This window comes from Lepidochelys kempii, chromosome 9, assembly GCF_965140265.1.
Source record: "Lepidochelys kempii isolate rLepKem1 chromosome 9, rLepKem1.hap2, whole genome shotgun sequence".
NCBI lineage: Eukaryota > Metazoa > Chordata > Testudines > Cheloniidae > Lepidochelys > Lepidochelys kempii.
This window is the reverse complement of record NC_133264.1, coordinates 8,123,117-8,261,013: the sequence shown is the minus strand read 5'-3', so window position 1 is coordinate 8,261,013 and position 137,897 is coordinate 8,123,117. Positions and strand designations below refer to the sequence as shown.

Below are 137,897 nucleotides of genomic sequence, written 5' to 3'. Positions count from 1 at the left end.
AAGTGCATGAGACGCAGCAGCGTCTGGGCCTCTCTTGCGGTCCGTGTCTGGGACTATCCAGGCAGTGACCTTGGTGGCAGAAACATTCAAGCAAACAGGGACGCAGATTCCCACAATTCCAATGCCCCGTCGTGAACATTTGCATCGGAAACCTGGCTCTCACCCAGTTAGGTCACAGAAACATAGTCAGGTGACCTAGGCGCCCAATCAAACAGCTCCTCCATCAGCTATTCACAATTGAGCTGTAGCCAATGGATGATCCACAGGCAAATAATTCTGAGTAATTAAAATAAAAACCCAGGAAATCACACACAGCTGGGGAATGATTCCCAACCAGGAGAAAGTGGTGGTCACTGAACGGATTATTCCCTAGGGATGACTCTTAGTTCCAGTGGAACCCTCCCTGCTGGCCCAACACCCGGTACAGAAGATTCCTGCACTGGCCAGTGGGCTATGGATTAGATACAGCAGAATATGGCCTTCTTATCTGTCTATTTCCTGGTTGTCTTATCCCCACGCTCCTGCCAGCAATGGCAATGGAATGGCCCATCGTTCATTTCATTGCACAGGAGGGAGAATGTAAACCAAGGGGGGCTAGAGAAGGTTGGAGGCACAAGCAGGCAACACCATGAGATTCAGTTTGGGAAAATACAGCTGATCCGGCAGCAGGATACTGCCCCTTTCTAGACAGAGCAGGCTAGTCGGTAAACGTGTGGCCAATGCACCTTAGAGCAAGCACGAGCAATGGTGGGAAGGCCAGATCCCCTGGCCATCTTGGGAAGGTCAGATCAGCGAGGGATCGATTTCAGTTCAATGGCACTTCGGTTGGCTAGGCAAGCATTGCCAAAATGTGAGCAAGAGACAGGCAAGAGCTGCCCAGGCTAGGGCTGCAGTCAGTGCACGTATGCATGGGGGCGAAAGGTGATCACACTGGGCATCCAGAAGGAATGTACCACACGTGACCAGTGCAGCACATCAAGGCTGTTAGCCGCTGCCCCTTGTCCAGGCCGACGGTGTGAGAGACAGTGCGGCTCTCCAGCCGACAGACTCAAAGGGGGAAACAGCGACAGAGACCGCCGCGAGAAGCCTCCCGCTCTTACTCCATCAGCTGGAGAGAAGCCATTACAGGGTTCTTTACGGCACAGGCAAAAATCTCTGGGGTCATTTAAAATTTGGACTGTCACCTTGTTCTAATGGGGCAATCTTATCACCACAGCATAAAGGGCTGGCTAATCTCTCTGTCTCAAGGGACATTGTAAATGCTGGCCTGCCCCTGCTCTTGCTAGCCACATGCCAGCTTTGTTTGCTGGACGGAGTGTTCCAAAGGGAAACTGGCTCCGTGTTGTAAGTCGGGAATTACTGTCATTGCTACAGCGAGGCTCTGAAAATGTCAGGGACCAGCTGGCTCCAGCGTTTCCTAATCACACTCGGCCTCTGTTGGGTGGCCCAGCTCAGCTGGAGCTCCTGCTAGCACTGGAAGAGCAGGACTGGGGCAGAGAAATGTGTTCTATGTTCCCGCTGCAGACAAAGCCAGAGAGCGATTGCCAGCCAAAGGACAGGGCAGGGCGGGAGGCTGAGGTAGGGCTGTGGGGGTGGTATGCGAAGAAGTAGGGTTATATCAGAGGTGTAATACACATTGGTTGCATGGTTATGAAAGACACTGAACTGGGCACTATCTAATGTGAGGGATGCTAGTGTTGCCCCTTTCACAGGGGACGTATCACCTGATCACCTGCTCTGTTCGTTCCCTCTGGGGCACCTGGCATTGGCCACTGTCAGAAGACAGGACACTGGGCTAGATGGACCTTTGGTCTGACCCAGTGTGGCCGTTCTTATGTTCACAGTTGGACACTCCCCTTCTAGCATGGAACAATTTTTCTGCCAAGGAAATAGGATCATATTCGAAGAGCACATGGGGCGTTTGACCCTGCTGCCCTCTAGGCCCCAGCTCAGGGGCACCTGCCTGCAAGATTGATTGCTTGGAGACACCAGGACTGTGCAATGCCAGTTTAGCGCCCAGGCTGCCCTCGAGTCCCCAGGGGCATCTGTTATGCTGGTGTCCCGAATATCTTCCCAGGAGCTTTGTCTTTTGTGAGGTTTGTCCAGAGAGCTATTGGGACAGAAAAGCCAGGCAGGGTCAATGCCCTCCTCAGCTGGGTTCCCGGCTAAACCCACCTCCTGAAAAGCTGGAGTCCTGTCATGGCTCTCCTGAGATGCTGAGTCCAACACAGGCTTTATAATGGTACTGGACTAATGACTGCATGAAGAAGCTCTACCCTACTGCTGGGGTGGTGGGAAGCACCCAAGCTGGAATGTGGCTGGGGCAATAAAGAGACCAAAGGCGGAGTCCAGACCAAAGAGAAGGGCAAAGGACTTTTTTTTGGACTCAAAGATGATGTGGATTGTGGGCTGTCCCGGGGTCCCTGGGCGCTGCTCTGGAACTGCTCCCTACGAAGCCAGGCAGGACTCTGGGGAAGTCTCCTCTCTGGGAGCAGCCTGTCTGCAGGGCAAGAAGCTCACCCGGCTTCCACCTTCCTGGGTCTGACCTCGGAGCATTCAGCCTCCTCTGCCCCTCCATGCACTTCCCACAGCGAGTCTACCCAGGCGGGGTCCTGGGGAAGCCAGAGGGTCCTGCCCCCCAACTCCGCAGTCAGACGCGACTCTCAGCCAGCCAGTAAAACAGAGGTTTATTAGATGACAGGAACAGAGTCTAAAACAGAGCTTGTAGGTACAGAGACCAGGACCCCTCAGCTGGGTCCATTTGGGGTGGCAGTGAGCCAGACAACCACGTCTGCACTTCACTCCACGTCCCCAGCCAGCCCGCCTGCCCCAAACTGATTCACCCTCCACCCCCTCCTCCTCTGAGCTTTGTCCCTTTCCCGGGCCAGGAGGTCACCTGATTCCTTTGTTCTCCAACCCTTCAGCTCTCACCTTGCAGTGGGGAAGAGCCCAGGCCATCAGTTGCCAGGAGACAGAGTGTCGGCCATTTATGTACCCTGGCCCTTTGCTCTGCAACAGTTACACCCCCTTATCCCACCACCTAGAGACTTAAGAAATGCATAGGGGAAACTGAGGCACCCCTACAGTATTCAGAGGAAACATTAACAACAGTCCCACTTCGTCACAGGCGGGTCCTAGAGTCTGAATGAGTCTGGCTTTACCTCATCTGTCCAGCATCTCACCAACCTGAGGCACTAAGTGGACAGGGCATTTTGAAGCCGCACTGACTTTCTAGAGTAGCCTGGATGCCAGAGATGCCCCGGCAGGCACCCCAGCCAGGTGTGTCTCTCTCCAAAGCCCCTCTGGACTATCATCAGATAGTCACCTCTTGAGATAGGCCTCAAAGGGGTCTCACTTTGGCCAGGACCTCCCCACAAGATCTGTGATGACAGCAAGAGACAGGGCACCTTCCTCAGCCACTGGAACTACCATGTTGATCCCGTTTTGGTGCCAGTCTTGGAAACTCCATTTAACCATTGCCATGTAGTTCACAGGCAGGAGCGAGTCCGGGGTGGCACATGGCAGGCCACCACTGACGCTCTGGGTCTCACCCAAAGCCGCTTGGAGAACACCAAGTGAGATGATAAAACTGTATCCCGTAACAGGTGTCGGAGAACAGTTACCTCTCCTGGGATGTCCCAACCGTCTCTGGCTCCCAGAGCATCCACAATGTATAGACACAGCTGGTGGGACACAGCAGCAGCAGCATGTCGATACATCTGCTGAGGGTCGGCACCGACTTGGTCAACAGAAGCGTTTGTTGTCGTGCCCCAGCCGGGTCACTTTTTGGCTGATGAATGTTGTTTGTGCAATAGAACAAATTAAAACCTGCAGGATCCCCACTAGATTCTCTGTTCACCACATTTAGACCACAGTGTGCACAATGGCTGTCCCACACAACTGATCACCACCACCACCGGGCACCCGCTCATGGCACCAGCTCCATCAAAACCCAAAGCCACTTGTGACCCTGAGACCTGCTGCCACGCTTCGTAGCTTGGTATCTTCTCTGCTAGATCCCTCCCAGGCATTGATGTCAGTGAGCCCGAGGGCGTCTCCTCCAACAACACCATTGGGCGAGTTCCATGAGCAAAGGACTGTTTGTGCCTTCCCCACCCCACCCCACCCCACCCCACCCACCATCTCATCTGCCACCACAATCACCAACTCCAGCTTGCGGAGTCATTTCACGACAGTCTGTTATTTCTGGACCACGACGCTCGATCTGCTGAATCTGAATAGCTTGGCTTGGGTGTGCGGTTGGCCCCCTACCTTAGCTATTTCTCCAGCCCCTTGTGTGGCCAATAAATGCACAGAGCCATCCAGGAGATCCCATCATTCTCAGCTGACGGAACTCTGCTCTTAGGACCTTGACTGGGTGCTTTTGAGGGCAGACATTGCCCATGTGATTTGAGGGGAGATCTATCCATTCTTCTGCATCTTGTTACAATGGGTCTAGCGAAAGTGGCTGTATGTGTCACCCAGGGCCCAGCAGCACAGGTCTGGTGTTCAAGAGCAGGCTAGTGTACATTGGAGCCGGTGCTGAGCACAGGGTTAATGGGGCGGGTTGGCCAGGCACTCTGGAGCACTGTGGGCAAGAGGTGAGAAGCAGAGCTTGGCTGTTGAAGATGGAGGAGATGTTGGAGCAGGTGACCCATGAGGCAGCATCTGAAGCCGCTGAAGAGGGGACAACCCCAGAGGACGATTCATGCCCTGAAAGAGGAGCAGACGGCAAAAGAGGCCCCACATCTGGTCCTATGGATGTAATTCTGTGGCACAGGGGTGAAGAGGGAGCCTCTCTGCAAAGTTCGTCTCTGCCCATGGTTGTGGTTTGCTATGGGGGGCAGAGGGGAGGAGAAGGGCGTTGTGCTACAGACAGCATGATGCAAAGAAAGGAATTTCGAAGAGGGTTGGAATGATCTTGACTCAACTTTCTGTTGAAAAGCCCCATTGTTGAAGCACCTCCTTTTAGAAAAGAAAACCCCTCCTGGGAAAATGACACTTCCCCTTGTCAAACAAACGGTGATAGGGCATCTGGTTCTATGGACACGCAGTGCCGCTTTGCTGACTCACCCTGCCAGCCAGACCAGCGGTGCCTTACAAGGGGCATGGACAGGGTGTATAGTCCCTTGAGGCAGGGGAGCGCCAGGTGGGGAGGGGGAATTTGGCTGTGAACTTGTGTGTAAGCCAAGTTCTGCACAGCAGGACCTCCCCCTGCCCCCGCCCCCCCGCTGACAGAAACAGCCAGAGTTTCCATTGTCACTTGAGAAGCAAAGTGGCCCCCCTGCGCTCCCCACCCCAAAATGTTCCACTGAAAATGAGAAACTCCAGCGGGAAAACAGCAGGAAAGGTTCCTCTTCAGAGACCAATGGAGGCAAGAAAAGCCCAGCGAGAGACCAGGGACCAGGATGCGTCCTCACACTGCTGCTCTGCTGTGAGCACCAAGGGAGATCAGCGCGGGACCAGAACATGGTTATGCCCACAGGGCCGTACTCCATTCAAAGCCACCCTGAAACCAACAGGACTGCTCATGGACTAGTGCATGAGGTAGCAGAATCCGGCCCAGAGAGATCCCGGGCAGATCATGGCCAACATGACGAGCGTGTCTACACCAACGACATTCTCCACTGCACGCAATAGAGGAAGCTGAACACGGTGTAACGGCCCATGTAGACTGGACCTGAGCTGGCACCGAATGTGGGCTCGTCCTGTCTCCACTTGCAATCAAAGCGTATTCAGCCCCGGTTCTGATCTCCCAGGTTCAGCAAAGGGGAACATTTCTAGCACAGACAAGCTTTGCGTCACGCTGAGACACATGGGCCGCACAGGTGCTCAGGGCTGCAGCAGGGAGAGCGCGAGCTGGGGGGGGATCCTCTCTCCCTGCCGTAGCCCCAGGGCAGCCTGCACCCCAAACCCCTCATCCCCAGCCCAACCCTCTGAGCCCCCTCCCGCACCCCGAACTCTTCAGCCCCACCCCCGCCATACGAATTTTGTGATGTGCACCCATACGGAGGGGATGTGTCACATATCCCTTCCACATTAGTGCACATCACAAAATTCATTCTGCACACGTGTGGGGAAAATTAGAGGGAACACTGCCCACATGCTCATCTCCTAGCTCGATTCTGGACCCCCGAGCACTCCAGACCCCGACATGCCTGCTGCCCCGCTCCTGGCCACTCAAAATGCAGCTGCTCAGACCCCTCTGACTACGGCACCCCTCCCCTGGCTCCCCCTGCTTCGCCCAGTCACACTGAAGCGCCCTGTCCTCCAAGGCACGGCATAGCTCTGCTTTTCCCTATCGTGCCCCCTGCTCCCCGCTCTGCCAACCACGCCAGCCTCTTCCCACAAGCATCTCTGCTACCTTCCCCACCCTGCAAAGCCGCTGGTGCCACCCTATGCTCCTTCAGATCCCCACTCCAGAACCTCCTCTGCTAGACACCTCGGGGCAATCAGCCAGGCAGCCGGGCCCCAGAGCCTAAAGCAAACAGCTACAGGCTGGACTCCGTGGCCTTTCTCTCCCCGACTCCCTGCATGGCCTTTGCTTCTGTAGATTGCACGGTCCTTGGAAGGGGGCTGCCCCCGGCTCTGTCTGTGCCCCACGCAGCACAGCGGGGCCCTGATCCTGGCTGGGGCCACTGGGCGCTGCTGGAAGAGACACACCGGCCTGCTTTCCAACCAGGATGCTCCTAGCAGCGCTAGGACTCACCTGTTAGGCCCCCGTGTGAAGCGCAGGCCCAGCTGCTGTCTGGGTAGGGCGGGTCCGTGCCCGGCCACAGCACAGCTGTGGGGCAGTGATGATCCTCCACTGCGGGAGAAAGAGGGAGCGAGGCCCCACCGTCACCGCAGGGTGGACTAGGATACAGCGGGCGGGGGCTAGGGAGACAGCAGCCTCGCCGCCCAGGAAATGCCAGAGGTGCGAGATCCGCCCTTGGCGTGTGCCCAGCCCCAGCCAGGGGGAGAGGAAACAGCATGGAGAGGAGAAAGTTAGTGTCCAAAGGCCAGTGCCCCCCACCGCCCCACAGCCACCTGCCAGGAGCCGTGAGCCTCCGTCGCCATCTAGTGGACGAAGGCCACGTTGCGGCACCCGAGGCAAACCTCTCCCTGCGTCCCTGCCCACGCTGTCCCCCAGCTGGGAGTCCTGGCACGTCAGTCCTCGGTAGCTAGCGTAGGAGCTGGGGCTGCTGCTCTTGGCTCCGCGGCTGCCACCCCCAGGCATAGCCCAGCTCCGAAAGCTGCCAGGCCAGGCCTGCCCAAAAGCAGCCCCCAGAGCCCCAGTGAGATGGTGACAGCCCTGACGACTGCTGGCCGGTGGCTGAGCGCCAGGGCACGGTGACTCCCTCAATGGAAGGGCAAAGGGAACAGCCAGAGCAGGGCGGCAGTTTGACTCAGGTCTGTGCTGCAGGGCACTGCCCAGACTTACTGCATGATGGTCTAGCTGGAACCCCCCAGGCCTCCCCCCGCGTCACTGCCATGTCACATTTAAAGGGGTGCTCTGTGGGACAGGAAGCACGGCTTTCCAGGCCACTGTGCCCTGCCACTCCATGGAGAAAGTTTGCTTTAATCCTGTGAGGAGCTTTTTGCAGCCTAATGTTTCCAATTGTTAATCTCTCAGTGGGCTGGCTTGGCCGACTCAGCCTTTAAGCCAGGGAACAGCTCCCCAGATAATTATTGGCCAGCTTACTGGCTACTTCCCAGTAATGTGTCAGCAAACGCACAACTGGCCCCAGTGCCCACTAGAGCAGCCAGGCAAGAGCAGGGACGCTCCTTCCGTTTGATGCAGTCTCCTGTCACAGGCCCCCAGTAGCCCCTGGCCCACCCGCCAATCTGCCATTGTGTTTTCACTCCCCTTACCATGCATCACCTCCATCTCCTGATCTCACCGCACCAGACTCCATCTCAGCATTGGACCCTTTCATCTGACGCAGCCAGGTGGGAGCGAATGGTCAGGGCGCACCCGGAGCAACGGTACCCACAGCGACATGGCTGGATGGTCTCCGTGCCCACACAATGGCCGGACACTCCTGATCATCACTTGCATCGTTTATTTTTCAGGGGAGAAATATCTTGCTCCAATACACCACAAACTGCCTCCCCGTTGTCACCGGTCTGCAGCCGTACAGCTCACAGCTGTGTCTGTGAGAACCCAGTGGGTGGTCTGGGCTTGCTGGACAGATCTCTGCTGAAGGCCCATTTCAGTTCACAGGAGGCCTGTTGCCTGTTCAGTGCAATCTCCTTCGTCTGGCTCTCTCTTTGGACACAGCTCAGGGATGGAGCTGCCGCGAGGGACGAAGCTCCTGTAGCTTCTGGCCATCCCTGGAAAGGACCGAGCCTGTTTCCTGCTCGGGGGCGCGGGCTAATTCTTAGGACCCTCCACCTTTGCAGGCTCCTGTTTAAAGCAGCCAGGCCCCATTCCATGGCCCAGATAGGCCGTGCCCCCTTTACGCTTCTCCATCTTGTCCATCAGTCCTGCAGCCTGAATGTGCCGGAGCAGCAGTTCTCAAACTGTGGGTCGCCAGAGCCAGCATTAGACTTGCTGGGACCCAGGGCTGAAGTCCGAGCTGCCACCCCCACCTGGAGCAGCAGGACTTGGCTGCGGCCCCTCTCAGGAGCTAAGCCTCCTCTGACCCAGCCCTGGCCCTGCCCATGTTCTGGCCTGAGGCCCTGCTCTGCCTCCCCCCTGTTGTTCCCTGAAGCTGGAGGGGACCCAGCTCCAGGCTGCCAGGGGCAGCGCTGGGGCCAGCCCAGGGGGGGTTGGGGCGGCCCAGCAGCCCAAAGTGGCGCTGGGACCAGCCCAGTGCTGGGACCAGCCCGGTTCGGGGGGGGGCGCTGCCCAGCACAAGCAAGCTGGCGCTTCATCGGCTGTGGGAGGGTGGGGCCTCAGGTGGAAGGGGCAGGGCCAGTGGGCTAGCCTCCCCAAAGTGGGGGTTCACCCGCCACCCATGCCCCCTTCCCCCACCCCTGGGGCGGTGGGGCTCAGGCTCTTCCCTCAACCCAAAGTCATGTTGTAACCTTGTTGTCCGAAGGGGGTCATGGTGCAATGAAGTTTGAGCTGCCCCCCATCATGGGGAACATGCTCCTCCCAGGCCTGAGCTAGGAAACAAATCTCTCCCCAGCCAGCGACCGACATAGCTGGAATCCCCTTCCAGGCCCACTCGGGGATAAACATAGATGTGGTAAAGTAACATGCACTTCCCAGCTCATTTCAGCTCTCAGCAGGCCTGGCCATCGGCTACCTGTCAGACACGGAGGGCATTGAGCTGTCTATAATGACATACAATCCCATGGTCCCTCCCTTCTTGGGTGTCAGCACCCGGGCAATGCCCCACAGGTTCGGCGGAGGCCAAGTTACCCCACCACCGGCAGTTTCCTTCTCCACGCTCTGGAGGAGGGGAGCCACTAACTGGACCCCCTCTCCACCCAGTGGGCAGCAGGTGAGGGGCATCCAGGCTGCTGGAGAGGTTTGTAACCCTGCAGCCCCTCCATGCTGGCTGGGCGGGGGCCAAGCGCTCAGAGAGGGGTATGGGCACCAGCAAAGGGGCTCCCCTCCCCCTCTCCCACATACCACTAGGACCGACATCTCCGTCTCGCTCCGGTACGTTGGTCACCCCAGCGGGGGAACGTAGAGAGCTCCACGCCAGAGTTCTGCTCAGCGAACGACTTGATGGGTTTAAAGGGCCCCTCCCTGGCAGCTTGGAGCCTATTCCGCCACTCAGGAATGAGCACCGTAACTTTGTCCCCTACTCTATAGCACCGGGCACCACTCAGCGTGGCTATGCCAGACTTGCCTTCTCTCCTGGGCAAGCCCATGAACTCCACCGCCACTGAGGCCTTACCCTGCCCACTCAGCCCCCATTAGACCCCAGGGTCCCCGCACTTTCCTCCATGGATCAGGTTGAAATGGGCAAACCCTGGGGCTTCTTGGGGAACTCCCCTCCGGCCAAAGAGCAGGGAAGGTCCACACTTAGCCCAGTAGCTGGGCATTGCTCTGCCAGGGTTTTCAGAATCCTTTTCAGTGTCCCTTTAACCCTCTCCCCCGTGCCACTGGTCGATGAGCGACACGCAGCGGCCCAGAAGCAGCCGATCCCGCCTTTCTCCCACCAGCCCTGGGGAAGGGCGGACAGAAATATGGCTCGCTGGCCGACAAGGACCTTGGTAGGGTCGGCCCCCGTGCTCAAAATTGGCAAAAGGGCACCAGCCGCCGTGTCTGCCTCTGTGGAGGATGGAGCTACCTACCACCTCGGGGTAGCATAGGCCATCACCCCCAGGGTGTCGTTCGCTCCTCTCTGGGTTACCGACGATCCACGGCCACCTCTGAGACGGTCCCTCTATTATAGTATAGGCAGGGAAGCATGGCTGCAGTACCCTGATCTCAGGCGTTCCCCATCCTCTGGCCAGAATCACACGTTTTGCAGTGATTTGTAATTGGCTCCAAAGCGGTTCAAAACAGCTGAACGGGGTACTTCTGGGGCCTCCCCAGTGGCTCCTCCTGCTATCCCAAGTCTCACTCGCCCCTGTGGGAGCCTCATCCCCGCAAAGGAGTCCTGGCCCCACTATCTCCCTGCATCCCTGCTCTGCAAGCCCTCTCAGCGAGGAACCAGCCTCGAAGGAGAGATCCGGCCGGTGGCCCCATTTGGAACTCAGGGGCCGGGGCAGGAGATAGAGCCTGCTCTTCCCCACAGCCCCAGACCCTTTTCCCAACCACCTCTGGGGGGACAAATGCCTCGTGGTCACCCCCCCCGGGGCTGTAGTCACCCCATTAATCTGCTGCACAGGTGGGGCAGCATCCTGCCCCCTCCTCCATCTGGCCTGCCAGTGTTAGCATGCTCTGGCACAGCACTGTGGGGAGAGTGGGGGGGTAAATGAACAAGTAAAATACCTCAGAGCCCACAGGTAGCTCTTGGGGAGCTTGGCTTGGGGGCCCTGCTCCTCCCATTTCTGGGGAGCACCCCCATGAACCCCCCTTCTAGGACCCAGACATGGGCCATTCTTCCTTGGACATTTACTGAGAATTGGACCTACTGTCTCCACACTCATCAGCCGGCCTGAGGGCTCTTGGCTTCTTAGCCACTAACCCCATTTTCAGGTCAGCACGGCCCAAACCCCGACCGGCCCAACCCAACGACGTCCTGCCCTTCCTCGAGGGTGGGGACGCCTGGCCGCCAGCCAGCGCAGAGCTCCGTGGTCTGCACCGAAGCAGGCAGCAGCTGCCAGCCTGTTATCAGCACCAGTGACATTGTGCTGGTTCCTGGGCCACCTTTGTGCTGACGCCCAGAACGGGGAAGGCTGGGCCAGGCCATGGTGGGGGGTGATTGCTTCGGCCTGGGGCTAGTGCTCAGGAGCTCCTTTGGGTCAACGGTGAGCCACATGTGCGGAGAAACCCTGAATGCACAAGGGGGGCATAGGAACACCAGGCACACAGGATGCAGCTCCCAGCCCAGCTCAGCAGACAGCTGCTCTGGCAGTCCATTGGGGGAGGGAAGCTGGCAGAGGATGGGCAGGGTTTGAACTCAAGCCTGGAGCCTACCAGGAACTGGGGCAGTTGGCATGAAGTACCCTTGCAAGGGAGAGGTATGGGGGGCTGCGGGGAAAGTTCCATCCTTAATTTTTTGGGGGAGGGAGAGGGACAAAACCACCCCATTTGAAAAGATGACAGAGCTGTTCCCCCTTTCTATGAAACGCAAGGGGGCGGGGGGCTGGCTCACAGCCCCCACCGCTAAGAGAGACTGAAGGAGGTTTGCAGACACCATGTCCGCTATACCCTCGCCCAGGAGCCAAGGGGGCTCAGGTCACGTGACAGCCCAGCAGCCATGGCTCGTTAACACCCTGATTTCACACCCCCATAGTGGGATCTACAGCGGGAGGCATGCGGGGTTCCAGGGGGCTGGGCCAGCCGTTTAGACAATCGAAGGCGACAGCCCCAGCTTGCACGCTCCAGCCCTGGCTTTCCGGGCAGAGTCCTTCCACAACGCCTCACACCCCTTTCCCAGGCAGGGCACCGGCGTGGGCACTCCATGAGTCACGGACAGAGGAGGAAGCGGGAGCAGAGACGCTGCTGCCAGGGGTGACTTGTTCCCCTTACACCGCAGTGGCAGCACCCGGTTCTTGCAGATGCTCACTGGTTCGGGATTAAGACCAAGAGCCAGGATGGAGGCAAGTGGGGTCTGACTGGTTCCAAGGCTGAAGGGGGACAGAGACAGGTCAAGGACTGGGCCTGCCATGCTGCAGAGATGTTGAGGGCGGGTCTCACAAACCGGGACTAGGGGAGAGCAGACCCCGACAGCACGGGGGAGCAGGGCCAAGGAAGCCACTCTACTGCAGCTAGTCTGAGCAAGGCCTAAGGCTCCTGAGCCCACGCTTAGATCCTGCTCCGGCCACCGAAAGTCTGTGCCCTGGCTGCCTGGCATTGGCTCTGGGGCAGGCTTCCTGCCCACCTGGGGCTCATCAAAGCAGAGGTTGATGTGGACAAGGAGTCATTGCTTCTCCTCCCCACCAGGGCCCACTTGCAGCCAGACACCCCGTACTGGCAGGCCAGACTGCTTACCAGACACTGCCCGCATTCACCCTGCCCCAAGCTTGTCCCACCCGCCAGCCCTACACAGCTGCCCTGCTTTACCCCCACAAAAGGGAACGCTTCCTTCTCTCCCCACAACCCAGCATGGGGCTCACAGCCAGGTATCCCACAGCCCTGCCAGACTAGAGACAAAAGCCTTGAATCTAGGACAGGCAGATCCCTGAGCCCCCGCTGGGCCCAACTCACCAGGCTAAAGGCCGGCTGGAGGGTTGTGTGGTGTCCAAGAGGGGTTCAGAGCAGGCAGCTGGCGTGTGAGAGGCCTGCCCCCCCCCACACACACACACATGCACTCCGGGCCATCACGCTGGAGGCCCAGCACATCGAGCAGCAAACTCTCACTGAGCCGAGTGACGGTGGGTGGGCAGGGCTGTGACAAGCAGCAAGTCACCCCACACTTGCCCCATACATGCCCATGTAACATGGATGTTCCAGGCCACAGTTAACCAGGGAGAGTTCCCTACCCCTGATAGGCACTGCGCACACAGCGGGACTTCCCTCAGGACCAGCCCCTGCCCGTCTCAGTCCCCCCGCTTCCCTTCAGACCAGCCCCTGCCCGTCCTCATTCCCTCCACCCTGCAGCCTGATAACAGTGAGGCCCGCCCAGGGCAGGCGCTGGGTGAAGGTCATAGGGACAGAGAGAGCTGCTCCAAGCCCCAGACTGCTGTGCCCACCAGCTGAGTTCAGACGGGTGTCAGGGGGCTACGTCCCCACTGGATGAGCAGGCGGGGGTACAGCCAGGGGAACATAACACCAGCACCACCCCAATGCACTAGCCTAGATGCACCCCACTGCACTAGGTCTGGCCCCGTCCCCAGGGGGCTGGAGGCCTCAACTGTGTGCCCAGCCCTGCTCTCTAGGCCTGGCACTGCTGCCTACCCTTGCTGGGAAGTGGGCCTGGGGAGAGCATCTCTGATCGCATTTCCCTGAAGGCACCAGACCATTACACCCAGGTGCCCCTCTTACCGCTCAAAATCCCCACCCCTCTGCAGACCAAGCCCATCACAGCCCAGGAGCACTGTCCTAGTACAGCGAGCAGCCCCCTGGGCCTGCTCCGACCCGCTCCAATACAGCCCTCAGGCACTCGCCAGCAGAACGAACCAGCTCTTCAAGGGTTGATACAAATCAATCCCAATTCAACAGCAGCATCTCAAAAAGCTGCCCCCCACAGGGTTGGGGAGATGGGGCAAGGCTCCGGCCCCTGCCCCACATGGTTCCCCTGGAAGCTGCAGGGCAGGCTCCGTAAGTGCCCCCTGCCTCCATGTCTCTCCCCTACCCCAGAGTGGGCAGTTGAGTCTCCACAGCCAACACAATGGGCAGACGTGCCATCAAACACCCGCCAGCCAGGGACCAGCCTCCAGCCAACAAAACCAAGTGACTTGTTCTCTCCCCAGCAGAGCCAGCTCGTGCTTCCAACCAGTCAATCTTCCCAGCCTGGGCCTGGCGTGGAGCTCGGTCCCAGCCCCCCCTGACCAGGGGGGAGGCCCCAGCTCATATTCCCTGCTCCCTGAGCCAGCCAGGGCTCCTGCCTGGGCCCACATGAGCACTGGTACCCCCTACAGGGAAACATCCCCCAGCCTGGATGTTCCCCCACACACACCCAGCAAGCCCCACTGGGGCAAGGCCCCATGTCTCACTCCCTAACCCCCACCCCAGGGCAATTCGCCTAGCGAGGGTAACAGCAGGAGAGGCTGGAAGAAGCTGCCCAGGGCAACTCTGCATGGCTCCCTGGGGCTGCCACAAAAGCCAGAGGAGGGGCCTTTGCTCAGCTAGCCCCTGGTTCAGCCTCCAGGCTCAGCCCCCCCCATACAATACACCACAGCAGCCTCTGCCCTCCCGCACCCAGGGCCCACAGGCCCAGTCTCACGCCCAGGGCTGCAAAGCCAGCCGTAGAGACAGAACCAGACCAGCGGCTGGAAGCCAGCCCCATTCAGATGAGGAATAAGGCTGACAGCGAGGGTGGTGAACAGCCAGAACCAGGCACCTCGAGCAGCAGGGGATTCTCCATCTGTTGCTGTCGCCCTGGGGGGCAGGTTAGCCAGCCAAGTCACTGGGCTCAATACAGAGGTTACAGGGTGACATTTAATGGTCTGTGTTACACCAGGTCAGACTAGATGCGCTAATGATCCCTTCAGGCTGTACACTATGAATCATCTATCATCAATCCATCCACCACCACCACCCCTGTGTTGGCTCTGCCCAGCCCTCAGACATTGGGGCCCCTGCAGCCTGGGGCAGGAGCTCAGAGGGTGTAGCCCCCTTCCCAGGGCTGGTGCAGGCAATGCTCCAAAACACCCTGGCCTTCTGGACTGTACTCACGCCCCTTCGTTCCTGCCACCTCCCCTTGCCCACAGTAAGAATGGGCACAGTCCTTAGGGGACCCAGGCTGCCCCCAGTTGGCACCTGCCCCACAGCTCCTGGTCTTCGCTGGACTTCTGGGCTGCGTTCAAGTTCCCGGATCTCCCTCCAGACCAGACCTGCGAGCGCTTCTCTTCGGACTCCCGCGTTGGTAATCCTTAGGCTGGAAGAGTGATGGCTACAGTGCCACATAGGAGCCTTCACCCCATCCAGGGCATCCCGCCAGCACCAGCTCCAGACGGGCTGTAACTGCTTAGCACCCATTTGCTAGCTGGCCCCGAGTCCCTGAGTCTGGAGCCGCTCTCTGCGCTGCGGGGGCGGCAGGTGAGCCCTTGCAGACACAGGCCCGGATCCGACAGCGGCACACGCGGCGGGATTTAGCAATGTTCTTTTATTTCCAGTTTAAGGTGAAAAGATGCCTTTAAATCTTCAATTAAATACTCCATAAAGAAAAGCAAAAAAAAAAAAAAAAATATTTACAAATTCATGTGACCGGTAATTGAATCCTTGTTTTAATAATTACGCGTGCGGCTCGTTAACATCCGGCGCTCTATAAATACAGGGGATGCAGATGAAGCCACCGCTTGCTAGCTCGCACAATTGTGGCCTTAAACGTGTTGGGGGGGTGGGGTGGGGGAGAAGGAGACAGGAGTTGCCGAGCTGGCCCTGTGGGAGGCTCACCCAGCGCAGAGGGGGCTGGAAGTCCCACTCCCGCCCGGAACGGCCCCAGCAGCTCCCAAGCCGATCTCAGAGGTGGGAGATTGGGGGAAGGGGGCTGAAATGATTTTTTTGAAAATAAAAAACCATCCGGCGGGTTTGTGGTGCAGGCTGTGATCCGGGAACGGGGGAGCGGGAGAGCAAAGTCCTGTCCCCAAACCAAATTTAATAAGTTTATATATATATAATCTCTCTATATTTCAGCAATAAATGGGGGGAGGAGACGGCCCCCAACAGACACGAGTTTCTGGTGCTTTGCACCCTGCAGAGTTTGGCCCCGCTCACTGCGATCCATCCGGGTTTCTGCGCTGGGGCTGAGCAGAGCCCCACAGCGTGCCTGCCTCCTTCAGCATGAATTTATTATCATCAGACACAAACCAATACAGGCCTCGAAAACAAAACAAAAGGAAAGGAGGGAGTTCAGGGGGCAGGGCGGCTCCCCGCGGCCTCTGCGCAAGAAGAGTCCGGGCCTCGGGGCAGGCCGGTAGGGCCCTGGCCCCGCTCCTCAGTTGTTGTCTGATTCGTCCTCAGCTTCCCGCAGCCAGGTGAAGAAGGCCGTCACTGACTTGAGGGCCACCCCCTTGCCCTGCTGCTCGGCCGGGTCCTTGCTCGACTCCCACTTGTAGAAGGCTTCCTCCTTGATGACGTCCTCGTCGTACAAGGCATCGAAGAACATTCGGAGCAGGTCTGTGGGGAGGGCGAGGGGGTGTGTGTGTCAGGGGGACACGGGAATAGCCCCTGCTGAATACCCCCACCCCACCCCGAGCAGCCGGCACAGAAGCCATGTCCACCAACAGGTGTGGGCTGGGATTGAGTGACTGCAGCCCTCCCAACACCTCCTTTCCTCTCCCTGGACTCCCCAGCCCGCCATCCCCTGGCCCTCCCAGAACCAGCCGCCATCCCCCAGCCGGCTGGAGGCACTCACTCGGAGGCTGATCCAGCTTCACCACGAGGGCCTGTAAGGCATAGAGCGCCTGCAGCTCCTTCTGCTCCTCGCTCACGTACTTCTGCAGCAGCTTGGCCCGGCTTTTGATCACCACTGTGTCCACCCGGTAAGGGTTCTCGACTGCAGGGGGAGGGGAGCAAGTGAGAGAGGCAGGGAGCAGCCCTGGACCAGCTCCTCCCACCCTGCCCCAAGGGCCGGAACTCCTGCCCCACTCCCAGCAGATGGAAAACGCAGCACCGGGAAGGGTGGAGGAACGGGGTCCGCACTGCACTTGGCACCAGCCAGCTTCCCCTTCCCATCCCAGCTGCCAGGGCTCTGGCTAGTTCAGGCCACCCTCGTGGGCAGGTCTGGGCCCCAGCTGAGCCCACAGAGGCAGGGCAGCCTCCTCCCTACTTACAGACAATGGCCGAATGGCACACGGACGTCATCAGGGCCCTGACGAAGATGCTGGACGAGACCTGCTGCTCGCTCAGGTTGGCCTGGTCGGGGGGAGAACACTTCAGAGGGGCAGCCAGGCACAGCACTGGAGGAGGGAGACCCACCCCCACCCCAGGCCTGGCCTCCCCAGGGAAACTGCAGCGCAGCAGCAGTGACCCTGAGAGACAGCAAACGCCCCTACCCTGCTCCCCCGAGTGCCCACTGCTGGGAGAGACTGGGACTGGAGTAGCCAGGTGCACCCCCAGTCAGCACTGCTGCCCCGCTCCCTCCTGGAGTACCTGGGGGCTCCCCCCTGCCCAGTCAGCACTGCTGCCCCGCTCCCCCCTGGAGTACCTGGGGGCTTCCCCCATAGCCAGCGCCCCTTGCTGGGGAGGCCCTAGGGGCAGTGCACTCACCTCGATCCAGTCGTATATTCTTTGGTTGTTAGAGTTCTCTTTCAGCAGCTTCTCCATCTGCTTGCACAGCTCCTCGGCAGTCAGCTCCTTGCGGCTGGGCGTGTCCGAGCTGTCCCCCATGGTATACTCCACTTTCTGGGGACAGGAGAAGCCAGTGAGGGGAAGCCACGGCGCTGCAACAGGAGGGAGACGCGCCCCAAGAGATGGCACTGGGGGATCCTGCCTGCAGCGCTGGGCACCGGACTGCTCATCGTCAAGCTGCTCCCTGCTGGATCCTCCAGCACCCAAAGCTCCAAAGCCAGCCAGGGCCTCTCCTGCCAGCAGCTCCCCTCCCTCAGGCCTGGAGAGGGTCCAACCCCGCTCACCTGCTCCGTGACAAACTTGTTCACATCCTGGTCCTCGGGCAGGAACTCCTTCCAGCTCAGGCCACCCTCTCTCCACAGCGTCCCTGCCTTCTTGTGGCTCTGCAAAGGGGGACAGGGTGAGGAGAGCTCTCCTGTCGTCAGGCTTCCCAGGCAAGTTTAAACGACCCCTTTCCGAGGCCCGGGAAGGCAGAGTGAGCTGTGCCCAGCTGGAGGAAGGGGCTGGCTGGGGTGGGGGCAGACACTCAGCTCCTTCTGCAACTGCAGCAGGAAGTGTCTCCACGTGGCCCAGATCAGGGCTCCAGGGCGGGGTCAGAGCTGCAGGGCAAAGCTTGGAGCCTGCGTTCATTCATAGAACTGGAAGGGACCTCAAGAGGTCATCTAGTCCAATCCCCTGCACTAAAGGCAGGGCTGAGTATTATCTAGACCATCCCTGACAGGTGTTTATCTAACCTGCTCTTAAAAATCTCCAATAATGCAGATTCCACAACCCGCCCTACACAATTTATTCCAGCGCTTAACTACCCTGACAGTTAGGAAGTTTTTCCTAACCTCCAACCAAAATCGCCCTGGCTGCAATTTAAGCCCATTGCTTCTTGTCCTGTCCTCAGAGCTTAAGAAGAATTTTTCTCCCTCCTCCTTGTAACAACCTTTTATGTCCTTGAAAACTTATCACATCCTCTCAGTCTTCTTTTCTCCAGACTAAACAAACCCAATGTTTTCAATCTTCCCTCACAGGCCACGTTTTCTGGACCTTTAATCATTTTTGTTGCTCTTCTCTAGACTTTTTCCAACTTGTCCACATTTTTCCTTTCCAGAACTGGACACAACACTCCAGTTGAGGCCTAATCAGTGCGGAGTAGAGTGGAAAAATGACTTCTTGTGTCTTGCTTACAACACTCCTGCTAATACATCCCAGAATGATGTTTGACGTTTTTGCAAAAGCGTTACACTGCTGACTCATATTTAGCTTGTGATCCACTATGACCCCAGATCCCTTTCTGCAGCTTCCTTTCATCTAGCGGTGCTTCCTCCAACTCAAACATCCCTTTGGCAGCGGGGTCACAGGGAGCAGGGCCGAGCCAGATGGGAGGGATGAGGACTGCAGGGGGTCAGGGCCATGCCCCAGAGCCAGACAGGAGGGATGAGGACTGCAGGGCGTGGAGTGGGTGAGGGCCATGCCCCAGAAACAGACAGGAGAGGCGGGGTCCGAGGGCCCGGACCACGGCTCAGGTGTTACATGCAGACACCAGCCCTCCCTGCCACGGATGTGGCTCTCACTCCCCACTAGCAGGCTGAGGCGAGCAGATGGGCACGGGGGCATCACTTACCATCCCCTTGCACAGCAAACCCAGGATCTCCAGCAGAAGGGTGCTGGCCTTGCCAATGGGCACCAGGGGCTTGGCAATCTCTCTGCAGGGCATAAAGACACAGATCAGCTCCTCATTACGCAGCCAGCCATGCGCCTGGTTACGCTCCCCCCAGCCCCAGGAGCAGGGCCTGGAAGGGCAGCCATGCGGGGAGCTGCTCACCTGAAGAGCTCCTCCATGGGGATGCCCCCCTCCCGCAGGATGGGGGTGATCAGCTCGGCCAGGTAGAGCCAGATGTGCGGGATGTCGATCTCCATGTCCTCGGCGATCTCCAGGATGTCGTGCACCCTGCGAGGGAAGCAGAGGAGGGCCGGGTGGGTCAGCGGGGAGGGGCAGCTTCCAGGAGCCCACAGCTCAGGGCCGGCAGCATGGGTGCCGTGTTTCCCTGCCAGCCCAGGGGCATCTGCAGAGTGAGCCAGAGGGGCAGAGGACAGGTTGGAGCAGGAGAGCGAATCCCACCCCTGCCCATGGGACCGGCCAGGCCCCCAGCCCTGATTCAGCAGCCCTAGGAGGGATGGTGCTCCAAGCCCTTGACTAGACCCTTCCCTAGCAAGGTCACAGGGCATGGGGGTTCTCTTACCCTTTATAGTACTGCTCCTTAGTGAGGTTTCCAGCTTTCACTAGCTGGTACAGCAGCAGCCCCATGTGCTCGCGGGCGATCATGCTCCTCTCCAGCGTGGACTCAATGCCATTCCGCACAAAGACATAGAGCTGTGAGGGACAGGCCAGCTCCTGCACGCACTGCAGTGCCTCCTACAGGGGGAAAGACGACTCAGCATGGCCCACATCTAACCCCCACTGCAGCGCCTCCTGCAGGGGGAGAGAGGGCTCAGCACCGCCCTGGTCCCACCATCACACACACTGTAGCACCTGCTGCGGGGTAGACTGGCATGGCTCAGAATGGCCCTGTGCTTGCTCCTGGTCCCCAGCCAAGGGCTGGCAGCTCCCAGCCCTGCCCCCCAGCTGCCACCGGCCAGCCCAGACCCCTGCCCTGCCCCATCCACCCCTATTGTTAAAGGAAAGATCATTATCACTTGTAATTCTGCTGCCAGTTCCAGGGCTGCAGGCGTCTCAGGGCCCTGAGCGCAGATCCCAGCATGCAATGCTCCTCCCCAGGGGCTGCCCCTGCCTTCCAGTTCTCACCTTCATGTCGTTGATATGCAGGTACTCTTCAATGATGGCCTTGGATTTCTTCTCCAGCTCCTCCTCCGACAGCGCTGGCTTAGGGGGGGCCGCAGGGGGCGCAGGCTCTCGCTTAACTGTGGAGAGGGAGAGATCCCATCAGCACGACTGGGCTGTCAGGTGGATGCCCCAGCCCAGCGCAGGCAGCCAGGCCCTTGACAGGACTTGGGCGCAGGGCGGGTTAACATGGCACCGTGTCCCCCTCCCAGCATCATGCCAGCCCCACTCTTCACCTGGCTCCCTGCTCCTGTCCCGCTCCTCTGTCATGCTGGAAACCTTCCGGACAGCCTCCTGGGCTCCCTGCCTCTCGCGTTCCCGGCTCCTGTCCTCCATCTCCTTGCTGTAGCTCCGCTTGGTGATGGGGGGCCGGTTCCTGTCTGCCCGCTCCCCCCTGTCGGGGCGCTCCAAGCGGTCACCCCTCTCCAATCGCTCGCGCTCAAACCGCTCTCCTCGCTCTCCGGCCTTCTCTGACCGATCCCGGCTGGAGCTGCTCCTGGGGGGCGGGGAAGAGTAGGTGAAGCACCCCAGGACATAGCAACCCCCCCCCCCCCAAGCAACATTCCGCTCTCCTGACTGCACATGCTGCTTCCCCACCCTCTTGAACCCAGGGCGAGACGACTCCGGCCCCCGGCCCCCGACCCCCCCCCTGGGGTTTTAAAGCCTTGCCTGGCTCCCTGTTGCATTTCTCCCTGTCCCCATCCCCTTCTCTGCAGGTGAGAGAGCCTCCTCCTCAGCAGCTCCTGCATCTCTAGCTCCTATGGGGTCTCAGCCGGAAGTGCCCCAGGCTTTGCAGTCTGATTTTTGTGGCACTGCCTAGCTGGGACTTGGTATCCCACACGGGCCTGGGGGGCTCTCCCACCTGCCCCACCCATGGCTGAATGAGCAGCAGCTGCAGGGGGCTGAGAGGAGCTCCTGTGTCCCAGAGGTGCAGCAGGGTCAGGGGACGTGCCAGCCAGCAGCGCCCCACTGGCTCTAGACCCCTCCAAAGCTTGGCTCCAGCAGCGTCTCCACACATGCCTGGGACTGCCAGGCACTCAGGAAACCTCCTTCCCCTTGCTGCGTGCTAGGGACTCTGTCCCCGGTCCGTGTGCAGCCCTGTGCTTGGGAATAATCACCCAGAACGCACTCACCACGCCCTGGCAGCAGCACAGCCAACAGCCAAACGGGCTGATGCGACTCATAGAATCATAGAATATCAGGGTTGGAAGGGACCCCAGAAGGTCATCTAGTCCAACCCCCTGCTCGAAGCAGGACCAATTCCCAGTTAAATCATCCCAGCCAGGGCTTTGTCAAGCCTGACCTTAAAAACCTCTAAGGAAGGAGATTCTACCACCTCCCTAGGTAACGCATTCCAGTGTTTCACCACCCTCTTAGTGAAAAAGTTTTTCCTAATATCCAATCTAAACCTCCCCCACTGCAACTTGAGACCATTACTCCTCGTTCTGTCATCTGCTACCATTGAGAACAGTCTAGAGCCATCCTCTTTGGAACCCCCTTTCAGGTAGTTGAAAGCAGCTATCAAATCCCCCCTCATTCTTCTCTTCTGCAGGCTAAACAATCCCAGCTCCCTCAGCCTCTCCTCATAAGTCATGTGTTCTAGACCCCTAATCATTTTTGTTGCCCTTCGCTGGACTCTCTCCAATTTACCCACATCCTTCTTGTAGTGTGGGGCCCAAAACTGGACACAGTACTCCAGATGAGGCCTCACCAATGTCGAATAGAGGGGAACGATCACGTCCCTCGATCTGCTCGCTATGCCCCTACTTATACATCCCAAAATGCCATTGGCCTTCTTGGCAACAAGGGCACACTGCTGACTCATATCCAGCTTCTCGTCCACTGTCACCCCTAGGTCCTTTTCCGCAGAACTGCTGCCTAGCCATTCGGTCCCTAGTCTGTAGCGGTGCATTGGGTTCTTCCGTCCTAAGTGCAGGACCCTGCACTTATCCTTATTGAACCTCATCAGATTTCTTTTGGCCCAATCCTCCAATTTGTCTAGGTCCTTCTGTATCCTATCCCTCCCCTCCAGCGTATCTACCACTCCTCCCAGTTTAGTATCATCCGCAAATTTGCTGAGAGTGCAATCCACACCATCCTCCAGATCATTTATGAAGATATTGAACAAAACTGGCCCCAGGACCGACCCTTGGGGCACTCCACTTGATACCGGCTGCCAACTAGACATGGAGCCATTGATCACTACCCGTTGAGCCCGACAATCTAGCCAGCTTTCTACCCACCTTATAGTGCATTCATCCAGCCCATACTTCCTTAACTTGCTGACAAGAATACTGTGGGAGACCGTGTCAAAAGCTTTGCTAAAGTCAAGAAACAATACATCCACTGCTTTCCCTTCATCCACAGAACCAGTAATCTCATCATAAAAGGCGATTAGATTAGTCAGGCATGACCTTCCCTTGGTGAATCCATGCTGGCTGTTCCTGATCACTTTCCTCTCATGCAAGTGCTTCAGGATTGATTCTTTGAGGACCTGCTCCATGATTTTTCCAGGGACTCACCTCTGTACCACGCGCCGGGAATCCAGGCTCTCCGCGGGGGTCGACTGCTGCAGGGCTGAGAAGCGATTCAAGGTGCTAGTGGCTGGCCGGTTGGCATCAGAAGCTGGGAACAGAGAACAGAGGAGTCAGAACCGGGTGCGAGCACAGCACCCCCCCCTTCCACTGCCCATCTGAGATAGACCACCCAGGCACCAGGCTCCCCCCGCCACAGAGCCGGCGAGCACTGCTCATGTACCTGAGTCAGCAGGCTTGGCACCAGATCCCCCGCTGCTGCCCTTCCCCCAGCTCAGACGCCCACCAGGTGCAAACAGCTGATTATTGGAGTCGATCGATCCAGGCTGCATAGAGAGAAACCAACACGGAGCTGGCTCGAGTCGTTCCTTGTCTAGCACTGCGCTCCCCCCCCCCCCCCGTCAAAAGGAGCTGGCAGACGCTGGGGGTGGCACGTGTCAGCATCCAGGACATCCAGGGCTCAAAGCCCAGCAGGGAAAGGCCATGACAGACACACAGCATCCACCCAGAGCTGGGCTCCCAGGCTCTTCGGGACCATGCTGCTTGCCCAGGAGCCCCCGCTGCCCCGAATCAGGCTTGCCCTAGATCCTGCAGCAAAGCCTCTGGATCTGGCACTGCTCTGGTCATTCCAGAGCAGCTTCACTTAGTGAGGTTGCTAGGAGGTGGAATAGCCCAGCCAATGCAGCAGCTGTTCAATATTTGTTATCAGTGGCACTACATGGGGAAGCAGCCTGGACCGAAGGGTAAGTAGGAACTGGACTTTTCTGTTGAGATGATCCCCAGCAAAACCATTAATGTTGGCATGCACTGTGCCATCTTTAGGTTTCAGAGTTAACACCCAATTGGGCTGAATAGGGCTGTTCATCCATCTCACAGCTGTTGATTCAGGCTATCTGCAGACATCTGCATTGGTTACATGTATGCACGTTTTCAAAGCTTTACAACCATAAGGACTAGGACCATGTAAAGGAAAAAACTGAGACTGTAGCCCAGTTCTGTCCTCCATCTGCAGAGAGCTCCCTTCCCGCAGACACCACCAATGCCCTCCCGCCCTGGCTCACCTTTGTGATCTTGGTTATCCGGCTGGTATCAATAGGCCGGTTGCCCTTGCTGATGGGGACGGTGTTCCAGCCATCATCTGCAACCTGGCTCCCTCGCCCACCTGCACGGCACAGGGACAGACCAGGCCAAGGTCACCAGCCACCCCCAGCACCACAGAGAGATACAGACCCTCCCCACATCACGCTCAAAGAGCAGAGCCAGGGCCCGAGGAGCAGGCAGCCCCAGGCCCAGCTTCACAGTTCTTCTGCCCACAGGAACATGGGACCCTGCCCAGCGGGTGTTCTGGATCTGCTGGGGCGAGGGCTATCAGGCATTCCCAAGAGTCCCAGGTGGGCATGTGGAGAGGAGGAACCATTCCAACTGGTCTGTAAATGTCACAGGCCTGAAATCCTGGGAGCAGCAGGGTCGAGAACCCCCAAATCCCAGCACTCAGCATGGTTTGCCTGTCCCCCCTGGCCAGGGCTGTGGGGACTCAGCAAGGTGCTCCACGAAGCTCACAGGCCTCTCACCTCCAGATGAGGAGCCAGGAGGCCCTCTCCTCTTGTCCTGCTTCGACATGAGCTGCTGCACTTTGATGTGCTCCCGATGCTCCTCCATCTCCGCCTCCTTGTGGATCTGGTCAATGGTTTTAGGGCCCTGGTCTCCTCGCCGTGGCACCCAGCTATTCTGCAAAGGGGGTGGGGGGAGCGGGGGTTACAGCAGCTGCGGGAGGAGGAAAGGATCCACCGGGCTGTCTACGCACTGCCTCACCCATCTGTGCAGGATTGGAATGGCCCGATGGGACATGCTGACTTGGGATTCTCCAGCATCCTGTGCCCCACCAGGAGCTCACTCCACACAGACATGGTCCACCCACACGCTTCCTCAGCTACCTGCCTTCGAATCCAGAGCCCATTGCCATCGCAGACAAGCACTGATTTCCCGGCCCCCTCTTGCAGGGGGGCTGCCTTCATTGACTCTCTCCAGCTCCACTCACCGGCCCAGGTAGCCTCCTGCTGTTTTTCCAGCCCAGTACCATGGGGTGTGTCACCCGCACATCTCCTGAGGAGTGGGGGCCAGATGGTCTGGCCTCAGGGAGGCCAGCCACTGCCGACCCGGGGGGAGAAGGGGGAAAATCTGTGGGCTTGATCGCCACAGCGCCGCTCTATGTCAGACCCCGCTGCACCCCCCTCTGCCTGGCTCTCGGGGTTTGCAGCAACCTTTGGTGCAGAGAGGTTCAGACTTTGGAGTCTCCCTGCATCAAACAGCTGCTGGTGGGATTCGACCCAGCTGCCTATGTTTGCCATGTGGGACCTCAGTAACAGTGGTCACTAGCTGGGAGCAGAGGTCACAGTACGGGCGTGGATCCCAAAATCTTTGAGCTGAAGCCCTCCTGCCAGGAAGCGGGTGGATCACGCACCTTACCCGCCACCGTCATGTCTGTCTATCCAAGAGGCAAGGCTGGCCCCATGGATCCAGGCATACGGGATGGGTGTGGGGTTGACACCCATCTGTCCCGAGGCTGAAGGAGGGATGTGTACTTTACCCAACCCAGCAGGATAATGCCCCATCTATCCTGAGGACGCGGGGGTGGGGCTGGCACCCATCTACCTGTGCGTACACGTCCCTTACCCAGGAGGGTCATGCCCACCTACCCAGGGGCAAGGCTGCCACCTTACCCGCCTGAGGTCAATCACATCCTGCAGCATGAAGCGAATTCGAGAGGACGTTTTCTTCTCCTTAATGATCTTATCCATCTGGTTGAAATACTGATCCATTCTGGGCTGCACGAGGGGAGACAGTGTTACCCCAGTCACCACCATGCCCTCCCCACACCTGGCATTGCAGTGTGCCAGGGGCCCATGTCTCCCTGCGCGAGGGCTGCGAGCGCAGCATCCCAGGGCGCCAATCGCCTGGGGGAGTCACTGACCCCTCCTGGGGAGCAGGAATGGAGGGAGTGAAAAGCGGATGGGAAGTAGGGAGCCATTCAGGCTGGGTAGGCCCCACCGCTCCTCCCTCCAGCCCCCCCCCCACTCTCCAGACCCCCCCATAGGCAGCATCAGCACCCCTCCCTGCAATGGGGTGCTGAGGCCAGCATGACACTGAAGGGCAACTCCTGGTGCCCTATAGTCCTAGGCCACGAGCAAGATGGAGCAGCCCTGTAGGGACAGCTGCTGCCCCTGCTTTCAGGGGCTCCCTGGTTCTCCAGGGTGCCCTGACTTACAGGCCCGGGGCAGGGAAGCTGAGGGGAGAGGGCAGCAGCTACCTTGGCTTTCTCAAAGTCCAGGTCCTTGCCAATGGTGGTGAGCAGACGGCACAGGCACTCGAGCGACTCCTCGTCGTGGTTCTTGAGCAGCTTGACCACACAGTCGTGCATGATGGCCTCCGTCAGCATCTTCAGCTTGAAGAGCTCCCCGATGAACTTGATGTTCCCCAGAGAGCGCCTCCTGGCCTTGTCCCGAGCATCGTCCAGCTCCTCCTTCAGGCGAGCCTTCTCCTCCGGCTGTGGGGAGGGGAGGGGAGTGGGGTTTACCCAGAAGAACCGCAGCCCACTGCTCCTGATCACACCTCACAATGGGGCAGTGCCCACGCCACGCCTCCCCTGCCCTCTGGGAACAGCCCCACTCACGGCAGCAGCATCATCCATTTCCTTCTGCTTCTTCTCAAAGATCTCGTCGTCGTCCTTGTCCTTCTCAAACTCTTTCTGGCAGCGGTTCAGCAGCAACTTGCGGAAGTTCACAGTCACCGCCGGCTTGTCAGTCGTGGGGACTTTCAACTGCAGGGAGGGACGGGACCAGAGGTGAGGTGGGGTAATACCGCCAGGCTGGACAACCAGCCCTGTACCCTCACCCCCCACAGCCAGTCCTGCTCCAGCCCAACACAGGGACAGCTGCCAGCTCCACCCCACGCAAGGTGCAGTGTCTGAGCCATTAGAGCTGGGAGCCAGGACTCATGGCTTCCATCCATCTCCAGCTCTGCCACCTCATATAAATCCCTCTGTTGCCCCCACGGTGCCTCAGTTTCCCCACCTGTAAGATGGGGGTCTTGGCTCCACAAAGTCTCTAGGAGTCTCTGATTTCTGTGGCAGGGCACACAGAGCTCGGAGGAGCTGAGCCCTCAGGGCACTCACCCCCATAAGGCAACGGCACATGTTGGCATAGGCAACGGAGAAGTTTGGCTCGGAGATGGCCTTCTCAAAGATGAGGTCAATGACGCCCTTGAGCCGCTCCTCAGTGTCGATGGACAGCTCCGTGACCTGCTTCATCAGCTGCTGGAACATCTGCGGCGTCAGCTTGTTCAGGATGCTGCGCACACGCCGGAACAGGTCCTGCAGGGACACCCCAGACACCGTCAGTGAGAGCCGGCATATCCCCCCAAGCCCCCTTGCTCCTCATAGCTCCTCCCTACCGACCTGCGTCTTGATGTTGTCAGGATCCTCCTCCTCGGCAGCCCGCTTGCTGCTGGGCTTCCAGGCCTTCTCAGCCTTGTTGAGCTTGATGTCCTCGTTCAGGGAGACCGTGGCAATGATTTTCCGGGGCTCTTTCCTCTGGCTCTGCTGCGAGCGGCGCGGGCCCAACCCTGCAGGCTGAGGAAGAGGAGACATCAGCACTTCCCTTCTCATCTCCCCACACGCCACTGTCAGGCAGACCTGAGGCCTTGCACCCCATGCAATGGGTCTGTATCCAGCCCCCATGCTGGGGAGCCCCCACTGTAAGATACAAGCCAAATGGGCCAATGGCACCAGCACAGGCTCCTGGGCCTGCTCAGATCCTCGGTTCCATCACGGAGCATCAGTGGCCCAGACACGATGGCACAAACAGGAGATCATCATGCAGGCGAGCAGGAGGCTGAGGCTGGTGACCCTTTGAAGCACTTACCGGTCCCCGGTTGCCCATGGATGGACGGCCCAGGTTGGCAAAGGAAGGGGTGAAGTCAGGGCCGCAGTTCATCCCGCTCAGGCGAATGGGGTCCAGCGGTCGCATCGGCGTTTTATTCACCTGCAAATGAGAAGGGGGGGAGGGAGGAGGCATGAAAACCACTGAGGATTCCCAACCTGCTGGGCTGAATGCACAGCCAGACTCCACTGGCAAGCTACATCCTCAGGATGCCCAGTGAAGAAAGGTCACTGCAGCAGAGCAGGCAATGCCAGGAAGGGAGCAGGGCACCCAGAAGGCACAGGCCAGACAGCTCTACCAGGACTCAGGGGGAGCCCAACAAGGGAAATGGCTGAATGACACTCAGGAACGGCCAGGCTGGGTCAGACCAAAGGTCCATCTAGCACAGTAGCCCACCTTCTGACAGTGGTCAGTGCCAGGTGCCCCAGAGGGAACGAACGGAACAGGTAATCATCAAGTGATCCATCCCCCATTGCCCAATCCCAGCTTCTGGCAAACAGAGGCTAGGGACACCATGCCTGCCCATCCTGACTAATAGCCATTGATGGACCTAGCCACAATGAATTTATCTAGTTTTTTTAACCCTGTTAGTGTCTTGGCCTTCAACATCCTCTGGCAAAGAGTTCCATAGGTTGACTGTGCACTGTGTGAAGAAACACTTCCTTTTGTTTGTTTAAACCTACTGCCTATTAATTCTATTTGGTGATCCCTAGTTCTTGTGTTATGAGTAGTAAATAACACTTCTCTATTCACTGTCTCCACACCAGTCATGATTTTATAGACCTCTATCATATCCCCTTAGTCCTCTCTTTTCCAAGCTGAAGAGTCCCAGCCTTGTTAATCTCTCCTCATACGGAAGCCGTTCCGTGCCCCTAATAATTTTTGTTGCCCTTTTCTGAACCTTTTCCAATTCCAATATATCTTTTTGGAGATGGGGCAACCACATCTGCATGCAGTATTCAAGATGTGGGCATACCACAGATACACGGGCAATATGATACTGTCTGTCTTATTATCCATCCCTTTCTTAATGATTCCCAACATTCTGTTCGCTTTTTTGACTGCCACTGCACACTGAGGGGATGTTTTCAGAGAACTATCCCACAATGACTCCAAGATCTCTCTCTTGAGTGGTAACAGCTAATTTAAACCCCATCATTTTGTATATACAGTTGGGACTATGTTTTCCAATCTACATTACATTGCATTGACCAACATCCTCTTCTCCCACAGCAAAGGGAGAGGACACGGATGGGACAACTCCTAGGGAAGGCACCTCGGGCATGGCTCAGCCAAGGAGCTGCTGTGGTTTGTACAGTGCCCCAGGCAAGGTCAGAAGCAGCAAGGGAGGCTCTGCCCATTCCAGACTAGGCACTTTTCTCAGCTGCCCAGCACCATGTGCCCAAGTGCAAGAAGTGCACCGGATAACTTCTGAACAGTTACTTGGCCAATGCTGGCTTGGTGGGTATCACCTCTATATTTCCACTGGGATCTGATCTGTGCCATGGCAATGCCCAACCCCCGTCCCCCCTGCCCCTGAACTACTTGGGTCTCCTGTTCTGGCCACAGAAGAGTCCACAGAGAGACCAAGCACGGAACTAAGAGTGGTTAGCAGCGTTTCCCCCATCTGATAACAAGCTTGCGCTGGTAGATCCAGGGTCCTCACCAGTCTGGTGGTGGCACTGACCTTGTCCAGCACCACATCGCTGATCTGGGGCAGCCCCTCAGGTTTCTGCATGCTGGCGAAGATGAACTGGAAGCCCAGCAGGAACTCCCGATCGTATCTCTTCTTCTCCTCTGGGTTCAGGGGCTTCCATTGTTCTGTGGCAGACGAAAGGCGACCACCCTGAAAAACCACATCCCTCCCAGCCACAGCCCACACCCGGGGGACGTCGCAAGGCAGGAAGAAGGGGCAGAGAAGCTGCAGGCAGGGCCAAGTGGTATAGCGGGGCAGGGAGAGAGGAGCACCCCACACAGCGGGCACTGAGCGGTACCAGCCCAAGCCCAGCCCCTGGAACTCCCCTGCAGTGGGAGGAAGGTCATGCCTGGCTCAGTGATGACACTGCCAGTCTCTGCCCACCACCCTGATGTAAGGGGATGTGGGGGGGATCAAGCCCACATCAACCCAACAGGGCAGATGCAGAACCTTGGGCCATGACGGCCTATCAGGAGGCTCCACAACAGGGCAGCCTCACATACAACAGAGGGACAGCCAGCGGGCAAAGCCTGCAGGCCACGGGGCATGCTGGGACCTGCAGCTCTTCCGATTCCTGGCAAGCTGCTCAAACAGCTCCCCGACATGCAGGGCTGGCATCACCCCTCGGGTTCCGGCATCTGCAGGACCCAACCTGCAGCCTAAGCCTGAAGCTACTGCCCTGCCCAAAGAACTGCTGTCCTCCAGTGCCCACTGGACAAGCAGGTTGTGAATGGATCTGCCCTCCCCCCAACAGTTCCAGTTTGCGCTAGGTGCTAGTGGGCCCTGCTGGGGTCGAGTCTCTGCAGAAGCCGGCGAGCCAGGACAGTGACCAAGGGGAAGTGAAAGTCAGGAGTGGTGAAACTCAGCGGGACGACCGGCACGTGCTCCCAGCACCCCACCAGTGCAACCCCCGCCTGCTCAGATCCTCAGTTCCATCACAGAGCGTCAGTGGCCCAGACACGATGGCTCATAGCGGATGTCATCACAGGAGGCCGGGCCAGTCCGAGCGCAAGAAGGAAGCAATGAGCAGGACACCTACTTTGGCTGAAGGAAGGCTCACCTTCCTTGTACTGGTACTTCTGATCTGCGGCCTTGACCTTCTCCGGATCCAGCTTGTCCTCTTTCTCTTCCCAGGTCTCCTCAGTCTCTTCCTGAGGGCAGGCTGGGGCGGCCTCCTTGGGCTCCGGGGCTGGGACAGAGGCTGGGGGCTTGTTCTCTGCCTCAGAGGCACCATCGCTGATCTGAGACTTCCAATGAAAGGAGCCAGCGAGACAAGAAATGAGCGAGGAACCCAGCCAGGCCCTCCCAAAACCCTGGAAACGCACTCAGGGCCCCAGGATACCCGGACCCATAGCAGCCCCCAGTGCAGAGAGCTCCCAGTTAGAGGGAGCGCTAGGCACACAACTACTCCATGCCCTCAAGCCCTGGCCCTGCTGGGGGGAACCCCGACTTCCTGCTGCAACTCAGATCCTCAGTTCCATCACGGTGCATCAGTGGCCCAGACACGATGGCACTAACAGGAGCTCATCACGAGAGGCAGCAGCTCTGGGAGGTGAGGGGGTGGGAACGTGGCACCCATACTGGCTCACAAGACCACACACCCACCTCTTTAAAGGCATCCAGCAGGTCGCCCACTGCTTCCTTCTTGTTGAGCTCCTTCATTTTCCGCTTTTTCTTTGGCACCGACACGGCGACTGGAGGGGAGAGGTAGGAAAGTGAGACCCCGGCCCCAAAAGGGGGAGAGACAGACATGCTGCGGCCACCCCTCCAATGGAAAAAAAAAAAATCTTGAGCCCCTCCCCCTGCAGTGCAGGGGGAGATTCCCCTGCTACTCCGCAGCCCTTTCCCCACGCAGTGCCCACCCCATGCTGGCTGGCTCCCCAAGGCACAATAGGGCAGCATGTGGCCCAGCAGCCCCAGCGAGGGACCCCAGGCAATGCCAAGGCACAGCTTGACCACCAGCACAACCTGATCAGAAAGCTGCAAGACAGCCCTACACAAGACCTTGCTTCCTGCTCCAGGAGCCCCCATCCTTAGCACAGGGGTGCCCCCCTCCCAGCTCCCACACCTTGCGTGATCTCCTCGGAGCTCTGGGAAAGAGGTGCTTCCAACGGGGAATTCTGCTCTTGTGCTTCCAGGGGCTCCTCGCACTCCTCTTCTTCCTCCTGTTCCTCCTCCTCCTCCTCTGCAGGGGGGGAGGCTGGGATGGCCGGCTCCTCTCCCTTAACCTCCTCGGGTTCCGAGATGGGGCTGACATCTGACTCCGGCTGCTCCTCTGGCTCGTCGGCCTCCTGCTTGCCAGGTACCCCCAGCCCGTTGGGCAGCACCAGCTCCTCTGGCTGGGCAACAGGAGACTCCACAACCGGCTCTGGCTGGCACACAGGCGGCTCGGCCACTGGCTCAGGCGTTTCCTCCAAGACTCCGTTGGATTCAACAACAGCTTCGCTGGAGGCCTCTTCCTCAGGGGGCGAGGGGCTGGGGGGAGTGGCAGGCTTAGCTGGCAGCTCCTCCTCCAGGGGTGGCACCTCCGGGGGCAGCACCTCCGGGGGCAGCACCTCCTCTTGTGTTTCTACCAGCACTGGTTGGGCTGGGGGTTCCAGGGCTGGGGGTTCCAGGACAGGGGTGGCAGCTGCCTCCTCCTGGGGCTCTGTGTCCAAGGCAGAGGCTTCCTCGGGCTGCTCCATGCCCCCTGGCACTGTAGTGGTGGCTTTAAGAGGTTCGTGTGTCTCTGCAGGAGCCTCAGCCAGCTCCGCTTTAGTGTCCACGTCCACTGGGCTCTCCATCGGCACCAGCGTCACCGAGGCCAGCGGCACGGGCTCCACCTCAGCAATCAGGGGAGGCGGGGGAGACGGGGACGCTGATTTACTTGGCTCTAGGGAGACGGGTTTACTTACAACCGGGACAGGCTTTGGGCGGTCATCTGCAAAGAAGGGAGACAGGGCGTTAGCAGTGCCCAGGGAAAGCCTGCCTCCCCGGGCCAATTTGCGGAGCTGGGGGCACAGGTGGGCTTTTGGGTGCCAGCTGGCTGCCACAGAGGAAGGACAGGCTCAGGGTCAAGGGGGAAGCCAAGGAAGCAGGGTTGGGTGAAGCACCCGACAAAGGCCGAAGAACAAAGGAGCCAGTGAGAGGAGCAGGAAGAGACAGAAGTAAACGGCAGCCAGGAGGAGGGGTTGCAAGAACAGAGGGCAAATGTCTATGGAGCGAAGGAGGGTCCTGCCCCACAGGAGCAAGGAGTTTGCAGCAGACAGGGGAGATCAGGCATCAAGGGGCTGAGCTGCAGTCGGCTACTGTGCTGGAGCACAGCACGCACGAGACCGGGCTCGGAAGAGGCACCGGAGCGAAGTTGGGAATCACAAACAAGGCTGGCAGTGCCACGTCGGAACACAAGAGCTGCCACACTGGGTCAGACCGTGGGCATTTACACCGTGTCTCTGACAGTCGCCTGCACCACAGCTTCAGGGGAGTGTGTAGAACAGAGCAATTACAAAGTGATCCGCTCATCTTCCTCTCCTGCTTCTGATACTCCGAGGTTTCGGGTCACCCAGAGCATGGGGCTGCATCTCTGACTATCTTGGCTAATAGCCACTGATAGACCTTTCCTCCAGTTCTTTTTTTAACCCAGTTATACTTTTGGCCATAATATTCAGTGGCAATGAGTTCCACGGGTTAACTGCACATAGTGTGAAGGAGTCCCCCCTCTTGTTTGTATTAAACCCACTGCCTATCAATTGCATCGAGTGACCCCTCGTTTTTGTAGGGTATGAAATGGTAAATAACACTTCCCTAGTCACTTTCTCCGCTCCATTCATGATTTTAGAGCCTTCTGTCTTATCCCCCCTTGATCATCTTTTTTCTATGCTGCCTAATCCTTTTAGTCCCTCCTCATTCGGAAGTTGGTCCATACCTCTAATCACTGTTTGCTTCCCCTCCACTATATCCTCTGGACACAGTATTCAAGGGTTGAACACTCCATGGATTTACATAGAGGCATTTTGATATTTTCTGTCTTATTTTCTATGCCTTTCCTAATAGTTCCTAACTGTTCACCTTTCTGACCACTGCTGTGCATTGTGGAGTAGTTTTCAAAGAACTATCTACGGTGACTCCAAGATCAATTTGAGTGGTAACAAGAAAAGAACAGTGTAGTTCCCCTTCTTAAAGTGAAATGTTACTGTAGTGGGTGTATGTTTAGCGGGGATTATTTTTTTCAACGTGCATTACTTTGCACTTATCAATATTGAATTTCATCTGCCATTTTGTTGCCCGGTCACCCAGTTTTGTGAGAGCCTCTAACTCCTTGCAGGCAGCTTTGGACTCAAATGATTCTGTATCATCTGCAAACTTTGCCTCTTCACTGTTTTCTCCTTCTTCCAGATTGTTTATGAAAATTATGAACAGCACTGATCCCAGTGCAGATCTCTGGGGGACCCTGCTCTTTTCACTGTGAAAACCGACCGTTTATTTCTACCCTTTGTTTCCTATCTTTCAACCAGTTACTGACCCATGAGAGGATCAGCCCTCTTATCCCACAGCTACTTAGTTTCCTTAAGAGCCTTGGTGTGTGACCTTGTTAAAGGGTTTCTGAAAATCCATATACACTGTCAATTGTATCACCCTTATCCACATGCTTGGTGACTCCCACAAACAATTCTAATAGATGAGCAAGGCACAGCTTGTCCCTGCAGACTCTGGGCTGATTGTCCACATCATCACAGGATCCTATAAGTGTCTTATCCTTCTTTTATCTTTTCACCCCACTACTGTATCTCCAATAGTAACATTTAACTTTAAAAAGGGGAACAACACAGGAATGAGGATGGTAGTTAGAGGGAAATTAAAAAGAGAACAAGGGTAAAACGCCTGCAAGCAGCATGGAGACTACTTTCAAAACACCTTAATAGAGGCTCAGACTATTAAATGTATACCCCAAATAAAAAAAATCAAATCCCAATGAGAAAAACAGGAAGCAGCACAAACTCTGGAAAGTAAAATGTAAAAGTATAAGAAGTCTGGCCAGGAAAGAATTTGAGAAGCAACTTACTAAAGATGCAAAAACAAGTGCGTGAGAAGCAGGAAGCCTGCCAACCAGTCAGACACCAGATATGTTAAAGCAGCACTCAAGGAAGACAAGGTCATTGCAGAGATGCTAACTGAATTCTTTGCATCAGTCTTCACTACAGAGGATCTGGCGGAAGATCCCCACAACAGAGCTATCCTTTTGGTGCAACAAATCTAAAGCACTGTCCCAAATTGATGTGCCAGTAGGAGAGGTTTAAGAACAGATTACTGTTTAGTTTACCAATGAATCACCAGGACCAGATGGGATTCACCCAAGAGATCTGAAGGAACTCAAAGATGAAACTGCAGAACTACTGTCTGTAACATGCAACCTATCACTGAAATCAGCCTCTGTATCAGATGACGAAGTTAGCTAATATAGCGCAGATTTTTAAAACCAGGCTCCAGAGGAGAACCCAGCCGTTACAGAGCGGTGAGCCTAACTTCAGCACTGGACAAATTCCAGACTCTGCAGGGAAGTCCCACAAGTCTGACACCCCACCAGTCAGACCTCTAGTGAAGCACCACAACAGTCACTTAGACCAGTGGTTCACAACCCTTCTTGGCTCAGGACCCACTTGTAAATGCCTACGGCTTGTCACAATCCAGTAAATAGTCTGGGGGTGGAGGCCCTGGGCAGAGCCGTAACTAGGCATTTTAGCACCCAGGGCCAGCAAGCATATTTGTGCCCCCTACCAGAGGCAATGCCCCATTTTTTGGTTGCGCCACCCCAACTGAGACAGACTGGGTGACCCGCTGAGGCGAGTCATGGGCGGAGGTCCCCCCCCCCAAGCTCTGCCGCACGGGGCTGGCCCAAGCCACCTGGCGTCAGCCAGAGGTAGCTGACCTGCTTGCTCAACCCTGGTTACAGCCCCGCCCTGGGGTGGTTTTGGTCAGATCCTGCACCCGGGTGGAGTTGGGTCCTGCCCAGCACTCACACCACAGGGACGGCTCCTGTGCCGTGAGGCTGGCTGGGTTGGGCTGGGCTCTCCACTTCGGGCATTGCAACCTCCGGGTTTGCAGCAACTCTTGGGTTTGGCCCTGCCCCCTGACTGGACCAAATGTGTGCGAGTGGAGTTGTGACCTGGCTCATGCAGTTGCAGTGCCACTCACTCAAATTTGGCCTACCTAGGCTCCCGTCATCATGACGGCTGGGCTAAACCCGCGTGTCACTGGAACCTGAGAGATTCCAGTGCCTGGAGCAGGGAGGCGAGCCCAGTCAGCCCGATGGGACAGGGGCCACAAGAGCTGCCACACAACCCTTTGAAACACTCTGGTGACCCAATTTTGGGTCCCAACCCCCAGGCTGAGAAACCCTGACAGACAAATCACTAAGTATTCCTGGAGGTGGGCCAGGACAAGGGGCCCAACAGCAGGATGGGGGAGTGGAAACGAGGGAGAATTGTCTGGGGTGGATTTGGATCACGCAGTGAAATCAAGGCTTATTGGCTTCTCAGTACTGGAAGAGGCACCCTGAGCATGGAATGGTTCTAGCATCTAGGTATGAATGTCAGACTAATGGCAGCAGGAGCTACAAGCAGCCACAGGGTTCGTACAGACCTAGGCAGGCCCAGCCAGACAAGTGCTGGCTGTAGACCGACAAAGCAGGCTGCGAGCTGGGAACCCAGCAGAGGAATACCTGGGCTTTAGGGGAGCATTCAACACCATCTCAGCCAGTACGACTTGCAGAATTAGAGTTGCTTGGCTTGCACATTGCCTTGGGGATGGGACTGCCCCAAGACATTGGTCACGGTGACCCTGAACTAGGAGGCCCTGCCGTGATCACAAAGGGTCCAGAGTGATCAGAAACAGGCAGAAAGTGACAGAAAACCACAGCTGATCTCTTAGGGGGAATAACCTGAAATCCAGACCCACGGCGAGGGTGAAGGAGAAGCTGAGACACACCTGGTTTCCAACCAGACCAGTTTGCCATGGGACATGGGCACAAAGAAGACAGGTTGATGCCAGTTTGAACTGCTTACATTGAGCCCACTGTCCCGGAGCTGGGAGGGCCTGGTCCTCTCCACATCACTCGAGGGATACCCTGCCCTAGGGAAGGAGTTCGGAGAAGAGCTACCGAGCTGGAGAGGCTGAGCCTGGAGCAGAGATGGAGAGCGCTGGGTGTGCTGAGCTTGGATGAATCTAACCACCCAACAGGTAGAAACCCCAAGGAGGAGGGCTCTGGGCAAATGGAGTGACACTAAGAAAGGGGGGGATTCTAGGCTGAGTCTTAGGGAGAACAGCCTCCCAGGTAAGTCACGTAGGGCTGGAGCATCGACTGCCCAGAGAAGGGGCGGAAGCCACATTGCTTGGGACACTGACCTAGCCCGAGTGCAATGCTGCAGGGACCAATCCTGCCACGAGCTCGGGATGGGGGCCCCCAGATTCCACGAGAGGAAACCCCCCACCAGCCTCCAAGGACTTAAGGAGCTTCTCCCACCCTCACCCCAACAGCTCCATCTGCAGGGGGTCACAGCAGGAGAGAGCAACAGGCCGCAAGCTGGGGACAGTCACCCCAGCCCTTCAGCCGCTTGGCTGCTCTCCTGCTCCTACCCCAGGTCCCACACTGGCCGCAGGCAGCTGATTCTCTATAACTACTCCATGGGGGATGCCCCTACCCCACCCCAGACACCCACCTGGCCGGACAATAACCGCTACGTGGGGCGTCTCGCCATTGGCCTGTGGCTCCAAACCGCTTCCAGCCTGTGGAACAGAAGCACATGAAGGGTTAATGAGTGCCCTTCCCCCACACTAAGAACTTAAGTATAACGACCTCACGCACTGGTGTGGATTTTCCACGCCCCTGAGCAGGACAACTACCACCTATCGGGAAGGTGGGAGCGCCCACACCGAAGGGAGACGCTCTCCTGTCGGCCTAGGTAGCGTCTTCATTAAGTGCTACAGCAGCGCGGCTACAACCATGCAGTCCTGTAAGTGTAGACAAGCCCTTAAACTCACAGCCACATACCACCCCTCCCTAGAGAAGGAACATGCAGGGCCCATCACTTGTGTGTGTGTTGGGGGGGGGGGCACCCAGTCAGTGGGGCAGCTAGGGAGGGGCCCCTTACCTGAGGAGGGGTGGGGGTGGAAGAGGTCCTTGCTCCAGACATGATTTCTTCGGTGATGTCTTTGCCGCCCTGGTTTGGATCTCGTATCCGGATCTGCCCATATAAGAGAGAGGCAGAGCATCCGTTAGCGGAGGGGGCCCACACTCCCCCTTCTCCCCCCCCCCACCACCACGTTGGCAGGGTGAAGGGAGGGGCACACACGTCCCAAAGCTAGGGACAAGCTGGCAGCAGAGCACAGCTAACCAGCTCATGCCACCCCAGGGCTGAGATCAACCCAGCCCCAACACCCCCTGCATGTACAGTGCAGCCAGACAGAGGCCTCTTGTCGATCTGCTCCAGGACAGAACTGCCTCCCAGGCAGCAAGCCCCCCGCACACCCCAGGGCCGGGACAGCCCCGTACCTGATCCCCGAGCAGCCGGGCGGGGAGCGGGTCAGGCCAGGCAGGAAGGGGAGGTTTGTTTAGCTTCCGGTGGGCTGCTGTAGCCACGTGGAGCGCAGCATTCACCCCGCTCCAACACGCGCTCGGCTGGGACCTCACACAGCCCATGGCAGGGGGCCAGCGACGCCGCAGCCAGCTGCCATTTCACTCCCGCTTGCTCGGCACATTCCCCAGCTCCCCCCTCCCACAGAGGCCAGGCCAGGAGGAAACGGCTCCTCCTGCCCCAGAGCAGCCAGGATGGGACTTTGGCTGCTGGAGGGGGAGTAGCCAGGCCAAGGGCAGGGGGAGGAAGGCACTTAGCAGCAGCCTGTGAGGTCACAGAGGCTCTGTCTGGCAGCCAATGGCAGAGCAGCCCTCTTGCTGTGCTGGGTACATCAGCACCAGTTGGGCCAGGCAGAAGCCACCCCACACCCCCGGGGAAGGAGAGACCAGCAGCCCCAGCCAAGACAGCAACCACCTACCCAATACAGCCTGGTATTGGGCAGTGGGACAATCCAAGCATCTCCCCCCTCCACACCCTACCCCAGCAGGGCACTGAGAGAGTCCCATATTCCCCTCCCCAAACTGGGCAGTGGGACAGTCCTGTCATTCTGATTGTATGAGAAAAGGGGGTGTCACAATGCTCAGGGAATTGAGCGTCCCCATTGGCTGAACACTCCACTGCATCTGTCCTGGCGTCTCATGCCCCTGCCCTGGACAGGCTGTAACCCAGGGTGAGACCCCCTCGGGCAGCAGTGGGACCCCAGGCCCCCAGCCTGTAAGGAACAACCCTGCCCTGGAACTGGCAGGGGGGCGGGTGTGACAAAGTGGGACTGTTCTTAATGGTTCCTCTGAATAGTGTGGGGGTGCCTCAGTTTCTCCTATACAGTTCTTAAGTATCTAGGTGGTGGGGTAAGGGTGTATGATCATTGCAGAGCCCTAGAAGGCAGGTGTGTGCAGGGGCCTGGACACACAGAATGGCTAACACCCTGTTTCCTGGCAACTGATGGCCTGGGCCCGTCCCCCCTACAAGGTGAGAGCTAAAGGGTTGGAGAACAAAGGAATCCCGTGACCTCCTGGCCCAGGAAAGCCCAGAGGAGGAGGGGTGGGAGGGAGTTTCAGTTTGGGGCTGGCTGGGACATGGAGTGCAGTGCAGACATGTTTGTCTGGCTCACTGGCCCCCAAAATGGACCCAGCTGAGGGGTCCTGTTCTCCGCACCTGCAAACTCTGTTTTAGACCATGTTCCTGTCGTCTAATAAACCTTCTGTTTTACTGGCTGGCTGAGAGTCACGTCTGACTGCGGAGTTGGGGTGCAGGACCCTCTGGCTTCCCCAAGACCCCGCCTGGGCGGACTCGCTATGGGAAGCGCACGGAGGGGCAGAGGATGCTGAATGCTCTGAGGTCAGACCCAGGAAGGTGGAAGCTGTGTGTGCTGAAGACAGGCTGCTCACAGAAAGGAGACTTCCCCAGAGTCCTGACTGGCTTCATGGGGAGCAGTTCCAGAGCATCGCCCAGGGACTCCGTGACAGCGGGCAAGACAAGCCGGGTTCTAGGAGTCTCCACCCTGCCTGCACATGGTGCAGCGACGCCCTGAGAACACCCCACCCCCAGCATAGCAGACATCCCCACTGCTGCCAGGGCAGTCACACTCCAAGCCACATGGCAGCTACCTACCGCAAGGGCCCCTCGACCCTTCCTGAGGATAGTGCTAGTCTCCTCCTCCTGGTCCTGCAATAGCCTCCCCCATCCCCCCGGCCAGTGCAGCCTGCACCACACTCTGAGCCGCCCCCTGCCTATCAGGCTCAGCCTTGCTGCAGAGGGGTGCCTGTGTGGAGAATGTAGGTGAACAAGTGGGGCACAGTAGGCTGGGATCCATTGTCTCTGCTGTGCCCCTCGGGGCAGGGCAGAATGTGGGTCACCTCTGCCCCAGCTGCATGGAGACCCCAACACTGCACCATGGTCCCTGGGAATGGCCCAGGCCCCACAACAGACCGGACATCCGCATACCACAGAGCCCCTGGCCTGCACCCCAACCCCCAGCATTGCAGTGGGAATTCTGCCTCCGATAACAGGCAGAGCAGACGGAGGGGCCCAAGCTGTCTGCTGCCCAGCTTGGCATGGAGGAGGCAACAGGCTGCCCCGGGCACAGACAGCTCTTCCCCGTCCAACGTGGGCTGACTCAGAGACAGCTCCAAGAGGCGCAGGTGCCTCTTCCCTGCCAGGTTGCCGAGGTGGCCTGCTGCTGCCACAGCATCAAGATGCATAGCCTGGGCAGATGGGCTCCCAGCAAAGCAGGGTCCCCGCATATCTCCGACTCAACAGCAGTGCAGGTGCTCAGCTGCCCAGGCAGCAAGGGCCAGGGGAAACGAGGTGGCAGAGGGTTTGAATTACAAGCCACGGAGAAACATGTCCCTACATGAGCCAGGGTGGAGCCCGGGGAGGATCTGCGCCCCCCCCCTCCCCCGGGGAAGGGGTCCTAGCAGACCCAAGCTGCAGCGCTCACCGAGGGCGGCTTAATGCTATAAACAGATCCTGTGCCAAGCCTCTGAGCAACAGCATTACTGCAGCTCCGGCAGGCACCGGCTGGCAACTGCAGCACCCACCCCCAGTCGCAGCAGCCGTGACTCAGCACATTCTCCCCACCAGGGAGGACAGGGAAGGTCGGGCCTGACTGTGCAGACACAACCGAGACCCAGCCACGGGCTCCCTCTCCTAACCACCACCGCCCCCTTCCCCTGCACAGCGCCACACACGGCCCCCCTCGCCCCCACCCACAGAGGGGACGACGCAGTCCCGCCCGCTCCCTGCTTAGTGCGCGTCAAGATGGGTGAGAGGGGCCTGGCCAGGCGGCCTCCCACGGAGCTGGGCTCTGGCCCCTCACTCCCCACAGGGGCAGCACTTTCAGCTTGGGGGGGGGGGGGGGGGGCAGCGGCGGCCAACAAGCCGTGAGCCATTCTCAGGCACCCCACAAAAAGCTCCACCCCTTGGTGGGGAGTCACCAGCACAGGGCTCCCATGGGAGGCAGCAGAGAAACCCCCCCACCCCCCCTTACCGTCTTGCGCTCTCGCTTTGTCGGGATGGGCGGCTGCTGGTTCATCATGACCTGGGCAGCGGGGACCCCAGCTGGGAACTGCTGCACCCCCTGAGCAGGGTAATAGGCACCAGCTGGGACAGGAGAGAGAGAGAGAGAGAGAGAGTCAGGGCACCGGGCAGCAGCCGGGACTAACAGCCTTGAGACACCAGACACCATGCCAGAGGCAAATACCTGTGGGCCCTTGAGCAAGTGCAGTTCCCCCCAAGGAACCCCCACTGCTCGCGGGCCGGGAGTTTTGCCAGGCAGGCCCAGCAGAGCAGCTCCTCCCTCACAGCCCAGGCAGCTCTTGCTTGGCCTTCCCTGCCCAGAGCCACTCGGGGTTGCTGGGGGTCAGAGCCCTCTAGAGCACCAGAGCACTACCCAATGAGCTGCTGCGCCCATAAACACGGGAGGCCCATGGGCTGCTCAGTGGGGCGGGATCCTCTCCCGGCAGTCTCAGGAATGTCCCAAACCTGAACAACAGGACCAACCAGCACTTCCGAGCATTCCTTCCCCATGATGCAGAGCGTACCCGAGCTGCCCCCACGTCCAGCTGCCTGCTGCGGAGGGCTAGCCAGCCCCAAGCCCAGCCCTACCCAGTGGCAAGGCACAGGGAAGCCATCCCCCTGGCAGGTAGGAGTTAAACTTGCCACCAAGGTTGCCTCAGCTGGCAGAAGGCAGCTGGAAAGAAATCCCTACTCCAGGCCCAGCTACACTTCCCAGAATGCTACAGGACAGCTCAAGCTCCCACCCAGCCCCCTTCCAAGCCTATCAGCTGGGCAGAGAAGGAAGCCTGTGTGTGTGTGTGTGGAGTCCATGTCCCATCCCGAGAGACAGGAAGTCCCAGGCAAGCGCCGGGGTTCAGGTGTCAGCTCCCGCGGCTGCTTTCCTGGTGCCCCAGCTCTGCAGCAGCAGCTCCCCGGCCTTATCTTCCTCACACCAGGCTGCATCCGCCCCAGCTCCGAGGAGAAGTGAGTAAGAAACAGAGCAGTCAGTTCACTCTGCTCACACCCTAGAGCCCTTCACCCCGATGGCTGGAGAGCTGGGGCTCAGGACCTTCACCAGACCCATGGCTGTTAGGCCAGCCAGCATCCCCACACAGTTGGACTACAGCACCAGGTAGTAGCCTGACCCCCCCAGCATGAGCCAGGGTCACAACAAGGGCAACATGCCTGGGCTCCCCCAACTCCATGGCTGCTGCAAGGTCCCATGACTCCCAGCTGAAGATGCTGATCAGTCTCAGCCAAACCAGGACAGAACAGGGCAACCAAGAGCCCCAGGAACAGTGATGCGGGGCAAGGAGCAGCAGCACGGGCTGGCTGCTCAGATCCAGGGTGACTGATAGATGGACACAAGCAGTCAAGACAGCGCAAGTCAGAGCTGGTCTGTCTCAGAACCAGGACTGGGAATCAGCTCTCTGCAGAGACCCTGTCTCTGCCCAGATCACCAATGGAGAACCAGGCCCATAGGTAAGGTGTCCGGGGAACACAAGAGCATGACCCGGGCACAGGAGGGCGTCCAAGGAAGAAGAGTGTCAGCCCCTGGCCTGAGCTTTACAGCAGCCAGCCTTCCCTGAACGACGGGCCAGACAGATGCCCCCCACACTCCCTCAGCAGGGCAGCCGACCGTGAGATGGATGCCAGCACGGGGAGGGAGAGACAGTAACAGGTGGGAGCCTGGCCTCTTCCCAAATCCAGCACTTTCCTGGGCCCCTAACACCCTTAAATCATCAGCAGCAGCATTAGCGGGGACTAATGGAGGCTCCAAATCTCCACACCAGGGCTTAGGTCTGTCCCACCCCACTGGCCACCTACACACCCCAGCAGCGCACTCGCTGCTCAGGCCAGGAAGCAGCCACAAGGCAAACCAAGCGTGGGGGAGTTCAGACAGGCTGGCCAGCAATGGTCCTGCTAGCTGGCGGGGGGTGGAGATGGTGAGGGAAGAGAGAATAACCCAGAAAAGTTACTCCATCCATAAGAACACGTGGTCCCCGAGGGCTCGAGGGCCTGTGTACAGAGGGGAAGTGACTTGCCCAAGGTCACCCGGTGAGTCAGTGGCAGTGCTGGGAACAGAGCCCAGATCTCCTGACTCTTGGTCCTGTGATGAGCCACCATCCCCAGGTACAGACAGAGCCCTCAGCAAGTGATTGCAGGGGCTCAGCAAAGGAACAAGAGCCCCTCCCATCTGAAGCACCCGACGCCAGCTCAAAGCTGCAGGTTCAAGCCAGCCCTGTTTCTTACAGGCCCCTTGGAGCTTTCCCCCAGCCTCACTGTCTGGGAGCCAGACTGCCCAGGAACCACACCTGACTACCCTTATCTTTGCCAGGGTTGGCTGCTGGTGGAGCCCAGGTATGCAACACCAGGAGGCTCAGAACAAGATGGAGGAAGAGGTACAATTGCCAACTAGAGAGGATGCTGGGAAGTGTAGTTTCCACACAGAGTTTAGCCAGCCACCCTCCCTCAGCTCAGCCTCCCACAGCATTTGTGGCCAGGCTCCTAGAAGCCAGGTCCTTAGAAGACCCTTCTGATGGCCGGTGACCACCAAGAGGAATACCTGCCGAGAGCGCCGAATGACGATGCTTTGACAGGGAGCTGGAAGCAGCAAGGGGCTGGGAAGCCGGCGTGTCAGGTCCCTCCTCTGACCCATGCAGCCAGCAGCATCCCAGGACAGACATTTACTAGTGATTTTGGAGGCCTTGTGCACTGGTGAGAAGCAGCCACGGGGCAGAGCAATGCAGCTCCCTACCACACAAGTCTGCCAATACCTGCAGCCCAACGCCCACAGCCCAGACCCCTTCCCTCCACAGCCCTGTTCACACCCCTCAACCCTGACCCACAACATCCTTTTGCACGTCATTCCCGGGCCTCCAGCAGGAAGCTGCCACTCCCACTGGCCTGCTGCTTTAGGGAGATGAGGCACGGATGAGTCACCTGCCCTGTATCTCCTTCGAGGGGCTCTGGCCAGCCGCAGCAGCCCAGCCAGCCTGCCATGACTCACACACAAGGCTGCAGATACCACTGCTGACTAGCTGCTGTTACACAAGAACATGTGGTCAAGAGATGCTGGGGCCTATCAGCTACCCCACCCCCAAGCTGAGGATGAGACACAGACAGGCCTAACCTGGAGGTTAGAGGAGCCCAGCCCAGCAAGCCTCAGCGTCCGGCTCTCTCCAAGATGCTGAATCCCAGCTGGGGAGCAGGGGCTGCACCTACCTGTCTCAGGGCCAGCCCATTTTGGTACCGTGTCCAGAGGCGGCCGCTGCTGGGGATGGGATGGGACGCAGGCCCCGGCAGCTCACATTGCTGTGTCTGCAGAGACGCCCGCCCGGGATGGATCCAGACTAAATATAGTCACAGCCCTGCTGGCCATGTGAGCGCAGCGTGGGGGAGGGGCGGGGCGGCTGGCTGCACAAACACACCGCTCCACTCCAAGGAAGGGCAACCTGGGGAAGGGGGGGGACTGAGAAGCCATGGCAAGTAGGGGGGGCACATGGGAGCCCCCTTCCATACTCCCCCTTGAGCCCTTGGCTTGGCCCCGTGTTTATTTAGGGAACAGCTGACTCTGGGGCTGCTGCCTGTTTCCTTCCACAGCGACCAAAGGGCAGGCTGGGGCTAAAGTCTGCCCGGCCTCTCTGCCAGGACAGTTAAACATTAAGCTGCCCTCACTGGGGGTAGGCGGGCAGGGGGCCCTAATGGGGTGGGCCAGCCTCAGTGTTCTGCCCACTCATTTCAGCCCCACGCTCACATCTCTCCTACCCTCTGGCAGTGCCCTCCTCCCGCAGAACAACACTCCCCACCCCTCTCCTTTGGCAGGGACCAGTTCGGGAATGAGGAAAGGGACGTTCCTAGGGAAAACTCTCACCCCCCAACTCCGGGGCGCTAAGGGAGGAGTGCAGGGGGTGAAATTCACACCCCCTTCCGATGGGACACGCATCCCACAAAACGAACATGGCAGGATCCACAGCCTTTATATAGGGAATAGCAAGGGGCTGCATGGAGGCCAGAGCTGGGGAGCAGGGCTAGCCGGGATTCAGGGGCATCAGGAGAGCTGAAAGTGTGGGAAGCCCAGGGCATCGGCAGAGCTGTGTGGGGCACAGTGGGGCCCAGGGCTGGAGTAGCAAGCAGCAAAGGGGGCTGCAGGTCAGGATTGAGGAGCATCAGCAGAGTTGCACAGGGCACAGTGGAGCCTCGATGGGAGTAATCGCACGCTGTCTGGTTGTCACCAGTGGCATCAGCCTCGTGGTTTCAGGCGCCCCAAACTCCCACACCAGACTGAATGGAAGAGAAACAGCGACTCCGGGGGCCCTTACCGTAGGTGCCGAATTCCGGGGGGTTGGCTCCAGGGTAAAAGCTGGGGGCGCCCGGCTGGACTGGGTACTGCTGAGTTGGAACAACATACGTGGAGCGACCCTGGGTGGGCAGAGAACACACTGATTACTGCCTGCCAGACCCTGGAGCACACATCTTCACGCCAGAGATCGGAGGAGACTCTCCCAGCAACGGTCACAGAGGGCAGGACCTAGGGAATGGGCGAGGCTGCAGAGCAGGAGGGCTCTGGCACCAGGCTGCCAGCCCCATGGGACATGGCTCAGCGGAGCAGGCAGTCAGTCCCTGCCAGTCCAGCAGCGAGCAGGGCCCGATACCACACTTGGCCCTCGAGGCTTCCTGGGGCAGAGGTGACACATGGTGTCACTCAGCACCAGCCTTTCCACCCCAACAGCAGCACGACGGGCTTGCAGAGGGCATGGGGCTGGGCCCCGTGCATGGGGCAGCAGAGAAAGAGGGTCAGGGTCCAAAGGACTTCACATGGGGGAGCCCCAGAGCCTTCCCTCCCACTCCGAATAAGATGATCTGGTGGCCAATTCTGTCCTGATGATACCACACCCCCATTTCAAAGCCAGTTTGAGCCTCATGCTGCAGGGAGCAGAAGCCCAAGGAACCCAGTGTCCGGATGCAGCCCTCACCTGTCCTGGGATGTAATAGGCTCCTTGCGACGCAGGGTAGGAAATCTGGGAGGGGATCATCATCACCTGGGAAGCAGCTGGATAGACATGAGCAGGTGGGCCGGGCCGGGCCGACGTGTTACTCTGCACCCGGGAAGCACTTGTCGGAGGCTGGGCCCTGCTCTGGTAGAAATGCTTTGGGAGAGAAGGACAGTGGCATTCAGTTAGTCCCAGCAGGGTGCCAGGACTCCCTAGCTCCACGCCCCACAAAGGCAGCTGCTTCCCATCTCTGCATCCCTTATCCAGAGGGCTGGACAGCAGCTATCACTACCCCCGGAGCTGGGACCACAAGCAGACAGCTAATGTTCCGCCCCCCAGCTGGGATAGGAAAGTCAGTCTAGGGCAGGAGGTGTGAGGAACCAACAGCAAGGCATGGCATGGCATGGCATGCCCACACAGCTTGTGGTGTATCTCTGGGACCCTTCTGACACATGGTGCCCAGACGCTAAGAGATGGTCACCTGGCAGCACACATGACCAGCTTCATGCAGTGGCAGGACCATTTCATAGCTGTCATTTGTGCCCATCACAAGATGGCTGCAATCCCCAGCTGGCTCCTCCCACCCCTGGGGCCATGGGTGTCTCACTGCAGGACCCAAGGTGTGCAGTGCCCCAGGTTGGCTCAGCTCCATTGACACTAGTGGGGATGGACTGGGCCCTACTCTCTTCCCCTAGCAAAAATTCCCATCATTCCTCGAACAGCCATGGAAAACTACAACTCACAGAAGGCACCTGTAGGGAACCACAGGAAGTGGGACAATCTGTCTCCCCCTATTCCCCTTAAGCACAATGCTCAAACTCCATCCAGCCAAAGGCCGCAAGCCTAACAGAGCTGATCACAGCCACTCGCAGCACCCTCAATACAGATGCTGTGGCCTGTGGAGACTACAGGCCCGAGCCAGCCAGGCAGCTGGGACTGCAAGAGCACTGAATTCTGGGACATGTCATCTCCATGGGCTGCCCTACAGATGCAGCTGAGCAACCAGCTGGAGCTGGGTGGAATCGCTCTGCATACATAGGGAGCACAAGGAGGGACCATCTCATTAACCAGCTGCTGTGGGGGGTGCTGGGGTACACCAGGCAAGTCCAGTCCTGCATCTTTCTCCTTGGGGGTCTCCTTTTAAGTGGGAGCAGCCCTGAGCCTTTCCAGACCCCAGTGTAACATCAGAGGCCCCCTGGGCTTGGGAGGGAAATTACTGCATCCCAATCCTGAGCCCCAGAGCAGCAGTCCACCAACAGTCCCAGCGGAGTGAAGCATGGCAGATAGTAGCACCGTGTTCACACACACATACACACGCACCACGTGCCCTGTCTCCCACTCCCCAGCCGAGAGCACCACCTGAGCAGGGGTAATGAAAAAGCGTTACCTGAAGAGACCTGAATCCTCCCTGTTAGCGAGCACACACACAAGGGGAGAAGGAAGAGAAAAGAGACAGGAGTTACCCCACAGCCTCACAAGGTCCCAGGCCCCAGGACAGGCGAGCGCTGCTAGGCCAGAGGCGAACACTGCTGTCGGGGGAGCCGGAGCTCAAGCGGGCTTTTGGTACAAGAGCCGCCCGGCTGTAAGGGAAGGTCAGAGGGGAGGGCCAGGCGGGAGAGCAGTAAAGCAAGCGTGTCTCATGGGCACAGATGCTGCACCCCTAATGCACGAGAAGGCAGCCCTGGCACCAGGCGATACCTTCAGGGCCACGGCCCGCTGGGCTGGCAGGAGGCTCAGGGACCTAACCCCTCTCCACATGCAAGAGCTGGGCAAAAAGACCACAGCAGCCCCTCAACTTCCCTCCCCCAGGATGCCGTGAGCCAGGGCACTTTCTGCCATTCAGCCCCAGAACGTGCCTCCAGACACTGCGCGTGAGGGTGAGGGACTCATTTCACAGCCTGGACTGCCCATTTTCAGGGCCCACATCCTGAGTACAAAGGGGAGCTGCTGACACCTGCTGATCTGGGATGGGCCTCAGCTTCAGGACCCCAGCAGCACCAGGGCCCACCACCATGAGCTACAACTCCCCTCTCCTCCTCCCATCAGACCCTATGTCTTTCTCCATCTCCACGAGCCACCCTGGTCTTCAGCCAGACTCCGGGCAGCAAGGCCCCAAAGGGCAGGACAAGCAGAGACGATCTGCAGATTGCGGAGTGCCCCTCTGGCAAACTCCACTCACGCACCAAGAGGCAGGACTATGCAGGTGGTGAATGGGCCTCTCTGCCCTGCTAGGCCAGCCAGAGCCCAAGCCGGGTCTTAACAACAGACCTCGACCTGACCTAAGACAAAGCAGCAGCTACAGTGCTGGAATCCCCTCTCCGGCCCGCGTCTGATCAGTACAGACAGCCCAGAGCTGCCACCTCCAGGGCACAGCTGGTGTGAAGGAAATGCCAATGCGCAGCCCAGCCTCGGGAGCCAGTGCACCTCTTCCAGCAACCAACTCCAACCAACCGTCCAGAGGTGAATCGGACGCGTGTCCCCCACCAGCCACCGCAGCTCCTCCCCTCCACAGAAATGCTCGGCCCCACTGCAGGGTGTTTCCCAGCCCGTGAACCGCCATGTGACCCCACTGTGCCAGACAAGGTGTGGAGCCAACTTCACAGCTGGGGGGTGCAGAGGGAGGTGAAAAGTCAGGGGAGGGACCATAGTTACCAACAAGCTGCCCACCCCAGCTGCCCCCTCTGCTTTGGCAGCAGAGTAGGGACGGGGTCCACCTCGCCCTGCAGCCACTGCGTGAGATTGGAGCCATTTTAGTAAGGGACAGGCTGACTGCCATCTTGGGGTGCTGCCCTGGGCGCTGCCAGGGGACTAGTCCATCTGAGGAGCAAGGGCGAGACCACCCGTGGGTCAGTCAGAGGCAGAAGCAGCTTTGTGGGGCAGAGTGGGTTGTGGGGCTGGTAGCAGAGAAGCAGCCACATGCTCCAAGCTTCATGCAGGAATCACGTCAAGGTACAGACGCTGCAGTGAAACTCCTATGGCCTCCTACCCAAGGACACCTCTTTCCCCCTTCCCCCCCACCCCGAGACACCCACACGGCCAGCAGAGATCCCAGCGCACTGAGCTGTTTGTGTCAGCAGCCCACTGGGCCAGTCAAACCCCCCAGCTCCCCATTCCAGTTGTCTGTCCGGCCCTGCAGAGCCCCAGAGTCTGGCTCCTGGCTCACGTGCACTCGGAGTTTGGTGCAATTCAACCAGCGCTCGGGACCCACTGTCTTTGCGCATCCAGTCACCCGCTCTCCCCACGGTGGGACCACCACTGGCCTGAGAATGTGGCAGGGGTCCTGGGCCACAAGGAACCACGTGAGACTTTGCCAAGCCTTCCTGCTCCTTGCGTTAACCCAGACCAGTCATCCCTGGTGCCCAGTGCAGCAGCCCACACCCTCCCACTCCTCCAGCCCCGCCGTTTCCTTGCAGCATCCAGACAAACACCATGTGGCTGCACCCCCGGGGGTCCGTACGGCATGCGGGGAGCAGGGGCTGGTTAGTACCTGCTGGTGTAAAGTACGAGGCCCTGCTGGAAACTAAGACAGGAAAGAGCGAGGGGAGAGGAAAGAAGAAGCAAGGTCACTTCAGGTTCAGACAAGACTGTGAGGCCTGGGAGGGGGTGGGGGCAAACACCAGCAGCTCTGCGCTGTGGACGCAGGAAGGGGACGCAGGCCAGGAGGGAGGGCGGGCAGACAGACAGACCGACCGACATCCATCCCCTCACAGCTCCCCTGCAGTCACCCCTTCTCCCACTCCCGAGTGAATAGCACACGTTCATTCAGGCCCACCTCCTCCACACACACGGCTGCGCGCACCACAGGGCCAGAGCCCCGCTCAGGGGAGAGTCCGGGTAGCTCTGCCCTCCCTCTGCCTGGCACGCTGGAGCCCTCCAGCCTGACTTAGAGCTGGGGCCAGCTCAGCACCACAAAACCTGCTCGCCAGCGGATCAAAGGCCCCGAGGCGCAGCCACCCAGAGAACCACACAACTGGGAGGCAGCAACCACCCCTGGCCGTCAGAGAACCTGACAGCCATAAGGCAGCAGGAGTCCCAGTGGCCCCCAGGAAGCCGGCAGCGGCCCCGCCCCAGTGCCCCCTTACCTGTCGAGGCTGGGAAGGCGTATTCATTTGTGTAGCTTGCGACGGGTTAAAAACCACGGGTGCCGTCTGACCAGGTGGAAACGCCGACTGCAGGGAGACAAGGAAGGAGCAGGTTGGCACAGCAGCTACCAGGGCTCCCCAAAGCCACATCCCTGGGACCCTGTACACAGCGCCCCCTGCTGGGCAGCGCCCAGCACCCCTTGGGCTCCAGGCTCTGAGCACGCCTCCCTCACCTGGCGAGCCCAATCCTGACCCCAGGACTGGTCAGCAGGGAGCCGAATGCTAGACCAGGAGTCTCACCTCGTATCTCAGCGGAGGACAGTATGGCTGGGATCAGGCACACGCAGGGCTCTGAGGGGAGATGCTCCATCAGCCTCAGAAAAGGGCTGGGAGGGGGTGCAGAGGGGCCCTACCTGTGGAAGTCCAGGAGAAGGGGCAGGGTGTGGGGCTGTCGGGGCTCCTCCTGTGGGCTGTGGAGCTTTGTTCATTTCATGTGGTGCTGCATAAGGATCCCCTCGCTATCTGCGGACAGAGAAACAAAGGACACGCTCAGCGGAGGCGGCAAGGAGCCTGGGGTGAGCGGGGCAGAGAGAGGAGCTGGGCCGAGGGCAGGGAGTTCCCCAAAGGCTAAAACGAGGTCTCAGCCCAGGCGGCTCCGGCAAGGGCTGGCTGATGACTTTGCTGCCTGGGTCCGCGCAAGTCCGCAGCACAAGCAGGCTGGCCCCTGGGGCCCGAAGGTCTGCGTGCCAGGACAAACGAGCCTCAGACTGCAGCTAGCCAGTACAGTCCAACGCGGCAGCGGGGTTTCAGGCAGAGATTGGCCACCACAGTCCCAGGAGCAGCTCGAATAGCCAGAGCCAGGCACGGGCAGACACTGCACGAGCTCCTGCTACTGATCCCCGCAGAAGTGCTCAGTGGACGCCACTCAGCAGGGGCGCTGGTGGTCTAGAATCCAGGGGCCCCACCCCAATGATCATCCCTGGTCCCATTTATCTTCTCCCTCAAACATTCCTCGTTTCCTTGATGTTCTACTGTCTCCCCTTCCCCATGGCCACACCCCACCACCAACAGTAAGTCCTGGGTGCCCTCAATATCTGGAAAGGGCTCCTCACCCCTGTGCACTACTGAGGTAACACCAACAGTGGATGGGGGGATTATCTCAGAGCAGCCTGTACCCCCAGGTACGGGCTCACCTGCCACCCCCTCCCCAATACAAACAGACAAACATTTCAGGAGGTCGGAAGTGCCATAAAGTCAAGAGACCAAACAGGGCACAAGGCAGCAGGAACCCGGCCGTGCCCCGCACAGCCAAGAATGGACCCAGCCACAATCACTGATTAGAGGGAGGGGAAGCCGAGAACTCTCCCAGCTTTGAGATCGTTAGGAGCTGGGGGAGACATCTCTCCCACAGACCTGGAACCTCAGTGAATCCCCCCCTTATTAGTTCTCAGGAAATTACAGGGGGCAGTCCAAACACTGCAGGGGCCCCTCCATATCACACCCCAAGAGTAAGCCCGGGTCGGTTCCCCGCAGACATGCAGAGGGCGTGGGGGTGGCAGCTTCTCTTGGGAATGCAGCCTGCCAACCCCATCCCTCCCAGAGACCACTAGCCACAGACAGTCGGGAGCCCCATGGACCCAGGCCTCCCCAGCTCAGCAAGAGTGAAGAATCCACTGACCTAGGCTTGAACCCTGCTACAGGGACCTGCCTGGGCCCATCTACACAATAGGGGCAGGCCAGGCCCCCTGGCTCAGCTCCCCACTAGCTCATGACCCGCCCCATCGGCCTGCAGCTCCCACAGGCCAGACAAACGTGTTTCTAGAGAAAGGAGGCCACACTGGGAACTGGATCCCCACGGCACGGCAGCCTCACAGTCCCACAGGGATTCCTGCTGGGAACTGCCCCACAGCCACTGTTCCTGCCCTGCTCCCTGCTGTGCCAGGCTGGGACTGGCACCACGAGCAAGGGCTGTGCTCACCCACAGCCAGAGAGAGGACTGCTGGGGGGGATTCCCTGCCCCGTTCTCACTGGGTGCCGGATCCGGAGAGCAGCAGGGAGAGCCCAGACCCATCTCCGATGCTGACAGGCCTTGCCCCAGAGAGGACTCCCTGGCTGCTGCTGCTTCCCCTCCCCCTTGGTAACAGTGCAAAAGCCACAGTGACAGAGCATGGGGAGCCTGAGACCAAGCCGAGCCGCCTTCCCCGGGGGGTAGAGAGAAGACCATTGAACCCACTGAACCTCGCTGGAGCACAGAACCGCCGTATGGAAGCGCTAGCCAGAGGCAGCCCAGGCCAGGCCTGCCAGGGAACCCTCCCCAGCCATCCAAGCCAAACAAACAGAGCCCGGCTCCCGCTGTAACCTGATGCTCAGAGTCAGCATTCCAGGCATGGGGAAGGCACAGCCAGTGCAGATCAGGGGGCGGCCATCTCGGTGCAGGGGAGCTTCACCACCGCCAGACCCTCTCTCCTAGCACCCCCGGGAATCACGGCCAGTCCCCCCAGAGGTTGCTGCCAGGGGCAGGATCCCACAGCAGTCTGGGTCACATAAGGGGGGAAAAGGAGCTGCGGGCCCAGTCCATGGGCCCTGCGTTTCCTGCATCCTCCCCACTGCCCTCAGCTCTGACCCCTGGGGTCCCACCGCATTTCAGGAGCCTTTCACCTGCTGCAGTCCAGGGGCTTTTAAAAGCAACCAGGTCCTTGCTGCCTGTGTCTGAGCAGAGGGGCTAGGAAGAGCCCAGCCTCCCCCAGGAGTCCGCACCAAAGCCCTGCAAAGCAGGGCCTGCACGGCCGGAAGCAGGCTGGTGAGCAGGCCCAAGCACCGTGCATGCCCATTGCCGTGCAGCATGGTAAACACTGGGCACCCCATATGACAGAACCCGCTGGAGATGTGCGTCTGCAGAGCGGGCTGGGGGTCGCCCCGGGGGGCCTGGGGTTGGGGATCTGCGAGGGGCAGAGGTGCCCACTGAGGTCACTGCCGTTCTCAGCCCCATAGTACGCAGCGCTGGGTCCAACGCCCCCAGTGCAGGCAGCACCCCTGCCCCCACCAAAGGCTGGCATTTCAGAGACTGCCTCCCGGCCATTGGAATACACCCTGAACCAGCACCCCACAGCGCTGACCAGCCCACTCCAGCCCAGGAGTGGCTTGGCTGCAGCCTTGGATGTGCCCAGAGCCCAGAACTCAGCAGCTGCCAACCCCAGCCTGGACAAAGCCCTGGAGAACATGACACAGCAACAATCCTACCCAAGACCTCAGGAAAGAGGGTGCTGGATGGGACTGACCAGCACTCACTAACTCCCCTCCTCCACCTATCCAGGGCAGAAGCCAAGGGCCCAGGGTGTGGCTCTCTGCCCTAGGCCCCTCCCCTGCAGCCTGGCAGGGTGCCTGGAGTGCATACCCAGGCTCTCAGCCCTTCCCGGGGGAACACCGAGCTTGGGGGAATTGTAATATTCTTTTGGGATAACACCAGCAAGTTACTCAAAAAAGTGGGGGAGGGAGGGGGAGACTTTGGAGTGCTGAGAAGTTCCTGACTGTGCAGTGACACCCCCAGGAATGGGGGAGCCCAGGTCTCGCAGGCCTCTCCCCAGCACAGCTCTGATCCACACTGCAGCCAGACCAAGCACCGAGCACTCCCCATGGAGAGTCGGAACACCCGGTCAGCCTGGCGTACACACAGCAATCATTACAGTGCCATGTAGGGAACCCGCCTCACCCCCCGACACACACAGACAGGAGAGAGAAGGATACTCACCCCTGCCCCGGGAAAAAGCTAGGCAAGCTGAGCGGGTCTGTAGAGATCTTTCATCCAACTGACTTCAAGAGAGGAAAATCAGCCTGCAAACCTGCCCGCGTGCGGTGGGGAGGGCCAGGCGAGCCAAACATGGGCAAGGCAGGGGAGAGCCCCCCGCCCCCACCCCAGGGAGGACGGGAACATGCCTGCCAGGGTCAGATCGCAGAGTCTGCTGCAGTGCAGAGACACCGAGAGGGAGAGCCAGCCTGAGGAGCCAGGGAGCATCCGAAACCCCACCCACAGGCAGAGCCATGCGGCCTCAGCACTGCCCAAACCAGTCAGAGAAACCCGTCTCCATGCATGAGTCACTCGTGCTGCACACGCTCCACGGCAGGCAGGAGAGGAGCTGAGCCCCACGCCAGGCGCTCCCTGCCCTGCCTCTCCCCTCGCCATGCAAAGCAACCAGACACCCACCTGTGCCAATGGCACTCACGCAGGCTGGAGGCAGACAGACGCTGTGCGATTCCACCAGAGCTCCACCCAGGCTCCCCCCCACCAGCAGTCTGCTCTGGCAAACCAAGGACCCCCCCCACACACACCTCTGCCCTCCGAGAAGAGGGAGGGGCAGCAGGGGGCAGCGCAGCAGCATCACCCTCCTCCCTTGGGAGCTGGAAGGCAGCCTGGTAATGAAATGTGCAGGTGCCACTAAATGGGGGAGCTGCAAACCACAGCCAGGAGGGAGGATGGTGCAGAGGGGCAGGAAACTGCACCAGTGCCACCTGGGAGACAGGCAGCTGGGGAGCCGGAGTGGGGGGAAGGGCACAGCACACCAGGGAGGAGTTTGCCATGGGACATGGTTGCAAAAAGCCCACTGCAATTTAGGGGCTGTGTATGCCATGGCCTCCCGGTGGGCACCATCCCATTCCATATGGTTCCAGGGAGATTCCCCCCCTCCCCCCCTTAGGCCCCTCCCCACAGATGCAGGGTCACTTAACCCTTCAGTAGCAAAGGCCTTGACATGCCTCTGGCCCTGCTCCCATTTCACAGGTGGGGAAACAGGACTAGACAGAGCCTGGACACCCCCTGCGACCACACACAGGCCTCTAGACCACACCCACCTCCCCTACAGACCAGGGTGCAAATTCCTTGGCCTTGCTAAACCCCAGCTTGGGTATTTACGGAACATGGGGCACTGTCACCTCACCTTCCCCGCAGCAGAGAGGCTCCTGGGACCCTGAAAGCCCATATTCAGTGGAGGACCATGTCCCTGAGGCCAGAAGCCACCTTGCAATCCTCAGCCACCCTCCTTCCCCAAGTGCAGCTCACTGCACCAGCCAGTGGCTGTTCCTGGCAGCTGGTGATGCTAGATTGTGTAATGCTGCTGCCCTGCTAATCCAGCCTGGCGGGCCCACTCCCAATGCCAAGTTGGAGCACTGGGAGGAGGATGCCCACTGCTCTGCACTTGGGGACCCCACCCGGTGCAGAACTGTGAGAGCTCCAAGCTGCGGGCCATAGCAGGCAGGCTCACGGAGCAGGGTAGGGGTCTCTAGGCAGCAGGCCCTGCCATATGCTAGGGAGACACCAGAATTGCGCTCAGGGGACTGGCATCCTGATCACTCGGGGGGGGGGGTGCTCCCCCCTCCTCCCTGTCAGGTGCTCATGCACACACGAAAGCTTTAGTCACTCAAGGTCTCTGTCAGCCCAACAGTGATTAGACCAGCCATCCACGTTAAACAAACACCTCAAAGGTTATGTCCAGATACCAGCCCACAAGAGCCAGGAGCCCAAGCCCTAACACTGCCAGCTTGTCCTCGCCTACCCCAAGATGGGCCAAGGGCCCAGAGCCATGAACCCCTGGGTCTAGCAGGTTAAAAGCCCATCCACAGGGGCAGATAAAGGGCACTGCAGAGACTGAACCAAGGTGGCATAGGGAATAGGCTGGCTCATTGGTCAGCTCAAGCAGCCAGGCCCCCTGGCTCCTCCATTGAGGAGCACAACCACCACCCTCTCATCAACATGGAGGTTCAAAATCTGCCCCAGGGTAAGCAGCAGCCTGGGGAACTGGTGTCCACCCGTGGAGCTCTCCTCCTCCATCCTGGGGTGTGGGACTGTTTGTCAGCCCTTGATTTTATTACAAGGCAAGCTTCTCTGGGCAAGGACAGCGTCCTCTTTGCCTGTGAAGTGCCGTGCACAATGGGCCACGCCAGCTTCAGGCTGACACAGCCCCAAGGACATGTTCCCTTTGACCCTGCCTGATCAGCATCCCAGCAACAGCTCATTAACAGCTGGACCTGGGTAGAACTTGCCCAAGCAGCAGGGCAGCATTAGGGTTCATTGTACTCTAGTGCCCCCCATGTTTCCAGCAGGATCGGGGCCCCATTGGGCAGAGCACTGGACAGTAGGGACGTAAATATCAGTTTAAAAAATTAACCCGTTAACCAAGTAAAATTATATTGTTTAACTGGTTAACCGAGGTCGCTCCGGCTGGCCTGGCCTGGCACGGCGGGGGCTGGGGTTGCGGCCCGGCCAGCACGTGGCCGCCAGGGTTAACGGTTAAGGTCGGTTGACAGCAAGTCTAGCGCTTACCGGTTAACCACTAAACCTTTTACATCCCTATTGGACAGACAGCAAAATATTTACAAACTAGCTAGATCCCAGGGCGTCCACATCTTCAGAGTCCTCCCAAATCTTTGCTGGTTAGGGGGCTCCCGGGTTCCGACTCACCCACTCAGGCAGAGCCGGGAGAAGTTCTCCCTTACTCAGGACCTTCCTGCCCTTTTGCAGGTTTGAGATTTAAGCCAGGTGCTAAAATACCTTTAAACCACCCCAGTGACTCTGCCTCAGATTGCAGAGAGGCAAGAGGAGAGCCAGGGTCATGAGGAATTACAAAGGGTTTCTATCTCATCCACAGACACCCCACACCGAAGTGTCACGGCATTCCCCTGCTTGCTCTGGAGTCACTAGGGGCGAGGAGCGAGGCATTCCTCCTCCTGGACCAGGGAATGCCTAGCACTAGCAGGTGCTCAGACCCACCCCACCGCTAGCTCCAACCTTGAGATGGCAGCACCCTCTGCTCCCCACTACATCAGGGCCACAGGGCGTACTCGGTCTCATTTAGCCTGGGAACTCCTGGAGGCCAGGCCTGAATTCCCTGCTTCGTACAGTGCCAAAGACACCAGCAGCTCTTACTAAGCCAGTCCCCTGCCCTAACCTGAGCCAGGTCAGCCAGACATTTCAGAAAGCAACCTCTTGTGTGGAATCAATAGCTGGAGCTCACTTAGCTTGACGTTCGCTTCCTAATGGGAGGCAGAAAAACATCCGGCTCCTTAGGTAGCTATTTTAATTGCCTGCTAGGTTCACCTGAAAATAGCCCTGCTGCAGCTTGGATGAGAGGGAAGGCGTTAACCTCCTTTGTAACAACCACCCAATATGCAATTAGTATGGAGGCAAACAGCTTGCTCTCCAGTTTACAGCCCAGCTATTTGAAGTGGCTAATATATGACCCCAGTGCCTGAAATATAAGGGAAGAGAGGCAGAGTATTAACCTAGTCAACAGGGGCTGGGGTTGCATCAGATCCCAAAGCAAGCGGAGTCAGGCCTGGCTGGAGACCTCCAAGGAAAAGCTGGGGCTGAGGAGGGCCGCACATTAGCATGGCACTGGGGCTGCTGGAGGTGCTGACTTTGAGCAGAAATAACTGAGGCCCACAGCACTTTTGTGGAGAGGCTGATCACACATTACCCACCACGAGCCCCCCCAGAGCTTTTGGGAATAATCCTTCCTGTGCTTATTCCGGGGGGGGGGGGGGGGGGAGAGAGGAGGATGGCAGCATCTGGGCCCCTCCAATTCCTAGAGCAGCAGAGCTAAACTAGCATGAACTCAGTGTCTCTCTGCTCCTCCACAAGCAGGATCCAGGCAGCAGAGCTGCTGTTGGTACTGGGGTGGGGAGGGAGGAGGAAGCAGTGTGCGTCTCCTCTCTCTGTTCCTGGCACAGAGGATGGTGCCTGGGCTGCTCCCGCAGGTAGCACATCCCTGGCATTGCTGTGCCCATTGGACCAGAGCGAAACGGAGGAGGAAGGGCACAGCCACCATCTTAGAGAAGAGGTTAAACAGGGATGGGGGGAGGTGTTCTGGATGAGAAGGGGTGTAGGCACCATTCACCCTGGTTCTTCCCTGCAGCCCCAAGCCAAGCAGAGCAAGTCAGGAATAGGCCTATGGAACAATGATCCTCCCTACTCTACAGCGCCATCCCCTGGGTGTAGCAGAGTCAGAGACGACCGCTTTAGGGGCCAATTTTATTCTGGTACTTTTGTCTCCTGTAAGCCCTGTAGGGCCAGTCCAGCTGCAGGAGAGGGAACTGGATTCCAGAACTGTTACTGAAATGCAAGAAGTGGCATGGGGCTCCACAAATGCTAATGGGGGGCAGAGCTCAGCCCGCAGGCGGTACACGCCAACCTTGTGCCCCAGTCCGAAGGATCTAGTTCCCTTCTCAGATGCCAGGAAGAAGCTGCAGGGCAGTGACTTTACTTGTAAACTGAGCCCTTTTGACCTGGAGTCACGGAGAGGGTAAACAAGGAGCCCTCAATGCCAGTTTCACATTAAGTCCCCTTCAAGGATGTTTGTAGCAGCCCCAAGACTGCTCTCACGAGAGGTCACAGAATAAGTGAGCTCCCGCTACCCCACAGACATAGCTGCGGAGATCAGATCAGAGGACACCCCCCACTCACAACTTCAGACACTGCCCCCTCCCTGGAAAACATGCACACCCCACCCTGCCAGAACCAACGGTTTGGAAAGCAAGGCAGCAAGAATCCCTGTTTTTTTCTCTCTGCTTTGATACAGGAGAGTGCGCGTGCCCAGGAAAACGTCTCAGACACAACCGGGTTTATGGAGCAAAACACAGACAGGAGAAGGGTAAACAGCCCCCTGGGTAGCCCGGCTTTGAACTCCCCCTGGCCACAGTCCAGAGGCTTACAGGGAGCAGCGCGCAGCAAATGGATCCCGAGCGCTCAGTGGGCGCGACATGCGGCACCCCGCAAAGAGGCAGCACAAGCACGTACGCCCCAGGGATATGAGCTGTGAGGCACCTCACCAGCCCCCACCACCACCAGGGCAGGGGGGCCCCAGAACCTGCATCGCCATATGTACCAGGCAGGTGGGGGACCCCCCCCCGGACAGGCTCCCCGGGGGGGCCCCCAGAGCCCGCTCCCCGGGGGGGCCCCCAGAGCCCGCTCCCCGGGGGGGCCCCCAGAGCCCGCTCCCCGGGGGGGCCCCCAGAGCCCGCTCCCCGGGGGGGCCCCCAGAGCCCGCTCCCCGGGGGGGCCCCCAGAGCCCGCTCCCCGGGGGGGCCCCCAGAGCCCGCTCCCCGGGGGGGCCCCCAGAGCCCGCTCCCCGGGGGGGCCCCCAGAGCCCGCTCCCCGGGGGGGCCCCCAGAGCCCGCTCCCCGGGGGGGCCCCCAGAGCCCGCTCCCCGGGGGGGCCCCCAGAGCCCGCTCCCCGGGGGGGCCCCCAGAGCCCGCTCCCCGGGGGGGCCCCCAGAGCCCGCTCCCCGGGGGGGCCCCCAGAGCCCGCTCCCCGGGGGGGCCCCCAGAGCCCGCTCCCCGGGGACCATCCAACAGGCGCCCCCTCCCACTGGCCCGCCCTTCCCGGCCGGGGCTGGTGCCGGCGGCGCACGGAGCCGAGGGAAGGGCCCGGCGGCGGCCTCTGCCAAGGACACGTGTCACTCCCGGCGGCGGCCATGGCTTCCCGGGAGAGGCCCGAGCGGGAGCCGGCGCCTCCGCGCCACGGCCGCCGGGGGGAGGCAGCCAGAGCCGGCGCCGCAGGCCGTGCCCGGGCCCGACGGAAGGAAGCCGGGCGGCAGCGGCGACACGTGGGGGCCGGGCCTAGACACCGGCTTGGGAGAGGCCGGGGCTGGGCCTACGGACGGGGGGGAGCCGAGAGCACGTGGGGGCTGCCGCTCGGTACTGGATAAAGGCCTTGGGGGGAGGGGCCAGGCATGGGGGAGGGGGCTAGAGAGGCCCATTCAGGCCCCTATAGACGCCGGATATTTAAGGGGAGGGGTCAGGTGGGGGGCGGAGGTGCGCTCAGGCCCCTATAGCATAGAGACGCCGGGCATTGTGTGTGTGGGAGGGGGCGCCGGGGGCTCAGGCCATTATACGCACCAGGCATTGGGGGGGTGGGGGGGCACAGACGTGGCAAACCATAAGGGCATATACGTACCAGAGGGAGGCAGGAGCTACCCTCGGGGCCTATAGACGGCAGGAATTCGGGAAGGAAATGGATGCGCTCAAGCCCTATAGGCAGCGGGGGTGGGAGGGGGAAACGCGGGCGAGGGGCGTTAAGACCCTATAGACACCATGGGGGGGGCGGTTCAGGCCCTATAGACAACGGGCCCTTGAAAAGGGCCGCTGGGATCAGGCGCTATAGACAGCGGGAGATCAGTCAGGCCGTGCAGAAACTTGGGGGGGGGCCCACTGGGGAATTTCGCCCCCCCCAGACGGCGGAGATGTGGGCTTGGCAGGCGAACCAGGGCCGAGGAATGTGTGTGTGGACGGTGGGGCGGGGGCCCGCAGGCCCCACGGAAACAGGGCGGGGGGAAGAGGTCAGGCCCCCCCCATGTGGCGTACGGGGGGGGGGCGGAGGACATCCGGGCGGCGGGAGGGCGGATCAGGCCCTGCAGAGCCGGAGACAGCGGGCCCCGGGGGGCCGGGGCGGAAGGAGCGAGATCCCGGTCTCTGCCCACCTAGGCCGAGCCCGAGGCCCGCGCAGGGCCGCTCCCCCCGCCCGCCAGCCGCGCGCGGGCGCCGGGGGCTCCATGCGGCCGTGGCCGGGCCGCGACCCCCCACCCCACGTGGTGGCCGGGCGGGCGCGGGGCCGGGGCGGGCGGCGCGGGGCCCGGGGCGGCGGGGCCAGGCTCCCCCGGGGGCGGATGGCGGCGGATTGCTCGGGCCCCGCTCCCGCCCCGGCATGGCCGAGGGAGGCGGCGCCGCCCGGCCAGCCCGCCCCGGCCCCCGTTACCTTCAGTCTCCTTCAGTCCGAGCGGCCCGACGCAGCCGCAGCGCAGCCCAGCACGACCATTTCCGGAGCCGCTCCGCGGGGAGGGGCGGGGCCAGGCCGGTCACGGGGCGGAGGAGGGGGCGGGGCCGGCTGAGGCCGAGCTGCGCCCCGCCCCGCCCGCGGCGGCGCCCGTGTCACGTGACCGACCGACCGCCCCCTTCCGGGGCGCCCAGCAGTGCGGTCAGGTGACTCGGACCGCGACGGAACCTTTATCATGTGACCTGCCGCCAGCCAGTGCGCTTGGTCATGAGCGGCGCTCACGTCATACGGCGCGCAGCCGGTTCCCACCTTCCCGCTCACATGTGACAAGCACGTGTCAGGTGTGGGGGGCGGGGTGCTCCAGGCAGGCTGCCCCGACCTGTCGGCCTCCCCCACAGGCGCCTCTCCGGGGTTTAGGATCCCCCCGCCTGGCACTTTACCACCCCCCCCACACCCCTCGTCCTAGGGCCCCCCCCACACACATACCCCTGCTAGGCTTGCCAGGGGTCCGGTTTTCTACCGTATGCCCGGTCAAAGAAGGACCCTGGCGGCTCCACTCAGCACCACTGACCAGGCCATTAAAGGTCGGGTCAGGGGGGCCAAGGCAGGCTCTGTGCCTGCCACAGCTCCACACAGCTCCCGGAAGCAGCGGCATGTGTAGGGGCAGCCAGGGGGGGCCACACGCTCCCCCGCCCCGACTGCCGGCTCTGCAGCTCTGATTGGCTGAAAACTGCAGCCAATGGGAGTTGTGGGGGCAGCGCCTGCCGCCAGGGCAGTGCGCAGAGTGGCCTGGCCGCGCCTCCGCGTAGGAGCCAGAGAGGGGACATGCTGCTGCTTCCAGGAGATGCTTGAGGTAAGCGTCGCCCGGAGCCTGCACCCCTGATGTGCCCGCCCCTGTGCGTGCTCCAACCCCCTGACCCAGCCTGGAGTCCTCTCCCATACTTCAAACCCCTCAGCTCCACCCCCAGCCTGGAGCCCCCTCCTGTACCCCAAATCTCTCATCCCTGGCCCAACCCCAGCCAGAGCCCTCATCCCATCCCGCACCCCAACCCCCTGAGCCAGCCCTCTGAGCAAGTGAGTGAGGGTGGGGAGAGCAAGCAACGGAGGGAGGGGAGATGGAGTGAGTGGGGGCAGTGGGTAAGAAGCGGGGCCTCAGAGGAGGGGTGGGGCAAGGGTGTTCAGTTTTGCGTGGCAACCCTAACACCTCCCCCTAGGCTTTGCACACACCCTCCCACACACACACACCTCCCCCTAGGTTTAACAGTTGCCCTCCCACACCTTCCCCCTAGGTTTAGCACCCCCCCCAGGCCTTGCACCTATTCCCTCCCACAGAAACACACACACCTCCCCCCACACTTTCCCCTAGGTTTAGCACTCCCCCCCAGGCCCTCCTAGGTTTTGCACACCCCCCCCGGCCTTGCACCTATTCCCCCCCAGACACACACTCCCCCCTAGGCTTAGCATTCCCCAACCAGACCTGGCTCTCTGCCCCACACACACCCCAAGGCTTGGTACCTTGCCCACACTCTTGAGTCTGATGCCCTCTCCCCCACACATGCACATCCTAGGCCTGGCACTCTGATCTGCCCATGACCTGGCATCCTAGACACGACCACACACACATTCCCCAGCATGATGCTGCCTACCACCAACCCCCACAACACATACACCCATCCGTCCAAGTCTGGCACCCTGCCCTTTTACCACTCATACATCTATCTCACCCCCCCTTCTCCCTCTAAGCTGTGCGCTTGTGCGCACGCACACAGATCCTAAACCCCGTGCACATGGCGAAACACCGCGTGCGCATTTGTCCGCATCCCAACGGCACTTCAGTCGGGACGCCCTTTGTCCCGATATCGGGGACCGCTCACCGTCACCGCCCCCAACCTGACCCTAGGAGCCAGGCGGACCTGCTGGCTCTTAGGGTCTCTGCACGCTGCCAACGCCTGCAAGCCCTGCTCCGCAGCTCCCATTGGTGCTTTTCCCAGCCAATAGGAGTCGCGGAGCTCGCGCTTGTGGTGGGCGCAGCATGTGGAGAGTCTGGAGACCCCCCCTCCCTCGCCACTCTGATCCTAGGAGCCAGAGACCTCCCAGCAGGCCAGGGAAGGGGGCAGGACATGATGGAGTGAGTGTCTGGGAGGTCTGTGGTGGGGTGCTAGGCTGTGAGGGTGTGGAGGGCACTGGGCGAGGTTTGTGTGTTTTGGGGTGCTAGGCAGTGGGGGCCTGTTGGGGGGTGCTGGGCAGTGGGGGAGATCTGTGTGTGTCAGGGCAGTGGGGGTCTGTGTGGGGCATTGTTTAGTTGTGGTGGTGGGGCTGTGGGGAAAGGCACTGGGTAGGAGGGAGGAGAAATCTGTGTGTATTGGGAAACTAGCGAGTGGGGGGTTCTGTGTGGGGTGCTGGGCAGCTGTGGTGGGGCTGTGGGCGGCGGGCAGGGGTGGTGGTGTGCACAGCGCTGTGCATTTGTGGTGGAAATGTGGGGGGGTTGTGGGGAGGCTCTGGGCATAGTGGGTTCAGGGGGTGCAGGGCAGGGAAGCTGTGTGGCTCTCTTCCCCACCCCCCAACCCCCGATTCGCCCAATGTGTCCTGATATTTCACTCTTGCGATCTGGTCACCCTATTTATGGGCGACTTTTGACATTGTTCGCCCGCCATCTATCAACACAGCCAGATTCTACTAGCTGGCAAGGGGGGGCAAGGGAAAGGAGGGCAATGACTTGTACCCCTCCCCGCCAGCATTTTGAACGTGGAACGTTGATCACGTTGGAATGGTCAGGACTCACACATCTCCTTGTAGTCTGTTCATTTGGCTGTGTACAAACTCAAGTATGAGCAAATAAGTCAAAATGCCTGGCCGTAGTTGCTAAGGAACTGCAAAGATTTCCCAGAAATGAATAAAGGTAAATGTTGCTTTCGTGATTGAAATCTTTCAAAGGCATTGGACTTCATACATTTACTCATGATGTTTTACCATTTTCCCATGTTTTTTTGCCACAGATGCATGGACATGATCGGAGCTGTGCACAAACTTCCGGTATCCTGATCTGAATGATCTCCCATTTGCCCTTTTGTTGAGTCATGCTGTTAAGCGCATTGAAATAGTAGCCATATAATAAAAGTATTAATTTTAAATAAACCAATCTGGTAAAAAATCAATCCCAAAATGTCACTGTCTAGAGGTCTAAAGTGTAAAAGAACAACGACTTCATTTAACTCTGGATGGCTGGATGAGACTATAGAGACAGTTACACCAAAGTCACACAGCGTAATGCTTGTTAAACTTCGTGAAATATTCACATATCATGAGGACAACGGAGTGGTTTGTGTATATTGTCGAGATGCAAAAGCTTCGGGAGAATTTTCAACAGGAAGAATGTGGAATGGTGTATGGAAGTTGGATTTCTTAAAGCATCATGTGTCAAATCCCTATGCTCAAAATACAAAGAATTTCTTGCTGAAGAGATTGTTATAGTCAGTCAGTACAATGACTTCAAGTTTGCAGAAGCCGAAAGAATCAAAAGCCAATTGGTTTTAAGTTTCCCGAATATGGTGACATTTGCTCACCAGAACGAACAGTTTAAGGATCTTGCAAAGTTGTTAGATATTGGAGGAACATTCCTAGCCTCAAGTGCAGACTGTGAGCGTGGCTTTAGCTTAATGAACACTCTAAAAAATAAACTACGGAATTGTTTACAAGTAGATCATTTGGACATGCTGATGTGTATTAAAAGTTACCAGCTGGATGGAGGACTGATAGATCTGGACAGAGTTTATATTGAATGGGCAAATGAAAAAGATCTCAGGGAAAAACAGTAAGGTTAGTTTAGCAGTCTTTGATATTTCGACCAATAAGGAAATTAAAATTCATTTGTAATTGCATATCTTATTCTTGGCTGATAATCATTTATTGATTTTTTTCAGGAAAATTTTAAATTTAAAACACAAACTCTTGTTTTTCTTTTTTTACTTATGTCGTCTCTATCTGAAAACCCATATAAATTTGCTCCCATGGAAAAGTAACAGGAAACTACTTATGTAGCTTTAGCTTCTTCTAAGGGGATTCAGCATGTGGAAGTGAGGAGACAGGACCCACCTGGCCCACCACTGATCCCCCACCTTCCATCTGAGAACCATTGATCTCACAGACATGATGCAACAAGGAGGGAGAGAACAGCCATGATGGGTAGCCAGTAGGGCCTGACCGGTTTGGCGTCCATAATATTGGGCAGTGACTCACTTCATGCACATTCCTTAGCAAATGTGGTGGCTTGGAAAATAGGCTTTGGGACAGCATAAAGCGGGGGAGGGGGGGCAGAGAGCAAGAGAGGGGATGGAAAAGAAGAACAGGTCAAAGACGCAGCCAGATTCTAGCCTTAAGAAGGGGGCCAGAGCCTCTCACACACCTGAAGACACTATTATCAGCCCCATTTAACAGAGGAGGGACCGCACAAAGCAGTGAAGATGTTCCTCAGAGTCACCAGTGAATAGAACCCAGGAGTCCTGACTCCCAATCTTCTGCTCTAGACACATCACCTCACAGGGCTGCTCAACAGCGCATGTCCAAACTTTTCTCATTGGGGGGCGGGGGGGGGGAGGAAGGGGCACCTACATTGGCAATTGGTCAATGCCTAATCTGCCTAAAATAAAGCAGATGGCAGCCACCATGCCTCTGTAACATGGAGGGGTAGACACAGAAACTACCAGTCCCAGCATGCAATGCAGAACCAACTTGTCCCAGCATACAAAGGCCCCCTTCAGGTCACAGTGGAGTATTGCATGCTTATATCTGGAGTCTGACCATGTGGGCAAACTCCATAGGGGTTTGTTTGGCCTGGGATTATTACTGTAGTGCCTAAAACCACCAGTCAGGCGCCAGGGCTCTGCTGTGCTCAGGGCTATACAAAGAGGTTACCTGCCTGGAGGAGTTTACAATCCGTATGTGCCCATGTTGAGCCAGCATCGCTCGGTGGGTCTGAGTCAGGAGTCCCCACTGGTGGAGGGCCAGTGATTTGTGAATTGACACCAATCCAGTCCAGAATAATCTCCCCTGTTCCTCCTTATGTGAACAGGCCTTCCTGGTGTACCTTGGTGGGGGAGGGGATACAGCTCCCAGTCGATTTGGCCAACTCTACCAGTCTCTTCGCTGTATAGCAACTGATAGCTGCTTTGCAGACCAGAGAAAAGACCCAAACCCCCAGCCCCAGGGTGCTCATAATCTGAGGTTAGAGGGAAAAGGTTCTGACAAATGATGGCATTGCTTGTTCCGTGGCTTCGGGGTGCGCGATGTTGATGCTCAGCACTCCTGCCATCAGCTGGATTTTCACATTTCTTTAACAGAAGGGTTGGCTGGGTTTGGGAACAAAGGAGAAGAGCTGGAGTAGCAAGCAGGGTGGGGACAGGGCTGAGATGAGAATGACTTGACTTGCCAGAGTTAAAGTAAGCAGTGATTCCACAGACAGAGCAGTGGCTGAGTTCAACAAGTGGCCATGCCCAGGACAGCTGGCACCGAGAGCAAGGAGATTGGCTGGCTGCACGTATCAGTACGACTGAGCAAAACTGTACCAAAGCATGGCACGAGCTGGGTGAGTTAACAAATGCCAATTGGGTTCCAGTAGCAGGGAACTGAGCCATGTGCAGGGGTGAAGCAGAGGGGCCGGGAGTGCCCTGAGCTGGATTGGAAGCTGCTGCTGCTCCTAAAGCAAGTGATAAACACATACCTTGGTACAGCTCTTGCTGTGTTGGTAGCTCCCCAGCCTGGGGGAGAGAGGGTGAAGCAATCAGCACATGATCTGGCACACGCCTAGCTAGTGAAGGGAGCTGAGCAGTCCAGAGAGGGCAGTAAATTTCCGAGTTTGTAGAAGGGGCTAAGGTGAGAACGCTTTACAAGGATCAGCCCATTAGCAAGGCAGCTGGGCCTGGGACGAGAGGGGAGCCCTGCAGAGGAAGGAAGTAGGGAACAGGACTATAGTGATTCCAACTAGGGAATGCCAGAGGTAGGCTACCAGACTTAGTGGCCCAAAGGCAGGGGTGTCTGATGTGGATGGGAGGGCAGGCAAGGGTTCAGGAGTAACCTTAGGACCACGCTGCTCTTGAGCAGAACTGGCACCGGTAAGAGGAAAACGCAGCCAGAGCTCAGGGTGGGTCGAGTTGATCTGGCCTGGCTCACCCTGCAGTGCCCTGCTCCAAGGCTGGTACCACACTAGGGAGACACTATCCGTCTGAGATGCCCGGTCGTCGGCTCAGCCCAAGTCACAGTGGCAAGTTGCTGGGAGCCCAAGGGCTGCACGTAGTTTGCACTTCACCCTGCCACAGAGCCCTGGCACAGAACCATGCCAGGAGAACTCCCTGGGCGTGGCACATGCCAGCAAGAGAACAGCCTTTGGCTTAACTCTCACACCGCCCAGGCAAGGGGCAGCTAAGGCCCTGCCAATCCCTGCTGAGCTTCACCCTCGCCCAGGCTCCCTGTGAAAATAAGGGGCATTCTTCTGCTGTAACAGCTGGGGATAGTGAGGCTGGGGTGGAGGTGGACAACTGAGCCAAGGCCACAGCAGCTGCACGGCAGAGCCAGGACTGCGCCCAGCAGAGACTGGACCACATGCTAGGGCATGGGACAGGGCCTCCATTGGCTACCCCACCATGACTGAGTAGGAGTGATACCGCTGCCAGCCCAGGTAACAGGACTGGGGGGGACGCTGTGTCCCAGGCCGGAAGGGGCAGCAAGGACACAAGGTGAGTGGGGTCTGAGCTCAGGGGCTTTGGCTGCTTCCCCGAGAACGTAACATCAGAAGGGCCATACTGGGTCAGACCAAAGGTCCATCCAGCCCAGGATCCTGTCTTCCAACAGTATGCCAGGTGCCCCAGAGGGAATAACAGACAGGTAATCATCAGGTGATCCAGGCCCTGTCACCGATTCCCAGCTTCTGGCAAACAGAGGCTAGGGACACCATTGATGGACCTATCCTCCATGAATTTATCTAGTTCTTTTTTGAACCCTCTTATAGTCTTGGCCTTCACAACATCCTCTGTCAAAGAGTTCCACAGACTGACTGCGCTGTGTGAAAAAATACTTCCGTTTGTTTTAAACCTGCTGCCTGTTAATTTCATTGGGTGACCCCTAGTTCTTGTGTTCTGAGAAGTAGTAAACAACACTTCCTTATCTACTTTCTCTACACCAGTCATGATTTTATAGACCTCTATCATATCTCCCCTTAGTCATCTCTTTTCCAAGCTGAAAAGTCCCAGTTTTATTAATCTCTCCTCATACAGCAGCCGTTCCATACCCCTGATAATTTTTGTTGCCCTTTCCTGAACCTTTTCCAATTCCAATATATCTTTTTGGAGATGGGGCGACCACATCTGCACACAGTATTCAAGATGTGGGCGGACCATGGATTTATACAGAGGCAATATGATATTTTCTGTCTTATTATCTATCCTTTTCGTAATGATTCCCAACATTCTGTTCTTTTTGACGGCCGCTGCACATTGAGTGGATGTTTTCAGAGAACTAACCACAATGACCCCAAGATCTCTCGAGTGGTAACAGCTACTTTAGACCCCATTACTTTATCTGTATATAGTTGGGATATGGTTCCCAGTGTGCACTACTTTGCATTTATCAAAGGAGCCGAGCACCTTTCCCTCCCGTTTTCGGAAGGGGACGATTGGCAGGAGGATGGAAATGGGCTAGTGGAGGCAGTTTGAAGAAAGCCTCGAGGGAAGCTGACCAGGGAGCCCCTGCATCTCCTCTCACTGTTCCTGCGTGGGGAAGCATTGTGAGCCCAGCCAGGGAAAAGTATTTCCCAGACCCCCCAAAGCAGGCACCCCTATTGCACCTCCCTCTGCCCCGGGGCTCTCACCAGTGGCAGACAAGCCCCCATTTCTGCCACCCTGAACCCCACCTTCATTCATCTCAGGCCATCTTTAGATTGAGATGCTCTTCGGGGTGCCTTGGGCTGGGATCAGCCAAGAGCGCAGCCCCGCTGTGTGCTCCAAAGGGAAGGTGGAGGGAAAAGCGCAAACTGGCCCTGTGCAGCCCCCACCCAGCACTGTCAGGCAGCACCAGCTCCATGGGGCCAAGGGCACCCACTGCCCCTCGCCATTCCTGGCCCCGCGACAAGCAGTGCCTGGGACATACATATCTTAGAGGTCCAGAAAGGGGATAAATGAGGAAACCTCTCCCGCTCCACCCAGTGTCAGCACCCTGCTCTCACCTACCCAACCCATGGCAGTTCAAAGCAACTGGGGTGTCGGTCTGTGTGCACCGGGGGAGTTCAGAGTCCTGAGTGCACATCATGGCTTAGAATTAACAAGGGGCCCTGGCACTCTCCTCCGTCCAAGTCTGACACCCCTGCACCGAAGCAAGGCAGAAAGGTACCAGGTCGCCCTGCAAAGACTCCAGGCAATGGAGAATCCACCCACCCCTCAGTGAGCTGGTCCAGTGGTTAATCCCCCTCCCAACCCCCTTTGAGTTTGTCTAGCTTGGAAAGGGGGAGAACCACTGGGCCTTGAGCCATCACATCCACTGCTCACTGCCCCTTACACGGAGCATAGCTAGAGATAGATACTACAGCCCCCTGGCAAGGCACCAGCCATTACTCAGCCACCTGTCTGTAGTCCAGGACAGAGGGGACCAGGCCCCCACCCGCACATGCTGCTTCCAGAGGAAACAATGAGCAGCACCAATCTCTCTCTCAAGTTTATTTTTTAAATCAGCAATTTCAGTAACAAAACCACTAAGTGGGGAGTTGGGCCCCTCTCCCCGAGTGTGATGCCCAGCGCCTGCCCCCTCCAGGCACTGCCCAATGCTGTCTCCCCCTGATCCCGCCCCATGTCAGCTCAGACATCATAGCTGGGGTTTTTGCGCAGGATGACGAAACCCTCAAGGATGGGGGTGACTGGCAGATGTTCCTCTGTGGCCAGCTCTGCCCGCTCACCGTGCGCCAGCAGCACCGGCGTTGTGTGCGTCTGGAAGCCAGTGATTGTCTTCGGTTTGCCCGCCTGGCCCACCACGTCTACAGCCTAGACAGGAGGCGAGAGGTTAGAGCTGAGGGCACAGAGGCAGCCCGGATACCATGTATCACCCGCCGAAGTCCGGGGCCCAGAAGCCAGGACAGGCGCTGGCGAGGCTTCATCACTGGCATGAGCCATCAAGGCCTCTGCACTGACCCAGCAGCTCCTGGGAGGAAACAGACCCACGTCCCCATCCAGCCCAGGGACCTCAGAATGGCCCCACTCAATCTGCTCAATAAACTCACCTGCCACGTCACCCTCTAGCCAGATCCCGCACTGATGAAGGGACCCCTCCCCAGCCATATTTCTGAGGGACCCTGCCTCCTTACCTGCCCCACCCTGACCGACACTGGCAGAGGCCGCAGCTCCTCGTCAAAAGTCACCAGCATGCGCGGCTGCATGGCAGCCACCAGCCCGTACAGAACGTAGTGGGATTTGCCCAGGATGACTAGGGGGAGAGAGAAGGCACGTTAGGGCCCCAAGGCTCAGTCCAAAGTGAGCTCTTGGTCGCCTGGCTGCTGCCACCTGCCATGGCAAGGCAGCCCAACAGGCCTCAGCAGCCTCAGTACCAAGATCGCAGGCATGGCCCTGCCCATCCACCTCCATGAGCGAAAGGCAAGTCAGCCTGCCTGTTAGGAGAGCCTGCCAGCAGCCAACACAGCAGGGGATTCCCTGGGGCTGGGAGCAGCCATCTGCCCCACCCGCACCCTGGAATAACCTCCCTTTGGTCCCAGGAGCCTGCCTGAGGGGCCGGCTGCCGTCTCCCTCCTCTCCAGGAGGATCAGACACACAGGTACTCACTGTTGCGCACATCCAGGAAGGACACTAGGACGGTCAGCAGCCCCGCGACAGCCACCTGGCTCATCAGCTGCCGGTCGCTGTGGTAGGGACACAGGGTGAGCGTCCCCTTCCCAAGGTGGGTCAGACCCTGCACAGCAAGCAAAGAGCACGTGAGCGGAGGGGGCTCAAGAGCAGAGGATGGCATGAGACCTGGCAGCGATGCCCCAGGCACACCTCTCACTGATCAGTCCAGCTGACCCCTGGGGCAGGACGCAGCTGGAAAGCGCTCAGAGCACCAGAACCCCCACCCACCCCAGAGAACCAGGGCCAGCCGCTCCGGTAGTCACCTGGGCCAGCCGCACCATGAAGAGGTTGTTTGGGTCTTTGGCATGGTACTGGGCCAGCTGCCTCAGCATGGCGGCCAGCCGGGCATTGTTGGTGCCTGCAAACAGGAGAAACGGGGTGAGCGGGAAGCCCTGGCAACAGGCACAAATCCTAGGCTGGGAACAAGCATCCAACTTCCCTCCCAGCCAACGCAGGACAGAGTCTCTCCCAGGGTGCTGGGCCACATGCAGCCCCCCAGCTGGCAGAACCCACACGCTGCATTTGACAGCTTCAGGGCACATGCGCCCATTAGCCACCCCCCAACCCCCAGAGATCCTGCCCTGCTGCTTCCAGCAGGCCCAGCTCCCCTGGGCCCTTCCCAACCTCACCCAGCAGAGGCTGGCAGTATCTGACCAGCGACCTAGTTGACAGTAAGGCTCTTGCCAGCCAGGAACAGGTGGCCAGGCGAGGGCAGCCAATTTCATGCAGCCGTTGGAAGAGGCACCGAAGCTATTCAGCCCTTCCCCGTCCCGCTGGCACCACGAGCCGAGACGCCAGCTGCTGTGCTCAGACAAGGAAGCCCTTGAAGGCAGCCTGGACGATGGGGGCGTGTCCCAAGAAGCAAACTCCATCACCGGCCCACCTCCCACTCGGCACCCCCGGGCCCACGCAGCCCTTACCACTGCCCACCATGCCCATGGCAAAGATGGAGTTGTAGGAGACCTCGGGGTCAGCATCGTGGGAGAACTTGCTGAGGGTGTCGAGGATGTTGAGGCGCGGATTGGAGACGGAGATGAGCGCCAGGGCGAGGGGCACGGCTCGGCGCAGGGTGGGCTCCCCATACCTCAGCTGCACAAAGAGGAGGAGGGAGACATTATTAGCCGCCAGGGCAAGGGACTATACCCAGTGCCAGTCACTCCCACACTGCCTGGCCCAGGCCATTCTCCCCATCCCTGAATCCACTCACGAGTCAGGGACTTACAGCCACTAACCGTTTCTGGAACTGCCCCAGGGCTGCAGCAAAGGAAAAGCCCATCGGGGCCCTCTGGTGCTGCAGCTTCCAGACCGGATCCAGGGGACCAGAGAAGCAATGGCCTCCCCCTGAGCGGACACGGCCCCAGCCTGCCGGGAGTGGGGCAGAGGGTTAAGCAGTTGGTTGGAGGGCAGCGCCCCAGCTTGGCGCTCCCCACACGGTCCCGTGCCTGCTCCCGTCTGCGTGTCCCCTTCACAGCCCGGATCGAGCTCCATCGCACCGAGCCCTTCGCTAGCATTCGGCTCAGCTCCGGGCACCTCCCTCACCCTGCCATGGGGCGCCGTGCCCCGCAGCCCCCAAGGCAGAGGCCTCCGCCCCGCAGCATCACTCACCAGGTGGCCGAACGTGCGCAGAGCCATCTCAGCGCCGATCTCCTCCCCCATGGCGATGAGCGCGATCCCCAGCACTGCTACGCCCTGCAGGAGAGGAGATGGAGAACTGGCCGGGGCGCTCCGTAACCCCCCTGCCACAGGCTCCCCAGGCCACATGGGACCAAACCAGAGCAGGGTTTGGTCCCCCTTCCCCCAGGAAGATGGTTCTCTCCCGAATCAACCTCCCAATATGAATGGCTCCACGTTGGGCCCTTCTAGTACAGCTCCCTTTGGGGAGCAGGCATCCATGCTACCGCGACCCCACCCTGCCCAGCCCACTCGACCCCTCTGGAAAGCTCTCATCTCCAGTCCAGGGAGCTGCCTTTGGCAACCGCCAGCACTGGCAGGTTCAGACAGTGGGCAGTTCTGCTGCAGGCCTGTCCCCCTCCCACAAATCCAGTAGGGCCAAGAGAGATCCCCAGTGGAGCCTGGGGTCTCCCCACCAGGAAAGGGTCCGAGCAATGGGGCTCGTCTGCCCAGGCCCGCCCCCGCTGGGCTCCCTCCTGCCCGTCCCACCTGGTGGGCGCCCATGTCAGCCGAGCTCTCCTTCTTGTCCTTTTCCTTCTTGTCCTTCTTCTCCTTGTCCTCCTCCTTCTCCTTGGTGTCAAAGTGCTCACTGCAGATGTGGAGCAGCTGCTGCACCTTCAACACGTTCCCCGAGCCTGAGGGACGGAGGGACTATGGTGACTCTGAGCACTGGCCCAGCCCACCCCCCAGCCAAGCTGGCCAGAGACTCACCCGCATAGGCGCAGATATCGACCAACGTGTTGGCAAAGCTGCGGAAGGGCTCCGACACCACCTCCAGCGCTGCCAGGATAGCCTCGATGGCCTCCCCCTTCCCTGCCGAGAGAGCACAGGGCAACCCGTTAAAACGGCACAGCCCCGGGTCCGCTGCTGACACACACAAGGCTCAAATCAGCAAGTCCCAAGCTCCTCAATGAGCGTCCCTAGCCAGCAGGGTCCTGAGCAGCACCGGTGTTTCTCCATCGGGGGGTGCAGTGCGCACATGGGGCATGGCTGGACCTGCTAAGAACATTCCAGATCCTGCAACAAATGGGACTTCCACCCCCCACCTCCCTCCAGCACCCATCTCTAACTGGTACACCAGCCCCAGCGCCCATAGCACCTCCCACTGCTGCCTCTCAGAACCCAATGCCAGTCCTTGGCAGCTGCAAAGGATTATGGGACACAATGGGCCACAGAGCAAAGATTTCATGAACCACCCTGTGGGCAAAAGGTGGAGTCCCTTATCTATAGCGCTACCCCCTCAGGTCAGCCAGGAGCCCCTGCCCAGCACTCTGAGCCCCGAGAACAGGCTCAGACAGTGACAGTGCCTTGGTGTGACGACGTGGCACTGTTCTTAAGGTTTCTTCTGAATACTGTAGGGGTGCCTCAGTTTCCCCTATGCATTTCTTAAGTCTCTAGGTGGTGGGCTAAGGGGGTGTAACTGTTGCAGAGCAAAGGGCCAGGTTACATAAATGGCCGACACTCTGTTTCCTGGCAACGGATGGCCTGGGCCCTTCCCCCCTGCAAGGTGAGAGCTGAAGGGTTGGAGAACAAAGGAATCTGGTGACCTCCTGGCCCGGGAAAGGGACAAAGCCCAGAGGAGGAGGGGGTGGAGGATAAGTCAGTTTAGGCTGGTTGGGTATGTGGAGTGAAGTGCAGACGTGGTTGTCTGGCTCACTGCCCCTCAAAATGGACCCAGCTGAGGGGTCCTGTTCTCTGCACCTACAAGCTCTGTGTTAGACCATGTTCCTGTCATCTAATAAACCTTCTGTTTTACTGGCTGGCTGAGAGTCACGTCTGACTGTGGCGTTGGGGAGCAGGACCCTCTGGCTTCCCCAGGACCCCGCCTGGGCGGACTCACTGTGGGAAGCGCAGAGGGGCAGAGGATGCTAAATGCTCCAAGGTCAGACCCAGGAAGGTGGAAACCGTGTGAGCTTCTTGCCCTGCAGACAGGCTGCTCCCAGAGAGGAGACTTCCCCAGAGTCCTGACTGGCTTCGTAGGGAGCAGATCCAGAGTATCGCCCGGGGCACTCCGTGACACCTGGTGAGGTGGGAAAGGCCACGCCCACCTTGCCACAGCCCCTAGGTCATCCCTGGCTCCACAAAAGCCCGCTCCACCCCTGCCACCATGCGCACATCTGCTGAGCCCTGAGCCCTTCCTTACCCAGGTGGTTAAGGCCCAGGCCGAGTGGCAGCCACCTGGCGTAGGTGTCCTTCAGCTCAGTCTCCGATTTCTCCATGATGGTCTGGAGGATGGTGGAGGTGACGTCCCCGTTGCACGAGCCCACAGCTATCATGCCGCAGGCCAGGGCCGTCACGCCGGCCACCTGGGGCGGGAAGGAGGGAGAGCTGAGCTCAGCAAGTAACCCCTGCCTGCACCCCAGAGCCTTTCGCGGACAGCTCAGAGAGGCTCACACTGGGAGCAGCCTCTGGGCTGGGGCAGGGGAGAGGAACCGGGGGCAGAAACAGCCAGAAGCAACTGGAGCTGAGTATGTGAAGCAACCTCAATGCCTGGGCAGCGGAGGGTCTGAGGACTCGCGTGGAGACCCAGAGGTCTCCGGAGACCATGCACTCCCACAGACTGGCGGGGAGACGCTGTCAGGTCCCATTTCGCAGGGTATCCCAAGGAGCTGCAGCTCAAGGACCCGTGGCCCCCACCTGCCCTTTATCACCGCTACCCTCCACCCATGCTGGAGAGCTGCTGAGAGGCGGGGCCAGAGCTCGGGTTGGAGCCAGTGTCCATACTCCCGCCTCCGCCCATGATGCCATTGACCCTCTCCCATGCCGAGATCAGCGCGCTGGCCTGGCCGGAGCCCTCACCTCCATGCTGGACTTGGAGTCTCCCATCACGGGGAGCAGCAGAGTCAAAACGTCTTCCCGGTTGGACCCAGCATAGGCCAGCCCCAGTCTGCAACAGAACCCCAAAGGAGCATTAGTCACAGGAGCCGCCCAGCAGAGGGAGTGGGGGCTGCTGGGCAGGCCCTTACCCAAAGATGGCGCCGATCCTCATGGTGTTGCTGTTGTGGAGGACGTAGTCAGACAGCAGCGCGAGGGCAGGGTCGCACTCGTTCCTCACCCCTGAGTTCACAATGCCACAAGCGAGCAGGGCTCCCGACTGCAGAATAAAGGCACCATCAGCCAGACCATCATGGGGCTGCCTTGGGGACAGCTGGCACATGCAGTTATTGCACCACACGCAACAAGGTCTACCCACAGGGCTACACCCAAATCACACGAAAGCAGGCAGGTTGCCTTGGTCATAACCCACACAGAGGTGCAGCCTGGGGGAACTACAAGCCCCATCATGCAATGCTCCATCGGGACCAGCTCAGGTGCATTGCCTGCTGGGACTTGTAGTCTCCAAAGGTCATGCCTCTGCATTAACAGGGGCATCAAGGGCCCCCTAGTGAATCTAGGCCCAAGGGGGCCCCGTAGTGAATCTCAATGAGCCAAGCTTCAGCCAGGGAGCACTGTGGCGCCGATCACCAGTCAGGACCCAGAGAGGAGGAGAACAATGTTGCAGTTCTCAGATGGGGTGAAGCACTCAGCTGGGCGGCCTGAGGTTGGTACTCTTGTCCCTGGCAGGTCTGGCCCATGCAGCTACGCCACCAGGCGTGCCAGCATGTGAGCCATGGCTCCATGGCCAGTGGGGTTGCACCTTAGCCCGGGCCCCGAGCAGCACCGCCCACCTTAATGTAGTCCTCGGAGGAGTACAGGTACTTGTCGATCTGCGTCAGCCCCCCATCCACGTCCCACAGCAGGATCATCCCCAGCGAGGCTGCAGCGCTCAGCATACCTGCAGCACAAGGAGAAGCCCCCACGTCAGACTTGGAATCACGACCTGGCCCCACGCCCCGAGACGGGAGCTGGGGTTCCCCTGTGGCTCCTTTCCCTTGCCCATCCCCTATTCCTAACATGCTGGGCACTTCCACTGGGGCATTCAGCTCTTTCTGCAGCCTTGGTTTCCCTCTGCTGCCTTTGGGGGGGCCCAATCAGGGATCAGCCCCGGGGACAGAGGGGCACAGAGCTCTGCAGCACGTTCAGTGGCAGCTCCATTCTCCCAGACAGTCAGTCTGGATACTCCATAAGGGCCAATTCCTCCATCACACGCTGCTGGAGCAGTTTGGCCTTGACTCCATGTGAAGGCGGCGTTTGAGACCTCCAGGCAGGGCCTGGGAAGAGATGTATGGGGGAAACAGGCAGGCGTGCTGGCCTGCAAAACAAGCTGCCTTCATCTATAACCAGAGAGGTGGCCTGCGAAGACTCCAGGCCCCAGCATGCAGTGCAGCCTGGCAAATCAGGGCCAACTGGAATGCTGCATGCGGGAGGATATGTAGTCCCCATGAGTTACAGCACACTCCCCAACTCCACCATTCTACATTCAAGTTCACACGTGGCTGACAGCTGGTGTGACCCCTGCAGGGCGCTCTCCCCATTAGGATCAGGGGGCCCTGGGAGTTGCAGGCACGAGCCAGCAGGATTGGTGATTTAACCCACAGAAGCGAGGACATAGGGGCAGAGAAGCTGGATCAGGAGTTCCAGGCATGGGGCTCAGGGAACATAAGGAGCATCCCTTGGAAAAGCTGCCGGACACTGCCAGACACAAGCTGCCATTTGGAAAACCTTCTGCAGGGCCCAGTCCCAGCGGCAGCGAGAGTCCAACCGCCCTGTCCTGCCCGGCTCACCGTGATCCTTGTTTTTGTACAGCCACTTATTGCCGTCATCCGTCAGCAGCTTGTCCTGCCCGAAAGCTGCATTCACAAAACCATTCACGAAGGACGAGGCCAGGTTCATCCGCGCAGAGTCCACCTGGGAGCCGCTGCCGCCAAACCCTGAGGAAGCAGAAACCACGGAGTGGGCTGGGCAGAGCATCACAACGCGGCTTCGCCAGGCCCACAGAGCTCGGGAGCATCTCCCCATGCCCGGCCCTCCTCAGTAGGGCCCTGAACATCTGAGCGCCTGATCCTGGAGAATCCTTTACCCTCCCCACCCTGCTAAGCCTCCGGGAATGGCCAAGGAGTCCGAGCCAATTCAGCGCAACACAGCAGGGTGCTGCATAGACAGTGCACCCCTGGGGCTGCAACTGTAGATGGGCCTGTCCTGACACACGAAAGGCCAGATGCCCGCATGCTCTAGGACGGGGGCGGGTAAACTTTTTGGCCTGAGGGCCACATCGGGTTTCTGAAATTGTATAGAGGGCCGGTTAGGGGAGACTGTGCCTCCCCAAACAGCCATGCATGGCCCGGCCCCTGCCCCCTATCTTACCCCCCAGCTTCTCGCCTCTTGACTGCCCCCTCCCCGGAACCCTGCCCCATCCACCCACCCCTTCTCCTTGACCACCCCCGGACCCCTCGCCCCTAACTGCCCCCTTCCACCCCATTCAAACCCCCCCTTCCTGACTGCCCCCCACCAGGACCCCTGCCTCATCCACACCCCCTGCTCCCTGTCCCCTGACCACCCGCCACCCCATCCAACCCCTCCTCTCCTTCCTGACTGCCCTCACACGCAGGGCCCTGCCCCGTTCAAGCCCCGTTCCCCGCCCTCTGACCGTCCCGACCCTTATCCACGCCCCTGACCACCCCCTGAACTCCCCCGCCCTCTATCCAAACTCCCCCCCCCACCCCCCTCCCCACCCCCTTACTGCGCTGCCTGAAGCACCAGTGGCTGGCAGCACAGCTGCACAAGGAGAGGCAGCCGCATCACACAGAGCACCGGGTCAGGCCGGGCTCTGCAGCCCCGCCGCCCAGAGCATTGTGCCACGTGGTGGCATGGCTGCGGGGGAGTGGTGACAGCCTCCCAGATCAGGAGCTCAGGGGCTGGGCAGGACGGTCCCACGGGCCGGATGTGGCCTGTGGGCAGTAGTTTGCCTGCCCCTGCTCTAGGACAAGGCGGCCAACTTGGCTAAGGCTGCGCTCAGCAGCACCCCAGCCCCAAGCAGGAGGAAATGCAGCTTTCGCTTACGGTTATTTTCCAGGTGTGTTTTGTAAATGTCATCTGGCACTTTGGGCTCCATTATGTCCAGCTGCAAAGAGGGGGAGAGAGGAGGAAGTCACCTCCCCAGCCAAACCAGCCATGCTCACAGCCCCTCTGAAGGGACATTGCGAATGGCAGCAACAGCCCAAGCCCTCTGCAGCCTGCTCCTTGCCGTGCACAGGGTCAGTACACCGGGGCTCTTCCTGAGGTGACCAAGCACGGATTGGGAGTGGGGGGAGACCAGACGCACAAACACCCCCCATACGAGTCAGACCTGGATGAATCTGCTCCCCCGAAGAGCCCCAGTTTGAGGGCAGCCTGGCCTCTGTGCCAGCTCCCAGCGGTTGGGGACCTTGGTACAGCCCTGAGCCTTCTCCTCACCCCGCCCCAGCTTGCTGGAAGGCCGGGCACCTCACCTCTCTGGCCAAGGCCAGGAAGTTACTGTTGAGCTGGACGTTGGACATGATCTCGGTGAGGTCCTCGTACTCCTCCACGTCCTCATTTAGCTCCAGGAAGACGCCGTGGCGACCCAGCATGAAGGCCATCTGCTTCTGGATGACCCTGTGCCGGCGAGGGGGGGAGAGAGAGAGTCAATGCCGGGCAGTGAGGACCTGAGCTCCCCTCCCCTTGGCACAGACCTGCTGGAGTACTCTCAGTACAGCTCCTTTCTCCCCTCAAACAGACCCGACCCCACCTGAGGAAACCCAGCCGGTCAGGCTGCCCATGGCTCTCCCATCCTCCCAAATTCCCAAGAGCAGCTCCTAGATCACAAGACAGAGGGAGATGTGATGGCATCAGGGGCTGGGTCAAGCTGTGACCCTGCAATGTGGTAGGATCTTGCTCTAGAGGTCAAAGGGAACTTCCCAGTCAGCTTTGTGTCAGGCCCGGAGACGGCGCCTACATCAGGAACTCCTGTCTGCTTCCTGCCCACTCGCCTGCGTGGCAGAGCCGTGGCTGCCACGCCGGCCTGGGAGGAGGTTCCCATTCCAGGGGCACGCAGGGACCAGCCAAGAGAGCAGCTGCTGTGCCCCCTCCCAGCAAAGCTGCTGAAGCTTAGCCCTTCAGAATCGGCCCAGCGGAGGCAGCAAACAGGGCCAGGGCAGAGTACCAGAAGGAGGACAGCACCACGGCGGGGGCGTCCCGCCATCCACTCTCCGTACCTGGAACCATGGTACAGCCAACCCACCAGGCCTGTCAACAGAGCTGGAGCATGGGAACGCCAAGACTAAAAGCTTACGTCTCTGCTGCTTGAGCTACAAGAGTAACTCCCTTTGTCAGCAGCTGTAGTAGATTCTTATCATCCGACTAGAGGGGGATGATGAGTCTCACTCTTCTAGTGTAGGTGACGCTAATCAAGCTCATTTCTTGCCCCATCCTCAGCGGTCAGGGAGAAGGCTCAAGTTTCAGTCCAACGCCCACAGGGGCAGGACAAGGGGGTTCCACCAGATCAGCAGCCTTAGAGGTCAATGCCCTGAACAAGTAAAGCCTGGGCAGCAGGCGGGCAAGCCTGCCCACCACAGGACTGCCAACAGAGGGGCCTTCTTGGGCAAGCTGCAGGGGAGCCAGTAACCCTGGCCCATTTGGTCCTTGGTCTCTCTGCTGACGCTGCCAGCAAGGGACCAGTTAGTGCCAGTTGTGATGGTTGTTTTAATGATGAAGCCACCTCTCATGCTACAAGATGAACCGAGACCCCAGACTCATCCACAGCACTCCAGTCCCCTCAGGCAGCGCTATCACCCAGTGGCTCCTGGCCTGGCCTAGGAGAGGGGACCTGGAGGCGGTAGGATTTGTACCCCATGACAAGGCAAAGGCTGGTCTACCGCAACTCCCACCCCGAGCAGGACCCCAGCTCTGAAAAGCCAATCTCCACCTACACGTCTTTGCAGGAGGTGAAGATGTCCTCCACCAGCTCCATGTCGTTCAGCATGAGGGCCAGGCGCAGGGCTTCCGGGTAGCGGCTAAACTTGCGGAAGATTCCCAGGGCACAGCGGAGGAGGGCTGAGTTCTCGGGTTCAGGGACGTAGCTCACACAGCTTCGGGAAGGAGACACAGGAGAAGGTAAGTCCAGCTGCTACTGAGACCAGCAACAGACAGGTCTTACTGCTCAGCCTTGGGCTAGATCTGGGCCAGTGTACAGAGCCCTGCATGCTCCAGCCAGCAGCTCACTCTCATAGCATAGCTGTATCAAACTCTCCCAGTCACCTGGAGCGGGAAGCATTCCAGCAATCATGGCACGCTCCCATCTACTCAGGGACTCCTGCACCCCATAAGGGTCGTTTTCAGCTTTCAATAGGACAGGCAGAGCTCAAACTGCAAAGGGCCAATCCCCATCACAGAGCAGCCCAACTCCCTCACCTGGTCAGGTAGAGGCAGACTTTGGAGTAGGCGTTGTCGTCAATATATTTCTCTAGCATGTCCATCTGCTCAATCTCCATCAGCAGGTCACAGGCTTCATGCTCTGCATTGTGGGCCATGTTGTAGGGCACAATCTCCTTCACCAGGGTCAGCAGCATTTCCCTCTGGGCCTTGTCAGCCTCATCAACCTCCTGCCATTCCTTAGCAACCTCGCCCGCCAGGTGTCTGTGGGGGCAAAGGGAAAGAGACCATCATAACACAAAGCAACAACCTGGGCTGAGGGCAAGACGGCTACAGCACCACTTCTCCTACAGGGCTGCGATCCCTGCAGTGCCCAACAGAAGCTGCGTGCCCTCGTCTGAACAGAGCAACAGCCCACAAGGGGCTAAATCCTGGGAAGGGGGGTGATCATGGCTGAGTTACGCCTGTTGCTGGATAGTTCACAGTCCTTCGAGGAGATGATTCCCAATCAGATCAGATAGGTCATTGAAGTCCAGCAGCCCTCTCTCACAAACATCCATGTCTGAACACCCAGCCCTCAGGCAGCACCCACGCAGTCCCACTGACTTTGTTAACACCAGTGAAAACAGACGCTCTTTGGGGCAGGCATCCAAATGGGCAGATTTTCCACCGTCTCTGGGATGTGAGGAAGCACAGGTTCCACACTCTAATGCTTGGGCGTTAGCCCCCAGCCTAGTCCAGAGATTTTCAGTAGACTTGGGGAACTTCAGTACACACCAGCTAGTGCACATCATAAACATCCTAAGGCAGAGCTCAAAAGAAGCACTCAACTTGTTCAGGGAGGGAGCTGGCCTGACAGGCTTTAGGTCAAAAAAAAAAGTGGCCAATCTTAGTGGTTGGAAATAACTTTCTAAACGTGAGCCAATGCAATGCCGTCTACCTGAGCCTGCTGACGGACAGCTTTAGGGTCTCAGCAGCTGCTCAGCCCTTTACAAGGAAAAGAGTGAAATTTACAAGCTTTATTTCACAGCTGCCTCCATCCCCAGTCACCAAACTGACAAGAATCAGGTCAATTTCACTCTGCCCATGGTTTGGGGAATCTGATCTGCAGAACCAGACGTTCTTAAAAACTGGCTGAAAGGATGATATGCTAATATTTTGTGAAAAACAACAAGGAGTCCAGTGGCACCTTAAAGACTAACAGATTTATTTGGGCATAAGCTTTCGTGAGTAAAAAACCCACTTCTTCAGATGCAATATTTTGTGAAGTACAGATATTGTGCAGGGGGAATGTGTATGGGGAGGGGGACACAGGGCCAGTGTTAGGTCCAGCCTTCTTTATGAAAGAGAAGGGAGTAAAAAGTTCATTAAATTTGTAAACAAATACTCAATCAAAAGGAGCGGCAAACACCAGTGAGAACAGAGAAACGATACAAACAGACCAAGAGAGACTGGAGACATGGACAAAGAAGAAGTTCATCTTTAAAAAAAAAAAAGAATGATTTTGAGATGCTTATGCATAGGCCAGAAGGGCATAGGCCCTCTTTCTACAGCTGCAAGAAGACTTCACTGGGAACTTGCACTCAGCTCTGGACCCCTCCATCCCAGAAGACTCAAGTCCTGGAGCAGGAAGGGGGCAGCCCCATTCTACACAGCCACGGGGGAGACTGTCTGGGGCATTGTGCCTCAGACTACCACACTGATACTGACAGGTTGGCGGGAGTTCAGAGAAAAGCCACAGAAACAGTCCAGGGGCTGGAGGTTGTGTGGGACACCTCTAGCCTGATATAACACGGGTTCGCATACAAGGCGGTAAAGCTCCGACACGCTGCTCTGAGTGGCGTGTAAAGGGTGCCAGGCTGGGGCTGAGGAGTTGGATAAGGGGCAGAGGGTCTTGGGGGAGGTCAGGAGCTCCCCCCCGCACCAGGTCTGGGAGGCAGGAGCTGTGGGACGGGGCACTTTTGGGAGCCCCGCAGTTCCAGAGTGACCCGGGGGATTAGCGGGGGGCCGGGAGCAGCTCGCTCCACTTCCCTCACCCCAGCCCCAGCCGTGTCACTCGGGGGAGGGGGTTTGGGGGAAGGGATCCCCCCCGCACTCACTGGCGGTGGGAAGCAGAGCAGCCCAGCCCGCTCTATTCCGCCAGCTCCCAGCCACGGCGCTCCGCTTCCCACCGCAGGTGAATACGGGGGCGTCCTTTCTCCAACCTCCCCGCACTCACCGGCGGCGGGAAGCGGAGCGCCGTGGCTGGGAGGAGGTGGACTGTAGCTGGCTGGGGCTGCGTTGCTCCGCTTCCCGCCATTGCCGATGAGTGCCTGTCAGGGGGCAGGGTGTGAGGATGGGGTCAGAGCAGTCAGGGTACAGGGGAGCTGGGTAGGGGGTGGGGTCCTGGGGGTGATTAGGGATGAGGGTCTGTGGAGGGAGCGGTCAGGGAACAAGGAACGGGGGGGCAAAGCAAGTTCAATATAACGCGGTCTCACCTATAATGCAGTGAGATTTTTTGTCTCCTGAGGACCGCGTTATATCGGGGTAGAGGTGTATCATTAAAAGTGATGAGTCTACCTAGCTTGGCAAGGCAACTGGGAAAGCAATGATCCCAGCATGGGCGTACCTGGGTGTAAGCAGAAAGGAGGGATATTATTCACATGGCTGGAGCTAGAAGGAACGAGATAAGAATGGGCACCGCCGACTATCAAGGTCTTCTTGTCAGAGAAATCTACCCACCTTGCTCATCACCCTGGACTCAGACCAAACAGCCTGAGGAACAGTTTCCCAAGGGAAATGGGGGACGAGCCCCATCATAGGGGACATTTAATCAGGACTGGATCACGCATTACATATACAGTAGGGATCGATCCGGGGGTGGACTATGGAGCCAAGTAGAGTTTTTTCCACATGACTTCTAGGAATCCTATTCCTGGCCCCATTTCTCACCTGACATATTCATGTCCCCATGATGCCAGCTCCTCCTGGGACCCCACTAGCCGGTATTTCAGACACTCTCGCTCCCCACTCATGGTCATCGCCAGAACGGAAATTATGTCAGCTGCAAAACGCTGTGGGAGAAAGTTCTGAGACAGTCACCCACATGCCAGCCACAGAGCCTCCCGAGGGCCCACAGGTGCTGCACCTACAGCACAGAGCGCGAAGTAGCACCACGCCCCTTCCTGCACCCTCAGTGTGGAAGAGTGGCACGTGGACACTGCAGCACGTGGACACGGCCAGCACCCAGCATGCAGTTTGATTCAAAACACGTTAGCGGCATGACAAGCTGTACACGTGCTGCCAAATCACTGCAAAGAGTTACACTTAGCAATGCACTCAGCATGTGCAGGGTTCGATCCCCCCAGCATGGGCAGAGCTCAAGCCCCTGATCACCTTGTTACTGTCCGGTGCTCGTTTCAGTGGCAGGTGCTGTGTAGTCTGATGCTATCTCAAAATCTTTCCTCCGTTTGCACACAGATAGCAAGAGTCAACTTGTATGCTACACAACCAGACTGCTGCACTGCCATCCCCACCTGCCCTGTGATTCCAGCCCCACACCGAGCAGCTGCGAACCACCCACCTTGTTCTCTCCAGGAGCCATGTTCTCATAGATCTCCTTCAGCTTGCCATAGTGAGGCCGTAAGAACTTTAGGGGCTTCGGAACAGAGGTCATGGAGGTTGTGGAAGAACGGATCTGCCTACGCAACTCCTCCAGGGCGGGGCGATACAGCGACGTGTCCTTCTCCTGCAAGGATAAACTGTCAGGAAGTGGCAGCTGCCTGTTCCTTCTAAGCACAGGCAGCCAGGCTCAGCAGTCAAACACCTGCCCAGCCAGCCAGCTCATGTGGAAATGTACAGGACTCCGGCTTCTACCAGCTTTGGCACTGTGCTGCGGAACTCAGCCAAACGTGAATCACTGGGGGGCTCCTTGGCCACATGCTTGGTGGACAGACTGGCCACATACTGGGCTCAAACAACGCATCAAACACTGCAATAAACTGCAACAAAGACCAGCTCCACAGAGCAGCCTGAAAGTCTCTGCACCGTCTCATCTCACACAAATATCCGGGGAAGTACGTGAGCTTTGCCCATACATCTGAGGCTGGCAAACTATGGCTCTGTCAGGCTCATGGAAAGAACTACTTCTACAGTCAGGGGTTTGATAGCGAAGCCCCTTCTCCCCCCAGCAGGGGCACTTTAGCCAAACTCAATTGCTGTAATGGTACGAAGGGAAAGCCTGGGTCCCTAAAGTAAGGACTAGAAAGGAGACATTTAATAGAAGATGCAGTTGTCTTGCACTAAACGTGCTTCTCCTGGGAGGGTCGGGGACTGTAACAGGCCAGCAATTGCATTGGAAGTGAAGTCACTACTGAGTGAATGTTGTACGCAGGGGAGAAAAATCTCTTAGGTAAGCAGCAACCTGTGAAGCATGGGGTTTGTCATCTCCAAACCCAAGGCACAAAACCCAGAGACCAGCCACTGGCTTACACTGCTTCCAGGCCATCAGAGGGTGGGAAGGGGAGACTGTACTCTTACAGACAGCTTCACATCCAGCACCCACTTCCCCCATTCAAACAGGGGAGCTCCAATATTGAGGGGATCCTGATACTGCCCCTCCAGAATGGACCCAAAGGCTGGGGGTGCTGCCTAACACAGAGACGCGACTTGAGGGGAGAAAGGTACAGGCCCACAGGGGGGAAGGGAACTTACCCCCAAGCGCTCCACAAGCATCTCCAATTCATCCTGCAGTTGTTTGTCTTCCTCAGACTGCAACAAAGGAGCAGAGAAATGGGCATCAGCCCTAGAGGAAAGCTTCCCACAGCCCCACAAAATACCAGCAGCCAGGGGAGGGACCAACACACGAGCTTCAGGTTACACGCTGTGCGTCCAAGAGGCTCCTCAGCTGACAGAACCAATGACTGTAGGAGCACACGCCTTTACCTCATTTGCAACCCCACTTTGTGCTTCTGACTGCAGCAAGACGCCTGGCTCTCAGGCAGCCCCAGCCATCACAGCACAACAGGAGCCAACACTCTGCTCCCGGCCACAGGCTTGGAGAGTTCCTGCCCCTTCTAACTATTATTCAGCCCATTACAACCAATGCAACTGCTCAGCTGTGCACAAAGGGAGCCTGGCTCTGCAGCTCTCATCCTTCCTTAGCCCTCCTCTGTGCTCCTTGTGGGCAGGGACCATGGCTTTCACCAGTTCAGTGCAGCACCTAGTGGCCTCCAAGGAACCTTATAAATAGGGCCCTACCAAATTCATGGCCATGAAAAACACGTCACAGACAGTGAAATCTGTGCCACAATGCCACCATTACTTCTGCGTTGCTGCCTTCAGAGCCAGGTGGCCGGAGAGCGGCGGCTGTTGACTGAGGGCCCAGCTCTGCAGGCAGCAGATCAGAAGAAAGGGTGGCAATACCATACCAGGCCACCCTTTCTTCTGCGCTGCTGCTGGCCGCGACTCTGCCTTCAGAGCTGGGCTCCCGGCCAGCAGCCACCGCTCTCCAGCTGCCCAGCTCTGAAGGCAGCACCACTGCCAGGAGTCATGCAGAAGTAAGGGCAGTAGTACTGTAAACAGCCCCCTACAATAACCTTGCAACATGCCCCCCCCCCACTCCTTTTTGGGTCAGGACCCCTACAATTACAACACCAAGAAATTTCAGATTTAAATCCCTGAAATCACAAAATTTACTATTGTCATAAAAATAAAGGGAAGGGTAACCACCTTTCTGTACACAGTGCTATAAAATCCCTCCTGGTCAGAGGTAAAACCCTTTCACCTGTAAAGGGTTAAGAAGCTAAGAGAACCTCGCTGGCACCTGACCAAAATGACCAATGAGGAGACAAGATACTTTCAAATGGGTGGGGGAGGGGCGGGGGGGGACAAAGAGTCTGTCTGTCTGGATGATGCTTTTGCCGGGAACAGGTGAGGAAGGCAGTCTCAGAACTCCTGTTAGTTAGTAAGTAATCTAGCTAGAAATGAGTTAGATTTCCCTTTGTTTAATGGCTGGTAAAATAAACTGTGCTGGATGGAATGTATATTCCTGTTTGTATGTCTTTTTGTAACTTTAGGTTTTGCCCAGAGGGATTCTCTATGTTTTGAATCTGATTACCCTGTAAGGTATTTACCATCCTGATTTTACAAAGGTGATTCTTTTACCTTTTCTTTAATTAAAATTCTTCTTTTAAGAACCTGATTGACTTTTCATTATTCTTAAGATCCAAGGGTTTGGATCTGTGTTCACCTGTACAAATTAGTGAGGATTTTTATCAAGCCTTCCCAAGGAAAGGGGGTGTAGGGCTTGGGGGGATATTTTGGGGGAAGACGTCTCCAAGTGGGCTCTTCCCCTGTTTTTTGTTTTAACACGCTTGGTGGTGGCAGCATACAGTTCAAGGACAAGGCAAACTTGGTACCTTGAGGAAGTTTTTAATCTAAGCTGGTAAGAATAAGCTTAGGGGGTCTTTCATGCAGGTCCCCACATCTGTACCCAAGAGTTCAGAGTGGGGAAGGAACCTTGACAACTATTTTTAAAATCCTATGGCTGAAATTGACCAAAATGGACCATGAATTTCGTAGGGCCGTAGTTATAAATAGCCAGCTCTGCGCCTAGAGCCTCTTGCTCCCTACCCACAGATGGGTATGGCGGGGGGGTCTGTGCCTTTAGAGCGGGGGTAGCGGTGGGCTAGGGACAGTGTAAGATATCGGGGGGTGATGCCGGAGGAGGAATCGCCAGGGGGGTATCAGCAGGCCGGGGACAAGGGGAGGTATCGGCGGCCTGGGGAGGTGGCAGGGAGGCATCGGCGACCCGGGGACGGCGGGGGGTGTTGCGCGGGGAGGAGGGCGGTAGCAGGGGGGGTACCGGCGGGCTGGGGGGACCGGCGGGCCGGGGCCGGAGGGGGTATCGCCGGGCCGGGGGGGACCGGCGGGCCGGGGCCGGAGGGGGTATCGCCGGGCCGGGGGGGAACGGCGGGCCGGGGCCGGAGGGGGTATCGCCGGGCCGGGGGGGACCGGCGGGCCGGGGCCGGAGGGGGTATCGCCGGGCCGGGGGGGACCGGCGGACCGGCGGGCCGGGGGGGACCGGCGGGCCGGGGCCGGGGGGGACCGGCGGGCCGGGGCCGGGGGGGGGTATCGCCGGGCCGGGGGGGACCGGCGGGCCGGGGCCGGAGGGGGTATCGCCGGGCCGGGGGGGGACCGGCGGGCCGGGGCCGGAGGGGGTATCGCCGGGCCGGGGGGGACCGGCGGGCCGGGGCCGGAGGGGGTATCGCCGGGCCGGGGGGGACCGGCGGGCCGGGGCCGGGGGGGACCGGCGGGCCGGGGCCGGGGGGGGTATCGCCGGGGGGGGGACCGGCGGGCCGGGGCCGGGTATCACCAGGGGGGGGTATCGCCGGGGGGGGGACCGGCGGGCCGGGGCCGGGGGGGGTATCGCCGGGGGGGGGACCGGCGGGCCGGGGCCGGGGGGGGTATCGCCGGGGGGGGACCGGCGGGCCGGGGCCGGGGCGGGGTATTGCCGGGGGGGGACCGGCGGGCCGGGGCCGGGGCGGGGTATTGCCGGGGGGGGACCGGCGGGCCGGGGCCGGGGTATCGCCGGGGGGGGACCGGCGGGCCGGGGCCGGGGGGGGTATCGCCGGGGGGGGTATCGCCGGGGGGGGGACCGGCGGGCCGGGGCCGGGGGGGGGTATCGCCGGGGGGGGGACCGGCGGGCCGGGGCCGGGGGGGGGTATCGCCGGGGGGGGACCGGCGGGCCGGGGCCGGGGGGGGGGGGTATCGCCGGGGGGGGACCGGCGGGCCGGGGCCGGGGGGGGGGGGTATCGCCGGGGGGGGACCGGCGGGCCGGGGCCGGGGGGGGGTATCGCCGGGGGGGGACCGGCGGGCCGGGGCCGGGGGGGGGGGGTATCGCCGGGGGGGGGACCGGCGGGCCGGGGCCGGGGGGGGGTATCGCCGGGGGGGGGACCGGCGGGCCGGGGCCGGGCCCGGCGTGACTCAGCTCCGCGCCCGAGCCCGGGCGGAGCCGCGTCCCGCTCTCACCAGCTCCTCCTCCTTGTCGGCCGGCGCTGCCGGGTCCTTCCGGTCCTTGGTCCAGGGCCCCCCCGGCTTCTCGTCGCCGCCCCCCGCCGAGGTCCCCGACTGCTGCCGGCTCTGGCCCCCGCCGCCGTCCTCCATCGCGACGCCGCGCCCCGAACTGCGCCGGCGCCGGGTGGCTCGCGGGGCGGGGCCGAAAGGGACCAATCGCGGGGAGTCACTCCACACCGCGTGACCGCGTCCTGCCGAGGGGCGGGGATCGCGGCGGTGGGCGGGGCCCTATTCGAGGGGCGGGGCCCGCGGGGAAGGCGGAGTTAGGCGGGGTCGAAGCCCGAGGCGGGCCCGGGCTCGCGGCACGTGGCTGTGGCGGCACGTGGGGCCCTGCCCGGCAGCGAGTCCTCCTGCCTGGCCATGCTGCGGGCACAGGCTGGGGGGGCCCTTGGCTGAGGGGAGCTGTGGGGGGGCTGCTGGACGTTCTCCTCCCCTGGGGCTTTTACCCCGTTGGGCCACCTGGGAATTGTTGGGAAAGTACCAAGAGTCCTGGGGCACGAGCCCCCAACCCGCTGCGCCCGTCCGTCTGTCCAACCGTCCGTCCGCCCTCCTGCCCAGCCCGCTGCGCCCGTCCGTCTGTCCAACCGTCCGTCCGCCCTCCTGCCCAACCCACTGTGCCAGCTGCGCCCGTCCGTCTGTCCAACCGTCCGTCCGCCCTCCTGCCCAGCCCGCTGCGCCCGTCCGTCTGTCCAACCGTCCGTCCACCCTCCTGCCCAGCCCGCTGCGCCCGTCCGTCTGTCCAACCGTCCGTCCACCTTCCTGCCCAACCCGCTGCGCCCGTCCGTCTGTCCAACCGTCCGTCCACCCTCCTGCCCAGCCCGCTGCGCCCGTCCGTCTGTCCAACCGTCCGTCCGCCCTCCTGCCCAGCCCGCTGCACCCGTCCGTCTGTCCAACCGTCCGTCCACCCTCCTGCCCAGCCCACTGCGCCCGTCCGTCTGTCCAACCGTCCGTCCGCCCTCCTGCCCAGCCCGCTGCACCAGCTGCGCCCGTCCGTCTGTCCAACCGTCCGTCCACCTTCCTGCCCAACCCGCTGCGCCCGTCCGTCTGTCCAACCGTCCGTCCACCCTCCTGCCCAGCCCACTGCGCCCGTCCGTCTGTCCAACCGTCCGTCCACCCTCCTGCCCAGCCCACTGCGCCCGTCCGTCTGTCCAACCGTCCGTCCACCCTCCTGCCCAACCCACTGTGCCAGCTGCGCCCGTCCGTCTGTCCAACCGTCCGTCCGCCCTCCTGCCCAGCCCGCTGCGCCCGTCCGTCTGTCCAACCGTCCGTCCGCCCTCCTGCCCAGCCCGCTGCGCCCGTCCGTCTGTCCAACCGTCCGTCCGCCCTCCTGCCCAGCCCGCTGCGCCCGTCCGTCTGTCCAACCGTCCGTCCACCCTCCTGCCCAACCCACTGTGCCAGCTGCGCCCGTCCGTCTGTCCAACCGTCCGTCCACCCTCCTCCCCAGCCCACTGCACCAGCTGCGCCCGTCCGTCTGTCCAACCGTCCGTCCACCCTCCTCCCCAACCCGCTGCGCCCGTCCGTCTGTCCAACCGTCCGTCCACCCTCCTGCCCAGCCCGCTGCGCCCGTCCGTCTGTCCAACCGTCCGTCCACCCTCCTGCCCAGCCCACTGCGCCCATCCGTCTGTCCAACCGTCCGTCCACCCTCCTGCCCAGCCCGCTGCACCCGTCCGTCTGTCCAACCGTCCGTCCACCCTCCTGCCCAGCCCACTGCGCCAGCTGCGCCCGTCCGTCTGTCCAACCGTCCGTCCACCCTCCTGCCCAGCCCACTGCGCCCGTCCGTCTGTCCAACCGTCCGTCCACCCTCCTGCCCAGCCCACTGCGCCCGTCCGTCTGTCCAACCGTCCGTCCACCCTCCTGCCCAGCCCACTGCGCCCGTCCGTCTGTCCAACCGTCCGTCCACCCTCCTGCCCAGCCCGCTGCACCCGTCCGTCTGTCCAACCGTCCGTCCACCCTCCTGCCCAGCCCACTGCGCCAGCTGCGCCCGTCCGTCTGTCCAACCGTCCGTCCACCCTCCTGCCCAGCCCACTGCGCCCGTCCGTCTGTCCAACCGTCCGTCCACCCTCCTCCCCAACCCGCTGCACCAGCTCCACCCATCCACCCATCTGTCCATCCATCTCCAGTCCAGCAAACTGCAATAGCTGCACCCATCCAACTGTCCAACCATCATCTCTCCATCCATCCATCATCCTGTACAATACACTACAGTAGCTCCTTCCATCCCCCTGTCTGTCCATCCACCTGTCTGGCAGTGACTAAAGAAATGGAGCAATCTGCCTTGGAAACAGTCAGCACTCCTATAAATTAGCTTAGTCCCCCACCCCCATCCTGCCAATGTGATTTATGCAGCAGCATTGGGTGGGACAGGGTGACCCCAGGTGCCTTTCCCAGGCCTGTCACCAAAGGCCACGTGAAAGACTCACTTAACCCTAACCTGAATCTGAATCTCCATCAAATCTGCATGGGGGCGACACACAGCCCATGGCAGGGAGGAGGGGGCATCAGGACACAAAGAGACTTCAGAGTCTGGTGTGGGAGGAGGCAGCGAACCCTGCTCTTTACGGGGCTGCAATGGGCAGCAGATCCCTTCGAGAAGCTTGTGGGATAGTCCTTAGTGTGTTTGTGGGTGAATCCTCATTGCCAGGGTACCCCACAGGCTGACCTTGGTGACCTTCTTTGGGGCCCCCCACTGGCCCATTTCTTTGCTCAGTCTTTCCCTGAAGGGGTGAGTCATACGGGGTAGGGCTTTTTGCTGGCTGCAGTTACTTAGATAGTGGGGTGCTGGGTAACTGCTCACGGGGCTTGTTCACCTCCCAGAGAGGCCCGTTATATAAATCTACACGTCTAGTAACTAATGTAACCAAGAGAACTAACCCCCTTTTTGTGGCCCAGTCACGAGGGTCTCCCGAAAAGCTGCACCCTACCCCCATGCACACGGCACCCTAACACTGGCTTTCCATTCCCTGCAGCTCCACCAGGTGGCGCCCACCTAACTTCCTAGCCAAGAGGTCCCAATGCAGCCATCTCCCTGTCTCTGTCCCTACCTACATCAAAAGAGATGTTCAGAGACACCTCCATAGCAGAGGCACGCTGGCCCCGTGTGTGGACACGTGCACAGTTACACTAACTCCTTGTATGCCCATGCACACTCCCTACACGCAGCCACTCTTCCATGGCCACTCCCAGCCATTCCCCGCACCTCACACTGGTCTGCACGCTCACTCTTCCATGGGTACGCTCACATTTACTCTTTGCCCACGTACAGGCACGCTCATTCCTGACATGTATACACTCAGTTTGCACGTGCACACTCACCCTCTCTTACGTGCATTCACTTGGGGCCAGCTCTCTATTGCCTTGCAGCTGGTGCAGTTGGTTACGTCAGCGCAAGATGGGTGCAAAATGCTCTTAACTCAGAATGGTGACACTTCATGCCCATTGACTAGTATAAATCACTGCGCAAGGAGCGAGTCAGTGGAGAGCCTAGCACCTGGTCTTTATACATGTCCCCATACTCAGACCTTCTCATCCCCCTTACAGCTGTACACACACGCTCCTCAGACACGTCCATTCATATTCTCCCTTGCATTGTCACTCACGCCGTGCACACTCCCAGTCACGCCTTCCCTTTGCATGCTCATACTCCTTGCTTGTGAACAACCGCCCTCCTGCCATACACACACTCTCTCTTCCACACACATGGAGGATATGATGCAGCCCAGCATAGCTGCCGGGTGTAACCGTGCAAGGTAAGAAGTGCTGAGCAGGATGGGGTGCACAGGGAATGAGACGTTTCTGCACGGCTGCCAAGCAATTCCCACCCCGTAGCAGCAGTGAGATCCAAAAGGGATGGGGGCGCATGGTGCTAAGTCCCTCATCAGCAAAGGGAAGATTCTGCTAGCAAACACCCAGGTTGCCTCAGATACCACCATTCTCTACCCACACCCAGCACATTTGCACCCGGTGCTGCTCTCAGGAGTCAGGGAGCAGGCTCCCAAGGGGAAGCCCTGCTGCTCAGTGCAAAGGGTGATCCCCTAACACTTGCACTCATTTTGCAACAGCCTTGGACTCCCTGCTTGGTAATGCCCAAGGCCTCACAATCACTTTTACACACTGTTACATGGCCTCATCTTACAGATACACACTCCTGCACATGCATATGCGCCTTTAACACGCTCACCATCACTTGCCATCCACGCACTGTCCCACTGGCTCCTTGGCTTTGCACACGCTTTTCCGCAAGCACACACAGCCTCCTCCCACATCAACATCCCCGGAGTTTTTTCAAGAGGGCGCTGCAGGGGGGCTCTTGAACTGCAGCCCTTCCCTGTGCATTTACACTCCTAGCAAATACTGACTCACACCCCTGACACGTGTGTACTTACACGGCTACACTCGCTGTTTTCACATGTACACTCATGCATTTGCACACTCACTCTTGCACATGCATCCTCACTGCTCACACACGCACGCTCACGCTGTCCCTGCGGGAGAAAATCCAGCCGGCGTTTGTAGCCCCCAGGAGGTATGAGCAACTTTTCAGTTCAGACACCAGCATCCAGAACATGTCTGGCCCTAAAGCAGAGCCTAAGGAGGCAGGTCCCACCAGCCTCTCAGTGCACGGCAGCTGGCTCCCTGTTCCACGTTGGTCCTAATGGACACGGACCGGGCCTCTCCCAGCCCTTAGGCTGTACGAATGTGTGTGTGTGTGTGTATTGTGTCGTGACTGGGAGGGGGGAGGGTGCCTGAGGACGTGTTAGGATGTCAGTGTGCCTGTGAGTGAGAATGGGGTGGGGGGTGAGTGTGGGGCAATGAGTGCACCAGGGCAAGTGAGTGTGTCGAGGAGCACAGTGTATGCAGCCCCTGTGACAGAGGAGAGATCAAACGTAAGGTCACCTCTATTCCCATCACATGAGACAGATTTCCCCAGACAACTGGAAACTCTCAGGGCAGGTCTAGGCTGCAATTAAAAACCCACGGCTGGCCCATGCCAGCTGGCTCGGGCCCGCAGGGCTAGCGCTGCGGGGCTGTTTCATTGCAGTGTAGACATTTGGCGGTGGGACCCTCCCCCCTTGCAGAGAGCCCCTGACACACAGTGAGCTCTATCCCAGGGAGGTAACCCCATCCTGGGGACCGCCCGCGGTACAGCATTGAATTGTGAGCGTGTGTGTTTGTGGGGACAGTGCGCCTGGAAGCATGTGTACATGTTGCTGAGGAAGGCTGTGTGCACACGTGTGCATTGGGGGAAGTTGCCTGGAAGTAGCCTGTGTGTCTCTGTGCGTGCCCCGGAAGGGCTCAGGATCTCAGACCAGCACCAACAAAGGAGTCACGGGCTGCACAAGGACACTTTCCTGGGACTGCGTACAGAGATCGCTCCAGTGCGGGGACACCAGAACGAGAGCTGCACTGACAGTGTAGCAACGAGTGGTGATCACACTGACTGTGGAGACCTGCAAGGCCGGATTGCTACCGGTCAGTGGGAAATCACTTTGGAGTTGGAAAATCCACAATGGGACCCACTGTCATGCAAGCGTGCAGGGCCATTAATTGTCTTCTGCTACGCAGGACCGTGACTCTCGGCGATGTGCAGGATGTAATGGAAGGATTTGCAGCAATGGAGTTTCCAGACAGCGGTGAAGGAATAGACAGCGCAATATCCCGATTTGGGCACCAAAGCACCTTGCTACAGAGTCCATCAACAGAAAGGACTACTTTTCTGTGGTTGCATAAGAGTTGGTGGATCTCTGGGGATGCTTCTCCAACATCAGTGTTGGCTGCTCAGGGAAGGGGAATGATGCTGGCATCTTTAAGAACTTAGAACTGTTCAGAACGCTACAAGCAGGGACTTTCTTTCCTGACCAGCAGATTACCATTAGCAATGCTGAAATGTCAGTAGTGATTCTGGGGGACCCAGCCTACCGCTGGTCCTCTGGCTCATTAAGCCATACACCAGACACCCTGGCAGCACCAAGGAAATATTCAGGTACTGGCTTAGCAGGTGCAGAACAATGTGCTTTTGGTAGATTGAAGAGATGCTGGCGCTATTTACTCAGAAGATTGGATCTCAGTGAAAAAAACAGCTCAATGGTTATAACTGCCTGCTGTGTCCTGCATAATATCTGTGAAGCAAAGTGGGGGAAGAGTTGCCACCGGGGTGGAGGTGGAATGGCTGTCTGCTGAGTTTGACCAGCCAGATACAAGGGCTATATGACGGGCTGCTCCTCTCACTGCTAGGATGGCGCCTTCTGATGGTCATTCTGAGGAATAGCTTGCAACCCTTCCCACAATTGCACACTCTCTGGGTCTGCAACACCTTTCTCACTCCATGAGCTGCTGCTGCCTCTTTGTGTCTCAGCCCTCAGGTCAGGTCACTCTACACGTTTCCCTTTTCCAGGGTACCAAAGCCTTCTTTCAAAGCTCTGGGCAGTCTTCCTTGTGGTGCCACTCCCTCAGTGGCTGGCAGAGGCACCTGGGCCCATCCTCTGTTCTGGGGCCAGCTCAGGGACCCTCTGGCCAGCAGTCATGATCTGTTGCCTTCTAGACCCTACTGCCTTTCCCTGAGCCCCCCCCCTCTGGGGTTGCCAGCCCAAACGCACCTCCCTTCTCCCAGGGAGTGACTGCAGACTGCCTCCCTGCAGCCCCCTTTCTGCTGCCAGTTTCCTGCCTTAATAGGCCCAACCCAGCTGGTTCCTCCTCAACTGGCCTTCCTCTCTCAGTCAGGTGATTGCTTAGCTGCCTGATTCCTCTCCCTTGGCCAATTCAGTTAATTAGCCCCCTTCTCAGTCTGCATTAACCCTTTCAGGGCACATGTGGGGCGAACACCCAATCACATGCTATTAGAAGAGCTCTACTTGGAGCAATACAGCTCAGGGAAGCTTTGAAAGAGCACTTTAATAGTCAGCCACAGTAATGTATTGTGGTGGCCCGGGAGTTTGGGGGCTTGTTGGGAATTGTGTGGGGCCTGGCGCCCATCTGTGAGCATAACACTGACAACACACCTGTTCGTTTTGTGATATGTGCTGTACATCAGTGGCTCTCAACCTTTCCAGATGACTGTACCCCTTTCAGGAGGATGATTTATCTTGTGTACCCCAAGTTTCACCTCACTTAAAAACTACTTGCTTACCAAATCACACATAAAAATACAAGTGTCACAGCACGCTACTGCTGAAAAACTGCTGACTTTCTCATTTTTACCATATAAGTATAAAATAAATCAACTGGAATATAAATATTGTACTTCCATTTCAGTGTAGAGTATATAGAGCAGTATAAACAAGTCATTGTTTGTAGGAAATTTTCGTTTGTTCTGACTTCGCTGGTGCTTTTTATGGAGCCTGTTGTAAAACTAGTCAAATCTGTAGATGAGTTGATGTACCCCCTGGAAGACCCTTGCGTAACTCCAGGGATACATGTAACCCCGGTTGAGAACCACTGCTGTACATTGTGATTATTACACTGCGTTTGCCACTGATCCTATGGGTTGTGCCACACTGTACAAGAGCAAGTAAGTGGGTGCTTTCACTGTCACTAGGCATTCTGCACCATATGTCGGGAACTAATACAGATGAATGATTTTCCGAACAATGGAGGGCTTATTAAGCAACAAAAGCGCTTCAGGAACTGTGGTGCAATTTAAAGGCAAATACAATAAAAATGAATAACTTTCTGGAGCATGGCTTCAGAAGGGGAGAGACCCTTTCCCCCTTTCACCGACACATACATTACCCGTGCCTCTCCAAGGTCAATGTCGGGGGGGCTGGGGTTGTCCCCCCCGCCCCGTGTGGAGCGGTAGGGGGTAGGGATGCGGGCCCACTGATGCCATGTGGAATGTTGGGATGGGGTAGGGAGGTGCTATAATGGAGTTCTCCATGGACTGCAAAGGGAGACAACCCTGTGACGGTGGAACCCGTAGGTCCCCAAGAGTCTGCAGCATCTGTGTACGCTGCCAGAGAAGCCCCATTATGTCCCAGTGCATCTCCCTCTCCTTTTCTTGGATCTTCCTCCTGTGTGCTCTGTTCTTTTTCATTCAGTTTGCAATATTCCCCCTCCAGGCCCTGTGCTCATGGGCCGATGCAGCCCTGGCTTGTAGGATCTCACTGAACATGTCATCCTGAGGTCTCTTCTTCCTCCTCTGTACCTGGCTCAGGTATTCAGTGGGTGCGGAGGGGAAACCCCTCAAGGCTGCAGTGGCAGCAGCTGCAGATGAAACACACAGAGGTACCATCGTCCATATAGTCATGATGGAAAGTGAAAGTTCAGGTTCAGAACTCCCTTCCCTTGCTCCCCTAAAGTTTACCACAAGACATGCTTGTAGACACTTCTGCTTTGGAGAACTTGTGCACGCGCACACTCACAGCACCAGCCATGGTGAGTCTAGTCCGCCAGGCGCGAGGGAAATGAAGGGGGAATTGCTCAGTTGAATGAAACTATGAGTATAGGGCAATGATGGTACTGAACACCGGCACCATTTCCCAGAGGCTGCTAGTTCACATCTCACTCCTGAGGGTAACAGGCACAGAGAGCACAGCTGCTGCTGGTATCCTGAAGCTGCCCAGGCCCATCTGCTGCTAGCCTGTGGACTGCAATGGTACCTGCCAAAGTTATCGCCGACTGGTGTAGGAAAGTGTCCTGCCCCGGAGGAAGAAATCAAGGCCATCCCTAGAAACCTTCAGGAGAGGATTGCAGAGTACCTGCATGTAAGTGTTATCGAGATCTCTCAGGAGGATTCAAGGGACATCTGTGGGTACATAAACAAAGAGCTCTGCATCCACTTACCTGAGGTTCCTTCCCCTGCATGCGGATCACCCGTCCTCAGCTGCTGGACCTGGCTGGACTGTGGTGGAGTCTCAAACAGGTCCTGGCTTGCGGCATAACTGGACCAGGTCCCCTATCCTCCTTCTCTTTCTCCTCATCCTCGCGGTTCATGTCAGGGGCCTATGAATTGGGCTCCTCGCAGGTATTCACGGTGGTGTGTGGGACAGCGGTGGGGTCTCCGCCAAGTATGACGTCCAGCTCTGGTAAAAGCTGCAGGTCAGCAGCTCGGCACTGCATCGATCGTCGGCCTCCCTGGCTTTCTGATATGCCTTCTGCTGTTCCTAAGCTTTCATGCAGCACTGCTGCTGGTCCCTGTCGTACCCTTTCTCCTGCATCCCCTGTCCAATCTGCTCAGAGGTGTCCATATTCCTACCACGGGTTCATAGCTGGGCTTGCATCTCATCTCATCTCTCCACTGGCCCAGATCCAATAACTCCTGTCTACTCCAAGCCGGAGCGCATCTGGAATGTGTAGCTGGCATGGCCGGCTGGGAAGTTGCACACAACAATGGAGAGCTGCTAGGTGCTTGCCAAGCTGGACAATCAGGAAAAGGCATTTCAAAAATGGGTGAGGTTTTAAAGTGAGGGTGGGTCTTCCAGTCTCCGTGACCTGTAGGCAGTGGAGTTCACAATTGTGACCAGAGCAATCTGTGTGGCATTGTGGGACATCTGCTGGAGGACTGTTAGAGTTGATATAAGTAACGCAGTGTCTGCACTCATGCTGCATTGACCTCAGTACATCGACCATGGCTCAACACCGGTCAGGGAGGTGGTGTTACTATGTCAACATAATAGAGCACGTACATTAATTTACGTGAAGACACATGCACAAGTAGGTTGATGCAAGGCAACTTATATTGACCAAACTTTGAAGTGGAGATCAGGCCAGAGACCTGCCCTGAGCCAGAAGCCCCTGCACACTTGTGTCCCAAATACAAGGGGGCAGAGTGGAGTGATTTAACTGAAAGCAATTTAAATCACCAATTTTAATTATGTTTTAAATCAGCAAACAGGAAACTGTGATTTAAATAATCAGTTTTAATCTTGTTTTGCATTTGTACTGTTTAGTTAGTTTCCTAAAGAAAGATTGATTCTTGTGGTTGGTAACCATTAAAATATGTTGACCCTCAACTAAATGTAGCCTTTTACACTAAATCTGGTGCTAAGCATGATGATACACTATATCTAAATACATTTATTTAAACAGTGGTAACGCTTAACATACATTTCTTTAGATTCTTAATATTTACAGTTTCTATTGTTAGAAAATAGGGACTGACATATTTCTTATTTATTAGCTGATAACTAACTGTTTACTTCTGATTTGTAGATGGAAATTGTAAGTCAGTACAGGAAAACAGTGCTTTACATTTCTTTTGTGATTAGCTGAACAAAACGACCTCAAATGTTCTGTATACATTTTTTTCATATCAAAATGTGTTTTGCACTTAAAACTAACCAATTTATTATTAACTGTAGTTAATGGACTGAACGGATAGTTTCTGATCCCTGTGTCCTTCAAGATTTTAGAACTAGTAGATCTCATTCTCTCACACTTAACTTTTATTCATAGAGTGGAAAAGGGAAACAAGCTTTCCTGCTTTTTCAACTCCCAATCGATTTCTTAACGTTGAATGAACTAGATATCCCAAGCTCGTTAAATCACCTGAAATGCAGAAGATATTTTCTCTGCACTTGCAAAAGTGGCTACTTTGCACTCTGCACTTGCAAAAGTGGCTAACCCTTTCCAAAGCTGGGTTAGCGCTTCAACAAACTCTGGTTCCAGGTAGTCAGTGACTTCTACCAGTTCAGTGGCTTGACTTTCTTTGAAACTTCAGCAGCCATGTACAGCTTGGATAGTATTTATTTCATTTAAATGACTTTAATAGATTATACTATATGTATGCTTTAATTGATGTCAGAATTTCATATTTAATTTGACCATGGTTTATTTTTAAATAGAAAAATGTATTTAAATGAAATAACTGGATTTAAATTTAAATCTGATTTTTTAAATGACTTTTTATTCACCCTGCAAAGGAGGAGAAGGGGGAGGGGGAGAGATCCCCTCAAAGGATCAGCAGTGGCAACAGCCCTCCTCCCCCCACCCCATGCCTGGCCCTGGGAGCAAGAGAGAGACAGCTCAGGCTACAGAGTGACCTGCCCGGGCTCCGCTGAGGCAGATGACAGAGGTAGAGGGGAACAAACTCCACACATGTTGTAGAAGCCCTGGCCCGGGCAGGTTGCTCCTGTGCCTGGCAGAGCCCTGTCCCTGCAACACTGCCACTTCTCACCCCAATATGCTAGCATGGGATTGAACCGAGTGTCTGGGCTTGTGCATGCGGTTGTATGTCTGTGAGACTGTGTCAGTGTGATTCTGTGTTTGTGGGTGGGTGGGTCTGTGCGATTCTGGGTCTGTGCTATTCATGTGATTGTGTGTGATTGTGTGTGTGTTATTGTGTATCTATGTGGGTGCAATTCTCTGTGTTTGTGAGACTGTGCAAATCTGTGTGTGCAGTTGTGTGTCTGTGCAACTTTGTGTGTGTGATTGTGCAATTGCATGTGTGAGACTGGTCTGTGTGATTCTGTGTGTGCGTATGTGATTGTGTAGTGATTATGTGTCTGTGCAATTCTCTGTGTAATTGTATGTCTGATATTCTGTGTTTGACTGTGCGTGGCAGATTTCGGTCAGTGTGCTCAGGTGTCTGTGTGTTTGATATTCTGCGTGTGTGTGTGACTCTGTGTGTGTGTGAGACTTTGTGACAGGTTGCAGTCGGTGTGCCCATGTAACGTGAGTGTGATTGTGCTATTCTGTGTGTGTGTGTAAGAGAGAGAGAAACTGGTCTGTGTGATTCTGTATGTGTGTATGTGATGACTGTGTGTCAGTGCGATTCTCTGTATGATTGTGTGTCTGGCATTCTCTATGTGCAAGTGACTGTGTGTGATAGATTTCAATCAGTGTGCCTGTGTGTCTGTGATTGTGTGTCTGGCATTCTATGTGTGTGTGACTCTGTGACTCTGTGTGACAGATTGCAGTCTGTGTGCCCATGTGTCTGTGTAATTGTGTGTCTGGCATTCTCTCTGTGTGTGTGACAGATTGCGGTCTGTGTGCCATGTGTGTGTGATTGTGTGTGTGTCTCTGTGTGTGACTCCGTGTGTGTGACAGATTGCAGTCTGTGTGTGTGTAACTGTGTGTGACTCTGTGTGTGACAGACTGTGTGTGTGACAGATTGTGGGGAGTGTATGTGTGTGATTGCGTGTGACTCTGTGTGGGTGACAGATTGTAGTATGTGTGTGTGACAAATTGCAGTGTGTGTGTGAGAGAGATTGTGGTGTGTGTATGTGACAAATTACGGGGTGTGTGTATGACAGATTGTGGTGTGTGAGATTGCGGGGTGTTTGTGTGTGTCAAATTGCGGTGTGTGTCAAATTGTGGTGTCTGTGTGTGTGAGATTGCAGGGTGTGTGTGTGTGTCAAATTGCAGGGTGGGTGTGTGTGTCAGATTGTGGGGGGTGTGTGTGACAGATTGCAGTCTGTGTGATTGTATGTCTGTGTGATATTGTGTGTGTGTCACTGTGTGTGTGCGCCAGATTACGGTCCGTGTGCCATGTGTGTGTGATTGTGTGTGTGTCTGTGTGTGTGACTCTGTGTGTGTGCCAGATTGCGGGGGGGGGGGTGTATGCGTATGATTGCGTGTGACTCTGTGTGTGTGACAGATTGTGGTGTGTGTGTGTATGTGACAAATTGCAGTGTGTGTGTGTGAGAGAGATTGTGGTGTGTGTGTGTGTGTGTGTGACAAATTGCGGTGTGTGTGTGTGACAGATTGTGGTGTGTGTGAGAGATTGTGGGGGTGTGTGTGACAAATTGCAGTGTGTGTGTGTGTTTGTGGGGTGTGTGTGTGTCAAATTGTGGTGTGTGTGTGACAGATTGTGGGGGGTGGGTGGGTGTGTCAAATCGCGGGGTGTGTGTGACAGACTGTGGTGTGTGTGAGAGATTGCTCTGTGTGTGTGAGAGAGTGTATGTGTGTGTCAGATTGCGGGGTGTGAGAGAGATTGCTGGGGGGTTGTCAAATTGTGGGGTGTGTGTGTGTCAGTTTGCGGGGTGTGAGAGAGATTGCTGGGGGATGTCAAATTGTGGTGTGTGTGTGTGTGTGTGTGTCAGTTTGCGGGGTGTGAGAGAGATTGGTGGGGGGTGTCAGATTGCGGTGTGTGTGTGTGAGATTGCGGGGTGTGTGTGTCAGATTGCGGGGTGTGTGTGTGTGTCAGATCGTGGTGTGTCTGTGTCTGTGTCAGATTGCAGGGTGTGTGTGTCAGATTGCGGGGGGGGGGTGTCAGATTGAGGTGTGTGTGTGTGTGTGTGTGTGTGTGAGATTGTGGGGTATGTGTGTGTGTGTCAGATTGCAAGGTGTGTGTGTGTGTCAGATTGCGGGGTGTGTCTGTGTGTGTGTGTGTCAGATTGCGGGGGGGGGTGTCAGATTGCGGGGTGTGTGTGTGTGTGTCAGATTGCGAGGTGTGTCTGTGTGTGTGTGTGTGTGTCAGATTGCGGTGTGTGTGTCAGATTGCGGAGTGTGTGTGTGTGTGTGTCAGATTGCGGGGTGTGTGTGTGTCAGATTGCAGGGTGTGTGTGTGTCTGTGTGTGTGTCAGATTGCGGTGTGTGTGCGTCAGATTGCGGGGTGTGTGTGTGTATCAGATTGTGGGGTGTGTGTCTGTGTGTGTGTGTCAGATTGCGGGGTGTGTGTGTGTGTGTGTGTCAGATTGCAGGGGGGGTGTCAGATTGCGGGGTGTGTGTGTGTCAGATTGCGAGGTGTTTGTGTGTGTGTGTCAGATTGCGGGGGGGTGTCAGATTGCGGGGTGTGTCTGTGTGTGTGTGTGTGTGTGTGTCAGATTGCGGGCTGTGTGTGTGTGTGTGTCAGATTGTGGTGTGTGTGTGTCAGATTGCGGTGTGTGTGTGTGTCAGATTGCGGGGGTGTGTGTCAGATTGCGGTGTGTGTGTGTGTCAGATTGCGGGGGGGGGTGTCAGATTGTGGGGTGTGTGTGTGTCAGATTGCGAGGTGTGTCTGTGTGTGTGTGTGTCAGATTGCGGAGTGTGTGTGTGTGTGTGTCAGATTGCGGGGTGTGTGTGTGTCAGATTGCAGGGTGTGCGTGTGTGTGTGTCAGATTGCGGGGTGTGTCTGTGTGTGTGTCAGATTGTGGGGTGTGTGTCTGTGTGTGTGTGTCAGATTGCGGGGTGTGTGTGTGTGTGTGTGTCAGATTGCGGGGGGGGTGTCAGATTGCGGGGTGTGTGTGTGTCAGATTGCGAGGTGTGTGTGTGTGTGTGTCAGATTGCGGGGGGGTGTCAGATTGCGGGGTGTGTCTGTGTGTGTGTGTGTGTCAGATTGCGGGCTGTGTGTGTGTGTGTGTCAGATTGTGGTGTGTGTGTGTCAGATTGCGGTGTGTGTGTGTGTCAGATTGTGGGGGTGTGTGTCAGATTGTGGTGTGTGTGTGTCAGATTGCGGTGTGTGTGTGTGTCAGATTGCGGGGGTGTGTGTCAGATTGCGGTGTGTGTGTGTCAGATTGTGGGGGGGGTGTGTGTCAGATTGCGGGGGGTGTCAGATTGCGGGGTGTGTGTGTGTGTGTGTGTGAGATTGCGGGGGGGTGTCAGATTGCGGTGTGTGTGTGTGTCAGATTGCGAGGTGTGTGTGTGTGTGTGTGTCAGATTGCGGGGTGGGTGTGTGTGTCAGATTGCGGGGGGGTTGTGTCAGATTGTGGTGTGTGTGTGTGTGTCAGATTGCGGGGGGGTGTCAGATTGCGGGGTGTGTGTGTGTGTCAGATTGCGGGGTGTTTCTGTGTGTGTGTCAGATTGCGGGCTGTGTGTGTGTGTGTGTGTCAGATTGCGGGGTGTGTGTGTATCATATTGCGGTGTGTGTGGGTGTGTGTCAGATTGCGGGGGTATGTGTGTCAGATTGCGGGGAGTGTGTCAGATTGCGGTGTGTGTGTGTGTGTGTGTGTCAGATTGCGGTGTGGGTGTGTGTCAGATTGCGGGGTGTGTCTGTGTGTGTGTGTGTGTCAGATTGCGGGGGGTGTGTGTCAGATTGCGGGGGGTGTGTGTGTGTGTGTCAGATTGCGGGGGGGGGGTGTCAGATTGCGGGGGGGGGTGTGTGTGTCAGATTGCGGGGGGTGTCTGTGTGTCAGATTGCGGGCTGTGTGTGTGTGTCAGATTGCGGGCTGTGTGTGTCAGATTGCGGGGTGTGTCTGTGTGTGTTTGTGTGTCAGATTGCGGTGTGTGTGTGTGTCAGATTGCGGTGTGTGTGTGTGTGTTTGTGTGTCAGATTGCGGGCTGTGTGTGTCAGATTGCGGGGTGTGTCTGTGTGTGTGTGTGTGTCAGATTGCGGTGTGTGTGTGTGTGTCAGATTGCGGGGTGTGTCTGTGTGTGTGTGTGTGTCAGATTGCGGGGTGTGTGTGTCAGATTGCGGGGTGTGTGTGTGTGTGTGTCAGATTGCGGGGTGTGTGTGTGTGTCAGATTGCGGGGTGTGTCTGTGTGTGTTTGTGTGTCAGATTGCGGGCTGTGTGTGTCAGATTGCGGGCTGTGCGCCTTGTGTCTGTGCGCGCCTGAGTCACGGTGCCCGCGTGTGCCAGTGTCGCGCAGCGCGGCCGCGCCCCTGCGCGCTGTGCCCGCGGCTGGGCTGTTTGTGAGTCCCGCGGAGCCGGCGGCGCCTCCATCCCCGCTGACCTTCGCCATCGGGCTCCGGGGCCCCCGGGCGTCCTGCCGCCGCAGCCCCCCGGCAGCAGCCGATGCCGCCCGCCCGCCCTGATGGACACACCCGCTCTTTCGCCCCAGTGACGGTCCCAGCTCGGAGCGCGGGGAGGCGCCTGCCCCTCGCCCCGCCGGCCCCCGCAGCCGGGGCCTCCGCTGCGCCCTTGTGCCTGCAGCGGCTCCGGGAGCTGCCCTGAGCCGCGCAGCTCCCGCCGGGCCCGAGCCCCCGAGCACCATGACCAGCCCCGGGGCCGGCGCGGCGGCTGCAGCCCCGCTCGCCCCAGGCTGGGAGCGGAGCTAGGCGGTGGCGGCCGTGCTGGGAGCCCCATGATGTCCAGGATGAACGTAGCTCTCCAGGATCTCAGCAACAACGTGAGTAGCTGGGCTGGGGGGCTGGGCCGGGGGCTGCAGCCCGCGGGGAGCCTGGGGCTGGAGCAAGGCGGGGCTGGGCGGCCAGCGGCAGGGCGACCCCAGAGCCATGCTCAGGCCAAGCCCCTGGCTCCCTCCACATCCAGGCGACCCCCAGGCCAGGCAAGACTATGGCAGCTGAGGGGCTCCAGAGGGACCCTTAAAACTCGCTGTCATTTGCTCCTCCACCCCAGAGCACGGGGGGGAGGCAGTGCCGGGGGCCTGGGGAGCGCTGGGTGCTGTGTGCAGGGGTGCCAGGCGTCCCTGAAGCTCTGGGAGGGAGGCTGGTGCTGGGCTGGCCTTGGTACCATGGTAGGGGGTTAGTCCATTGGGGGGTATAACCCTTCCCAGAGACTGAGCCCATGGGGCTGGAGAGGATGAATGGGAGCCATTGAATGGTCTGGGCCCCACTCTGCAGCCCCCCCCCCCAGAGTCCCTGCACAAGGTGGGCTCTCTAGAGAAGGAATTCAGCCCACCCATGGCTCTAGGGAGGAGGCTGGAGTTCATTTCTCCTGTTCAATGAGGGGTTTTAGAGTAAAACCCTGGAGGTGACCTCCAATGGCTGGGGGCACTAGGGGGGAAAGGGCACCTCGTGACCACAGAGGTCAGGGCCACCCCCATCCCCTAACAGGAGGTTAGGTCAGGGGCCGGCCAACCCCTTTTCAGGGTGCTGCGGGGTTGGCAGAGAACCTAGGGCCTCCAGCGCCGCTTGGCCCCGCCCTGCTGCCTGGGTGCCTAGATCCTGTGGCTCGGCCCCGCCTGACACCCTGAGAGCCCTGAGCCTGCAGCTCAGCCACCCTACAGGCCTGTGGCTGAGCCCCACCCACACGCCCGAGGAACTGGGGTCCTGCAGCTTGGCTCTGCTGCCCCCTCTCCAAATGCCTGAATCCTGCAGCTTGGCCCCACCCCACTCACCCTGGTCTGGTGACCCAGCCCAGCCCCACTCCCTGAGTAGCCTGGGGCTCTGCCTTGCCTGCTGTCCTGGCCTCATCCTGCCGTGCTCTGGTCTTTGGGACCGTCACTTGCTCATCACTGCTGAGGGCTCAAGCTTCTCCGTGGTGATGCTCAGCGATATCAGAAGTCCCAGGACCTGGGACTGTGGCACATCTTAGCACCCAGTCCCACGGGGGGCAGTTCACAGTCAGGCCCAGTGACCTGGGTGGATACAGGGAGGGGGTTGGTGTTTCTTGCTTCAAAGGCCACTTACCAGGGAACCTCTCTTGGACTCTGAGCGCCAGAGACCCAGCTGCAGCATGGTCCCCTGTAGCCCAGAACGGGCGCCTCTACTCATGGCATGACCTCCCTCCTCTCCTCCGACATTGCGTGGGTCTCTAGAGGCATGGGAGATGTCCCTGGGGTCCAGTGTAGGGGATGCCAGGGCCAAGGGCAATGCAACTGGAGGCTGGGCGGGTTCCTGGAGTCTGTATTGCCATGACAGCGCACCCCTGGAGGGTCTCACTGCATCAGGAGAGAGCCTTGGAAAGGACAATGCCTATGATGGGGTGTGTGGGGCCAGGTGGCTACCAGAGCCAGTCGCACCACGTTGTGGGCAGGAGGCTGAAGGAGCAGTGTTACAGGCACAGCGGAGCTGCCCGTCCTCTTGCTGGGCAGGTTGTTGGGGTTTTCTGTTTGGGAGAGTGGGGCAGGTCTCCATCGTAGGGAGCTGTGCTTTCCCAGGCGCAGGGCCTCCCTGAGCTGGAGCGGTGGGTGGGGGGAATCCCTGGCTCAGACTAGGCTGCCAGCAGGATGCTGAGACATTTTCACAGATGCCAGCGGCTCCCAGGAATCCTTCCCCAACCAGGGAGTTTCTGCCAAATGTTTTTTCTGAACAGACTCGTGCCCGTTTCCTGAGCTGGCAGCTTCTTTTGTGCAAACCCCAGCACTTGGTGGCTAGCGGAGTGCGCTGCCTCTTGAGTCTTTTTGACCCAGGCCTTGGCGCTCATGCTCTGGCCACTGCCCGAGCCACCCCTCACTGTGAAACTGGGCTCCCCGGTCTTACCTTTGATTTTTCCAAAACTCCCTTTCTCACCCTCGCCGCTGGGAAGGAAACCTTGAAAATGGGAGCCAAGTATAAGCGACATGGCAGTGTTGGCCCGAGTCTACAGACAGCCTCAAACAGGAGCTGGGAGAGGTGAACTGTCCCCATTCAGCTCAACGACATTAACCCTGAAACCTAATGGCAATTTTAACGTAACTGTCATTAACTATTTCACTGTTGGTCAATTAGCAAAATCAGCCATCTTGTGTGCTTATCACACAATCCTAAACCCCCTCCCCAAGGGGCAAATCCCCAGCTGCTCAAACCTGCAGGTTTCCCCCTCATCTACGAGGCCATCTAGCATGGGCAATGCCAAAGAAGTCCCAATGAAATGTCCAGCTAACCATGATTGAGGCCTTGTCTAGACTAGGCTCAAAGCTGCTTTAGCACTTTCTGACTAAGGCCTGATCTACGCTTGGAATTTGGCTTGCCGCCCTCTGCCCCAGTGTAGACGTGGCTAGCTCGACTTAGCTACCATTGCTTGGGGAAGTGGTGTTTGGGCAGTGATGGAAAACCCCTTCTGCCGCTGTAGGATGCATCTACACTATGGGGTTATGCTGGCATAGCTAAGGCTGCACCGTAGCGATGGCACTATAGCCCCCCGCAGTGTAGACAAACCCTAACACCGTTGAAAGTCTCGTGTAGACAAGGCCAGGGTGATTGAAAGGACAGGCTACCTTCCTTGAGGAAGCAACCTAGTGTAAAGACTGAACGTTTGTAGCCTGGAACAAAAGTGTGGTGAGTGTCCACACCAGCCTTTGCAAGCATGCTAGGCAACTCAAGGGGCAGGGACACCTGGAAGGCAAGGTGTCCTGTCTACACTAGAACAGGTTAGCTAACACCGCTGTCATCACAGCCTTGTATCCCAGTCCAGACACAAGCCTTGCTTCCTACTACCATCTTTAGTAACCTGGTCCCCATCTCTCTGCAGCACAGAGTAGCTTTAGGGCAGGGGTTCTCAAATTGGGGGTTCTGACCCCCCAGGGGGTCACAAGTTGGTTACATGGGGGTCACAAGCTGTCAGCTCTGTGGGGCTGACAGCCCTGAGTCCCCATTAAATTAAATTACCCCCCCTTTTTAATTTTAAGGGAGGGTCATGCTCAGAGGCTTGCGGTGTGAAAGGGGTCACCCATACAAAAAGTTTGAAAACCACTGCTTTAGGGGCTGCAGGGCTACTGCCCTCCATGTTTTGGCCGTGCCCCATCTCCCACTACCCTCACTTGGCTTTAGGGGGCACGGTGCTGCCTTCCTTGGCTATCCCTCATCTCCCACCACCTCAGCCTGGCGTTAGGGGGAGCTGCCCTGGGTATGCTCCTTGCCCCACCAGAGAGGAAAGCTCAGGATCGAGACTGATGTCTGGGTTATGGGGCACTGAGAGTAACAGGAAGGCTGCGTTGAAGAGGGGGAGGGAGCAGGGCGGGTGGAGGCAGCTGGATGTGAGGGTGCTGGGCTGGATGGGAAGGGGGAAGGAGCTGGACTGGGGGAGGCTCCTCTCACCCAAGAGAAGGTCTCTCTGAGGTCAGTGGAAGCCCATTGGGCTGGGCAGATATGACTGCTACAATTGAAGTGAATTCCCCTCCTGAACTCCATCCAGGCTGCTGGCGCCAGCCTGCCAAGGCAGCCCATTCCAGATGTTTCTTGGACTGACCACATCTGCATGGCAGCCGTGCAGAGGGAGGAGGCAGTGGCATTGCTAGGAAATGAAGCTGCAGGTTGCCTGGGAACCGAGGACTGTCTCCATGAGGCAATCTGACACCTGTCAGGAATGCTGATGTCAGAGCGGCTTCTGCAGAGGCAGCCATGGCAACCCACAGAGGGCGAACGGACGTACGTTGCTCAGGGGCAACTGCTGGTGCCCGGTGGGGGCAAGAGCTTCCTCTTCTCCACAGCACAAGCCTGGCAGCGCCACCTGGTCCTGCATTTGAGTCGCTCAGGGGCCAGGCAGGGAAGGAGCGTGACCCTCTAAAGTTGCAGGCAGAGGGAAATGCATTTGCCCACTCTTGGTTGGCATCACCAGGACCTGCACCCTGTCTGCAAGGTGCCCCTTGGTGCTCCAGGAGATGATTCAGGCTCCCTGATTCTCAGAGTGCAGGATCACAGTTTTATGTAAAGGGAAGGTAGGCAAGTCCCACTGTGGTGCACCAGCCAGGAGAGGCCACAGAAATGGAGCGCTCCAACCTGAGGGAGACGAAATTGTCCTGCTGTAGACAGCTCCGTGGCCCCTCAGCTCTGCCTTGGTGTCACTGGGCCCCAGCGCCCCCTGCAGGATCCTGGCTCTGGGTCAGCTGGGCCCCGTGCCCCCCTGCAGGATCCTGGCTCTGGGTCAGCTGGGACCAGCGTCCCCTGCGGATCTTGGCACAGCCCTCTGCGATGTCATTCCTAGCCTGTTTTTTCTCTCTGCAGATGTCTGATTACAAACGAGCTACTTTCCAGGATGACGAGGGGGTGGATGCAGCTGGGGATGGAAGCGCCTCTCCTGATAGTGTGGAGGTAGGATCATGCTCCTGGAACGTGCACCAATGTGGGGCCTCTTTTAGACCAGGACAGGGCGCGGCTTCTTAGTGGCCAGGGCCCGTGCACTGCGAGGGAGGACACGGCTCGGCTTCTGGGCCTTTCTGGATTCCCATGGGAGCCCCACCAGCTCCTGTTCAGCAGCAGAGCTATTAATAAAAGCTGTCTCCGGAATCTCTGGGGCAAAATAATTTGATTGCCCAGGCTAGTTACCGAGCGTCTGATACCACCAGCAGGGACTGGAGAGGGAAAGAGGAGGAAAAGGGGCTGTTTCCCATGGGAACTAAAGCTGATTTTGCCTCCTTTTCCCAAAGGCCACACACCCATGGCTCTGCCAATGCCTCTCGGTCCTGCTCTGCATCCTCTCTTCCCCACACTGTTCCAGTCCTGGGCTCCCCACACACAGCTCTGCCACTGCCCCTTAGTCCTCCCCCACAGCCCCCCTGTCTCTCCTGGGACGCGACTGCCTATCACATCGACTTGTATGGACCTGGGTGGCAGTTTTTAGAGGTGATTAACCTCCCCGCAAGCCCTTTGGGAGCCAAGGCTTCTCTTTCCACATGAATGGGCCCCGGTGCCAGGCCCTGGCTCCCAGGAACGTAGCTGTAAGGGTGGGCAGTCCTTGTGGGATCTCCAGGGGGGCAGATCCAGTTTTTCCCACTGGTTCTTCCTCTCCCAGCCAGATCATATGGATTGTAGGCAGATAGGGGAGCTCGGACAATGCCTGACCCCTGCTCTTCCCTCCCACCCTCCAGCAGGTGCCATCCAAGTCCAGCCACGGGCAGGATCTGTTTGCAGCACTGGATGGGTCCTGCTCCCAGCAGAATTGCTGTACCCTGACGCTCAGTGCTGGGGAGAGGCCACTCCCACAGGCAGTAGGGCCACCCAGGAGAAGCAGGGTGGCACTGCCATGGCGGGGTGGGTCTAAGCAGGGCTACCATGAGGGAAGGGTGGAGTGGCACTGCCAAGGGGAGGGCCTCAGGGTCCGCGTGCAAGGCTTATTTGTGGCTATTTCTGATTATGTGTTTGGGTTTAATCCATCAGATGCCCCTCCCTTCCCCCCCCCACACACTCCCTCTCTCTTTCCCTCCCAGGTGGGGTTCAGGAAAGGGGTCCCCCCCTTGCTGAGCCGCCCAGGTTCACGGACCCAGCTGGAGCTGGCTCTCTGTGCCATCTGCCTCATCACGGCTCTGCTGCTGCTGGGCTCTATGATTGCTCTGGGCGTCCAGTACAGCAAAGGTAGGAGGGGGTGGGGCTCACACACCTTCGCTGCAGCCCCCCCAGCCCATCTCCCGGCAGCTCCCGCTGCTCATCAGGCAGATGCTGAAACGGCTGGGGCTACTCACTAGAGGAAAGATCCTGGGCCTGTCCCAGGGAGTTGCTGTGTGGGGAGGCTCCCCTGGGCTGGAATTACCCTGGGGAACAGCAGTTGCTACCAGAGAGTGGGGGACATACGGGGACAAGATTCTCCTGGGACTGTCCGGCAGGAAGTAAAGAGTAAATATTCTAAGGGACCACGTGGCCCCAGCCCAGGGCCTCACCGTGCAGCTGAAGAAGGGTGCTGCTGCAGGACTCGGTCTCCCCTCTCCTGAGGACCGTGGGGGCCACCTCCCGCGCCCCTGTGTTGGCAATCATACTCCCATTGCCCCCTCTCACGGGCATCCAGGCACCGACACAGGAATGGTCAATTGCAGGGTTGGGAGGCAGGGCTCCTGGGCTCTGTTCCTAGCTCTACCACCGACTTGCTGCAAGGCCCTGCCGCTCTGTGCCTCTGTTTCCCCACTTGTTGGCCCTGGGACCTAATGACTGTGTCTCTCCCCCACAGACCCTTCGCACAGCACGTGCCTAACAGAAGCCTGCATCACAGTGGCCAGTAAGATCTTGGAGGCCCTGGACCGGGAGACTAATCCCTGCGAGGACTTCTACCAGTACTCCTGCGGGGGGTGGATAAAGCGGAACCCATTGCCCGATGGGCGCTCCAAGTGGAGCACTTTCAACAGCATCTGGGACCAGAACCAGGCCATCATGAAACACCTCTTAGGTGGGTGTAGCCCTGTGCTGGGGTGCCCCCTTGCGCACAGCCACAGAGAACCGGGGAGGGCGGCACTGCAGGAGGGCCCTGGTGGGCTGTATGGACAAAATGCAGCCCAGGCTGGGCCAGGGAGAGACCCTGGGTCATCAGGGATCAGCTTCCCAGGGCCTGCCCTGGAAGGGGAGAATGCCCATACGGTCAGGGATTGCAGGGGCTCCCCCTCCCCCCCACACACGCTGGGTGCGGGTAGGAGATATTCCAGACATGGCCAGACAGGCCCTTCAGCCCAGAGGCTGATGAGTCTCCTGGATTGGCCCCATTTGGCCAGTGGGCCCAGCCCAGCTGGTGCTGGTGACAGGGATGGGGCGATAACCTATGTGGGCATTCAGCTGCTGGCATATATTGCTAGGTTACAGCTTCTTGGAAACAGTACAGGGCAGACTGAGATCTATATCCTGCATCAGCTTCCACGCTCTCTCTGCCTCAGTGAGGGCACACTGGCCGGCAGTCAGTCCCACATCAGCACTGGCTAGGGGCAACCAATGGCACACCAGCCGGCAGTCTGTCCCGCACCGGCACTGGCCGGGGCACACCAGATGCACCCAGGCAGACCCTTGGGCAGCTGCACGGGACAGTTCCCTGGTGCCATCACTGGTGGGGATCATGCTGTATAATCTGCGGGAACCTAACCCTCATGAGACTACATGGTGATACAGGGAGCTCCAGATATAGCAGGAGGGTGAGATGGGACCCAGGCCTAAGGCATGGTCACAGGTCGTGGTCACAGGCACGAAGTTTCAGGAGACCAGGGCCAGTCTCCAAGGTCCCTCCATATGCCAGAGCCCTCCAGTAAGGGAGGAAGTGACGGAGTCCCTCTGGTTATCCACTCCTCAGAGAATGCCACCTTCAACTCCAGCAGCGAGGCAGAAAGGAAGACCCAGCGCTACTACCTGTCCTGTCTGAAGGAGCAGAAAATCAGGGAGCTGGGCTCCCAGCCACTGATGGACCTGATTGAGAAGGTGGGTGCGGGGGGGGGGAACCAGACCACCATGAGGTCTGGGCAGGAGCCCAGCTCAGGGAGGGAGGCTGCTCAGCGCACTCGTCTCTCTGCAGGTGAAAAGTCTCTCCATTGGGAGACCATCCTGGAGAAGGGCTGAGCCCTGGGAACCTTTGCCTGGCCGAACGCCATTCCCACGTGGGCATGGCTCAGGGGCCCAGGTGAGACGAAGTGCCGGGTCTCAGCCCAGTCTGCCATACATGGAGCGTTCACGTTCCTGTTACAACTGAAGAGCGTCAGCAGAGGAGCCATGCGCCGAGCTGCTCTCTTCCCTGGCAGGGGTCCCTCCAGGCAGGATTGAGGCCCACTAGTAGGGGTGGGAGTTTGCACTGGACGGGCTGAGCCCTATTTCCAGGGCTGTGATTCCTGCCTCCCCCTCACCCCATTTGTTATATTTCCCATCGTGTAAGTGATGTGAGAATCACCCCTCTCCGAAGGGGGCGCTTCTGTGCCTGGAGTCACACTGCAGCTTCACAGTCAAAGCACAGCACCCCCTTCTGCTAGGCAGGGGCAGTGCGCGTGGCGCACAGGCCAGGCGGAGTGGGTAGCACAGTGCCCCCTACTGCTGGGCTGGGAGCACAGGCAGGGTGTACAGGGGCAGCTCCCCCAAGCACAGTAATGGCTGGTGCGCATGGGGCACAGGCAGAGCTTGGAAGGAAGCACCCCCAGCAGCACCCCCTAGTGCTGGGCTGGGGACACATGGGAGAACACCAGCAGCACCCCCTAGTGCTGGGGTATAGTGCATGGAGCACAGGCAGGGTATAGAGGGTCTCTTGTGCTGGGTGTGAAGGTGGAAGATTAAAGCCAGAGGAATTTGGCGACCCAGAGAGGCACAAGCCCAAATCCCTGCATTCCTGTTTCCTGCAGATTGGCGGGTGGAATATCACCGGGCCCTGGAACCAGAGCAACTTCATAGAGGTTCTGAAGATGGTGTCGGGGACCTACCGGGCCGCCCCCTTTTTCACTGTCTACGTGGGCGCCGACTCCAAGAGTTCCAACAGCAACGTCATTCAGGTAGCCCTGCGACCATGCCCCTCTGAGAGCTGGGGAGGGGGCACAGTGCCAGAACCTCACACTGAGCTCCCAGGTGCAACGGACCCAGAGCAAACCCCTCCCATTGCCCCTAGCTCGGAAACATCGTCACCACAAAACGGGGCTGGAGGAGCCAGCCAGGCAGCGGGGAGAAGGGCCCATAAAGGAACCTAGCCAAGGACAGAGGGAGCACGGGGGGCCAGAGGGCGCACAGGGCTATCATGGCTGGGCATTTCTGACTCTGGCCTTAAGTGGCCCAGTTCAGACACCCAGCCCTCTGCCTGCCCCCTCCTGCCTGGGGACACACTGGGAGGGGTTCAGTGCAGACGGTAACTGTTTTGGGGCCACATCACATACCTGGGCATAAAACGGTGCCAACGCCCGAGGGCCCCAGGAAGGCGCCTCAGCCTCTCGCTGCTGGGGATGTGAACGCCACTTGAGGATTCCCCACAGGTCAGATTTGATGGCCCTGGTCTACTGCCGAGGGCTGGGGTTGCCACAGGTCCTCCACCCCCACTGGTTCCCGGGAATAGCCATGACTGGATGTGGAGGCAGGGCAGGGGGCTTTGTGCTACAGAGCGGTGGCTGTGGGTATGCGGTCCAGGCTCATTTGTTCTCCGTCTCCAGGTGGATCAGTCAGGCCTTTTCCTCCCCTCCCGGGATTACTACCTGAACAAGACAGCCAATGAGAAGGTAAGGGGCTGGGTGGGGGCAGCCCATATACACCAGCCCTTCCACAGAGCCGGCCTCATGAGCAGGCCCAAATTCACGCCTGACTTCTGGTCTGTATTGGTCTAGCTTCAGCTCCCAGCCACTGGCCTGTCTCTGCCAGCCTGACGAGCCCATCACCAAATTTTGGGGATTGGTCCTGCTTTGAGCAGGGGGTAGGACTAGATGACCTCCTGAGGTCCCTTCCAACCCTGATATTCTATGATTCTATGAAATATTTAGTCCTCATCTAGGTACTTTCAGCCTGATCACGTCACCCTTAGCCTTCTCTTTGTTAAGGTAAATAGGATGGAGCTCCTTGTGTCTCTCACTATCAGGCAGGTTTTTTCATCTTCTAATCAGTCTCGTGGCTCTTTTCGGAACCCTCCCCAATGTGTGCCCCATCTTGGAGATGACCCAAGAGGCCTTTGCTCTCTGAAATGCGCATTCCCACCCCAACACCCTGGGTAGGACCCACACCTTCCTGTGCTCCTGATGCAGATCCAGCCCAGTGGGTAGAACGTGCCCCACCCCAAATCACAAGGGGCCAAAGGAAAGGGACCCCCGAGTGCTAGGACCCTGGATTGGAGCCTGTGCTGGGACCTAGTTGGCAGGACATTTTGGGGGGGAGGTTTGGGAACTTAAGAGCACAGGATCTGAGGGAGCTGAACTCCCCGACGGCCCATGACTGATTGTGTGGGGTTGTCCCTGCCTACGTGACTAACCCCGCTGCCTCTTGCTTGAGTGACAGGTGCTGGCTGCTTACCTGGACTATATGGTGGAGCTGGGGATGCTGCTGGGTGGGGAGACAGTCTCCACCCAGGAGCAGATGGAGCAGGTGCTAGAGTTCGAGACCCTGCTGGCCAATATCACCGTCCCCCAGGATGAGAGGCGGGATGATGAGAAAATCTATCACAAGATGAGCATCGCAGAGCTGCAGGTGGGTCCTGGGGAAGGGAGCCAGCCTGGTGCTGCTCGGGGAGAGGACTAGCATGGTGCTGCTGGAGGTGGGTGAAGAGCTGCGGGGAGGAGGGGAGGAATCAGCCTGGTGCTGCTGCGAGCAGCGGCTGGGCTCTGTCCGCTGGCAGGCGTTGGGGATCAGTAGTGGGAGGCTCCCATTTGCTGGGCGGGTCCCACCGTGGCCTGGAGCAGCTGGGAGAAAAATTCAGAATGAAAACTGAGAGACGAATTCAATTGGTCTGAGTCCTTCGTTACATTTCGGAGCTGCCTGGGCAGAGCGTGAGGGCCCAGCCCAGAGTACATGGGGAGAGGACAGCCGCACCATGGTAGCCCCTTTCTGTGCCCCTTCTGCTTCCCCTGGGAGCCCCTGGCTGCTTTTCCCACACACTCCAGGCCTCTGTGTTGCCCATCCCCACACCCGGATTTCATTAGGATTCCAGCGAGGTGGAGTGTCATTAATGCTGGAGGCCTGGCTGAGCAGCATCCCAAGCAGCCGGGAGCCACTGCTGAGCTGCCTCCACCATCCCGCAGGCTCAGCACAATCAGACCCATATCCCAGGGTGACCAGGTGTCCCAATTTTATAGGGACAGTCCTGATTTGTGGGTATTTTTCTTATATGGACTCCTAAGACCCCCCCCCCATCCTGATTTTTCCATGTTTGCTGTCGGGTCACCCTACCATATGCAGAAACATGGGGGCCCCCTCCCAGCCATCGCTCACTCCCCAGGGCCAGCGGGTCAAGGGGGCATCAGCATCCCCAAAGTCAGACAGAACGAGCAGCTTCTGGGTGAGATCCCCCCTCAGTCCCACTGCACTATGCCCTGTTACCCCACTGGGGTCCCCAACCGCCGCTCTGTCACTGCCCCTTAGTCCCTTTGCACCGTGCTCTGTTACCCCACTGGGATCTCCCTCCAGCTCTGTCACTGCCCCTCAGTCCTGCTGCACTGTGCCCTGTTACCCCACTGGGGTCCCCAACCCCCGCTCTGTCACTGCCCCTTAGTCCCGTTGCACCATGCTCTATTACCCCACTGGGATCTCCCTCCCGCTCTGCCACTGCCCCTCAGTCCCGCTGCACCATGCCCTGTTACCCATCTCTGGGTTCCCCCCAGCTCTGTCACTGCCCCTCAGTCCCGCTGCACCATGCCCTGTTACCCATCTCTGGGTTCCCCCCAGCTCTGTCACTGCCCCTCAGTCCTGCTGCACCATGCCCTGCTACCCCACTGGGGTCCCCGATCCCCACTCTCTCACTGCCCCTCAGTCCCACTGCACCGTGTCCTGCTATCCCAGCTCTGAACTCCCCACACCCAGCTCTGCGGCTGTCCCTCAGTATTGATGGCACCCTGCTATCCCAGCTCTGGGGTCCCCACACACCCAGGCCCAATCCGCAGTGCCCTGCTGTCCCACCGCTGGGCTCCACACACACAGCTCCGTGAATGCCCCTCAATCCCAACCCGCAGCCCCCTGCTATCTCAGCCCTGAATTCTGTTGTGCTGGGGAAGGGGATGCCAGGACCCTCACCCCAGGGTTTAAGTTCCTGGCAATACAGAAAATCCAGCCTTCGTCATCAAGCAATGGTCACCAAGCAACCAGTCACCATAGCAACAGGGAGAGATGCAATCCTGTCTAGTGGGAAGGGAGGTCTCTTAGGAGGCTGAGCCAGAGATCGGAGTGAGGTGGAGGGGCAGGGCAGGGATGGGAGAGGATCAGGGGGCTGGGAGTGAGGCAGAGATTCAGGCAGTCAGTCTAAATGATGGGGGGCTGGAGTGAACCTGAGGGACCTGAAGTGTTTCTCCAGGGACATGCATCCTCCCCTTGCCCCAGTGAAACCCACCCACCGGCCCTGGCTGCCTTGTGGGATGGGGTTCCCTCGCAGGGAGGTGGCCCTGCCTGGAGCCCCAGGTACCCGGAGGTGGAGACCCACCCTCGGAGCCAGGGGGGAGCAGTGCTCCCCTTCACAGCCCCGTGTCTCGGCAGGCTCTGGCCCCCGCCATCGACTGGCTGGATTACATGGCCTATGCCCTGACCCCGCTGGAGCTGAGTGAGGCGGAGCCCGTGGTGGTGTACGGCCGTGAGTACCTGCAGCAGGTCTCCGAGCTCATCAACAGCACGGAGAGAAGGTAAGAGCCCCGGCTGGTGGGAGGGGCTGGCGGACACCAGCGAAGTGACATCAGGGGTCTCCTTGCAGCACCCATTGGGAAGCAGGGGCCATGTCCATTGAGGATCAGAGAGTATCTGTTCAGGGCAGTGCCTGTTGGGGCATGGGGATGTGTCTCAGGGCCATGCCCATTGTGGGGGTAGGGTGGGGGCATTGGTCAGGGCCATGCCCATGCGGGGGGTGAGTAGGTGGGGATGTCTCAGGGTGGTGCCCATCAGGGGCAGGGTTGGGGTCTTGGGGAGTCAATGTGGCTCTGTCGTTTGCAGCATTTTGAACAATTACATGATCTGGAACCTGGTTCAGAAAACTGCCTCAAGCCTGGACCAGCGATTCGAGACGGCCCAGGAGAAGCTGCTGGAGACCCTCTATGGCACCAAGAAGGTGAGGGGCTGCTGCATGGGGCACATGGGACCAGGCCACGGGCATCAGCCCAGAGGCCCCTTTCTCTATGCACATGGGGGAACCCTGTGCCATGTGGGTGTTGACACCTTATATGCCCCTGGGAGACCCCAGGGGATCCTCAGCCAGGCAGCCACAGCCTGGCCTGTCTGGGGCATGGGGTAATGAGGCACCGATGTGAGTGGCGAGGCTGCTAAGGGGAAGATGCCTGTGCACCACTCAGCCTCCAGCCCTGGGTCGGAGTCAGAGAGCTGTGAGCAGGGGATGCTGGGTGATGGGGCTGAGCTGGGACAGCCGGGGGGTGACGGCAGGGTTAGCGAAGCGCGTGGGGGCTCTGCGGCCGGGGAGGGAAGTGCAGCACAGCAGGAGGGGTGGAACTCGGGGCAGCATGAGGCAATGCAACTGGCATCCCCTAGAGATGCAGACAGGCCTCAGCTTAGGGGATCCTTGTGGGGGGGAGAAGCTCAGCCCCTGAATATGTGTCCCCAACACCCCAGGATGGCCTGGCAGACCCTGAGAGGGGGCAGGCAGATATCAGGAGGGGTTCCCAATCCAGATGAAGGCCCGTCTGCCTTGGAAGGAGACAAGGCGAAGGGACATACCTGAGCTCCAGGGGTCCCTCAACGACATGACGGGCAGGCCATACAGAGCAGAGAGGAGGGAGTCCTCTCCCTCTGCCGCAGTGCTTGGGGCCTTGGGAGGCCAGAAATTGTGTCCTCCTGTGTCAGGGCGTGAGCTCGGTCCAGGCCCCTGCCCCACAGACAGCAAGGACTCAGGGACATGGCGCCAACCCTCCTCAGGTCTCACCCTGTGTCTCACTCTCTCTCTGGAGTCCTGCACCCCTCGCTGGCAAACCTGCATCTCCAACACCGACGACACACTGGGCTTCGCCCTGGGCTCCTTGTTTGTGAAAGCCACCTTCGACAGAGACAGCAAGGAAATTGTGAGTTGCCCTGCCCTGCTCTGAGCCCTCTGGCCTCCCTCACGCCAGCGCTCCTGAAGCCCCTTATCCCCCTCTCACCCTGATCCCCCCACCGCCCCCTGAAACTTCCATACACCAGTTCACTTGCAGCCCACCCTCCGATTCCTCTGCAGATCCCTATTTGTCTTATCTTCCCCTATTTCCTACCCCTCCCCAATTCCTTTGCAGCCCTTCAATTCGCCAGTGGTGAGCTCCCCAGCTCGAGGTGCCTCTGTGCAGCAAAGGGCAGGGGTACGCAGAACAGAAAGAAGGGAATTCCCTGCCCTACCAGTCACCCAGGCGAGGGGAGTTCAACCTGGCTGCACACGCCCTCCTGTTCTCACCCACTGCAGGAGCAGGGCAGTCCCCACAGAGGGAGTAGGCCTAGGAGGCAGGTCTAGTGCTGCGTGACAGTCTCCAGGGGACGGGGGGTGCAGGCTGGCCGTGGGGGAGGAACTGACTCTCCCACTTACCCATAGGCAGAGGAGATGATCAGCGAGATCCGGGCGGCCTTTGAGGAATCCCTGGAGCAGCTTGACTGGATGGACAAGACGACGAGACAGGCTGCTAAGGAGAAGGTGACCGCCGTTCCGCTGGCCTCCCAGACCCCAGCGGGAGGGGAGCCAGCCCAACTCCTGCCCTGAGTTAGAGGGGAGACGATGTCAGAGCTGACTCCAAATAGTCCCTCCCCAGGCAATGCCCCCTGCAACTACTGCTACTGTGCATTCCCCCCGCATGAGACACGAGGCAGGAACATCCCCGGTCTCTGGGACACGGGCGTCTCCCAGCCACGTAGTCCCACTGGCTCCCTGGGAGGGAACCCCAGCCCTGTGCTCCCTGGAGTAGCAGCACTTGCTCCTGTGTGACCCGCGCACACTTCCTCTGGAGGAGCCAGGGCTGTACACGGGGAGCTCCCAGGTCTCTCCCCGCTATGATCTCAGCCACTGGCCTCGCCCCGTCTCCACAGGCAGATGCCATTTATGACATGATCGGCTTCCCGGACTTCATCCTCGACAACAAGGAGCTGGACGACGTCTATGATGGGGTAGGTGGCCCTGGAGCATAGGGACCTGGGCCAAGAGTGGCCCTGGAATTGCAAGGCCAGTGGGGAGCAAGTGGCTCCCAGCTGCTTGTGCCAGGCACATGGCAGGGATCCAGTGAACCAAAGGTCCAATTGAGGTGAGATTTTGCCTGGCACCCATCCTGATTGTCCCACCCAGGGTATCTGGGCTCACTGGTGGGGCTGTGCAGTGGGGATGGGATCCAGGCCCTCATTGCTATAGTAACTGAGTGCCTAAAATGATTTATCTACCCCCATCTCAACCCTTCACTGCGTGTGGGGTTGGCAGGGTGTGTCCTAGCCCATCTCAGACCCCCACCCACCCTGTACCCAGCCTGCAGGGTGGAGGGGTGCAGCCCTAGCCCATCTCAGCCCCTTGTGTTTCTTTCTCAGTATGACAGGTTTCAGAGTAGCAGCCGTGTTAGTCTGTATCCGCAAAAAGAAAAGGAGGACTCGTGGCACCTTAGAGACTAACAAATTTATTTGAGCATAAGCTTTCGTGAGCTACAGCTCACTTCATCGGATGCATTCAGTGGACATGCAAGTCCTCCTTTTCTTTTTTCTCAGTATGAAGTCTCTGAAGACTCCTTTTTCCAGAACATGCTGAACTTCTACAATTTCTCTGCCAAGGTCATGGCCGACCAGCTGCGGAAACCCCCCAACCGGGACCAGTAAGGAGCTGCTGCAGCCTGGGCACCTTCCCACCCATGGCGGCAGGAAGCAGGGTGGAGGGTCAAGGCAGGGCATGACCGGGAGGCCCGGGGGCTAATTTTGGGGCATGGCTGGTGCTGTCAGTCTCCTGCTAGAGAAGGTAAAGGGAGATCCTGCCCCATTCTGCTGCCACCCTCACTTCCAGGGTGGAGCTGCAGCCTGTGGACACTACCAGTCCCAGCATGCAATGCTCTACCTGGAACCTATTGGCTGGCTACACTGCATGCTGGGAGATGTAGTCTCCACAGACTGCACCTTCCAGAAAGTGAAGAAGGCAGCTGCAACTTGCTCCTTCCATCCAAGGTGGGGACTTGAGAAGCATTTGACCCATTGGAAGACTCTCCCGCAGGCAACCCCACTCTTGGCACAGACGCAGCCGTGCATCCTTTCACAAGCACACGCGCACTTGTCCATGCCCCACAACACAGTCACACGCCAGGGCCCGCCTGGCTCTGACTGTATCAGAGACACACCAGCAGCCGCCTGCCCCCTCTGTAATAGAAAAAGATCAGCCACGACCCCAGAGAAGGGGGCCGATGTCCTGCTGTGTTCCTGGCCAGCCTTTGACTCATTCCCCCCGGCCCCAGTCCCTGGGACAGACCTCAGCTCCCAGGCAGCTGAGAGACTGCTACAATGGTGCAAGGCTCAACCAGCCCCCAGCACTTGAGCCAAGTGTTTCTGGCCAGACCAAAAGGATCATGATGAGGCTGGCTCTGGGGCCCTTAACACTGGGTGCGGAGAGGAGCTTCCCCCTGTGTGGCTGGCTGCTCCTCCTGCTGGGGCCTGTCCTGGTCCTTTGCTAGCAGGGTGCCAGGTGCAGGGGGAGATGCTGCCTAACATGTCTGACCCTCCCTAGGTGGAGCATGACCCCGCAGACCGTCAACGCCTATTACCTTCCCACCAAGAACGGGATCGTCTTCCCAGCTGGGATCCTCCAGGCTCCTTTCTATGCCCGCAACCACCCCAAGTGCGTCTGGCGCTCTGGGCTCTCGCCGGGTCATGCCTGTGTGGGTGGCAGGAAGCGGCTGGGGAAGGAAATGAGGCCCACTGGCAGCTGTAGGTTCCTGGGTGTACTCAGATCTGGGCAAGCCCCTCTCTCACACAGGGGCAGCACCTGGTCCCAGGAGCAAGGAGTGGAGCTTCCAAGGCAGAGACGCTGGGTCTGAGCTGCTGCTGTCCAAGCGCTAATGGAAGATTTCACAATCCCTGCCTTCCCAAACCCGCCCCTGATCAGAGAGGAGCTTCCTGCCCTGGGATCCCAGTGGGGTGGGCACTCGCTAATGCCCTCAGCTATTCCCTCGGTCCCTTAGGAAGCAGCCTTGCCCATGGCGGCTGTGGGCTCGGGGTGGGGCGAGCAGTCACAGGAAGACAGTGGGCCCAGCGTAAGACGCTGGCCCCACTCTGCCTGCTCACTGCCCTTCTCACCCTCACGAGAGGGCAGGACCTGCATCGGTCCTTTCCCCGGGGAAGTCAGAAGGGGGCAGCCTTTGCTCCAGTGCTGTGGAAGAGGCCGGGCAGGTGTCGCCATCCCAGCAGGGGTGGCCAATGGTTGCCCCATGGTGTTTCACAGGCTGCACTGCTCTATCCGCAGGGCCAGGTCCATTGCTAGGACTGGCAGCCTTCCCCCCGGGCCAGTACTGACACTAAGTGACTCTAGGCAAGGATCTACTCCAAGCCTGGCCTGCTAGTGCAGCGCATTGTTACGGGCAGCCATCCTGAGCAGGTTTCCTAGCTGGACATGTGCTTCGGTCAGTGGAGTCTCACCTCCATTGGGCACCCAGGCTCCCGGCACTCTGCATTCACTGCTCCTCAAAAGGGAGCACCGGGAACGCAGCATGGGGCTGACTCACTTTGCTGCATGAGCAGCAATCAGGGAGGCTCCAATACCACCGGGATACGGGCCATGTGAAGAGCTTAGACAGTAAACTAGGGTTTCTTCTTGGCTTCATCCAGGGCCCTCAACTTTGGCGGCATCGGAGTAGTGATGGGGCACGAGCTCACACACGCGTTCGATGACCAAGGTAGGATCCAGCTGGCCTGTCAGGCTCCCCTCTCAGCTCCCCGGTCTCTTGCGCACACCCTGCCATTCCAAGAATGCACGTGGGCCACTATTGGAAAGGACACTTCGTACAGGGACACCTTAACCAAACAATCCTTATATTGGATAGAGAGGTGACGCTATCCTGCCCCCCCGGCACAGTGCTCCCAGCTCCTCTTCATTGCAGCCTCATCCTGTCCTTTGCATCATGGAGCTGCCCAGCACCTCTGTCCTGTACACGTCCTGCAAAGGTTTCCAACATTGCTCTCCTCTGGGCTACCAGTGGCCTTGCCATCCATTCCATCCTGTGCTTCCCCACATCATCTTCTTCCTCATGGCCAACATTAGCTTCTTTACAGCCCTCAAGATGTCCTCTCTCTTTGGCTGGCTCTCCTCCCCATTTTGTTTGTCCTCCTGTCTCCCCAGGTGACACCTGCAGGCATCTCCCCAGGCTTCTCTGTGCAGCTTTCGCTTCTGCTCGGTGAGGACTCATGTCTCTGCATCTTGAGCCATGGCTTGTGGCTGGCAATTCCCAATCCCCCCACTCCACACTGCTCCTTGTGGCTGTTGGAGATCTTCCCCTTTTCCAGCTGGACACATGTTTGTTTTGTTTACATCCTCTCTCTGCATGCTGTGTAGTGTTGCTAGGCCATGGCCAATGGTGGAACGCAAAAGGCAGCTTTGGGGTGATTGGAGCCTCCATGCCAAGACTCACTCCCTGGGGGTCTGGTTGAGAAGTGGGTTGAGATCCCATAGTTACAGGGGTACAGAGAACGCCACCATCAGGATAGGGGGCCTGCGGGCTCAGAGCATTGAGAATGGGCATGGAGACTTTCACCTCTAGGCTGCTGGTTCATAGCTAGCCCTGGGTGGCAGGGAAAGAGCAAGTCATCCGGGACTCTTTGGTGGCTGAGGTGAAGCGAGCTGGGATCCTGGCCAGTTCCTGGCAGACAGAAAAACCACCAGCACAACCAGCGCCAACTGACCCCATTGTTAGCAACTGAAGAAGCCGAGGACCGAGCAGGCCATGCAGTGTGATCTCCTCTTCTAGAGGGGTCCCGGCAGGTCGAAGAAAACTCATACAGCTGCTGCCCAGGCAGCTCCTGCTGGAAAGATGAAGCCGTCAGTCTCCAAGGCTGCACAGCCACCATCCTGGCCGCAGAAGATCCTGGGAGATGATCTTGTCCTTTCCCTGTTGCTCATTCACAGAGGCACCATGGGTAGGGAGGAATCCTGAAGCCCATAGAGCAGGTGCTCCATCCCCATCCTGAGCTTGACTGGCCTGTGCCTCTGATTTTTCCCTTTTCACGTCCCTCTCCATTTCAGCAGCCCCTCCCCTGCCAGATGCCCCCAGTCATGGGCAGCAGGCTTAAGATCCCATGTCAAGCCGTCACATGGACCCTTGTAACTTACCTTACCCTTTGGGCTGCTTGCAACATGCGTCATGCTGGGGGCCACTCGGGATGGAACTGAGACTGTGCTGGGGGTCGTGGCTCAGTTCTCTAGCGGGCCGCTTGAGGAGAAGGCTCCAGAGACAGGTGATAGAACTGTCGCTGCCGGCAGCGCCTCCTCCGGCCATTTATCACGCACCGGGTTGTCTTCCAGGTCGAGAATACGACAAGGAGGGGAATCTGCGTCCCTGGTGGCAGAACTCCTCCCTGGAGGCCTTTAAGAACCGGACTGAGTGCATGATGGAACAGTACAGCAAGTACATGGTGAACGGAGAGCATGTCAACGGCAAGCAGACCCTGGGCGAGAACATTGCAGACAACGGGGGCCTGAAGACAGCATACAATGTGAGTAACCCAGCGAGCCCGCCCCGTATGCAGGTGATGGACAGCAGGTCCTAAGGCCAAGGTTCAATTCCCACTGCCCCCCGATTCTGAGGGGAGCATCACTCTGTTTGCTGCTGTTTCACGGCATGCCTTCTTGGTTCCCTCCAGGCCTACAAAGCCTGGCTGCAGAAGAATGGAGAGGAGAAGCACCTGCCTGCCGTGGGGCTCACCAACAACCAGCTCTTCTTTGTAGGATTTGCACAGGTACGACTCTGGGATGGCACAGATGCCCCTCAATCTCAACCTGCAGCCCCCCTGCTACTCCAGTCCTGGGCTTCCCCACACACAGCCCTGCTGATGTCCCTCACTGCTGTTGACCTGCAGTCCCCTGCTATTCCAGTTGTGGAGTCCCCCCAGACACCTCTGCCAGTGCCCCTCAGTGCTAACCTACAGCTCCCTGCTATTCCATTTTGGGAACAATGGGCCATGGTTTTTAAAGGCCTGAGTCTACAGTATTGAGACCCAAGAGAAGAGAACCAAATGAGCTCCTCAGTGAGGCCAGATGGGACTATCCTAGCCCTCCATAGCTATACCAAGGGTCAGGCCCCCTCCCAGCTAGCACTCCATCTTCCCCTAGCTCCATTCACCACCTCCCCAACGGGGCAGTCTTGGGGCTGCTGCTGCATTGGGAAGTACACTCCCTGTCCCAGTGCAGGGCAGCCTTGGCCCAGGGTGCCCAAGGCAGGAAACTAGTTGAGAAGAGGGTGCTGCTCAGCAGTTGTCTGGCTAGGCGTTGGGCTGAGGCTAAGGCCAGGTCTGTGCCTCCCTAATCCTGGTCCTTGTTGTGTCCCTCGCACAGGTGTGGTGCTCCGTGCGCACTCCGGAGAGCTCACACGAGGGGCTGGTCACCGATCCACACAGTCCAGACAAGTTCCGGGTCATCGGCACCCTCAGCAACTCCAGGGATTTTGCTGAGCACTTTAAGTGCCCGGTGGGCTCGCCCATGAACCCCGGCAAGCACTGCGAGGTGTGGTAGAGAGGGGCTGGCAGGGCAAGAAGGCGTGTAGCCAGGGAGGGGGACAGAGACTCTGTACATACACAACCAAGCAACTTCCCCAGGACATAGGCAGGCAGGAGCACCCAGGTAGAGTCCCAGAGCCATGCCCCCCCCGCCCCCAAGCCTCTTGGATGGGGACACGTGGGGGACATCTCCAGGAATAGCCAGTGGCCTCAGCTTCTCAGCTCTGGCTTGTCCTGTGCAGGCTGCAGGCTCCTCCCATCTCAGACAGGGCTCCAGGAGGGAGTGTAGGAGCCGCAGCGTCCTGTGGTGGAACCCAGCCCACCTGCCTTGGTCATACTCCACCCCTGCGCCATTGACCCCATCCCCACTATCAGCACCGGCCCCCACTGCACATTGCCAGGAGTGTCAGCCCAGGGTCTCCTGCTTGAGCCCCACTCCAGCCAGTCCGCCAGCCCCACCTCCCCGGCTCCCCAGCGCAGGGTCAGCGGGACCTGCCCACCCAAGCAGGGCATGGGTGGAGAGAGCCTTCAATGGCTCACTTTGGGCAACGCCAGCCTTTTCCTTACAGCCCCGCCCTGTGGGTCTAGTCTGGGTGCAGCTCCTCCAACGGGAGTGCTGGCACCGTGTAACCGCCGCGCAATCGGACGCAGCTAGGGCAGGCTGAGATGCCCCCGACGATTAGAATGGCAGTGCCCGTGCTCCCAGCAGTCGACCTGCACCAGGGGGCAGCACGGGCGCTGCAGCAAGGAAGGGGGCAGGCTCTGAAGAAAAAGGCCAGAGTAGACAAGGCCAGTTATGGGAACACTGGGTGGGATGGGGCAGAGAGCCTCCGCAGCCTGGTGTCATCCCAGGGATGGGCATAGCCAGGGTAGGAAGGACAGCACCAACAGCAACACGGTGCCCCTGTTGCCAGTCTGGGATGCAGGGAGAGGAGACCCCTCCAGGGCACAAAGGGCAGGAGTGCAGCTCCCCTACCGCCACTCTGGGCACGGGGAGGTGAGGCATAATTCAGGTCTGAAGGGCAGCAGCCCAGCACCCTCTCGTGCCAGGCTGGCAGGGTGGAGAACATCCACAGACATTTATCTTTTTAAACCAAATGGAACGGCAGCAGTTAACCCCGGGAGGATCCCTTCTGACTACAGGATCTTCCCCGGGATTTGCCCTGAAACAAGCTGCCTGTTCTAAACCAACTCCGATCCCCTGCCAGCTTCCCTCCCACTAACCCAACTGTGTGCCAGGGCAGGCTTTTTCTGGATTGTTTGAGGGGGATCAGACAAGGCGTCTGAAAGCTGGGAGCTTCGGACTGTGAGCTGCTCTCGCTTCTGGGGCATTTTCTTAACCTTCTTAGGCTCATTGTAATCCAAAACCAGCTTGGCTTAGAAACTCCCCATTTGCTTTAATAGGTTGGTCATGGTGGGGACTGGTGCCTTGGACTAGCTTTGGGTGGTTCTTGATGGATTTATTTAACGATTAAAAGCAGTTTCCACTTTCACACTGGGCTCTGTCCTTAACTCCGCACAGTCCCAGGGTAGATGGGGATAAGCCCCCAGGCAGGGTACGACTCAAGGGGAAGGGGTGGATTCTGTGGGGAGTGGGAACACACAGACTGGCGGTGGGGCAGAGTCTGGGGAGCACAGTGTGTGCGGTGCTTGGGAAATCCTGACACGGAACACTTCTTACATTTTAAAAAACCTAAGGAAATTCCCAGGGGACCAGGCTGGGGGGTGGGCTTTGTTAAACTGGAATTAAGACTGGAAAAATCTAGCAGTGACTTTCGTGAATGTTCTCCAAAAACACCAATCTTGAACAGCCTGGAAATTAGGTTACACGTACATAAAATAAAAAAAAAGAAATGAGCAAGTCTGCAAATGTACAAGTGAGGTCATTCAACCAACCCTAACCCCGCCCCAGAATGGGGCACCATCAGCCCCCCAGCTTCTTATGTTCACCCACCGTCTAACTAGGGGAGTGACATAGGAAGGGCTGAATCTTGGAGTGACAGAGCAATTCCTATCCCCCACGAGGGGAAGCTGCTCCCTAAGGGAGATGAGGTGGCACTAACCCCAGTTGGAGTCACGCTGATTTGCTAGGGAGATGGGCCCCATTTCCCTAGCAGATCTGTACCCCTTCCCCTGACCCATAATAAAGCAATGGGAGGCCCTCAGCCTCTGTTGATAGAGTCAGTTCTCCCAAAAGCACAAGCACAGATAAGGGCCAGGCACCCCCTGCACCGCAGGGCCCGCACCATCCCCAGCACAGAGCCCGCATGCACCTGAGCACATGGTAGCATAGGGACACGCATCCCCCAAACCAGCAAGTCTCCCACAACGGCCACCGAGAGTTGGGTTCCATTTCATGCTGTTTTATGTAAAATTTTCAAGGGCATTTAGCAGGGGTGCAAAGGGCCAGAGCAACAATCCTGAAGACCAAAGCAGCGTGTATCTACAAAGCAGGTCCCGCTTGGGCAGCAGCAGGATAGGCCTCACACTGCCAATGCAGCTCCCACTGCCCCGCAGGGACCGTCCCCCCCAAGGGGAGAGCAGTCTCCACTGTCCACTCACTCACTGGCCAACAAGGGAGCCAATTACTGTCCACTGCAACATGGTCCCTTATCCACTGTAACTGGACCCTCTACTCATTTCACACGGGGCTGCTGGACGGTAACATCTCTGGCACTACTGAGCCGGGACAGACTGGAGCCCTGACCGCTCGTAAAGGGCTCCGTGCCCCACCCAGGCCATCCCACAGAGTAAGGGCTGCAGGATTAAGGCCCTGAGGAAACTGGGGGATGAAATAGGATCCCAGGAGCTGCAGCAAAGAGAAGCCCCTTCCCCGTCCCGTTGCACGCCTTGGTCTGCTGGAAGGAAGGCTGAAACGGTGGGATCACCAGCTGGAGTTGGGCAGGCTGCATAGCCACTGTGGGAGCAACCTCTCCACCAGCCCTGAATCCCCTGGCCCAGCTGCCAAACCTCCGCAAAACACGTGCTCCGCAGCAATGCCCCAGGCGAAGCGGTTTCCCGTGGGCCCATTGCATTGCAACCCATGGAACCCGAGAGACCTGGCTTGGGGGTGCGGGTCAGAGAGGTTATTTTTACATGTAGAACGAGCTAGTGAGTGGCCGGCGAACTTCTCCGATGCTAGAAGGAAATGAAAGGAAAGCTCTGAAAACTCCATCCCAGCCTCTGGCTTTCATCCTCTCCTCCTGCTCACTGCCTCCCCAGCTCCCTGACAGGCTCAGAAGTGCTGAGGGCGGGCTTCCTGCAGAAGGGAGGGGCAGAGGCCTCCCCATATGCCGGCTTCTTTGGGTATGACCACACCCAGACCTGCGATCCAACCCCCACCTTCCTCTCCCCAGGTGCCACTTCTATAGGAACAACCTCAGTGCGTCTCCTCGGAACACACACCACAGTTCTGCCTAGGCCAGGAGTGTGCGGGTGGGATTAACTGGTGACCAGATTGCTTTTCTCTCCTCCACCCCAGCCCATCTCTCCATTCTGTGGGTATTTGCTGCGGTTAACTCGACTGATTGGCACCTGGGTATACACACCTGGGCTAGCCTATTCAAGTGCGAGCTTCCCCACTGCAAAGCCCTACCCAAGCTACCGGTACTGCTGCACTCCTCCATGTGTTGCTAGGACTGCTGGGAGCACATGCCATGGCGCTAAGCCCGGCAGTGAGCTGAGCCCCCCTGTGATTCCTTCCCAGGGAATTGCGGGAGAACTTGTCTGTTCTGGGCAGACCAGCTGAACTGTGGGAAGGCACTGGAGGACTATCAGCACTCCAGCGGGTTAGCCTGCACCCACGCTGGGCTTCAGCCAATACCCAGAATAGGCCAGCTAGCCCGGGTGCATAGCACTCCTATGCTCAGATGAGAGGGTTGTGCGTGTGGACAGGAGCAAGCTTGGGGCAACCCCTCAGGAAGAGCCTGAGTTCACTCTGCAGGGGAGACAAGCCCTGTGCTTCTGTTACTCCCCTGCTGCTCCCAGCCAGGGGTCACTTGCTCAAGAGCAGGGGGTCATGGGCAGGTTTCACCCACACCAAAGCCTACTGAGAAATGCCAGTCTCCAGAGAGCAGCTTGGTTCCTTCACGTAAAATCCCCAGATTTGCCACGTCGGCCACCAACTCAGTTTCTCCTTGGCCTTTTGGCCAAGATCAGACACACTTTCACACGAAGGTGTGATACGCTGCCTATTGAGGCCTAGAGCCTGCCCCAGCCCCCTTTCAAGAGACACCTTCATCTCTGATCTTTACAATGTGCTGTTCCTAAGAGAAATATCAGCCCAGCTGCTAGGGGGAAGAGACAGACATGTCCTTGTTCCACCAGGACATGGACAAGAAATCAGCCAGTGCTGAGCAGCTGGGAAAACAATATTTAGAGCAACATTTTCAGAAGTGGTGGCTGATTTTGGCTGCCAAGCCGAGTTCCCATCTCTTGCAATTTTACAAAATTTGCAACATTTGGTGATTTCCTTAAAGCCCCAGCCCCTGGAGTCATGGGATTATGTTGGGATCTCAATTTGAATTTCAAAAATAATTTCTAGCCCTTCCTGGTTGCGGAGAAAAGCTGGAAAATGTGACCCCCAAAGGCTAAAACCAAAACCTCCCCTCATTTATTTGTTTATTAAAATCTCATGATTTGGGGAGCCTGATTCTTGATTTTTGAACGACTTGGCCGAGCTATGCTGCAGCGTGACATCCCCTGGGCCTGAATTTCAAAGATGGTGAGCATCCACGTTCCCACTGACTCCATTGTGGAATCTGGGCCTCGGGTGCGTGAGGCTGGGCACCCAAACACAGGGGCCACTTCTGAAAACACTGGCCTAATTTGTGTAATTAGGAACCAAAATGTACCTATTTCGAGCTAATGCAGCTATGTCTGTTTAAATACAGGATCTCTGACCGTCTCTCTCCCCCTTCCCATGTTGCTCATGTTAAACTGTAAATGCTTTGGCTGTGTGTTCATGCAGCATTGAGACCTGGATACAGGCACCTTTTGGTGCTAGCACAATATAACAATGATAAAAGGTATGCTCCGGGCCCATTCAGCAAGAGCCCTGACTGCATTGGCATTCGATGCCAGCCAGGCACTACTCTAATAAGTGGCATTCCTCCTCTCAGACCTCCCGCTCCTTCCGCATTGAACCGGTTCTCTAGCGGGCATTGGAATAAAACCATCCCGTGGTCTGCATAAGCCGCTCGAGACCAGTGCATGTGAGCTGCCCTTCTGACAAGCCAGTATGCCCAGGTTTCCTGAGCAACCCTACCTCAACACACCACCACGGGCGGGCAGGTACAACCCAACAGTCGCCAGCCTGTATACACTGTACAGCTCCGAGCACGCCCTGCGAGAACACTCATACAATCGCAACACCAGTACTTCTCAGCACACTGACCCCACCAAACCAGTCTGGGGGGCTCAGAGCAACCCTACAGTAACACACCAGCGTGAGTGCAAGGGGAGATCAGCGTGCAGCAGGGGGGAAGTCTGGATGTCAGGGACACTTAGGGTGACCAGACAGCAAATGTGAAAAATCGGGACGGGGGGGATGCGGGGGGGTAATAGGAGCCTACATAAGAAAGAGACCCCAAAATCGGGGCTGTCCCTATGCAAACGGGACATCTGGTCGCCCTAGGGATAGGAGTTCCCAGAAGTTACCTACTACAGGACAGGCTCAACAAAGAAAATAACAGAACGCCACTAGCCGTCACCTTCAGCCCCCAACTAAAACCCCTCCAACGTATTATTAAGGATCTACAACCTATCCTAAAGGATGACCCAACACTCTCATAAACCTTGGGAGACAGGCCAGTCCTTGCCTACAGACAGCCCCCCAACCTGAAGCAAATACTCACCAACAACCACATACCACACAACAGAACCACTAACCCAGGAACTTATCCTTGCAACAAAGCCCGTTGCCAACTGTGTCCACATATCTATTCGGGGACACCATCACAGGGCCTAATAACATCAGCCACACTATCAGAGGCTCGTTCACCTGCACATCCACCAATCTGATATATGCCATCATGTGCCAGCAATGCCCCTCTGCCATGTACATTGGTCAAACTGGACAGTCTCTACGTAAAAGAATAAATGGACACAAATCAGATGTCAAGAATTATAACATTCATGAACCAGTCAGAGAACACTTCAATCTCTCTGGTCACGCAATCACAGACATGAAGGTCGCTATCTTACAACAAAAAAACTTCAAATCCAGACTCCAGCGAGAAACTGCTGAATTGGAATTCATTTGCAAATTGGATACTATTAATTCAGGCTTAAATAGAGACTGGGAGTGGCTAAGTCATTATGCAAGGTAGCCTATTTCCCCTTGTTTTTTCTTACCCCCCCCAAGACGTTCTGGTTAAACTTGGATTTGTGCTGGAAATGGCCCACCTTGATGATCACACACATTGTAAGGAGGGTGGTCACTTTAGATAAGCTATTACCAGCAGGACAGTGGGGTGGGAGGAGGTATTTTTTCATGGTCTCTGTGTGTATATAAAGTCTGCTGCAGTTTCCACGGCATGCATCCGATGAAGTGAGCTGTAGCTCAGGAAAGCTCATGCTCAAATAAATGGGTTAGTCTCTAAGGCGCCAGAACTCCTCCTTTTCTTTTTGCGGATACAGACTAACAGGGGGTTACTCTGAAACACAGCTCGGCTCTTGGGCGGTGAGAAGCGGCCAACTCTGAACCTCCCCCGCCCCCTGCCCCGCCCCGCCCCGCCCCTGCCGCTGCATTGAGAACGAGGCTGCAGCAGCCCCACGTGCGCCTCCCCATCCGATGCTATAGGGCCCTAGCCGGCGCTTTCGCCGCAGTGCCTCACGGGAGTCGTAGTCCCTGGAGCGGCGCCGCAGGCCCTCGGCCCGACGTTCCTTGACCCCTCACACAACGCTCCTTTGAGGTCTGCCCGGCGCAAGGCTCGACGGGAGTCGTAGTTCCGAGCACCCCTGGGGCGCGGCGCGGTGCACGCTGGGAACTGTAGTTCCACGGGCTCTCGGCGCCGCGGCGGCCCCCAGGAGCCGAGCGCGGCCGGACTCCATCTCCCAGGGGGCAGCGCGGCGGGGCTGTGGCTCCCCGGCCGGTCCTGGACTCTTGTCCCTTGGAGCCCTCCTGGGCGTCGGGAGCGGGGCGGTTCCTCCCAGGCCCGGGTGAGTCTCCCAGCAAGGGGCCCCGGTCCGCCCCCGCCCAGCCCCACGTGGGAGCCGGGCCCCCCGCCCCGGGCTAACGGGCAGCCCCCCCCCGTGCTCTCCTTGCAGTCGCGGCGCCCCTGCCCGGCACCATGGACGCCCTGCCCGTCACCTCCGGGGAGCTGCTCTGCCTGGCCTCCAGCCTGGCCGTCTCCGGCCTCTTCTATTACCTGCACCGGAAGAAGGCCAAAGCGCTGGCTCGGATCCAGGTACCTGGGGCTCCCCGGCCCTGCCCCCGGCGCGCCCCCCAATCGCTGCCCACTTTAGCAGCTCCAGGTGCCCGGACAGGGCAAGGGGGGGGGACCCTGCTGCCCGCCCCGCAGGGCTCAGCCACGGGGCCCACAGATCCCAGCCAGCAGCGCGCCGCCCCCGGGGTCACCGTCCAGCGCAGCCCCGGCTCTGGCCGCCCTGTTTGCACCCCCGTGCCAGGAATCCGGCCAGGTGCGCTGCGTCGCCGTCTCCTGCCCCCCTCGGGGGGCCTGGCCTGGCCTGGCCTGGCCTGGCCTGGCGCACTTGTATCTTTCTAGAACTTGGTTTTGAGTTGAGCTGGCCTGGCTGGCCACTGCGCGCTGGGACCCGTCGTCTCCAAAATGCATGCGGCTGCTGGGTGCGACAGTCCCCGTGGGCCGGGTCTCCCTGTTAAAAGAGAAGGATGGACAGACCGTATGGTGGGATTTGGCAGGTCACGTCTGCCCCGACCTCTCAGTCTAGACCCCTCTGCAGTTCTGCTGGCAGGATTCCTCACTCCCCACCTGCACATCTGGGAAAGGAGTCTGTGCCACCCTATGCTTCACCAGCTACGCCTGGCACAGGGCCCGCTGCACAGGGTGGGTCTGATGTGCCCACTCCTGCGTGAATCGTACGGGCAGAGACGCGGCCAGTGGCTAAATGTAGCAGAGCCACACAAGCGCTAGAATTGGATGGTGGCAGTCAGCTTCGCAGAAAGATGAGACTCCAGGAAGGGACCCTTTTCCCCTGCAACATGCCTTAATCCTCTTGTCCCCAGGGCCTGCTCTAGTGCTACCTTTCCACAGCCTGCAGAGTAACGTGGTTCAAGTGAACCGATGTCCCAGTGCAAAGCCTGGGGGCCAAAGACATTCCAGGGACGAGGGAGGTACCCACTAGTCTCTGGAGGTGGGGCACAACCAGGCATGGGCAGAGTGGGTGTTTCCCCCCAACAGGAGCTGAGTAGCAGCTCACTGAGATTGAAAGTGGCCAAGGCTCACTCATGTCTGGTTTCTCCTTCTGCAGGACGCCCCGAAGCTTCAGGTAGATGATGGTCTGCCTGACCTGCTATCTGCCACCAGTGGCCAGTGCCTGCATTATGTTGCCTTAGAAGGTAAGATCCCTGCACGTTTATCCAGCTTGGTGCACCGGGGCCCATCTCTCAGCTACTTTCGCAGCAGCAGCATGCCATCTCCTGGTGGGTTTGGAATCCCCATTCTAGTAACTGGGGAATTACAGTCACTGATAGGGCCTGTCTGCAGAGCAACATGTGGGTGGCCATTCAGAAACCCCTCCTGGGATGTCCTACTTGGGCCCCAGAGGGGAGACCCGCCCCTTGCTGAATCAGCTGAATTTTTGGAGGGGGAGGGGGACTCCTAGTTAAGCAGCTATAGCTCTCCCAACCCACTAGTCAAACCTAGTCTCCTACAGGGCTGTGCTGGATTATAGCACCAGGGACCCCATGGGAATTTTTGACAGCTCTGGGAGCTGGAGATGCTCCATGAACCAGCGTGAGCCTCGCAGGGATCACACCCCCACCACATTATCCATCTCTTTTCCACAGGGCTTGTCCTGCCAGCAAAAGCAGCTCTGTCCAGCCAGCATCATGAGAAGCTGCAGGGAGTGATCCAGAAACTAGTTCTGAAGGAGCATCGACTGATCTGGAACAGCCTGGCCCGGAGTTGGTGAGTGGTCGCTGTGGCAGACCCAGGAGGGAGGGATGGGCTAACAGTTGGGAAGAGAGGGGCACCAGCTGCAGGCAGTGTGGGGGAGCACAGGGGGCCAGCAGATCTGCGGTGCCTGGCAGAGCTGCCCTATGGGAGGTTCCCTTCTTGCAGTGGAGACAGTGTCCTCTGCAGGCCTGGGTTGGTTTGGATTCATTCTACCAGGGCTGGGGACTCAGCTACATCAGAGGCCCACGGACTGTGCCCCAGGGCCACTCACTAGTGGGGTAAGGTAGGAGAGCAAGGTTAGCCTGTGGGGTGAGGGCAGACAGGGATCTAGGGCCGTTGGAGGCCCGTTGGAGTGTCACCGGCTCAGCTGTTGTGCTCTTGATTGGTTGCAGGAATGAAAGTGAGCGGGTGGTTTCGGAGCAGGTGTACACAGTGCCCTTTGCCCTGGCATCCCCCAGTGCTGAGGCAGTGACGCAGGTGAGCGTAGAGAGCCCCTTACAGGCTGCCCGGCTGCCCCTGGAGACTGTATATGAGCACTTCCAGCACCCAACCCACGGCTTCAAAGACCTGATCAGTCATTACCTGAGCGGGGAGAAGCCCAAGGGCCTCCTGGAGACAGAGGAGATGCTGCAAGTGGGGGCAAGCCTGACTGGCATCGGGGAGCTGGCCCTGCACCCAGATGGGACCCTCCACCTGCAGCCCCCATCTGATGGGTCCGACTACTTCCTGCACCTGGGGGACTGGCAGACGCTGCTGGCAGAGATGGAGTCAGTGAGCAGCTTCTGGAAGGGGGCAGCAGTGCTGTGCGGCTTGACAGGCATGGCGGTGATCCTGTACGCCCTCTGCCGGGCCTATCAGCAGCGCCGGCACAAGCAGGAGCAGGAGGAGCAGCGGCGGCAGTTTGAGGCCCTGTGGGGCAACGGGGACACGGTGACTGAGTCTGGGGAGGGTGCGGCGGAGGACACATGTATCATCTGCCTGACACGGCCCCGCGAGTGCGTCCTGCTATGCTGCGGCCATGTCTGTTGCTGCTTCCGCTGCTACAAAGCCCTGCCTAGCCACACCTGCCCCATCTGCAGGAGCCCCATAGACAGGGTAGTGCCCCTCTATCAGGCCTGAGGGGGAGAAGGGACTTCAAACGGTACCAGGGCAAGAGCAGTGGAGTTCCTGACACTAGGCAACACCACTGTGCCCGTAAAACCCCAGCAGCTTGGGGGGCAAGCCACAAGTGTGTGGTGACTTGGGATGTGAGCTCACAACTGTAGGGTTGGGGGGAGGGGGGGGTTCTGCAAGCTTCGCCTCCTAAGCTGGGTTTGCGGGTGTGCTCATGATCCCTCTCTTCAGTGATTGGAGCATGTGGCCTGAATTAGCATCACTGAGCACGAAGCTCTTGCTGAGTTTCCCCCCCGCTCACCCAAGCCTCATAGCGTGTCTGTTCCCAGCCCTGCTAGGAGAGTGTGATGGGCACAGGGCAGCTATTGAGCTGATATGCCAAGAGGTGTGTGTCAGTGAGGGGGAGGAGAAATAGAGCCACCCCTGCCCCAGCCATGTGGGAGTTTGAAGGGGGACCCTGTTGCGTGGAGCTGCATGGCTGAGTTGGAGAGGCGTTTGTGCTCTCGCTGATTTCCTCAGAGTCCCGCCCTGGGCCTGGCCTTCTCAGTGCTGACCCCAGGAAGAGGCCGACTGGAGCCCAGCAGGCCTGTGGTGCAGTGCTCCATCAGCGGCCCGGGATGCAGTTGGAACACAGCGGTTTTGCTCCTGCGAAAGGGCCATGTTTTACACTAGAGTTTATTTTTCTAGCACGTCTTTGTCACTGCTGTCCAGCTACCGGGCTGGGGAGAGGCCAGCAGAGGCTGGGCGGGAGAGACGGGAGGCTCAAGGTAGTTTGGGGCTGTGGGTTTGAGGGCAGAGAGGATCCAGCTGAGGGGGCAACATGCATTGCACAACTGAACAGTCAGGGTTGGTCCGATTTCCTCTGGGTAGGCCCATGCAGCATGTTACACAGGCAGCAGCAGTCTCTGGTGTGCGTGGGGCGGGGGGGGGATGTGAGTCTTTCCCTCATGGTCTCCTACATGAGGGTATTGAACTACAGAGGCTTCCCCTGTGAGTGAAGGCCAGCAGCCAGGGCCCTGTGCCCTCCTCTCCGTCCAACTCTTGCACCCCCTTCACGCCCACATGTGGGAGTTTGAGGCAGTGCCAAAGCGTGGGAGGGTGGGTTGCAGCAGCCGTGGCTCTTGATTGCAGGAGGAGGACAGCCCTCTGCTTCCCTGCTTAAGCTGGAGGACGAAAGGAGCCACCGTGGAGGCCTACCCAAGGATTGGGGTGGGTTATGTTGGCCGCCCCCATTAAAGTGCTGGTGGAAGTCTGCCTGAAATCTGCAGAGCTCCTGCAAGCCCTGGGCTACCTGGCTGGAGTGCTGCCTTCCTGCCCAGCTCCCAGGACATGCCATAGCTGCAAGGGGGGGGACACATGACTCACTGAATCAGTGTTGGTCATTATTTATAAAGAGAAGGATCAGAGACTGGGTTTGTGTCTTTCTTTAAGCCACACATTAGTAAAAGAATGGGCTAGCTTTGAAGAGGGGTCTGGGGGGGGACGTAGCTGCTGCATGGATCACCTAGACAGGCCCAAGGGGAGAAATGCTCTACCACAGAGCAGGACTTTCACAGGGTTGCTCTCTCAGGAGGTGAGTGACTCATTACAGATCATTGTACTCACCCTGCCCCACTTACTAGCTGGTTTTCAAGCTCCAGCCCCACAGGTACAAAACAATTTAACAGCCCCAGGCAACATAGGAATGCAGATGAAACCCCAGTGGGAGGGAAGATCCCCATAAGTACTTACCGGCAGGCGGGGGGGGGGGGGGGGGGGGAGATGCAGTCTGTTACAAAATGGCTACTTTAGGAGTGCAGTAGTTTGGCTGGCCCATATTTAAAGGGCCAGTCTCAGAAAGGCATGCTGGGAAAACAGCTCCTCTCAAAGGTGTGGAAACTTAGGGCATGTCTTTACTGCACAGTTACCCTGAGTGCTTAGTGCCTGGGTTAGCCTAGCCCAGCTGTGAGCATCCCCACCCCAAAGCCCTTCCCCATGGTACTGTGGCCTCAGTGTTTCTGCACTCACCTGTGTGTGGCTGGGGGCAGAGCCACGGGTCTTTGTGTTGAGCTGCTCCAGGACTCTGTTCCAGCCAACAGCAGGAGACCTTGGCTGCCCTTAAGGGGTGTTTGTTGGAAGGCACTGGAGGACATCAATACGAGTACTTTTGCCTTCATTCTCACTCCAAAGCAGGCAGATTCCAGCCCAAATTCAACCAGGGCCCTGGGCTCTAACCCCCCCTGCTCCCCAGCTGTGTAAATGCCTGGACTCAAAGCCCCACCAACCCTGAGTCAGGGTTGGTTTTTTTTGAGCGGGAGAGAGAGAAGAGGGGTGTTGGGCTAAAACACAAGTCAGAGCCTGGGATTACTGGTGTCGACTTGCCCTTAGCAGAGAGCAGGTAGTCACTGGGGATGGTGCTGCTGGGGAAGCTTGTTGCTGTTCCATCGCACTCCTTCCCCAACCCCCCCCTTTGCATAGTGAT

The 137,897-nt window shown here is 58.4% G+C and overlaps 4 protein-coding genes and 3 non-coding genes across 19 annotated transcripts; 2 read left to right on the top strand and 5 right to left on the bottom strand.

The window, feature by feature from the left end:
• Positions 1-14,635: 14,635 nt before the first annotated feature.
• Positions 14,636-61,031, bottom strand: EIF4G1 (eukaryotic translation initiation factor 4 gamma 1). Of its 11 annotated transcripts, none has more exons than XM_073359209.1 (34): positions 60,927-61,031; positions 50,599-50,707; positions 50,186-50,272; positions 49,591-49,623; positions 47,491-47,511; positions 46,086-46,259; positions 45,432-45,531; positions 41,102-41,214; positions 37,630-37,722; positions 37,198-37,264; positions 31,572-32,423; positions 31,109-31,197; positions 30,543-30,750; positions 29,474-29,628; positions 27,790-27,909; positions 27,324-27,497; positions 27,042-27,239; positions 26,541-26,687; positions 26,178-26,414; positions 25,591-25,695; positions 24,442-24,598; positions 23,932-24,032; positions 23,094-23,196; positions 22,859-22,961; positions 20,573-20,832; positions 20,301-20,416; positions 19,738-19,910; positions 19,320-19,445; positions 19,119-19,200; positions 17,791-17,889; positions 17,426-17,560; positions 16,990-17,071; positions 16,572-16,712; positions 14,636-16,333 (listed from the first exon to the last, which is right to left on the bottom strand). In XM_073359209.1, exons 2-34 carry the CDS (start codon positions 50,671-50,673, stop codon positions 16,152-16,154), a joined length of 4,908 nt encoding a protein of 1,635 aa, XP_073215310.1. In that variant the 5' UTR covers positions 50,674-50,707; positions 60,927-61,031; the 3' UTR covers positions 14,636-16,151. The 11 variants fall into 11 exon arrangements, with proteins under 11 accessions (XP_073215310.1, XP_073215315.1, XP_073215313.1 ...); XM_073359214.1 differs by having other exon boundaries at positions 29,495-29,628; XM_073359212.1 differs by having other exon boundaries at positions 30,564-30,750.
• On the bottom strand, positions 27,672-27,747 carry LOC140917825 (small nucleolar RNA SNORD66). Its single transcript, XR_012161015.1, has one exon. It is a non-coding gene; the product is annotated as a small nucleolar RNA SNORD66 (small nucleolar RNA).
• On the bottom strand, positions 30,418-30,494 carry LOC140917826 (small nucleolar RNA SNORD66). Its single transcript, XR_012161016.1, has one exon. It is a non-coding gene; the product is annotated as a small nucleolar RNA SNORD66 (small nucleolar RNA).
• On the bottom strand, positions 30,963-31,039 carry LOC140917827 (small nucleolar RNA SNORD66). The gene has a single exon (XR_012161017.1). It is a non-coding gene; the product is annotated as a small nucleolar RNA SNORD66 (small nucleolar RNA).
• Positions 61,032-69,628: 8,597 nt separating the features above from the next.
• On the bottom strand, positions 69,629-88,920 carry PSMD2 (proteasome 26S subunit ubiquitin receptor, non-ATPase 2). The gene is made up of 21 exons (XM_073359208.1): positions 88,769-88,920; positions 85,451-85,507; positions 84,321-84,485; positions 83,690-83,811; positions 80,798-81,022; positions 80,317-80,475; positions 78,859-79,003; positions 78,431-78,491; positions 77,155-77,301; positions 76,159-76,265; positions 75,457-75,584; positions 75,290-75,377; positions 74,634-74,796; positions 73,202-73,303; positions 72,980-73,125; positions 72,425-72,508; positions 71,740-71,908; positions 71,083-71,177; positions 70,757-70,883; positions 70,285-70,403; positions 69,629-69,964 (listed from the first exon to the last, which is right to left on the bottom strand). Exons 1-21 carry the CDS (start codon positions 88,901-88,903, stop codon positions 69,782-69,784), a joined length of 2,727 nt encoding a protein of 908 aa, XP_073215309.1. The 5' UTR covers positions 88,904-88,920; the 3' UTR covers positions 69,629-69,781.
• Positions 88,921-104,260: 15,340 nt separating this feature from the next.
• On the top strand, positions 104,261-126,718 carry ECE2 (endothelin converting enzyme 2). 2 transcript variants are annotated; one of them, XM_073359206.1, is made up of 19 exons: positions 104,265-104,731; positions 109,209-109,295; positions 110,411-110,555; positions 111,142-111,357; positions 112,243-112,367; positions 113,273-113,419; positions 114,065-114,130; positions 114,897-115,085; positions 117,081-117,223; positions 117,528-117,642; positions 118,493-118,603; positions 119,101-119,199; positions 119,589-119,666; positions 120,249-120,352; positions 121,249-121,359; positions 122,346-122,413; positions 124,036-124,226; positions 124,374-124,469; positions 125,065-126,718. In XM_073359206.1, exons 1-19 carry the CDS (start codon positions 104,687-104,689, stop codon positions 125,239-125,241), a joined length of 2,313 nt encoding a protein of 770 aa, XP_073215307.1. In that variant the 5' UTR covers positions 104,265-104,686; the 3' UTR covers positions 125,242-126,718. The 2 variants fall into 2 exon arrangements, with proteins under 2 accessions (XP_073215308.1, XP_073215307.1); XM_073359207.1 differs by lacking the exons at positions 124,036-124,226; positions 124,374-124,469; positions 125,065-126,718 and adding an exon at positions 122,857-122,972 and having other exon boundaries at positions 104,261-104,731.
• Positions 126,719-132,305: 5,587 nt separating this feature from the next.
• LOC140917110 (mitochondrial ubiquitin ligase activator of nfkb 1-A-like) lies at positions 132,306-136,844 on the top strand. Of its 2 annotated transcripts, XM_073359205.1 has the most exons (5): positions 132,306-132,386; positions 132,495-132,634; positions 133,677-133,764; positions 134,215-134,335; positions 134,716-136,844. In XM_073359205.1, the coding sequence occupies exons 2-5, from the start codon at positions 132,518-132,520 to the stop codon at positions 135,440-135,442; spliced, it is 1,053 nt and encodes a 350-aa protein (XP_073215306.1). In that variant the 5' UTR covers positions 132,306-132,386; positions 132,495-132,517; the 3' UTR covers positions 135,443-136,844. The 2 variants fall into 2 exon arrangements, with proteins under 2 accessions (XP_073215306.1, XP_073215305.1); XM_073359204.1 differs by lacking the exons at positions 132,306-132,386; positions 132,495-132,634 and adding an exon at positions 132,986-133,252.
• The last annotated feature ends 1,053 nt before the right edge of the window (positions 136,845-137,897 follow it).

Coding starts and splice junctions, on each gene's coding strand:
- EIF4G1 (XM_073359209.1), bottom strand. CDS start 50,673: ATGAACAAAGCTCCACAGCCCACAGGAGGAGCCCCGACAGCCCCACAC. Junction 45,532..46,085: donor CCTATTACATCCCAGGACAG/GTGAGGGCTGCA, acceptor CTGCCCACCCAG/GGTCGCTCCACGTATGTTGT. Junction 17,890..19,118: donor GTTTGCTGTGCAAGGGGATG/GTAAGTGATGCC, acceptor CCCCCTTTGCAG/AGCCACAAGAAGGCAGGGAC.
- LOC140917110 (XM_073359204.1), top strand. CDS start 133,016: ATGCATGCGGCTGCTGGGTGCGACAGTCCCCGTGGGCCGGGTCTCCCT. Junction 133,765..134,214: donor GCATTATGTTGCCTTAGAAG/GTAAGATCCCTG, acceptor TCTTTTCCACAG/GGCTTGTCCTGCCAGCAAAA. Junction 134,336..134,715: donor AACAGCCTGGCCCGGAGTTG/GTGAGTGGTCGC, acceptor GATTGGTTGCAG/GAATGAAAGTGAGCGGGTGG.
- ECE2 (XM_073359206.1), top strand. CDS start 104,687: ATGATGTCCAGGATGAACGTAGCTCTCCAGGATCTCAGCAACAAC. Junction 115,086..117,080: donor TGAGCATCGCAGAGCTGCAG/GTGGGTCCTGGG, acceptor GTGTCTCGGCAG/GCTCTGGCCCCCGCCATCGA. Junction 122,414..124,035: donor ACACGCGTTCGATGACCAAG/GTAGGATCCAGC, acceptor GTTGTCTTCCAG/GTCGAGAATACGACAAGGAG.
- PSMD2 (XM_073359208.1), bottom strand. CDS start 88,903: ATGGAGGACGGCGGCGGGGGCCAGAGCCGGCAGCAGTCGGGGACCTCG. Junction 75,585..76,158: donor CCTCCGAGGACTACATTAAG/GTGGGCGGTGCT, acceptor TTTATTCTGCAG/TCGGGAGCCCTGCTCGCTTG. Junction 75,378..75,456: donor AGGATCGGCGCCATCTTTGG/GTAAGGGCCTGC, acceptor GTTCTGTTGCAG/ACTGGGGCTGGCCTATGCTG.